We start from the raw sequence: 144,179 nt of genomic DNA, 5'->3' as shown, positions 1-144,179 counted from the left end.
CAGATGGCTTTTTCCAATTAACACAGAAAGGTTCAACAAGGGCAGCAAGTCCTGGAACAGTCATTCTCTAACTTGTAACAGTAGAACAGTTAAACATTCGGGTAGCTTACTGTAGTTGCACTACCATGGTTGCATAGGCTCATTAGGTTCACTCGACCCTCTGGGACCAGCATTCCAGGAACATCCAAAGCACATCCCGGGGGTCGGGTCCACAAGTGGGAATGGAGGCGGTGTAGTCGGCGGTGTTGTAACTTCAGGGAGCCGGACTGGCTGGTGCTCCACAACCAGATTGGAGACGGGTTCCCACTCCGCACAGGCCAGTAAGGTCAATGAGGTTTATGTCCCCATCTCCCGACGCGGCTGTGTGTATACCGCCTGGTTCTCATGGCCCCACACTGCTGCCACCATTCTCCGTACCTCCGCTTTCCAGTCCACCGCCTGTTGAAGGGACTGTACTCGCACCCGGACACAGAACCGGGCTAGTTCTCATTCCAGCCAGGCAGCGGTCCCTGGTACAGGATGACTGGTTTCTTGCTCTGCTATCTTGATGCTGTCTGATGACCAGGAACTTATTTGGGCAGAGTCCTGGAATCCCTGCGCCACTTCCGCTGCTACATCCCATCACGCCCCCTTGGTTTTCGCCGGCCTCTCACTCTCGCGCTGGGAAACCCTGGGAACTTCCGGTTCCAGCCACACTCTCAGGATGAGGGGCGGGGCTTCAGCTTCGTACGCTTTTGGTCTGGAAGATGGCGTTTTGGCGCCAAAGATGGAGGAAACTGGCGGGAACAGAATCTTGACATCGCAGGTTGGATTTTCAAGGCGCACATCACCTAGGTTAGTGGGTCCTGTCCGAATCCTGTTCGTGACGCCAGATTTTGAGGTGTGCCACCCCTCCGCAGTGGTCGAACCGATCGGGTCCGGGATGGTTACTAGTGGCTCGAGGGTCTCCGGACCTGGGGGCCAGGGGCCACTCTCAAATGAAGAAGGGGCTATTTACAGGGGAGATATAGTTTGTCATGCCACCCGTGGTGTGCGGTAACAGGGATTACCGCCCCTGCTGATGGGAATCCTTGGGAGATGGAATGGGGACAGCCAGATGACTTTTACCTCCATGGGTAGGGAATGCCCTGGGACTCTGAATGGGAAGGGTGCAGGGGAGCACAGGGCTTGTTGGACGCAGGGAAATCGCATACTCACTCAGGCAGCATCGGTGATGAAAGCAGACTCTGACAACGAGGTAAACCAAGTCTCAGGGTGCTGCCCTCTTGGGGAAGCCCGTCCGGGTATCCGTCCCCTGTAGTACTGTCGGGTGATCCGGAGCCTGCCTCTGTGCACAAAATTGGAAGTGTTCAGGTGGCCCGTGGGCATAAAGCTGTCCGGGCCCTGCTCCCCACTGTTTCTAGAGGAGATGTGCTCTCAAGGGCTCACGCTTGGGATTTCTGTGGGCTGCATGGGTTGGAAAGCCCTATCCCCCTCATTGCGCTAGTGCCCTTGATCTCTGACCTTCATGGGGACAGTCCATAAAGTCACTCTCCTCCCAAGGTTAATTGCCAGGTTGCTGGAAGCTACTCCCCAACCTATGGTCCAGTACCCCGCCGTAATTTCGGTCCAGGACCGGTTATCGGACTTGAGCTGCTGACCGTCCTTCAAGACTAGGTCTAGGCACCCAGTCCCAATACCCCGCGACCAGGTCTCCGACTTCTCTGGGCCCAGACCACCATCTGCTACCCAACCTTCACTCCCTGGGAGCCGCATACTACCCTAGCTCCTCATTGCTCAAGGGCTACCACTCAACTCCTCTCCCTTTGCTCCCCTGGAGCCAACTGACTTGTCACCCTCCACTAGTCTGCCTGAACCTCAAGGTGGGCGGCACTCTCCTGCTAGACCTACCCCCTGGCTTGTCTGTCCTGTACTGGTGTGACTCTAGATTGAGGGTTTGAATGCGGTTGGTAGCAATACCACTAGGTGGAACCTGGAACCAAGGAGGGTGGGTTCTGCACTATAAGGACAGGAGTGCAGTTCCCTGTAACACCCTGACTAGTGCAGGGGCATCACACATGCTCCCTCACCCATCCGTTCAGTGGCCCCGCGATGTCATCGCGAGGGATGAAGCATTGCTCTAGCAACTTGAGGTCATGATGATCTCCATGTGACCCAGCTACGGGAAGCCTTTTAGACCATGATAGTAACAAGGTCTAAAATGCTTTTATCAGTGCATCACTGACAGATCTACAGTTGTGCTCAAAAGTTTGCATACCCTGGCAGTTTTTTTTGCTTTCTTGGCCTTTTTTCAGAGAATATGAATGATAACACAAAATATTTATTTCCACACATGGTTAGTGGCTGGCTGAAGCCATTTATTGTCAAACTACTGTGTTTTCTCTTTTTAAATCATAATGACAACCGAAAACATCCAAATGTGTGGTCTCCGGCCCTGCTGACTCTCTGCTGGTGCTGCTTCCGGTCCTCTGTGCAGTGAATATTCAATGAGCATAATGAGTGGGGGTCGGAAGCAAGTGACAGCAATGGCAAAGACAGCAGTGGTAAAGAAAGTGAGTATAGAAATTAATTTTATTTCACGGAAACGTGGTTTTCTCCGGTACATATCACACTGATGTCACACGGATCACATCTGTGCGGTCTGTGTGACACCCGTGCTGCCAGAGAAAAACAGATACAGTATGTCTACGTGTAAAGCACACAGACACACGTATGCTCCACACACATACACATGGTCCTTGTGACACGTGTGCGCTGACCCATTGGTTTTAATGGGTCTACGCGTGTCAGTGTCAACAAGGCGTATGATGAAAGGAATGCCATTCTTACTGTAAAGCACGGAGATGGATCGCTGATGATGTGGGGATGTGTGATCTACATAAGCACAGGAAACTTGGTCAAAGTTGAAGGAAAGATGAGTGCAGCACCCTATCAGCAAATACTTAAGGCAAATTTGCACTCATCAGCCCAGAAGCTGCGAATGAGACATACTTGGACGTTCCAACATGACAACAATCGAAAACACAAGGCCAAGTCGACCTGTCATTGGCTACAGCAGAACAAAGTGAAGGTTCTGGAGTGGCCATCTCAGTCTCCTGACCTCAATATCATTGAACCACTCTGGGGAGAACTCAAGCACGCAATTCATGCAAGAAAGCTCAGTAATTTACAGGAACTGGAGGATTTTTGCCAAGAAGAATGGGCAGCTTTACCATCTGAGAAAATAAGAGCCTTATCCACAACTATCGCAAAAGACGTCAAGCTGTCATTGATGTTAGAGGGGGCAATACACAGTATTAAAACTGGGGTATGTGAACTTTTGATCAGGGTCATTTGGATGTTTTTGGTTGTCATTATGATTTAAAAAGAAAAAAAAAAATAGTTTGACAGTTAATGACTTCACCGAAACACTAACCATGAGTGGAAAAAAAGATTTTGTGTTATCATTCATATTCTCTGAAAAAAGGCCAAGAAAGCAAAAAATCTACTGAAGTATGTAAACTTTTGAGCACAACTGTAATGTGTTGCAGTGATAGTCCATTGCAATACATTATATCAGCAATCATAGCAATAAAAGTTAATGCCCCATATAGGGACTAAGTAAAAAAGTAAAAAAATAAATAAATACATAAATAAAAACAGGAAATAAAAAACAAGAAATAAATGAAAACAAAATTATTTCAAATAAATATGTATATTTATGTAAAAAAAAGTATACATATTTGGTATCCACGCATCCAGATCAACACGATCTATAAAACTGTCACACTAGTTAATCCTCAGTGAAAAACGTAAAAAAAGTAGCAAAAACTATGCTTTTTTTATCATACAGTTGACAAAAAAGTAGAATAAAATGCTGTCACAAATGCATGCAGTGCAAATGTCAACCGCAAAAGACAAGCCTCCATACAGCTCCGTCTGTAAAAAATTAAATAAAGCTATAGCTCTAAGATTACAGCAATGCAAAAATTTGTTTTATATTCATTAAAATTGTTTTTATGGTGTAACAGCGACAAAATATAAAAAAACAATATAAGGATACGTGCCCACGATCAGGACCCAGTGCATCCTGAATGTGGTGGGTCCTGACCTGCAGGGCCATGAGTATCCTCCACAGGAGACTGCAGCTGCCCATTCCCTTGACCTGGGCTTGGACAGTTGCGGTCTCTCTCTTCTGCTCTGCCTGCAGAGAACCCTTGCGACTCCACAGCAAACAATTGCATGCTTACGGCTTGGAAAGCCACACTGCAGGTCAGTTTATGCTGCAGGCAGTACACATACAGTGGGCATGGGATTTCTAGAAATCCCATTCATTGTGCTTGTACTGTATATTGTAGTGTTTTGGATGCAGCTGAAGCATGCGGTGTCCAATACACTGTGAACACTGATCATGGGCACGTACCCTAAATGTGTTATCGCTAAAATTATACTGACCTGAAGAGTATACTTGTCTTTTAAGTTTGGCGACATGGTGAATAGCGGAAAAAAAAATCCTGAATTGCTGTTTCTCTTGATTCTGCCTCACAAAAACCGGAATAGAAAGCAATCAAAATATGTGGACCAAAATGGTACCAATAAAATTTCTAACTCGTCCAGCAAAAAATAAGCCCTGACATGATTCTGTTGGCAGAAAAATAAAAAAAACTAAAGCCCTCAAAATACAGTGATGCAAAAAACCTTTATTTCGTAAAACTGTGTGTTTTTTTAGTGTGATAGTAGTCACACCTAAAAAAACTATATAACTCTTTGTTTGCTGTAATCAAACTGACCTGAGGTATAAAGCCACCCTATCACTTATGCTACAAGGTGAGCAGCAGCTTAAAAATAGTAACAAAGCAAATCTATAACTGCTTTTGATTTGGTTATTCTGCCTCCAAAGGTCACAGTAAAAGTGGCTTTACACGCTATGCAAAGTGATCTCGTTGGGGTCACAGAATTTGTGACGCACATCCTGCTGCTTTAGCGATGTCGTTGCGTGTGACACCTATTAGCGATTTTGAATCATTGCAAAAACGTTTAAAATCGCTAATCGGTGACATGCCCCCCTCTTCCCAAATATCGTTGCTGCTGCAGTAACGATGTTGTTCCTCGTTTCTGCGGCAGCACACATCGCTACATGTGACACCGCAGGAACAAGGAACATCTCCTTATGCGGGCGTCACACGATGCGATCTATCGTGCGATTGCATGTGCGATCGTACCCGTCCCCGCCGTTTGTGCGTCACGGGCAAATCACTGCCCATGTCACATAAAGTCGCTTAACCCCCGTCACACATACTTACGTGCTGAGCGACGTCGCTGTGGGCGGCAAACATCTACTTCCTGAAGGGGGTAGGATGTTCGGCGTCACAGCGACATCACACAGCGGCCGGCCAATAGAAGCGGAGGGGCGGAGATGAGCGGGACGTAAACATCCCTCCCACCTCCTTCTTAACGCATAGCCGGCTGGAGCCGTGGGACGCAGGTAAGCTGTGATCATTGTTCCCGGGGTGTCACACAGTGCGATGTGTGATGCCCCGGGTACGATAAACAACCGGCGCAAATTAAAAAAAAAGATTTTTTAAAAATAAACGGCGAGTACACGATACACAATTTGTCACCGATTTGCGATCGCTCGTAGGTGTCACACGGGACGACGTCGCCAACGAAGCCAGATGTGCGTCGCGAAAACCGTGACCCCGACGACCTATCGCACGATAGATCGCCTCGTGTGACGCCCGCATTACCTGCATCCCGCCAGCAATGAGGAAGTAAGGAGGTGGGCGGGATGTTCATCCCGCTCATCTCCGCCCCTCCGCTTTGATTGGGCGGCCGCTTAGTGACGTCGCTGTGACGCTAAACAAACTGCCCGCTCAGAAAGGACGCGGTGTGGCGGTCACAGCGACGTCGCAGAGCAGGTATGTGCATGTGACGCTGCCGTAGCGATAATGTTTGCTACGGCAGCGATCACCACATATCGGCCATACAATGGCGGCGGGTGCTATCACGCTCGACATCGCTAGCATCGGCTAGCGATGTCGCAGCGTGTAAAGCGGCCTTAAGGCTTGGCTCACATTTAGCCTGAACTCTACACTGTGCATTGACACTGAGGATTACAATAAATCTCTTAACACTAGAAGTCCCAGAGAGGGGTAATTTAACATTTCTACCTTTGGAACCCAGAGACGGGTCGAATGACCTGAAGGATTTTAGCTAACATCCTATAATCACCGTCTTTTGTTCTGTAATTAAGGCCATTACTGTCGCACCACAGGAGGTTGTTGTTTTCCAACCTCCTGTGGTGGCACAGTAATGGCCTTAATTACAGTTTGGACTAAGGCTATGTGCGCACTTTGCTTTTTACCTGCTTTTTACCTGCTTTTTTGCTGCTTTTTCAACTGCAGCATTTAATGCCAAAATGGATGTGTTCTGCTTTTCAAGCATAGTCTATGGGAATTTGGGTTTCTTGTGCGCACTATGCTGTTCAAAATGCTGCCTTTTTGTGGCAGAAATTTGGCAAAACCTCTGCTTTGCAGTTCAAAACGCAAATGGCAAAAATACTTGACATGTTGCTTCTTTGAAAAGCAGAGTTTTTGCCCAAATTTCTGCCACAAAAAGGCAGCATTTTGAACAGCATAGTGCGGACAAGAAACCCAAATTCCCATAAACTATGCTTGAAAAGCAGAACACATCCATTTTGGCATTAAACGCTGCAGTTGAAAAAGCAGCAAAAAAACAGGTAAAAAGCAGGTAAAAAGCAAAGTGCGCACATAGCCTAAGGGTCATGTGACCCTCTTTCGGGACTTCAGGGGGGAGCTCGAAATTTCTGGGACTTCTAGTGTTAAAAATGTGATTCAGACAAAATTCCCAATAGAAATTTCACTTCAATGAGGTAAAGGGAGTAATTTTCAACTTCCGCCTGGCATGTGATCTAGCGGTGTTCATCTTTTTACCCATCTTTTTAGGCATACACAAAAGTGGAGTCAACAACAGTTTTGTGCAACTTTGAAAAGACAGACACCTCTGAACACAGGCCAAATGGAGTCCTGAGTAACCCTGCTGCCTTGTTAGTTAATGGATCCATCAGGAGTTTCACCTGAATCACATATTTCGGAGATTTACATGGAGACCCTGATGTAAGTGCTCAGTGTAGAGTACAGGATATATGTGAACTAAACCAAAATGTTCTGTACCCAAAATTGCCATCAAATAGCAATCAACTCAACCCCTCAAACCCCCCCCCCCCAAAAAAAAGTCCCCACTCAAGTCCGTCATCTGTTAATGAAAATATTTGGGACTTCCATGTTACTAGTAGCACAAAGACTCTGCAAAACACACTATGCTTCTCCCCTAAAATGAAATCCAGCAAAATCTGCACTCCCAAATCAAAATGCCCCCTCCCTTTTGAGGACCACAATGTGTTTATACCACAGTTACCGTCCACATGTTTGACATTGTTGTGTGCCGCCCCCGTGCCAGCAGCCAGCGCTGCTCGGATCCGGACCCGCTGCATGGCTTGAGGGATCCTCCGGACCCGGGCGTCACGTGGACACGCCGAATGAAAAGGGGGACAAAGTTGTACGGCCTTGACCGTATTCGGTTCGTGACGCCACCCACGGTGTGTGGTGAAGTGGGACACCACCGCTGCTGTTGTGGGATACTCGGGGGAGATGTAATGGCAGCCGGATGTTAACCCCTCCGTGGGTAGGGATGGTTTCCCCGGGGCCCAGTGTCTCTGTGCAGGGTATGGCGGTGGCAGGAGCTTGCGCACCCGGACTTAGCAGGGGATGTTTGGTTACTCACAAGTAAATGAATCACATGAGTCTTTTGGTAAACCAAGGTGCTGGTGGCCGGCCGCCGCGGCCGGTTGTACTCTGGTCCCCCACCCGTCTCTTCCTTTGCACTGGTTGTGGTTGTGTGTTTGGACTTCTCGGTGTGGAAAACGGGAGTCCGCTCCCGGCTTTCTGTGTGCCTGAGGAGCCGTGCCCGCTGACACTGACCCGTGGGATCTATGGGCCCTGGCGGTTGCCCTATCCCTATCTTCAACCTGAACTACAACTTAATCTCTCTCTCTCCCAGGCTGTCTAGACCCCTAGGTGGACGTTCCCTAACCGCCTGGTCCTGCCCACTGGTGTGCCTGTCTTGCCCTGAGGGGGGTGACTAGGGTTTCAGGTCGTCTGTATGTAACCTAGGTGAGGGATGGTGTTGCGTGGGGGCCTATTGTGTGACTACCTAGTTTTGCCAGGGCGTCACAGTTGAAGTGAGCAAAAACCTGCTTAATTTGCTGATTATGTATCTCCAGAAGCACAAGCAGAATGCATTGCACAGGCACTACAATGTGCTGAGCAACCAAGGGCTTATTTGTCATTTTTAATTCTATGACATTCACTGCATTTGACTTCATTGCTGTTTTCCAGAGATACAATTGTCACTACACACTTAGATGAACTTCCAGAGGGGTCTAATTTCCAAAATGTGGTCACTTGAGGCAGTTTCTACTGTTCTGGCACTTACAGGGCTCTGCAAATGGAGTCGACAAACTATTCTCGGAAAATCTGTGCTCCAAAAGTTAAATGGTGCTACTTCCCTCCCAAGCCTTGCCATGTTGCCAAACAGTACTGTACAATCACATTTAAGGTATTGCCACATTCAGGAGAAGCTCTATAACACATTATGGCGCCTTTTTAACTTATTTTTCTGGTAAAAATTGGAAATCTGGGGTTAAAACAATGTTTTAGTGGTAAAAATTTAATTATTCATATTATTTTTTCTTCACCACTTAATAGTATAAAATTTTCTGACTCAAGCTGTAGTGTCAGTATGCTCACTGCACCCCTAGATCAAGTAATTGAGGGGTTCAGTTTGTAAAATGGGGTCACTTTTTGGGGATGTCTGCTGTTCTAACACCTCAGGGGCTCTGCCAATGTGACATGGCACCTGCAAACCATTCTAAGGCTATCCTTACGCAGTCAGGTTTTGCTGCATTTTTTTCATTGGTTTTATACAAATACAAGCTAATAAAAAGCTATTTTTTACAGTATAAGCAAAACCTATGAGCCCCAGAAATCGCATGCACACATAGACACACCCACTTTTTTTACTTACTAAAATGGCAAACTGCTGCATTGTTGCTGCACTGTTTAAACAGCATGTCTATTCTTTCAGCATTTTTGCTGCTTTTTCACCATTGAAAGCAATGAGAGTGAAAAAAGGCAGCTGTGTTTGTTGCTGTTTTTGATGCTTTTTTGGCTAATGACTTACTATACTTAAAAATGTACTGTAGAAAAATGAGACACGAAAAACGCAGCAAGAATGCAGCAAGAATCACAGCTCTTTTTTTTACTGCCAAGAGATCAGGTTTTGCCCAAAAAAAGCAACAAAAATATACTGTGTGAACATAGCTTAACAATATCTTAACTCCAATATGGTGCTTCTTCCCTTCTTCACTTTGTACTCTACCTCAAAAATAGTTTACCATGACATATCGGTTATTGGTGAACTCTAGAGAAATTGCACAGCTAACTGAAGGGTCCATTTTCTACTGTTACCCTTGTGAAAATGAAAAATTTGGGGTTAAGGTAATATTTTTGTGGTAAAAATGTACTTTTTCATTGTCACGGCTCAACGTTATAAATTTCTGCAAAGCACCTGAGGATTCAAAGTGCTCACCAAAATCTAGATAAATTCCTTGAGGGATCTAGTTTCCAAAATAGGGTCACTTGTAGGGGGTTCCATGGATTAAGGGTACTTTACATGCTGCGACATCGCTAGCGATCTCGTTAGCGATGTGAAATTCTAGATCGCAAGTGCGATCTTTCGAGATCGCACATAGGTCATTTTACGCATGTGTAACGGGGTGCCAGGGGTGCCTCGGGGGTTGTAGTCGTGGCCCCTTTTTCTAGCAGGCTTACCCCCGGCTCCGCCATCACTATTGGGACAGGGGATTGTTCTGTGGGGCAGAGTGTGGTGGAAAAGAGCAAACTTTCAGCCGCAGGAAGACTTTTCAGGCAGGGATCAGATAAACCAGACGACATCTTTATTGCACAGAGTTTCACAGACAGCTCAATGCATGGATTTTGTAGCGCACGGTCACAATTCCTGTCCGGGGAAATCTTTCCTTGTTGTCTCCTCTAGTGGGGATGTGCCCGGCTACTCCACTTCACCTAGGCTCCCACTCCGGCTAACACAGACTGGACCCACACCAATTCTGCTTCACCCTTGAGGACACTTCTTCTCTTCTTCCCTTCTTTCTTTCTTTCTTTCTGCCCACTCAGCTCCACACTCTGCCCCTGGCTGTTCCTTCTCCCCTGTCCCGGAATCAACTGACTTCAACACACACACACTTCTCTCTCTAAGCTGCCAGCTCCTCCTCTCTCCTGCCCTGTTTCTATGGGGACAGCCGTCCCACCCGGGCTCTAGGGGAAAACCCACTGCACAGTTAAAACATGTTTATTAATAACATCAACAGTAACTACCCCAGAGTGAGGTATCTTCAGGGGGAAACTGCACCTCCTTGTAAGGGGTCTGCCCACCCCTTACATTCCTCCCCTCTTTAAGCCTAAGCTTCCCGGCAAGGCTCGAACCTGTAAAACACAATTTATCAGCAAGGCAAACTTTGGATAAAACTTTAAAACCTTCATAAACAAAGTCAACCACTGAGCGCCCAAGTTCTGCGCCCGGAGTCCCTCCTGGGAGCTCCCGGTCTTTGTAGGCAGTGTGCCCGGAGGCCTTCAGCAGGCACTCCCGGTCTTTGCTGGTCTTCTGCCCGGAGGCTTTTACAGCACTCCCGGTCTTAGTAGATAGGAGGGCAAACAATAAAGTCTTCCTTAACATCACGGAGGGAGCCCCTGGCTCAGTCCAGCATTAGGCTCCTTCCGGGCTCGGTAACTTAAACATGGTTGCAAACTGTGGAACTTTTCCGGCTCTTTAACAACACCGGTCTTCAACACGAACATGTCCATCACCTCCGGTCGTTACGGGTCACTCGGGATGGTAAGCGCACTGCCATTCGGCCCGCTGAGCACTCACATAATCGGAAAGGGACTGACCTGGCAAGCGGCGCAGCCTCCGGAACGGTTCGTAGTTGACTGGTGGTTCTGGCGCCTCTGTCTCCGGTTTTGCCTCTTCAACCCCCGACGGGGTCGCTGAACGGGACGGACGGGGACTACCCACGATGATCACTGGGTGTGTGACCATACTCTGGTGGATCGCTAACACCGCCGGTGTCCCCTTGTCTGGGTCAGCACTCAGTCCTGTCATGACTTCTGGCGACACCGCCAGCGTGTTTCTCGGCCGGGAAATCTCAGCCAGCACCGGTCTCTGCTGTGTATGTCTCCAGTACTGACACTCTTCCCATCCGATCTCTTGCAGACCTTCCTGTAATGGCGCCGGGAACGGTGGAGATGCTGGGGAAGGTGGAGGCGGGCCTTCTTTTCCCGCTCTTGTATATGCTCCACCCCCAGTCTCACACATTAAATCGACCCAGCATAGCCGACTCTTCTTTTTCTCTGTACTGCCACCCTCTCCACATGTTTTCAGTAACATCTTAGGGCCAGCACCTCCCCTCTTTGGACGGCGTGCTCTGTACTTCTTTTTCTTCGCCGGCCAACTCAGGGTCTTTCGTTTGGTGCCAATTCTTCGCGCGCTCGCTGTACTCGTGAAGACGGCGGCCATCTTACCGCCGTCTTGTGCCTGGTCCAACACCTTAGGCACCACTTGGTCTCCATCTTCTTGGATCGGGACCCCCTGCAGATAATCCGTATCCTGCCAACTACGCCACATGTAACGGGGTGCCATGGGTGCCTCGGGGGTTGTAGTCGTGGCCCCTTTTTCTAGCAGGCTTACCCCCGGCTCCGCCGTCACTATTGGGACAGGGGATTGTTCTGTGGGGCAGAGTGTGGTGGAAAAGAGCATACTTTCAGCCGCAGGAAGACTCTTCAGGCAGGGATCAGATAAACCAGACGACATCTTTATTGCACATAGTTTCACAGACAGCTCAATGCACGGATTTTGTAGCGCACGGTCACAATTCCTGTCCGGGGAAATCTTTCCTTGTTGTCTCCTCTAGTGGGGATGTGCCCGGCTACTCCACTTCACCTAGGCTCCCACTCCGGCTAACACAGACCGGACCCACACCAATTCTGCTTCACCCTTGAGGACACTTCTTCTCTTCTTCCCTTCTTTCTTTCTTTCCTTCTGCCCACTCAGCTCCACACTCTGCCCCTGGCTGTTCCTTCTCCCCTGTCCTGGAATCAACTGACTTCAACACACACACACTTCTCTCTCTAAGCTGCCGGCTCCTCCTCTCTCCTGCCCTGTTTCTATGGGGACAGCCGTCCCACCCGGGCTCTAGGGGAAAACCCACTGCACAGTAAAAACATGTTTATTAATAACATCAACAGTAACTACCCCAGAGTGAGGTATCTTCAGGGGGAAACTGCACCTCCTTGTAAGGGGTCTGCCCACCCCTTACACATGTGCGATCTTGAAAGATCGCCCTTGCGATCTAGAATTTCACATCGCTAATGAGATTGCTAGCGATGTCGCAGCATGTAAAGTACCCTTTAGGCACATCAGGGGCTCTCCAAACATGACATAGTGTCCGCTAAGTATTCCAGTCAAATTTGAGTTCAAGAAGTCAAATGTCACTCCTTCCCATCTGAGCCCTGCCGTGCACTCAAACGGCAGTTTTCCCAACACATATGGGGTATTGACGTACTCAAGAAAAATTGTAAAGCAAATTGTATAGTGCATTTTATCCTCTTACCCTGAAAGATTTGGGGTTATAACATTTTGTGAAGCACCTTGGGGGTTTCAAAGTGCTCACTAAACATCTAGATAAAATCTTTGAGGGGTCTACTTTCTAAAAAAAGGATCACTTGTGGGGGGTTACCCCTGATTAGGTACCTCAGGGGCTCTGCAAACGTGACATGGCATCTACTGTCTATTCCAGACAATTTGCGCTCTAAAATTCAAATGGCACTCCTTCCCTTCTGAACTCTGCCATTCCCCCAAAGAGTACATTTTGACCACATGAGGGTTATCGGTGTGCTCAGGAGAAATTGCACAACAAATTGTATGGTGCATTTTCTGTTGGAGTATTCTGATTTCCCATATGTGGTGGGAAATTACTGTTTCAACACATTACTGACCTGCAAAAGGAAAGAGTGATGTTTTGGAGAGCAGACTTTGATGAGCTGCAGGCATCATGACACATTTGCAGAGCCCTTGAGGTGCCAAAAGAGTAGAAACCCCCACAAAGGGAACCTATATTGGAATTGATCTACTGTTTTCATGGTAAGTGAATTTTATAATGTGGTGGTATATGTGAGTTTTGTAGAGTACATAAAGTTGGCATATGTAAATGTGTTGCCCGTGACCCGATCAGGCACCACTGAGTACTGCACCGATGCTGGGACAGTACTTCTAGGTAATCCTAAAGGCCAGAATGAGGTGTGTACGCACAGACACATAGCAACTAGTTCTCCCACACCATTAGATGGGACCCTTGGGTAGTCTCAGAGGGGGGCTAGATTACAATTCTTATCAATGGGTGCAGCGGAGGAGCTCAGAGCTAAAGCACAAAGGTTGTCAGGGAAACGAGGAGAACCAGTCTGGTCGTGGAGTGCGGCGGTTGCTAGGCAGATACGCGCGCTCACACTAGTCAGACCCTGCACGGTGTAGTGACAGTTGGCGGGGGAGAACAGTCACCGAGTAGTCAGAGAAAGAGGTGCTCCTGGTGACTAGGCACGTACGGGGACAGGTCCCTAGAGCAGACTCCAGTTTAACTATCTGCTAAACCTGCCGGTTAGGGGAACTACAAGTACCTCACCAACCACACAGAGTACGAGCCTCTGCAGCAACACAGGGACCCTTAAGGAGACAGAGCTTGAAGCTATCTCACCTGGTCCACGCTACTGGCAAACAGGCCAAACACAGGGGAGAAAAGGCAGTTGCGACTCCCTGGATAGACCCCCATGGTACTTCACGTCAGGGGGTTATCTGAACACAGAAGTGCTAGGAAGGCGAGCTAACTGGTCACCCTCAGACTGGCCCGAAGGAGCCCCTGGTCCTACCTGGTTACTCACAGCAACGCCCGGGTCAGCTCACAGCAACAACATCTGAGTGAGTAAAAACGAGTTAAAAGACTTTTGGACTCCGCTTGTATTATTCCGGGACCTGCTACCTTACACACCTGAGCCCCTGGGGCCTGTCTCACTCACAGGAGGCCACACCATCTGACTGCAGACTCCATCAGCCCCAGACGCTCATAAAATCTGCAGTGGTGGTCATCCATATCCCTGACCGCAAGCTGTGAGTGGCGTCACGACACATATTTAAAACTGACATACCTGTTTGCCATACAGAAGAAATCCTGTGGCGTCCCTGAAACTGGATTGGTATCCCTTGGGCGACACATCTTCTCTTTTGGCGTCACAAACAGGATCCAGGACTAGACCCGTTCAGACAGCTGAAAGTGTGCCTCAGCGGTCCAATTGAAAAATAAGAACCGCCGCAATTTTAGCCACCGCTGAAAGTGCGTCATCAACAAGCTGCAGCTCGCGCAGGAGAAGTAACCGCCCATGGAGAGGAGTGACAGTCCCAGAATCCCCAGAGTACTCTGACCCCACGAGAAGAGGAAATGGGAGGACTGATCTGTCCCCGGACTGCTGGGACGTCCCCAGTCATGTGGGAGGAGAAACAAAAGGCGGCGCATTAAGAATATGAATGTCTGTGGATACACTATGTCCGAGATGGGCATTTGATTATAAAGGAACCACTATGTGGAATTAACTAGTGGCTGACCAGACGTGCAGAATCCAAGTAACATAGGCTCCCCTGATGATTTTCAAGTGAAAAAAAAAACGCGTTGGGAGTTACATGATGTCTGCCTGGTTTATAATTTGGAGGATGGAGCGATAATATACCTAAGGAGGTTTATCAGCATCTACTCCACGTCTGATGAATTTTTGAATAGCCCGCTTTGTGGTGAGATTGTTCCATTTTTACAATGATCCTGTATGGTAAAAAAATGACGTGTGTATGAGTAATGGTACGTAATCTCACTATTTTTCCTCTGAAATTGTAAGCCTCTGAGATGGATTGTGAAGGACGGTTCCCTGTGATAGCTATCTCTCAGACAACTACGGAATATTGGCAATAAGCCTGATCTAGAGAGGAGGTTTTTTGTTTGCGTTGTACCGGATTCCTTGGTCCATTTGAGCTTAGTGACCTGGGTATTAGGTATTTCATTTTATATTCACGTTTTTATTATATATCATTTTTAAAAAACACTATTAAAAGTTATATTTTAAATATTTTTTCATGTTATAATGATATGAATTGTCCACTCTTGCTACAATAATTATTGACCTTTTGAGGGGTGTTTTTGAGTAACGTGCTATACAGAGAGGTTGGTATATGAGTTGTGTAGTGTACATCAGGTTGGTGTCTGTGAGTTGTGTAGGGATATTTGAGTTTCTTCAAGACAGGTACAGGGAATGCGTTTCTGGTCCAACATGGCCCTTAAGGCTACTGTACATGCTGCGAGCGAGATCGTTAGTGAGCGTACCCGCCCCCGTCGGTTGTGCGTCACGGGCACATCGCTGCCAGTGGTGCACAACATTGCTAGGAACAGTCACACATACTTACCTGCCTAGCGCCGTCGCTGTGACCGGCGAACCGCATCCTTTCTAAGGAGGAGGAGAGAAGCCCGCCGCTGCACGGCGTTCACACTGCTCCGGCGGTTTTTACTATTTTGAAAAAGCCGACCGCTCATTATTCAATCTTGTATTCCCTGCTTTCCCCACCCACCGGCGCCTATGATTGGTTGCAGTGAGACACGCCCCCACGCTGAGTGATAGCTGTCTCACTGCAACCAATCACAGCCGCCGGTGGGCGGGTCTATAATGTGCATTAAAAAAAATAATTGATTTAAAAAAAGACGTGCGGTCCCCTCCCATTTTGATACCAGCCATGGTAAAGTCACACGGCTGAAGGATGGTATTCTCAGGATGGGGAGCTCCACGTTATGGGGAGCCCCCCAGCCTAACAATATCAGCCATCAGCCGCCCAGAAATGCCGCATCCATTAGATGCGACAGTTCTGGGACTCTACCCGGCTCTTCCCGAATTGCCCTGGTGCGTTGGCAATCGGGGTAATAAGGAGTTAATGGCAGCCCATAGCTGCCAATAAGTCCTAGATTAATCATTACAGGCGTCTCCCCGAGATACCTTCCATGATTAATCTGTATATTACAGTAAATAAACACACATAACGAAAAATCCTTTATTTTCAATAAAAAACAATAACAAATATCCTTGTTCACCAATTTATTAAGCCCCAAATACCCATCCATGTCTGGCGTAATCCACGGAGGTCCCGCGTCGCTTCCAGCTCTGCTACATGAAGGTGACAGGAGCTGCAGAAGAACACCATCGCTCCTGACAGCTCCACACAGCAACTGAGGTGAGTATCGCGATCAGCGATGACGTCACTTAGGTTACTCACGGCCACCGCTGGATCCTCCAACTGTGACAGCAAGTCGCCCGAGTGACAGCGATGCAGTCACAGGTGAGTTGCGGTCACGGGGGATGGACTCCAGCTAGCCGCGGATAACCAGAGTGATGGCAGTGCTAATCGCGCTGCTCACTGCAGTCATTCAGGGGATTAGTGGTCACTGGTGAGTCCTTCACGGGTGACCGCTAATCAGGACGCGACACAGACAGAGCCGCGGGATGACAATAAAGTCGGGTGAAGTTCACCCGAGTTCATTCTCAGCGCGCGACTCTGTCTGCTGTCCGCGGGTATTCATCAATGACATTTTACATCACACACGGAACATTTCACATGGAAAACACATTCACACGTCAGTTACAAATCTTACGCACACACAGGCATTACACATGCACACACGGGCATTACACATGCACACACGGCTAGCATACTATGTTCACACGGATTCCACACGTACAGTAAAAACGGATATAAAAACGGATCACGGACCTGAAAACGGCCCGTATTACACGTGCGTGGTTTTCAACGGATGTGTGTCGGAGGCCTTAAAGAATGTACACGTCAGCAAACTTGAAGCTGAAGTGATTAATCACTAGCCTAAAGTGTGCTTAGACGCTGCGACATTGCTAGCTATTGCTAGCAATGTCACGAGCTATAGCACCCGCCTCCGTCGTATGTGCGATATGTGTTGATCGCTGCCGTAGCGAACATTATCGCTACGGCAGCGTCACACGCACATACCTTGTCAGCGACGTTGCTGTGACCGCCAAACAATCCCTCCCTCAAGGGGGAAGTGCGTTCGGTGTCATAGCGACGTCACTGCGGCATCACTAAGCGGCTGGCCAATAGAAGCGGAGGGGCAGAGATGAGCGGGACGTAACATCCCGCCCACCTCCTTCCTTCCGCAATGTCGGTGGACGCTGGTAAGGAGATGTTCGTCGCTCCTGCGGTGTCATACATAGCAATGTGTGGTGCCGCAGGAACAACGAACAACATCGCTACTTACCTAACAACGATATTTGGTTTTTGGATGACCTCTCTAACACCAACGATTTTTACCACTTTTGTGATCGTAGAAGGTCGCTTGTACGTGTCACACGCTGCGATGTCGCTAACGACGCCGGATATGCGTCACAAACACCGTGACCCCAACGATAAATCATTAGCGATATTGCAGCGTGTAAAGCCCCCTTAAGGGCATGTGCGCACGTTGCGTTGTGTCACTACAGAAAATTCTGCAGGGATTTGGCAGCACATGTGCACTTCAAATCACTGCAGAAACACTGCATAATGGATACAGTGTTTCTGCAGAATAGATGCCGATTTCATGCGCTATGGCTGCTGCCTCTCCCATAGGCCCCCTTCACATGCACGTGTCTCCGGTACATGCTAGGTCCGTTCCCGCATGTACCGGAGACACTGGCACACGTATACCCATTAAAATCAATGGGTTTATGTGCACGCACGTGTTCAGCCATTGGCCCGTGTCTCCGTGTGGAGCAGACGTGAGCCCGTGTGCTCCATATGGAGGCATGTACATTTTTCTCTGGCAGCACTGGTGTCCCACGGCCCACATACGTACCACATGGATGTAGTGTGGATGCGGCCCAAAGTGACACGCGCCGGAGAAACACACGTGTCATTGTAAAAATAAAAAAAAACACAAACTCATTTCTACCAGACCTGCAGTCCCTGCCACGGCTGTCACCTGCATCCAACCCCCAGTGAATTTGAACAACGCATCTTCTTCACTGGGGACCAGAAGCAGCGTCGGCGTGGTCTGTGCCGGACACTGTCATTCAGCACCACAGACAGCTCTGGAAGAATCAGGTAAGGCCAGACTTTCCGTTCTCCGTGTGTTATTATGTATAACACACGGAGAACAACTATGTGCCACAAACACGGCACACGGGAAGCAAACCACCCCTTTAATACGTACGTGAAAAAACGGTTCGTTTTTTCACGTGCGTGTGAAGGGGGCCTTAGACAGAGTGGGAGCCGCATCCAAAGCGCACAAAAGAAGTGACATGCTGCCTTTTTGAATGCAGAGATTTTGTCAAATTTTTGACTCTCAAATCGCTGTGTTCAAAAAACCATTGTGTGCACGGATTATGCACAATCTTCATAGATTGTGCAGGGGACGCAGGACACATGCGTTTGCAGTGCTACGGCAACGATCACCAAATGTCGCACGAACGACGGGGGCGGGTGCTATCGCTAGCGATGTCGTAGCATGTAAAGCACCCTTTAGTGAAGAATAAGGCCCATAAATGTCATCATTTCCTTAGCATCTTCAGGAGTCCAGTAAGCAAATGATGAAGTGCGGTTTTGGGCAAAAAAATTTTAGGAGTACAAATTTGTTTGCGCTACCATAAGATTCACAAAATTCGCAGAGAAAAATACTTTGAAAAAGTTAATTTCTGTGAGGCTGGTAGTGTAAAATACATTCCTGATTGGATCGCAAAATCAGAAAACAGGCATAATTTTTGGGGTGTGAGGTCCATAAGGGGTCACTGGTGGTCGGTTGCAGGTCTTTAACGTGTGCGGGCTCATGTGGTGTCCTGGGGCATCTATGTGATGGTTCATCACTGGAGGATTAAAAAGAGGAGATAAAATAAAGGAACTTGAGGTCCTCTCCCTCCCTATCAGTTTCCGAGTGTCCGAGGCAAGGAAGATGTTATGCCTCCTTGGCTGAATACCATCTTTCAGATGAACGGGACATTTTATTTTGTTCTTGTATGTTGTGTGTGTGTAAAATAACCAAATTTTATTTAGGTGTTTGTGTGTGTGTTTGATGTAAACTTTTATTTCCTAAAAAGAAGAAAAAAGAAAAAAAGAACAGAAGAAAATAATCTAGAAAGTAAAAGATAAACATAACATAAAAAGGAAATATAAAAATTTGGTAAAATGAAAACCAAATGGGCGACAGTAAAATCAATTACTGAGCGACCGCAACTAAACTACACTTATCGTAAATCTATGCAGTATAAAAACTGTAGTGTAAGTACTACAAGATTTTTCCACTAAAAATCTGAACCTACAATTACTAACAGATGTCAGTAAAAAAACTTACTTAAATCTTACAACTATCTGACGCTAACCCTGACTTGATTCAGTAAAAAATACGGTAGTATACGGAGTTTACTACAGTATATTTTTACTGTTCCTCATCTAGCTCTATCAACTAATCTAAATTATTTTTTTTAATTGATTTTTATATTATTTTTTTTGGAAACCAACAACCAGATACCGATCAGTGATGTGAGTCACCAACCAGTGTTCAACAGTTGCAGGAAGCGCACATGGATTTGGTGAAAATCCACTGATTAGACTGAAAAGTCACTGATCAATGCTTGACAGCTGTGGTGATGTGGTGTAAAGAACGCGTGATCAAGTACTAATCAACGATCAAATACTGATCAGCACTCGGCGGCAGAAGGGGGATGGGTTGAGGTTAGGGAGAGGGGGAAAGAAGGGAAAGGGGAAATAGGGAAGAGAGAGATCGGACCTAAGAAAAATGGAGAATGACAGGAACAGGACAGGAAAAGGAAAAAATTATCTACTTTCTTCAGTCAGTAACAGCAGGAGCAGCCTAAAAAAATCTTGTGGCACTACAAGGCCCAGCATATTAGCAAGAGAACAACACTGTGACTGTTCTGAACACTTCTCTAAACTGGAATGAGGCGGACCAGAGCGGTCACTGGGAGGTCATACTGCGTCTCTGCTCTCTGATTGAAGCGATTGTACTTCATCGAATGATCTCCCCAATAAGTGCTGCAGTTGGTGATGCTGCTGTCTCCTGCATACTGCCTATGACCAGGGCCATATTTGCCACTAGGCACCTGTGGTCCCGTGCCTAGGGCGGCACGTTGCGGGGGGGCGGCACTTTCTGGCAGCAAAAAAAAAAAAATATATACATTTTTTTTTTTTTTTTTACATCCCCGCCCCCCGCCCCTCCCTCCGTTGCACTTCGCTGTGTTCTCGGGGGGGAGGGGGGGTTGAGAGGGAGAGGAAAGGCGCACTTCTGTCTCTTTAAATACACGGAGGGCGCCAGGCATAGTGAGCTGATTAACCCCGGAAGTTCCAGCGCCTGCACTTCCGGGTCAGAGGCGCGCGGGCGCGCCAATCAGCTCACTGCCCCGTGCTGCAGCGTCCAATTCTGCAGACAACACACGCCGCGGAGGAGGACACGACTGGAGCTGGAGCCAGCCAGAAGAGGATAATAGCAGAGCAGGGCAGCAGGCACCGGAGCAGGTATGCGTAAGGCAGAGCCTAGAATGTATGGGCACCTTACAGGTTAGTTGATGATCGTTGCGATGCCTCTTTTTGGCTGGGGGGAGGCTGGGAAAAGAGAGAGGCTGGGGGGAGGCTGGGAAGAGAGAGGCTGAGGCTGGGGGGGGAGGCTGGGAAGAGAGAGAGGCTGGGGGGAGGCTGGGAAAAGAGAGGCTGGGGGGAGGCTGGGAAAAGAGAGAGGCTGGGGGGAGGCTGGGAAAAGAGAGAGGCTGGGGGGAGGCTGGGAAGAGAGAGGCTGAGGCTGGGGGGGGAGGCTGGGAAGAGAGAGAGGCTGAGGCTGGGGGGAGGCTGGGAAAAGAGAGAGGCTGGGGGGAGGCTGGGAAGAGAGAGGCTGAGGCTGGGGGGGAGGCTGGGGGGAGAGAGAGGCTGAGGCTGGGGGGAGAGAGAGGCTGAGGCTGGGGGGGAGGCTGGGGGGAGAGAGAGGCTGAGGCTGGGGGGGGAGGCTGGGGGGAGAGAGAGGCTGAGGCTGGGGGGGAGGGTGGGGGGAGAGAGAGACTGAGGCTGGGGGGGAGGCTGGGGGGAGAGAGAGGCTGAGGCTGGGGAGGAGGCTGGGGGGAGAGAGAGGCTGAGGCTGGGGGGGAGGCTGGGGGGAGAGAGAGGCTGAGGCTGGGGGGGAGGCTGGGGGGGAGAGAGAGGCTGATGCTGGGGGAGGCTGGGGGGAGAGAGAGGCTGATGCTGGAGGAGAGAGAGGCTGATGCTGGGGGAGGCTGGGGGAGAGAGAGGCTGATGCTGGGGGAGGCTGGGGGAGAGAGAGGCTGATGCTGGGGGAGGCTGGGGGAGAGAGAGGCTGATGCTGGGGGAGGCTGGGGGAGAGAGAGGCTGATGCTGGGGGAGGCTGGGGGAGAGAGGCTAATGCTAGAGACAGAGGACAAGGGGTGAGGGATAGTGCAATGACAAAATAGATGGGGGGAGTGTAAGGACTCAGAATGAGAGGGGGGCAGCATTGGGAGCTCATTATGGAGAAGGAGCAGCATGTGTGGGCTCAGTATGGAGTGGAGCAATGTAAGGGAGTCAATATCCAGAGTGGGGTAGTGTGTGTGTGGGGGGGGGGGTCTCAGCATAAGCGTTAGTGTGGTGGTCTTAGTATGATGAATGGGGCAGCATGGAGGTGTCATTATGGAAAAGAGTAAGGCAGCATTAGGAGCTCATGGAGAGGGGCAGCATGCGAGGGACACTGTGAGGAGGGGGCAGCATGCATGGGACATTGTGAGGAGGGATCAGCATGCATGGGACACTGTGAGGATGGAGCAGCATGCATGGGACACTGTGAGGAGGGGGCAGCATGCATGGGACACTGTGAGGAGGGGACAGCATGCATGGGACACTGTGAGGAGGGGGCAGCATGCATGGGACACTGTGAGGAGGGGGCAGCATGCATGGGACACTGTGAGGAGGGGGCAGCATGCATGGGACACTGTGAGGAGGGGGCAGCATGCATGGGACCCTGTGAGGAGGGAGCAGCATGCATGGGACCCTGTGAGGAGGGAGCAACATGCATGGGACACTGTGAGGAGGGAGCAGCATGCATGGGACATTGTGAGGAGGGAGCAGCATGCATGGGACACTGTGAGGAGGGATCAGCATGCATGGGACACTGTGAGGATGGAGCAGTATGCATGGGACACTGTGAGGATGGAGCAGCATGCATGGGACACTGTGAGGATGGAGCAGCATGCATGGGACACTGTGAGGAGGGAGCAGCATGCATGGGACCCTGTGAGGAGGAGGCAGCATGCATGGGACCCTGTGAGGAGGGGGCAGCATGCATGGGACCCTGTGAGGAGGGGGAAGCATGCATGGGACACTGTGAGGAGGGGGCAGCATGCATGGAGGATGGAGCAGCATGCATGGGACACTGTGAGGGGGGGGGCAGCATGCATGGGACACTGTGAGGAGGGGACAGCATGCATGGGACACTGTGAGGAGGGGGCAGCATGCATGGGACACTGTGAGGAGGGGGCAGCACGCATGGGACACTGTGAGGAGGGGGCAGTATGCATGGGACCCTGTGAGGAGGGAGCAGCATGCATGGGACATTGTGAGGAGGGAGCAGCATGCATGGGACCCTGTGAGGAGGGAGCAGCATGCATGGGACATTGTGAGGAGGGGGCAGCATGCATGGGACACTGTGAGGAGGGGGCAGCATGCATGGGACACTGTGAGGAGGGATCAGCATGCATGGGACACTGTGAGGATGGAGCAGAATGCATGGGACACTGTGAGGATGGAGCAGCATGCATGGGACACTGTGAGGAGGGAGCAGCATGCATGGGACACTGTGAGGAGGGATCAGCATGCATGGGACACTGTGAGGAGGGATCAGCATGCATGGGACACTGTGAGGATGGAGCAGCATGCATGGGACACTGTGAGGATGGAGCAGCATGCATGGGACACTGTGAGGATGGAGCAGCATGCATGGGACACTGTGAGGAGGGGGCAGCATGCATGGGACCCTGTGAGGAGGGAGCAGCATGCATGGGACACTGTGAGGATGGAGCAGCATGCATGGGACACTGTGAGGAGGGAGCAGCATGCATGGGACACTGTGAGGAGGGATCAGCATGCATGGGACCCTGTGAGGAGGGATAAGCATGCATGGGACCCTGTGAGGAGGGAGCAGCATGCATGGGACATTGTGAGGAGGGAGCAGCATGCATGGGACACTGTGAGGAGGGATCAGCATGCATGGGACATTGTGAGGAGGGGGCAGCATGCATGGGACACTGTGAGGAGGGATCAGCATGCATGGGACACTGTGAGGAGGGATCAGCATGCATGGGACACTGTGAGGAGGGATCAGCATGCATGGGACACTGTGAGGATGGAGCAGCATGCATGGGACACTGTGAGGATGGAGCAGCATGCATGGGACACTGTGAGGAGGGGGCAGCATGCATGGGACACTGTGAGGAGGGGGCAGCATGCATGGGACCCTGTGAGGAGGGAGCAGCATGCATGGGACCCTGTGAGGAGGGAGCAGCATGCATGGGACCCTGTGAGGAGGGAGCAGCATGCATGGGACACTGTGAGGAGGGAGCAGCATGCATGGGACATTGTGAGGAGGGAGCAGCATGCATGGGACACTGTGAGGATGGAGCAGCATGCATGGGACACTGTGAAGATGGAGCAGCAAGCATGGGACACTGAGGAGGGATCAGCATGCATGGGACACTGTGAAGATGGAGCAGCATGCATGGGACACTGTGAGGAGGGGGCAGCATGCATGGGACATTGTGAGGAGGGAGCAGCATGCATGGGACACTGTGAGGATGGAGCAGCATGCATGGGACACTGTGAAGATGGAGCAGCATGCATGGGACACTGAGGAGGGATCAGCATGCATGGGACACTGTGAAGATGGAGCAGCATGCATGGGACACTGTGAGGAGGGGGCAGCATGCATGGGACACTGTGAGGATGGAGCAGCATGCATGGGACACTGTGAGGAGGGGGCAGCATGCATGGGACACTGTGAGGATGGAGCAGCATGCATGGGACACTGTGAGGATGGTGCAGCATGAATGGGACACTGTGAGGATGGAGCAGCATGCATGGGACACTGTGAGGATGGAGCAGCATGCATGGGACACCGTGAGGAGCGAGCAGAATGCATGGGACACTGTGAGGAGGGGGCAGCATGCATGGGACCCTGTGAGGAGGGGGCAGCATGCATGGGACCCTGTGAGGAGGGGGCAGCATGCATGGGACACTGTGAGGAGGGGGCAGCATGCATGGGACACTGTGAGGAGGGGGCAGCATGCATGGGACCCTGTGAGGAGGGGGCAGCATGCATGGGACCCTGTGAGGAGGGGGCAGCATGCATGGGACACTGTGAGGAGGGGGCAGCATGCATGGGACACTGTGAGGAGGGGGCAGCATGCATGGGACCCTGTGAGGAGGGGGCAGCATGCATGGGACACTGTGAGGAGGGGGCAGCATGCATGGGACACTGTGAGGAGGGGGCAGCATGCATGGGACACTGTGAGGAGGGGGCAGCATGCATGGGACATTGTGATGAGGGGCAGCATGCATGGGACATTGTGAGGAGGGAGCAGCATGCATGGGACATTGTGAGGAGGGGGCAGCATGCATGGGACATTGTGAGGAGGGGGTAGCATGATGTGAGGTCAATGTGCAGATCATATTTCATAATTGAGGAAGGTGTGGTGGCTATAATTTATAAGGGAGGGCAGTGTGTAGTTTATTAGGGGCAGTGTGACAGTCACAGTATATAAGTGGGGACGGTGTGGTGGGAATATTTTATACTCGTGCTATGTTTTGATGTGCCCATGGTGATCCCCATTGGGGGGGGGGGTTAGTGCCCTTTGTTTCTCATTTATACTTTTTAAAGTGTTTTACAGAGTAGATCTGCCTTAAACAGATGTCGAGTGCGAAAACTCAGTGTTACGTTGTCACTAAGGGGCGCGACCACTTAAAGTGCCTAGGGCAGCCCGAAGGCAAAATACAGCCCTGCCTATGACTGGTGCTGTTATTGCACTGATCATAGCTAGACCTCAATGTTGTTGTGGGGGGCCAGCAGAGTCCCCATGATGATGAGGGCAGGCACGCTGCTGACAGATTCAGCAGTTAATTTCATGCGATCATCGTCACTGCAGTCACGGTGATTGCATGAGTCAGGACGTACCCCGTATGCCCTTCATATTAGGCTATGTGCCCACGTAGCGTATTTTCATGCAGTTACGCTGCGTTCTGCACTGCAGCGTAACTGCATGCGTCCTGCATCCCCAGCACAATCTATGAAGATTGTGCCTAATCCATGTCCACGTGGCGTATTAGAACGCAGCGCTTCGGCAACAAAAAAAGCAACATGTCACTTCTTTCGTGCGCTTTGGATGCAGGTCCCGCTCTGTCTATGGGAGAGGCTGCATCCAGAGTGCATGAAATCGGCTTTTGATTACGGACTGTTTCTGCAGCGATTTGAAGCGCACAAGTGCTGTTCAAATCGCTGCAGAAATTTCTGCAGGGACAGAACGCAACGTGGGCACATAACCTCAGGGTAAGTCCAATGTCAGGAAGGGGCTAACAACCGCCCCCCACCGACGAACACATGTCCTCACAGCCCTGCGCACATAATATGAAACCTCCAAATCCTGCCAAATAGTGTGGTTCCCTACAGCCCCTGAACAAAGTATGATGGCTCTCCACAGTTCTCGCACACATAGTATAATGTCTCCACACAGTTTGATGGTCTCCAAACCTCCTCCACATTCAGTAAAATGTCCCCACATTTCCCCACACAAGGTATGATGACTCCACAGTGACCTCCTACCCCCAACATAGTATGATGGCTACTTTAGCCCTTAAAACAGTATGATTACTACAGTCACCCACACAGTATGATATACCTACAGTCCTCCAAACAGTATTATCCCCCACAGCATTATGTCCACACAGCCATGCACACAATATGATGCCCCTAAAAGTTTCCCCAGATATTAACTGACAATGAAAAAAAAAATGGTGCTCACCTTGCCCCTTTAACCTTACATGCTGCTATGGTCTGTGCTGTTTGTGGACCTCTTCATCAGGGAACGTATACGTATATGATGAAGAGGTGAAACGCACGTTGGGACTTGGGAGGCTTCACACTGCAGCCTTGATAGGTTAGTATTATTAATATTTGCCATTTAGCATTATAGGGTTATATTAGGTGACATTAATACCTTATCGTACATACTAAAAGCAGATAGTTTAATGTTATATTGCACTTTTGGTTGGCCTAGTGAAATAGGGCTTATGTAGTTGTTTTCAGCACAGTCATTGATGTATTATATATTTGCCCTTTACATATGGCTACATAGTTATTAAATATTGAGTATTACATCTACAACAGGTTATTATTATGCCCGCCCTCTTTTCTAATGCATAGCATTATTATTAGGGATGATCGAATACCTCAAATATTCGGCTTCGTGAATATTTGCCGAATAAGTCGCCACTATTCGCAAATATTCGATGTGCAATGTAAGTCTATGGGAACCCAGAATAACTACTATTCGGAACTATCCGGGCTTCCCATAGACTTAAGGCCCCATCACACACAACGAGATCACTAACGAGATTGTTGCTGAGTCACAGTTTCTGTGACGCAGCAGCGATATCGCCAGCGATCGCGTTATGTGTGACAGCTACCAGCGATCAGGCTCCTGCTATGAGATCGCTAGTCGTTGCCAAATAGTCTGGATCATTTTCTTCAAAGGCGATGTCCTGCTGGGCAGGATGGATTGCTATGTTTGACACTGTGTGACAGGGTCCCAATGATAGCGGAGATCATTATATCGTTACTGAGTCGTTGGTAAGGGTGACTGTGTGACATCTTACCAGCGACCTCCCAGCGACTTAGGGGTGCTTCACACACAGCGAGCTCGCTGCCGAGATCGCTGCTGAGTCACGCTTTTTGTGACGCAGCAGTGACCTCATTAGTGATCTCGCTGTGTGTGACACTGAGCAGCGATCTGGCCCCTGCTGCGAGATCGCTGCTCGTTACACACAGCCCTGGTTCGTTTTCTTCAAAGCCGCTCTCCTGCTGTGACACACAGATCGCTGTGTGTGACAGCAAGAGAGCGACAAATGAAGCGAGCAGGGAGCAGGAGCCGGCGTCTGACAGCTGAGGGAAGCTGTATCCAAGATAAACATCGGGTAACCAAGGTGGTTACCCGATATTTACCTTAGTTACCAGCATCTGCAGCTCTCACGCTGCCTGTGCTGCCGGCTCCGGCTCTCTGCACATGTAGCTGCTGTACACATCGGGTTAATTAACCCGATGTGTACAGCAGCTAGGAGAGCAAGGAGCCAGCGCTAAGCAGTGTGCGCGGCTCCCTGCTCTCTGCACATGTAGCTGCATTACACATCGGGTTAATTAACCCGATGTGTACTGTAGCTATGGTAGGAGAGCAAGGAGCCAGCGCTCAGTGTGCGCGGCTCCCTGCTCCCTGCACACACAGCTGTGCGCTGGTAACTAATGTAAACATCGGGTAACCATACCCGATGTTTACCTTAGTTACCAGTCTCCGCAGCTTCCAGACGGCAGCTCCGTGCAAGCGCAGCGTCGCTTGCACGTCGCTGCTGGCTGGGGGCTGTTCACTGGTCGCTGGTGAGATCTGCCTGTTTGACAGCTCACCAGCGACCATGTAGCGATGCAGCAGCGATCCTGACCAGGTCAGATCGCTGGTCGGATCGCTGCTGCATCGCTAAGTGTGAAGGTACCCTTACCAGCGATCCTTATCAGGTAGTATCGTTGTCGGGATCACTGGTAAGTCGTTGTGTGTGACTGAGCCTTTACATTGCGCTTCGAATATTAGCCTAGCGGCGACCTATTCGTCGGATATTCACGAAGCCGAATATTTGAGGTATTCAATCATCCCTAATTATTATACATATGACTAATCATTATACCACAATTGTTCTGGTGGTGAAGCCATCCTTGTATATGGGAGTCCTTGCTTTTTTTAATAGTTTTTCATATTTATATTGTATCTTTTAAATAACATTTCCTTTTAATTAATTTGGTTGTTTGCACCATTTTTCTCTTTTGAGATGTTGCTAAATTGTATCATGGGTGCTTCCCTATACTAAATGGTTAGGGCTATTATAGTCACTAGTATATAGATACTTATTTATCTCTGCAAAATGCAAATAACTTTATATAATTTAAAAAAGGTGATTTTCTGGATTTTATTTTTGATATTGTATCACTCACTGTTAAAAATTACCTACCCTTAAAATTATAGACTGTTCATGCCTTTGTCAGTGAGCAAATGTACAAAATCAGCAAGGGATCAAAAAAATTTTTTCCTTCACTTTTTTTCAGCAAAAAATGTAGCATGTCATCTCACCCTTACTGACTCCTGGATTGTAAGCCAGTGATTGGCACTCTGATCTTAATGATAGGTGTTGGTTTCAAATCCAAACAGCAATACATAAATGTCATGTTTTTCTAATAAGTAAAAACAAGAAATGTTTATTGTGGCTAGGCTGTTAATATATTTTGTACATGATATATTTCAGTGTATTAAATTGTACCTCACATTGCTATGAACCTTTTTGTCTTGTGGTGCGATGGAATGAATGGCCACTGTAAATGGCAAAGGCAACCATGTCCGTGTAATAGTAGTTAGGAAGCCATTTTTGACTTAGAGATTGCAGGAGGTGATGCAAGTTTAAGCACAAGTCTAGACAGACACTAGGCACTAAGTGAAGGGGGACATAACTTTGGGAGGTGGGGAACCATAACTCCCAAGGCGTTACAATCGAGATCGCAACTGCAACTGGGCCCAGCAGGGTTAGGGGCCCGACGCCCGCCATGCAGAAAGGCAGCCGGCTCCTCTCAATGAGAGAGGAGTTGTGCTGTTCAGTGACAGACCACACGGCCGCTATGGGGGCCATGGTTCAGCGGGGCCCAGTGCTAGTGGCAGCACCAGCGGGCCCCCTTCACCCATGGGCCCTCACCCATCACCGCACAAAGAAATGATCAAGGATGAAGCAGAGTGCTCCACTCCATCCTTCATCATTCTCCCCCTGTTCCTGCACTCGACATCTCAGTGCAGCAGAGCACAGTGACGCCACTACTGCGCAACTGCTGTGCTGAAACATGCAGAGAGCAGGGAGGGAGAACACTATGAATGAAGCAGCAGGGGAATGAGGAGAGGTGAGGACTTTTTTATATATGTATTTTTTAATTAGTGAGTACACAGTGGCCAGAGGCCTATGGGGATGCATTAAACAATATGGGGACTGCATAATACAATATGAAGGACACCTTATACATGGATTATGGGAGTGCATTATAATACATGGAGGACTATGGGGGTGCATTTAATGTTATGGGGGCTGTATTATATAGTATGAAGGACTATGGGGCTACATTATAAAACATAGAGGACTATGAGGGTGTATTTTAATACATGGACTCCTATGGGGCTGCATTATAATATATGGAGGACTATGGGGGTGCATTTTAATACATGCAGGACTATAGGAGTGCATTATAATACATGCAAGACTATGGGGCTGCATTATACTATATGGATGCCTATGGATGTGCATTAAACAGTATGTGGGCTGCATAATTTAACATGAAGTACACATTATACATGGACTATGGGAATGCAGTATAATAAATGGAGGACTATGGTGGTGCAGTATAATATATGGAAGACTATGGGGTGCAGTATAATATATGGAGGACTATGGGGTGCATTATAATATATGGAGGACTATGGGAGGTGCACTATAATAACTGAAGGGCTATCTTATACATGGAGGACTATAGGGTGGATTATAAAACATGCAGGACTATGGGGGCTACATTATAATATATGGAGGACTATGGGGTGCAGTATAATATATGGAGGACTATGGGGGTAAATTATAATACATGGAGGACTATGGGGATGCATTCTAATATATGAAGTGTTATGTTTGACCAATTATACTATATGGAAGGCTATGATTTTGGTTTGCAATATATTCCTCCTGTTGGTAGCTGTTCAGATTCAGTTACCTCACCCCTTTCCACAGGCAATGCTAATTAAGCACCATTCTTGGATCTGGTCCGCCTTTATCAATGGTTGCTGTTTGGCACTGGGAGGATCAGTTCTGATATAGTCCTGGTATGTGTAGAGATTGCTCCACATGCTGGGACCTGGGCTGGTCTCTATCCACAATTGCCTTTTTATGCAACATGGAAGCGGCTATACACAGGTTACAGGTATGTGTGCTCCATTATGGTTCTGCTTTTAACTTTATCTAGGAGGCCGCATGGCACATGAAATACAGAATATAGAGTAGGACCCCCCTATTGAGATTTGCCGTGACGTTGGCAGGGGTGGCTCAAAAAATTGATCAATTATTTGCTGAAATCTCATTTTTTTTATTATAGTACAGTTGGAATAAATCTGTGAATTTTCACTTTTTATATGATGCATGCCAATTTCAGATCGTGCTGGCTCCTTTTTTTCTCTTTTCTATATGGAAGGCTATGTGGGGGCCATTATAGAATGCATTAAAATATACAGTGTGTCCACCCATATCCAGTCCACTGCCATTAACTTGAGAATGGCGGCAGCTATAGGCATAGAAGTGGTGTCTAGATATAGTAAAGTAGCCATGTGCTATGCAATGAAACCACCTATAGCACCACCTGGTGGAAAACAACGGAGTTAGCATTTTAATCTCGAAAACGGAACGAGATAGAGAAAATTTATAATTTAAAAATTGTAGGGCATCATTAATTCAATACGAATCAACACCTTGCATACAGAAATGCTATGATATGAAACCCATGAACCCCCCCCCCCCAAAAAAAAACATTGAATGCTGGTCACGCATATGGCGCTCATTTAACTTTGATGCTCAAAGTGGCCACCATCATCTGCAATGCACATCTGGACTCTGGACAGCATACTGTATCTTGCTGCACGTTATGCAAAATGGTAGGTGACACGTTTGCACAAGCATCTGTAATACGTCATTGTAGGTCCTGCAATGTTGGTGGAGGGGTCGCATACACCTGCTGTTTGATGTGAACTCACAGAAAGACGTCCCATGGGGTCAGGTCAGGTGAGCGTGGCCACTCCACGCAGCCACCATACCCAATGACTTGTAGGAAGGTCTCCATGAGGTATCGCTTCACGTCTGCAGCCTTGTGAGTTTTACACGTTCTAATCATAGCATTTCTGTATGCAAGGTGTCGATTCGTATTGAATTGATGATGCCCTACAACTTTGTAATTCACTTTTTTTCTCTATCTCGTTCCATTTTCGAGATAAAAATGATAACCACGTTGTTTTCCACCAGGTGGCGCTACAGGTGGTTTCATTGTGTAGCGTATGGCTACTTTACTATACTTAGACACCACTTCTATGCCTAAAGCTGCCGCCGTTCTCAAGTTAATGGCGGTGGACAGGATATGGGTGGACACACTGTATAGAGGACTATGGGGATGCAGTATAATATATGGAGGACTATGGAGTGCAGTATAATATATGGAGAACTAGGGGGTGAATTATAATACATGAAGGACTATGGGAGGTACATTATCATACATGGAGGACTATGGTGATGCATTCTAATATATGAAGGGTTATGTGTGACCCATTATACTATATGGAAGGCTATGTGAGGGCCATTATAGTATTTGGAGAGCTTTATGCGAGGGGGACAAAGATAAAAACATGGGATCGAAAAGTTTTGTGCTAAGGGAAAGAGACTCTTTCCCTCAGCACCCAGCTTTCCAATATTCTGCTATACATCTTTCCCTCAGCATCCAGCTTTTCCATGCTCTGATATCATGGGAAAGGTGGGTGATGAGGGAAAGATGTATAGCAGAGCATGGGGAAGGTGTATGCTGAGGACAAGATGGATATCAGAACATAGCAAAGCTGGGTCCTGATAGAAAGAGGTATTTTAGATCATTGGAAATGAGTGCTGAGAGAAACGACCAAGTGTCAGTGACATTATCCCATATCCTGAGTGTCAGCGTAATTATCATGTACCCTGTGGGGTAAGGGGCCATGTCCAAACTTTGCTCTGGGACCCATCAAACTCTAGTTACGCCACTGATAACTCCTGTAGCTTTGTTGTATAGCTGTTTAGACTTTAAGTAAGAATGATTCTGTTTTAAATGAAAGGAGCACAGTATGTCTGTGCCTGGCACCTTACTGGAAGGGTGGGTGTATAAAGTGGATGAAACTCTCGGTCTTTTCTTTGTATCTCTCTCTCTCACCAGAACTGTAGGAAACATGTCTGCAGTGTCAGGGAGTATAATACTGGGGTTACCACCTGACATTACAGATTATATGATCACATTCACCTCAGACATCATATACTAATGTAGTATCAGCTCCTACATCATATATGGAATCAATATTACCTCAGAAATTCATGTAGCTACCCTGTCTCCTCATGTGTCGGCCACAACTTACCTGACGCACTGCAGAGGCTGCTCCTCTGTGACCTCCCTGTAAGGGTGGTGCAGGGCTCAGCCCACCCCAGACCTGCAGACTGGCTGTATACGGTGCTGTAGTATAATGTTATTTTGTAAGACATGTGTGTTATGGTAAATGGCCACAAGATGGCCACGGTGCGCTCAGCCACTTCCCTGGTGCTGCTAGGCAGGAAGGGGTTAGAAGGATGGAACACTGGGAACAAAAAGGGGAGACAGGGAAAAGGGACAGGAGAGTCCCCGAGAGGAGTGAATAGACACCCGCACCTGTGGGAGGTGTGAGTAGAAGTCCCCAAGTAGAGTTAATTTAGATCCTCAGGATCATATCCCAGCGCCAGGCACATGGGGCCCTGGTGAGAGGTGGGCTGACCAAACCACATCCCGAAAGGATGAAGTCCGGATGGCCTGGATGGTGGCACCCCCTGGCTGTATACCCGAAGAATCTCCTCTCTAGGCTGAAGGTCAGTGGGCTCCTCAGGAGTAGGAGTAGGTCCTGACCAACCGGAACAGAGGAACACTGTCCACAGGTACCCCCGTCACTGGTTATAGCTATCCCTGTGGGTGGGATACTGACCCCTAAGAGGACTTTGATTCTCGACAATATTTTTAAGGACAAAAGGCACTCACCAGGCTTACTTGTTAAAAGAGACTTTATTTCCATATCGGATTTACATGTGAAGGCGATGGGGAGGGGGTACACAAGGCACGACGGACAATGGCCCTTTTTGCGTCTGTACACGACGCTTCCACGGGTCCACCTGTCCATCAGAACAGCTAATATTAGCAAACACAAGACCTCCAAAGGGTATAATGCCATCTACAAAAACTTTGGTATCCCAGTTTCAACAGTGCTCAATGTTATTAAAAAGTTTGGCAAGCGTGGAACCATCAAGAACCTCCCTGGACGTCAGAGGAAGAGGAAAATTGACAAGAGATGTCTTCGAAGGTTGGTGCGAATTGAAGGAACAGAAGGAATGGAAGAAACCATTGCTGAAGAAAAGACATTTTAAGGAATGACTGATTGCTGCCAATGACTTCCTTAACAAACCAAAATCCTTCTGGGAAAATGTTCTGTGAACAGATGAAACAAAATAGACCTTTTTGGCAACACAAAGCAACAGTTTGTTTACAGATGATGCAATGAAGCTTATAAGGAAAAGAACACTCTACCAACAGTTAAGCATGGTGGAGGATCCATAATGCTGTGGGGCTGCCGTGTTCTATCTGGTACTGGAGGCATTGAACATATCACAGGAATCATGAAATCAGAGAATTATTAAAAGATTTTAGAGTGAAATGTCCTTCCCAGTGTAAGAAAACTAGGTTTGCGTCGAAGATCATGGGCCCTCTAGCAAGAAAATGACCCAAAGCACACATCCAAAAGTATACAGGAATGGTTTAAAAAAAAAATGGACTGTTTTAAAATGGCCAGCAATGAGTCCTGACCTCAATGCCATTGAAAATCGTTGGGGTGAGCTGTAATCTGCCATTGGGAAAAACAACCCTGCAAACATTCAAGAGCTTGAACAAACGGCAAAGGAAGAGTGGGAGAAAATATCAGCTGAGAAGTGCAAGAAGCTTATAGGTTGCTACTGGAAATGTTTGGAGGCTGTCATCAATGCCACAGGGTGTGCAACCAAATATTAATGAGGGGGGCAACCAAATACTAATTAGGGTTGCCTTTATTGCTGCACATGCTGTTTATTCTGTTTCCTCTTTGAAATTGCAAAATGTAAGTTGACAATGTTTTATTGTTATATTACTTTGGACCACTAATTATAAATTCTGAGGATATAACTTTGATACAATATTGTTTATATCTGAAGATATTGTACAGTCTATGAAAAACATGAAGGGGTACTAACAATGGTGAGCAGCACTGTATGACTATATGCGGCTAATACTAGACCTATATTATATATTTCTTACTATTTATGGGGACCACGGGGGAACACTATTCTCCTTAAGGAGACTTTTCAAGCCAGTCTGGCTGCCAAGTTAGAATAGTGTTCCCCCTTGGCCCCACATAGCTTTCTCATGAGCCAGATCAGACACCCCCATACTTTGCACTGACGAGGGGCAAGCACCCCGAAACACCGTGTCTGCAAATTGGGATTCTGATCTGGCTTATATATCCTGAGTCATATTGCAAAGGATTGTTAAAAATCCACTTGTGACTTTTAGGATCGCTACTTCCAATAGGTGGCGCTGTGCTAGAGTTTGTCTCCTTTACTGGAGAGACAATTTGAATATTTCTTAGAGGGGCGTGGCAGCTATAAGTCCCCTTACTTGGCAGCCAGACTGGCTTGCAAAGTCTCCTTAAGGAGAATAGTGTTCCCACGTGGTCCCCACATAGCTTTCTCATGAGCCAGATCAGACACCCCCATACTTTGCACTGACGAGGGGCAAGCACCCCGAAACACCGTGTCTGCAAATTGGGATTCTGATCTGGCTTATATATCCTGACTCATATTGCAAAGGATTGTTAAAAATCCACTTGTGACTTTTAGGATCGCTACTTCCAATAGGTGGCGCTGTGCTAGAGTTTGTCTCCTTTACTGGAGAGACAATTTTACTATTTATGTGCAGTTGAGGATTAGAGAGCATTTCCTGTCAGTATCCAGAGGAGCAGACAGTCTCAATTATTATACCATATAATACAGCATCATCCATCACTGACTACAGCCATCAATATGATGGGATTTTTTCCAGTATCAACCTGTTGTACACTTTGGTTGTAAACTGTAACTTATATCTACGAGCAGTGTTTCATCCTCACTTATCCTACATACCGTACGTTTCTTGAGCTGTTTGCAGAGATTAAAGAGTTAAAAAAAATTGTTTGAAATATACAATATCTACATTTTCAATTACATTTCAGAATAAACTGCAATGTGGATACACTCTTTTTAGTCATTATATGGATCTATATAATACATACAGTGCTTTGCGAAAGTATTCGGCTCCCTTGAATTTTTCAACCTTTTCTCACATTTCAGGCTTCAAACATAAAGATAAAAATTTTATTGTTATGGCAAAGAATCAAGAACAAGTGGGACACAAATGTGAAGTTGAACAGCTATCACAAGATATCGCAGCTGCGACGGGGCGGGGACTATCGTGCTCGGCATCGCTACCATAGGCTTGCGATGTCGTAGTGTGCAAAGTACCCCTAAGGCCAGAATCACACTTGTGAGGGACTCTCACAAATCTCGCATCGCATTACCCGGCACAGCCGTACACTCTCCAGACAGGAGCGGGTCAGCTGCATGTACTTATATGCAGCTGCACACTCGTGTCTGGAGAGCGTCAGGCCATGTGGGTGATGCGATGCGAGACTCGTGATCTGGTGATGGCTGTGAAGCTTGGCAAGCTCGCACATGTACCATGCCTGACTCACGTGCTCAATTTAGTGGTTTAGCGGTTTCTGAAAACCTACCCAGATTTGCCTGAGCTACTTGTCAAGAATGATACACCACATGTGCACCCTTGTCTGCAAGTCAGCTACAGCTGCCACTAGTCTGGCAGTGCTGCAGCAGTCCTTCTAAGTGCCAGCACTCTGATTGGTGTGAGACGTGGCCATATGCTGGACCTCAACACTACAAATGTTGGCAAGGTTATGTGACCAGCAGAGAGCAGTAGTTGAATAGCAGCTACAACATGCCCATCAGTATTGCGGTCATTCCCTGTACATAAGAACCAATTAGTGGCCATGGATGTCTGACATTTGTGCTGTTCTCCAAAACATTCAGGAATCAAACAAGATGGTGAGCAGTGATTACGTCATAATCAGCATAATCAACCCGCTTCTGTGTCTACTCAAACACTCACTGCTTACAATTTAAGGGGAAACTTTGCTTGTGCACTAGGTGGAGATGTAGGAAGAAATTTGAGATGAGGGAGACACACACCAGGTCTAACAGAGGCAGGGGAACACCATCAAAGGTCAGGGACAGTTTCATTAGATCCTCCAAGCATTCAGGCCCGGATGCACAGGATACTCTGACAAGGAGGGAAAGGTTTTTTAAGCTGGTGAAGGAATACCTCGCCAACCATACCAGTGTCCTCCATGATTCCTCTTTGCTGTACAATTATTGGGTATCCAAGAGGGACACATGGCATAAACGGTCCATCTATGCTTTGGAGGTGCTGGCCTGCCCTGCCACTAACGTTTTCTCAGAATTTTTCTTAGTGCTGCCAGTGTCATAGTGGCTGGTAGGTGCGTCTGTGATGCCCTGGACTAGCCAGGTAGTCACATACTTACCAACACACACACACCCCAACCCTAGACAGTAACAACAGTCAATGAAAAATCCTTGTTGCCTCCCTCCAGAGTCTGATGTCCACACCAGGTGGGGCGGAGCCAGGCGGTTGGCCCCGCCCACCAAGGAGTTAACAGGCCTGGAGGCGGGAAAAGTGTCAGTTCAGTCTTGGAGGTGAAAGTGGGAGGAGTAAACACTTGAGGTGTCTGGGTAGGAGCCCAGGCACTGACAGTAAGGTTGGCAGATGGTGGTGGCCATCTGCCGGAGTTGGTGGAACTCCACAGAGCCGTAAGGACCGGGATCGGCCATCGGCCCGCCGTACCGGACGGGGGAACAGAGTGAAGCTAAGCACACAGGCAGGGCCATCGGACCCCGACCAGGCTTGGAGCCGCTGTCAATAGTCAAATCCGAGTGTGACAGGAACCCCAGGGGTTTCCTAACAACCAAGTCCCGATTGAAGGCAACCATCCACCCAGAGAGGATATACAGCCACCGCCACAGGCTAGAGATCCAAGGGCCAGCGCCTGCGGGCAAAACGGGCTCCTACGGCACCTATACGCCGGGGAGCGGACTACCGGTGGGCAACCACAGGAGTCAGAACATTTCTAAAAGGTGCAGGGAAAGACAGCCACCATCAGCCGTCCGGGGAGAGCACAACAACAACACTGCAGCCGGCTGTGGGACTTGTCCATCCGGCCGTTTTGGTTTACCAACGACTCTGTCAGTGATTGTCTGAGTGAGTACACCAGTGCCGTCCGGCACCGCGCCGCGCAGTCCCTGCACCCCAGCCATCCGGCCTCCCCGTTACACCACCGGGCCCCGGGATCACCAACCCCCTACCCACGGAGGGGACAACATCCTAGCTGCACCCTACCATCTCTCCCGGGATCCCCGTTACCAGCAGCGGTGGTGCCATCATCACCATGTCCCGTGGGTGGCGTCACGAACAATCTCCCTAACCAAACCATCCCTTTTCACTCACGGGCGAGGAGCGCTGCTTGAGTCCCCGGGTCCGGTCCACCGCTCGAGCCACCGAGCAGCAGCAGCAAAAGCTCCAGACCCGAGCATAGTGACACGACACATCCGCCTGTCAACTTAAAATGCTGATGTTGCACCCCTGAGGCTCTGGTCACCACAGGGTACTGCACCTCAGTTAAGGTGTGGTATCCATCTCAGGTAAGGGGGGGGGGTTAATCACTGGTGTTCTACATTCACACTTTACATACAGTTTAGGAGCCTTCACTGTAGCCAGCCACCTGGGGGGACAGGGTCCACTTGGGGGTAAAGGTAGGCACAACACACTCATACAGACAGACAAATCGGGACCATCGTTCTGACAAGACACCTCTGGAACTCTTGGACTTTACTAGGCCAGGGGCTTGGAGCGGGAGCTCAGCCAGAGTATCTAACTGCTGAGGGGGGACATCCTAGGAAAAGGACACTCTCTCTCTTTCTCTCTTCAAACACCGGTGGTGGCCCCTTACTTGCTTGGGATTGACCGGAGACCATGACAGCAGAGAACAGCACCTGGGTGCAGCTTTAAATCAGTGAGTAAAAGAACCTGGAACCGCAGTTGCCTACTCAGACACTGTTTCACGACGCCGTCGCCCTGCGCTTCGGCGCTCCCAGGGGACTGCCAAACCCTTTGTTATCCACCCGAGGCCTCCACAGCCTGTGGGGAGTGACACCATCCCAGCTGCCATAACACCTGCCCCGGTGAGGAATTCTGCAGCAGCGGCTAATCCCCGGCCGCATACCACAGGTGGCAACATGACAAACTCTCCCAATCACCCCACTTCCCCTTCATTTACTGCGCACCTCAGGGCAACGGAACCGGGCAAGGCCACCCGTGACATCGCTTGACCCGACCCGCAATGGCCTGGCAACGAGTAGGTTAACTACCAGCCCCATGGGGCGCTGCACTGACAAGCTGACTTTTATCAAAATAAACAAAGCCTACATTGGCCCAGACTTCTCAACCCCACCAGGTGACAGCAGTCGAATATAAAGCTAATTCTAATGTTCCTTTTATTCCTATAGTATTCCCATGCACCGCTTTTCACCCAAATGGTACATGGTTCATGATCTCTTTCTTTCATGTCCTCTTACTACTTCACCATATCACTGGGATGATCATGTGACCCTCACCCTAATTCTTCAAGGGTGTGTATGATGCCCTTCTTCATACTTTTTAGAGGCCCACATTGAAAATGTGATTTTATATATATATATATATATATATATATACAGTGCCTACAAGTAGTATTCAACCCCCTGCAGATTTAGCAGGTTTGATAAGATGCAAATAAGTTAGAGCCTGCAAACTTCAAACAAGAGCAGGATTTATTAACAGATGCATAAATCTTACAAACCAACAAGTTATGTTGCTCAGTTAAATTTTAATAAATTTTCAACATAAAAGTGTGGGTCAATTATTATTCAACACCTAGGTTTAATATTTTGTGGAATAACCCTTGTTTGCAATTACAGCTAATAATCGTCTTTTATAAGACCTGATCAGGCCGGCACAGGTCTCTGGAGTTATCTTGGCCCACTCCTCCATGCAGATCTTCTCCAAGTTATCTAGGTTCTTTGGGTGTCTCATGTGGACTTTAATCTTGAGCTCCTTCCACAAGTTTTCAATTGGGTTAAGGTCAGGAGACTGACTAGGCCACTGCAACACCTTGATTTTGTCCCTCTTGAACCAGGCCTTGGTTTTCTTGGCTGTGTGCTTTGGGTCGTTGTCTTGTTGGAAGATGAAATAATGACCCATCTTAAGATCCTTGATGGAGGAGCGGAAGTTCTTGGCCAAAATCTCCAGGTAGGCCGTGCTATCCATCTTCCCATGAATGCGGGCCAGATGGCCAGGCCCCTTGGCTGAGAAACAGCCCCACAGCATGATGCTGCCACCACCATGCTTGACTGTAGGGATGGTATTCTTGGGGTTGTATGCAGTGCCATCCAGTCTCCAAACGTCACGTGTGTGGTTGGCACTAAAGATCTCGATCTTGGTCTCATCAGACCAGAGAACCTTGAACCAGTCTATCTCAGAGTCCTCCAAGTGATCATGAGCAAACTGTAGACGAGCCTTGACATGACGCTTTGAAAGTAAAGGTACCTTACGGGCTCGTCTGGAATGGAGACCATTGCGGTGGAGTACATTACTTATGGTATTGACTGAAACCAATGTCCCCACTGCCATGAGATCTTCCCGGAGCTCCTTCCTTGTTGTCCTTGGGTTAGCCTTGACTCTTCGGATAAGCCTGGCCTCGGCACGGGTGGAAACTTTCAAAGGCTGTCCAGGCCGTGGAAGGCTAACAGTAGTTCCATAAGCCTTCCATTTCCGGATGATGCTCCCAACAGTGGAGACAGGTAGGCCCAACTCCTTGGAAAGGGTTTTGTACCCCTTGCCAGCCTTGTGACCCTCCACGATCTGGTCTCTGATGGCCTTGGAATGCTCCTTTGTCTTTCCCATGTTGACCAAGTATGAGTGCTGTTCACAAGTTTGGGGAGGGTCTTAATTAGTCAGAAAAGGTTTGAAAAAGAGATAATTAATCAAAACATGTGAAGCTCATTGTTCTTTGTGCCTGAAATACTTCTTAATACTTTAGGGGAACCAAACAGAATTCTTGTGGTTTGAGGGGTTGAATAATAAATGACCCTCTGAATAAACTTTTCACAATTTAAAAAAAAAATAAAAAAAGAAATAACATTCTTTTTTGCTGCAGTGCATTTCACACATCCAGGCTGATCTACAGTCCAAATGTCACAATGCCAAGTTAATTCCGAATGTGTAAACCTGCTAAATCTGCAGGGGGTTGAATACTACTTGTAGGCACTGTATATATATATATATATATATATATATATATCCCTCAGGGGTAAACTTTTTCAGCCCTTGCACTTAGTGGCACTTACTTACTAGGAGTTCCACTCCTTAACAATGGGACAAAATGGTTTTCTGATGCCTTCCTCTACATGTCTTCCAGGGTGCATTAGAATACCTCCTTCTAAGTTTTTGCGCCCCTTGCGTATAGAGTATAGGCTTTACTAGTGTAGGAGTCCGCACTCTTCTTAATGGGAATAAACATTTTCTGAAGTGTCTTCCATGATGTATTGAATTACTTCCTTGTAATTTTGACAACCCTTACATATAGTGCATAGTCTTTTAAAGTGTTAGAGTCCCACTCTTTTTAAAATGGTAAAAAAAAAATATTCTGAGGCCCTCTTCTATGATTTCTAGGGTATGTTGCAATCCCTCCTTTACATTTTTGCTATGCCTTGCATGAATATATTGGCTTTATCACTGTATGAGCCCCACTGTTTTAAAATTGAAAAAAAAAATATTCTGAGGCCCTTCTCTACGTGTCTTCCAGGGTCTTTTGCAATCAACCCTTTACGTTTTTGCTAGGCCTTGCATTAAGTGCATAGGCTTTAACAGTTTAGGAGTCAAATTCTTTTTAAAATTGTAAAAATATTTATTCTGAGGCCCTCCGCTACATGTCTTCTTCGGTGTATTGTAATTCCTCCTTTAAATTTGGCCCAAATTGACTACTTGACATGTAAATATTTCCTTTTAGACTTGTGGACGCTAATGCTTTCCGCAAGCTCATGGTGGTGGCCGTCTCTCTTCCTCAGCTGCCACTATTTCATACGGTGTACCATCTGCACCTTACACATGCATGTGTCCCATAACATAACTTGCGCACTGACCAATCCAGTTACTGGGAAACTTCACTTAACCACCAACATGTGGACGATGGCTTGTGGCCAGTAACACTACATTTCCCTGAAAGAACACTGGGTGACTATTGTGGAGACCAGGAATGAGTCAGACCCAGGAAAGGCTCACGTGCTACTGGCGCCTAGTATTGCGGTTCCTATCCATCAGGGTTCCCCCACCTGCACCCTCTCCTCCCCCATATGAAAAGGGTGATCATGCAACCCTCAATTTTTCAAGGGAGTGTATGGTGCCCTTCTTAGTTTTTAGAGGCTTACCTTGAAAATTCTCTAACACACATATGTGTATGTATACTCCCCAGGGGTATGTCAGCCCTTGCACTTAGTGCATAGGCTTTACCACTGTAGGAGTTCCACTCTTTTTAAAATTATCCAGAAATGTATTCTCAGGCTCTCCTCTACTTGTCTTCTAAAGTGTATAGCAGTCCCTCCTTTAAATAAATACTGTGAAATTTGGTTAGAGATGGCCTGGCTATTAAGACTATGTTTACACGTTGCATTTTTTCCCACGCTCTTTGCAGCCTTTGTTCATGAGTTTTATGCAAATTAAAAGCTGATTTTTACAGTACCAGCAAAATGTAGGAGATTGGATAAAACTAATGCATACAATTGTTTTTTTGTTTCTTTTTTCCTGACTGAAATGGAAAACTGATGCATTTTTGAAAGAAGTAGCATGGCAATTCTTTCAGCATTTTTTCAACATTAAGCAATGAGAGTACAAAAACGCAGCAAAAACTCTACATGTGAACATAGTCTAAGAGGTGGAGGATACAGAGGGGGAACTTGGAGGTTTAAACTTTAATTTGCCTTATATACATGTCATTGTACAGGAAATAAAGTTTCCTAACATTTTTTTCCTATAAAATCTATTTTATCTTCAGTTTGGTATGTTTTATTGTCAGTCCGTAAAAATGGCGTAATACTCTGACAACTGTAGGAGGTGGTCGATTCACTGCCCCTCCTACTATACAGTGTTTTCTCTAATGTACAGTGCTGTGCTGCAAATGTTCCTTATGTATGTTAGTGGGGCTGCCGGCAATGTAGCCAAGCCAGAGCAGCGCAGCAATCGGTGCCATCTAGCGGCCGAAAAGTTATAGTGTTCATATAAATGAAACTGTACCTTTAAGTGTATTGCATCGTAGTGCTCTGCTCTAAACAATATCATGACTGGGGTTTTAGTATGTAGAATGTAATGTATAGGAGTATAACGTGTTTTATATAAGGCCTTTTATTAATGGAAATATGGTATTAATGATGTGTTAAATATAGAAATGTTAAGGAGGATAATTTGGAGTAAACTATAGTAGGCATACAGGCATAGGAATATTAACCCCTTCACGACCTTTGACGGATCTTTCCGTCATGGAGCATGTCACATTAGTCCCCGCCCCCTGCTGTGGGCAGGATGTGGTGATCCGCGCACATATCAGCTGTTTTTAACAGCTGACATGTGTGCCTGCATGTTACGAGTGGAATCGCATTCCACCCGTAACATTAACCCCTTACATCTCGCTGCCAAAGTCTGGCAGCGAGATGTATATACGCGCGGTCATGATTTTTACTTACCGCCGCCACAAACCGCAGTGATCACGTGACTTTTGGTGGTTGCCATGGTAGCACAGGGTCATGTGATGACGCCTGCAGCTATGACGAATCACTTTCATTTTCACTCGGCCCGGAGCCGAATGAATCAGGAAGTGACCGTATCTGCTGTTTACAGCTGTATAGTTGTGATCAGCAGATAGTGCAGAGTGATCGGATTGCTGATCGTTATTGCCCCCTAGGGTGACTTGTAAAATAAAAAAAAAGTTTAAAAAAAAAAAACTAAAGTTCAAATCACCCCCCCTTTCACCCCATTGAAAATTAAAGGGTTAAAATAAAAATTAATATACACATATTTGGTATCGCCGCGTTCAGAAATGCCCGATCTATCAAAATATAAAATCAATTAATCTGATCAGTAAACGGCGTAGTGGCAAAAAAATTCCAAATGCCAAAATTATGTTTTTGGGTCGCCGCAAGTTTTACGCAAAATGCAATAACAGGCAATCAAAACATAGCATCTGCGCAAAAATGGTACCATTAGAAACGTCAGCTAGAGACACAAAAAATAAGCTATCACTGAATCATAGATCCCAAAAATGAGAACGCTACGGGTTTCGGAAAATGGCGCAAAACGTACGCCACTTTTATTGGACAAGCTTGTGATTTTTTTTAACCCCTTAGATACAAGTAAACCTATACATGTTTGGTGTCTACAAACTCGCACCAACCTCAGGCATCATAACCACACATCAATTTTACCATGTAGTGAACACGGTGAATAAAACATCCCAAAACTATTGTGCCATCACACTTTTTTTGCAGTTTTTCCACACTTGGAATTTTTTTGCTGTTTTCCACCATATATGGTAAAACCTATGATTCATTTAAAAGTACAACTCGTCCTGCAAAAAACAAGCCCTCATATGGCAAGATTGATGGAAAAATAAAAAAGTTATGGCTCTCGGAAGAAGGGGAGCAAAAAACAAAAACGCAAAAACGGAAAGTGCCCGGGGGCTGAAGGGGTTAAGATAAAATGTTTTAGTATAAGTGCAATGTAGGGACAAAGAGGGCAGGAAGAGGTAGATAGTGTGTTATTAGAAGCTAAGTGCAGGTGTTAGCAGACCAGATAGAAATCGCTACAATAGTAACATGGGAGACAGAACAGTGGGTGGAGTAAAAGTCGTGAATGTAGACAAAGCAAGGAAAGGAAATCAATTCAGATTAGTGAAGATGCAGTAGTGTTCTGCACAGGAGGTCCTGGGATCATGAGCTCTGGATTAGGGTTTGCCCAGGGCTCAGTAAGAATCCTCCATAGTGTCCTACTGGCACAGCTGCAAGAGATGGCACCATAGAAGTTAGACTTGGCTGCTGGAGGAATAGTGCCCAGGGCAAGTGCTGGACAGAGGGTTATTCCGTTGAGCAGTGCAGCAGAACACAGGAGAAAGTGTCATGTCTGTCCTAGGAAGGTTATTATGAAGACAGATATGTGTGTTATGAAGATGTCTCCCAGAAAGCTTGTAAGCTGAATAAAAAAGTTAAAGTTTGAGTTAAAGGATAATCATTTTTGTGATGTGTTACCCAAGTACGATGTCTTTGATGGTAACCGGTGACAGGGTGGAGGATGAACCATTGAAGATGCAAGTAAGTGTCACACACCCCAACCGGGATGGACCACATGCACAACACTGGAGTCAGAAAAGGTATTGGAGCATGACTCCGGAAAGTCTGACTAAAAGCCTTACCATTAACCAAACGTCCCCTACCCACTAAGACTCTTATCTCAAACAAACACAAATACTGTGTGATATTGGATATAAAAGGCCACAGCAGCCCCATTTATTAATAACAAAGCATAAACAATATAACATTTCAAATCTTTATTGAAGAACACCCGAAAAAGGAGGGGGGGGTAACTGAAGGTTGACAAAATTGTTCATTGCAACATCGGCCCACCTCCTGCCCTCAGCCGCACCACACTGACTCGAGAGCATCTGGCCAGATGTTGCCCACACCATGTCTCGCTGAGACCCAACCCAGCAAGGACCCGTTTCACCAAACACTTGCACCAGTAGAGATAACCCGCTCCTGCACTGGGTTCCGTTCTCTCTTCTGTGCAAACCCCCACCTTCAGACACCCCCCTCCTTTCCTATCACAATCTTCCTCCTCTTATTTGCCGACGTTTAATGTACCATCAGGGCGGGCAGGCGGGAATGATTCAGAACGCCGTCCAGGTAAGAATGCTCACCCTCACCCCTGGCATGACCTATATATATACGACCCTCTCTAGCACCACCCCCTGACCAATCAAACTAACCCTTAATCCTAGCTGCCCCTTTAGTTCCACTCCCAGCTTTCCTGTACGACTAAATTATACTTTACATTTAACCCTTTATTAACTCTATGGCCTGGCATCCCTCCTAGTCATGCTGCCCTCCCTTGAGCCCCTCTGGGGCATCAGTCCGGGCTATTCCTTTGCTGGCAATCACATGGCTCTCCCCTTCACAACATTGTTCTCAGAAGTGACCTGGAAGTCAGAGATGCATCCAGGTGTCTAAACCATGCTGTTCCTGTTCCATTTGAGAGCTGTTTTCATGGATTTCAGCAATTCAATTGCCCACCAGGGGTCTGCCAAAAAATGCTCAAGTTTTCATTGATTTACATTATACTCGTTACTCGAATTGAGCCTGTCTGAGCGTCCCGCCCAATTGAATCAAGCATTCGAGCATTTTAATGCTTGCTCATCACTAATAAGAATGTAATAGTCCTTGAACACAATAAGACCACAGTTTATAATATGTACAATACTCATATAGCATTGAATCTGTTTATTAGTAACTCAATAAAAGCAATCCAGAGAAAAGCAGAATGAATACTTGGCTTTGAACACATTGTATATTTAGAATGATTTTTTTACACTCAAGCTGAAAACACACAAAGGAATGAACTGCAAAGTTTTCATTTAGCAGCATGACTTCTTTCACACATCACATAAACTGGTACTTCACAGCTTTTATAGGTCACAATAGAAATAAACCTACAATTAGGAGTGATGGTAGCAGAGAATAAATCAGAAAAGGTCATCAGTGCATATGAGAAAACGAATAAAGAAGAAGAGCTTAGAAGAGGTGTAATGATTTCAGATTTATCAATGTCGAGGTATAACATATCTAATATGTTACATAAATTTATCTCTATATAGTTTTTAGGGCAAAGTGTGTTTATAATATCTCCGATATTGTCTTAGTATGGTAATCTAGTGGAAGAGCTTAACTATCAAGTTCTATAGTAATGTTTTCTAACTAAGCTAAACATGTTTATCCATTCCAATGAATGACCCTACAGTATTTAACCATTGTTGAATCCTTGTGGTCACCAATGTACATTATTGTACAGTTTATCAGTATCAATAATCTATATAAATGACTAAATTACATAAATGTGTATATATTGCATAAAGTATCTATAAGACTATATTATAATCCAGAGCTACATTCACAGTTCAGCAGGTTGCCTTTGGAAATAGTTGTAGAGTTATTCGTTTTTAGATTTTACCGTTACAGTATCCGTACGTCCAATAATCACAGAGCAAGCTATTTACAGACTGAACAAGCAAGGAAGCTGCTAGATTTGAGCTTTATACATATATATATATATATATATATATATATATATATATATATATATATATATATATATATATATATATATATATATATATATGCTGGATATACCCATTAATGGGTTGGAGAAGGTTGGGGAAAATTTTTGGTTTTTTGTGAAAAAAATATGCATCACTGATGGTAAAAACAGTAACATATCAAAAGATGAATAAAAATCAGATGCAGCGCAAGTGAAAAGGAGTCTGTTTTTTCATGTTTGCAAGGACAATGGACATCTCAATGAGGAGTTAGGATTGGTAGAAGATAAGTAAAGCCATATATTTACAAAGTTATTTACCTAGATTCATATAATACATTTATTTAAAAAAAAAATAGCTCTTTAAAGCCAAATTTTGATAAGTTGATCATATTAGGCCCTCAAATGAAATTATGATTGACATTTTAAGGCAAATGCTTAAAGGGAATCTGTCAGCAGGTTTTTGCTACCTCATCTGAGAGCAGGATAATTTAGGAAGAAACCCAGATTCCAATGACGTATCACTTAGTTTATTGGGTGCAGTAGTTGTGATACAACCAGAGTTCTTAGAGTAGCATATAGAAGAGCTCAGAAAGCTAACCGCGCCTGGACCAGGCTTTATGTGTACATTGTCTGTTGACAATGAGCTGCTTATCAGAGGAGGGGATATAGTTGGACAACTTGGGAAAAGGCAGCCAGTCACCGCAATGATAATGTCCTAGTGATAAAACTTTCACTATAAGTAAACAATAGCATGAAGCTCAATATGTGACACATTGCAGAAATCTGTGTTTTAACCCCTACAGTATGCTGTCCTCAGATTACATAACAAAGGCTAACAAAGTCTCTATATATCTCTGTCTGGTATTAGGCATTTATGTTTTTTGTAGGAATTTCTGGGCAAATTGGGGATGGGAAAATAGATATTCAGATGTTACAATGTGTGATTGCTGCTTTTGTTTGTTCATAAAATTGTTATACACCTCCATCTCTGCACTAAAATATAATTTACTCCCAGATTGAGAAGATCTGTAATTTTGAAAATAACTAGATAAAGTTGGGGAAAATTCATTTCAAAATGTGCTTTTGTGTAAACATTATTAGTTTTCTCTTCATGATTGTTATCAGATTTTTACGTATGGAAGTAGTTATAAGGTTGTAAAGGCACCTGTCCCACAATGATATTTGAATTACGGAGATCTGATCTGCAATGCATGAGAAATCAAGCATAGAAGCCATATGCAAAGCAGGCCGGAAGGGCAATGGAGGAGTATAAATACACTTGGACAGATTTTTTACTCCTTACTACTTTACACCTCAGGAGTAACAGCTTGTGCAACTCGCCAAAATCTCAGGCACAAGTTTTAGTGCCTGGATCATTGCATCCAGTATGTCTCATGCGGGCAACTGTAGCGTAAAAGATAGCGTAATAGATGAGCTGTCAATAAGGAAGCAAATAGTAGTACAGGGCAGGGAAGAAGTCCGGGTGTATTGACACCCCAAAAGCACTTCCAACCTGATATATGGCTTTTTAAGGGAATCTGTCAACAGTTTTTTGCTATTTAATTGAGAGCAGGATAATGTATGTTTTATGCTCTTGTTTTATCAGCAGGAGATTATCACTGCCACACTAAGTATTATGTGCAAGACAATCAAGAAAATCTGTGAAATTTAGCCCCACCACTTATTAGCAGCTTGCTGTCAATGGACAGTGTACACAGGAAGCGTCCAATCTGGGGTGTGGGAGGGGTCATACACATCACATCTACAACAGAGAGAGCCAGAGAGCAGAGATTCTATTAAAACTGCACTAAGAAAACCCTAAGTAATGCATCATTGGAATCAGACTCTCAGACCCTACATCATGCTGCCTTTAAATTCCATAGCAATAAACAGCTGACAGATTATCTCTAAGCTCAATTTGTCATGACTGGCACACCAGATCTCTGCAAGAAAATGTTATCACTTTTATTGAGGATTAAGTGTCTGCACAACCATAGCATACTATTTCCATATATAAAAACATGGTGACAAGTTCCCCTTAAAGTTAAATGACTAGAACCTGAATGACTCCTATAAAAACCCCTCACTTGGAGAATATAATTTCTGCAAATAAATAAAATCCTATTTAGGTGGCTTACAGTCAAAGAAATTTCTGGAACAAATCTAACGTGTGGATATGCTTATAGGGTCTAGGACCGCATTTGACAGCCCTGTTAAAGACATCCTCTTTCAGAAAACTTTCCACAGATGCACAGTTTGTTGTTAGAAACCAAACCGAGCTGTTCTTACCTTCCCTGGGTCCTTGCTGCGTCTCCAACACTGCCCCAGCCTCTGTTATTTGGCTACAGCAGTTACGTCATAGTAACATCACTCCAGTCAATCACTCAGCTCAGCGGATCTGCAAATATAGATGGAACGAGCCACTGAGCTGATTGGCTGCAGCGCTGTCAACATGACGTCACAGCTGCAGCCAAACAATAGAGACCAGTGTAGCAGCAGAGACAGTGTTGGATCCAGGGAGCGTAAATAAAGAACAGTTTGTTTTTATTAAAATGTGCATATATGGAAAGTTATTGATTTGTAATCAGGATTGTCAGTTTAATATTTTTAACCTACCATGAACCTACCTGTAGTGGGGTCTTCAAAACACTGTGTCCACAATTGCCTTCTCATAAATTTGGTTAAAGGGCTATTCCCAAATGTAAAACAAATGTAAAACAAATGTAAAACCTTTGCTATTTATTGCTTATTAAAATTTTACATATTAACACTTCTCTTTTGTTTACAGCGTGTTGCCTAGGAGACCGACCACTGATGCTATCTAATTTCTATACATCGTGTTGAAGCTGGCCAGGATTAGGGGGTAACAGCAAGCTCTAGCAATCTGGACCATCTTCATAACCATGCGTAAAGCATATTAGAGGAGAGCTTAGAAACATTGTGCATGTTCTGCTGTCTAGCAGCAATGGTGGGGCAACGGGCTGTAAGCAAAATTATTAATATCTCAAGGGTGTCTTAAGCGTTTAAATTGCAATACCCATTTATGCAATAGAGATTAACCCTTTAAGTACTTCATTTTCTCATAAAACAAATTCTATATATTGTTACATGAGCAAAATACTTACTATTCTGCAGCCCACAGCAAAACCACTGGGTGGCTATATATACTGTAGCACATAAATGTCATGTACAATGCATTACAAATCATGGATTTTTTCACAGATGGTCATCTTGGGATGAAATACCTAGGAACATCGGTATAAACCAAATCTAGCAAGATAATGTTTTGGGAAACCTCCTGTATTGAGCCATATGAAAATTGCGTATTTTTTGTGATTGTTATAAATTATCAATCACTTGCTGTAGCTAATATAGCAATTCTAATACTGGTCCTTTATTGTATTTCCCATAGATGATTGTTTAAAAGTAGGCAAAATTTAAAGCTTTATCACACCTCTTAGAAATCCAAAATTAAGAAAGGCTTTATTTCTTAAAATATCTTTCTAGTGGTCTGAGCTTGTTTTTCTGATATAGACGTTCGAATCCCACATACAGATATCTATTGAAATGAAAACATTCTCTTAACTCTCTATAGTAATCACAAAATGAAAACTTTGTAGCTATCTATTTACTGATGAAGGCAGTGAATATCTGTATGCAATAAACTCATATGCTCCCTCTAGTGGTGGTTGAAGGTAGCGAGTATCTTATATTTTATCTCATTGTGAATGCAGGGGATTTGGAGCTCTGCATTAGAAAAACAAAGCTAGGACCGCTATTAATATAAAACAAGAAATTAAACATAAAATTCTAGCAAAGTTTAGTATGACCCAGATAATACTAGGATATCACAGCACAAAAAAATGAATTCTATGCCTTGCTTGGCTTCTGTGTCAAGTTATCAAAATTTTCTGTTGAGTCATGGCAACCTTTTCTACATCTGTATGTGATCATTATCCCCATTTATAACATTGTCCAGATAGGGTACTGCACTGGAACTACAGATGAGCAGATAGCTCCCAGGAGAATCACTTTCAAGTTGAATTTCATGTTTCGCACACTACTCATGACTAAGAGTATTGTATTTATCCTGACTTGCCTTATACCTTTTGTAAATGTTGTAATAATTCTGCTAAATAAAATATTTATATTTTTTAAGATCTCCAATTTTTGTTTGGGCATCCATCATTATATTAGATAAATCAATTTCTGGATTAAAATATACCACTATTATTTACACTGAGATGGATGAAGTGGTGATGATATTGATTTCAATTCAGCAAGTATGAATATGCACAGAACAAAAATATAAACGCAACATTTTTGGTTTTGCCCCCATTTTTTTATAAGCTGAATTCTAAGATCTAAAACTTTTTCTATGTACAAGGTCTTTTTCTCTCAAATATTGTTCACAAATTTGTCTAAATTTGTGTTAGTGAGAACATCTCCTCTGCCGAGATAATCCATCCACCTCACAGGTGTGGCATATCAAGATGCTGACTAGACAGCATGATTATTGCACAAGTGTGCCTTAAGGCCGCTTTACACGCAACAACATCGTTAACAAGATGTCGTTGGAGGGCACGGAATTCGTGACGCACATCCAGCCTCATTAGCGACGTCGTTGTGTGTGACACGTACGAGCATCCGCTAATGATCAAAAATACTCACCTAATCGTTGATCGTTGACACGTTCTTCAAATCCCAAATATCGTTAATGGTTCTGGACGCAGGTTGTTCGTCGTTCCTGAGGCAGCACACATCGCTATGTGTGACACCAGGGAACGATGAACAACAGCGTTCCTGCGTCCTCCAGCAACGAGGTGGGAGTGACGTGAATGCGGCTGCTCTCCGCCTCTCCACTTCTATTGGTGGCCCGCTGATTGACGGGAAGGTAAGTATGCGTGACGCGTCTTAGCGATATTGTTCGCCACGGGCAGCGATTTACCCATGACGCAAAAACGACGGGGGCGGGTGCGATCGCTAGCGACATCACTAGCGATGTCACAGCGTGTAAAGCGCCCTTTAGGCGGGCCAGAATAAAAGGCCATTCTAAAATGTGCAGTTTTATCACACAACACAATGCAACAGATGTTGCAAGTTTTGAGGGAGCATGTAATTGGCGTGCTGACTGCAGGAATATCCACCAAAGCTGTTGCCCAAGAATCGAATATTTATTTCTTTGCCATACACTGACTCCAAAGGCGTTTCAGAGTATTTGGCAGTTTCTTCTGTCTCATAACAGCAGACCACATGTAACCACACCAGCCCAAGACCACAACATCCAGGATCTTAACTTCGAAGATCCTCTGAGACCAGACACCTGAACCTGCTGCAACAATCAGTTTGGATAACCAAAGAATTTCTGCACAAATTGTCAGCAACCATCTCAGGGAAGCTCATCTGCATGATTGTCCTTCTCATCGGGGTCTTCATCTGACTGTAGTTCATTGTCGTATCTGACTTGAGTGGGCATATGTGATGTCTAGTACATCGGAGAGGTGCTCTCGTCACGGATGAATCCCAGTTTTTATCGTATAGGGCAGATGTCAAAATGTGTGTATGGCGTTGTGTGGGTGAGCGTTTTGCTAATGTCATCATTGTGAATCGAGTGGCCCATGGTGACAATGGTGTTATGATATGGGTAGGTGTATGTTATGGACACTGAACACAGATGCATTTTATTTTGAATGCACAGAGATCCTGAGGCCCATTGTTGTGCCATTCATTCACGACCATCACCTCCATGTTCTAGCATGATAATGCACAGTTCCATATTGCAAGGATCTGTACACAATTTCAGAAAGCTGAAAACATCTCAGTTCTTGCTTGCCCAGTATACTCACCAAATATTTCAGACACTGAGCATGTTTTGGACAGTCTGGATCAAGGAATACAACAATGTGTTTAAGTTAAAGCAAATATTCCACAGTCCACAATCAACAACCTGATCAACTGTATGTGAAGAAGATGTGTTGCACTGCATGAGGAAAATGACACCTCCCCAACCCATTAATGCTGTAAAACTGTATATTTTGGAGTGGCCTTTCATTGTGGCCAGCCTAAGGCATACCTGTGCACTAGTCATGCTGTCTCATTACCCTCTGTGAGGTGGATGGATGATCTCCACAAAGGAGACGTGCTAACCCTGATTTAGACAAATTTGTGAACAATATTTGAGAGAAAAAGACCTTTTGTGTGCATAGAAAAAGTCTTAGATCTTTGAGTTCAGCTCATGAAAAATGGGAGCAAATAATAAGTGTTGCATTGATAGTTTTGTTTAGTGTAAATTATATTGTTAGACTAAGAAGGAAACAATTGAGACATGAGGAAAAAATGGAATTGCTGTAATGCCATGTGTGGAGTATTATGTGTATGACCCAAGTTATAACAATCCTTTAATATGAAAAGTGATACATGAAATCATATGATCACCATCAGCTCTAATACAGTTCATCCCTAGGCTTCATGGTAAGTTTATATAAGATTTGGTATCCATCATCCCAAGCATAGATTTGTTTTTCCTTGGGGTTGTATTTCATGCTGGAATGAGATCCATACCGTTTCGGAAAGTAAACAATTGGGACATTTTCACTGGTTATGGTGCCACTGACATCAAAGACACACTGTATTCGAGAGCGACTCGGGAGCTTAGTGTTATATACTACATATAGAGTGCCGCACACCACAAAAGCACTTTCTGCATTTTCTATTGGGCATGGAGTATCCCACATCTGCTCAATGCCAAGGTTACCTGGATCTAGTTTGGCTAAACAGATATTTTTTTCATTCTCCCTGGTGGCATAGATGACCCAGAGACCTTCTTCATCGGCCACTATGTCTATGTAGTTGAATTTGGACAGTCCGTATACTGGTACTTGATCTTCTATGGGCAGAACTGCGCTGTCAACCACCGCTCTGGAAGTTAGGTTGAATTTTATAACCTGAAATTCCTCATCTTGCCGTATATAATACAAATTGCCACCATAAACAATGTGTCCTGTACCAATCCATGGATAAGGTAGCTTGATTCGAGGTACTTTGCGTGATGAAGACGTAAGAGTGAATTCCTTCATGCGGGAGAACACAAACACAGTATCATTGCCTGCTCCATCAAAGACATAAACCTTTTCGGAATTTCCAATTGGGTCCTTTGTCCAGAGGCCAGCGCTGCTCCTAAATCGCTTTAGTATTTTCATAGCATTCACTTGAGAAATAGTGTCACTGCAATCTACATAAGTAAAGAGGTTACAGGAGTAAAAAAAAAACAATGTTTAGAAAGTAACATCAACACAAAAAAACATTAGTCACCAAGAATTCCTGCAGGAGCAGACTACACTGAATGTTTGTGGTCTGTGACCATGGAAACTCAGAGATCGGTATTTGATCTTTGTAAATAATATTTTAGATATTTTAGTCAAAGAAAAATGTAGAATTGTTTCATTTTGTAGATACTGAATGCCCTGGGACAAAATATATAGGTTTAGGAATAAATATTACATTATTGAGACTTATAAAGGACCAGTCTCTAGGTCAAAAGTGGCGGGTTATTGTTCTTATTTTATTGTCACTACATCTGTAAGTATTCAATTTTTTGTTTTTCTTTTGTTTTTTGGAGTATTTTTATGTAAGTCTGCCATACTGCTCCAGAGATATCGGCCTTTTTCATTCAGTGCTAGTTTTTCTGGTCTTTACAAAGGGGCATGGCTCTCACAATTCCCCAGGATGTGCGTTTAGGTGGCTCTGCACAATTTACCTGTGAGTTATGCCCTCTTGCTAAAGGCCATAAAATTAGCACTAAGTAAAAAGGCCTAAATGTCTTGGACAATATGGCAGATTCTAAAAAAGGGTAACAGCAGGAATAAAATAACAGCAAAAACGGCCCACTTTTGACCTAGTGACTGGTCTTCTTTAATTAAAGGGAATCTGTCAAGTCTTTTCTGTCAATGCCATCAATACCTGGAACAGAACTACCTAATTTACGTTTCAGGATTAGTAGAGTTCCAGGAGTCAGGCCACTTTTAAAATACTTTTAATCTGAAAGTGATGCCCCTAGTGTATCACTTTTTATTATGATTATACTCCTTTCATAATGTTTAAGTCAACAATGCATTCCTGGAAATAGGTGAAAAGCAATGTGACAAAGGATTTATCAAAGCTTGTGCAACCCATCATTAACAGCTTTCCATTATTAATGGATCGACAAAGAAAAGAAGAGTTGGACTTTGATTGGCTGCAAGTGACACTTTTGCTTTTTGCTACTTTGCATTAAACTTCCTGATGAATTTCCAAACAGATTTCATATACTGTATATTCTTGCAGAATGACAGTAATGAATATTCTAAAAGTAATCTGTCATTAGGATCAACCCTACAAAGCCATCTATATGGGCACACAGGTCATAGGAAGTTGAATAAAATGATAACTTGATATCTGTGATCCAATGTCTTATTCCAGAGAAATCCACATTTTTCTTATATGTAAATGAGTTGTTTCAGGCTATGGTCCGGACATTGATCTACATGAGAATCTGTCTCCAGAGCTTATCTATATATATAATTGCCTTATTCTGTCTGTCTTGCTCCAAAATGACATCATTACAGTGAAAACCGTAGCCATACCGCACACGCTAAAGAGCCTACGACCAACGGCTCAGCTAACTGAGCAGCCCAAACTACGGGCCACAGGACGATGCCCGACACTTTTCCCCACACCCACACGGAGCCCCAACTCCCCGGTAACTGCTGCACCCCCGGGAGCCCACACCGGCAACCCAGCCGACACATACCCACCGCTCGCCTCCACATTACCCACCTCAGCTCCACCCCCCTACACTCCACCCTCCTAATGTATACACTGAACACACACACACACACATACACACACACACACAAACGAATAGTCACCTGTCCCCAGCCATGCAGTCCCCAGCACTGACGTCCTCAGCGCCATGGCCCCGCTTGGCTCCACCCCCCGCACTCCATCCCCCGCACATATTACCCCGCAGGATGGGGGCACATGTCAGGATGGTGGCTGCACCACGATGGGGGCACATACCAGCATTGGGCCACATCACAGATTCAGCCCACATACCAGGACAATGTGATCCAACGTCAAAGTGCAAGTTGTTGACACCCCTTTACAAGGAAAGTTACTTTCAGATAGTGAAAAGGTCTTCACACAAAATGTGTACAAAAATATTTTTACTTAACTTTACACTGTTCATGGCCTTCTTTCATTACAAGCCATGGACATCATTAAACATTAGACTCATCTATTAAAACTGTTCCTTCTGTTGTCATTTTAAAACCAATAAACAATTATAAGAATACTAAATTAAACCTAACCCATCCAGTCCATTCATTACCTTATTATTCAATCTGCTAACCTACATACACATTCTAGACTACCCAATACTTTAGAATCGGGCCACCTTCTAGTATTAAAGGGGCATTACCAGTATTATATGTGATGGCTGCTCACTTCTGTCCTAAAGTCACAGCAGAACTGTGATTAAAACTGATACATCTGCATCTCAGCTTCAGCTTCCATCTCATAGGCAGCCTGTGCTACAATATTGTTGTAATACAGCAGAGCTGTGAGAGCTGCAGATGCTGACTTATTTGTAAGGAGACAAAGTTCAGTTGTACTATATTGTGTTAACATGTCTAATATTGGTAACGCCCCTTTTAAGAAAAATAATCCCTTGAGGTAGATTCTAATGCAGATGATCTGTGCCCTGCCCATAGCCTAGAAGAGCTCATTTAGATATAAGAAAAACATGGATTTCTCTGGAATAAGACATCGCAGATATCAGGGTGTCATTTCTCCAGCTTCCTATGACTTACATGGCTAACATGACTGCTTAAGAGGGTTTATCCTACTAACAGATTCCGTTCAAGGTACTCAGAAAGGAACTTTTCAGTCTTATGAACATAAATCTTAGTAATAGAGGTGAACAGACTCGTGAAAGTTCGGTTTGGCGGGTTCACACAGAATTTAGAAAAAGTTTGGTTTGAGACCAGGCCTTGAGCTGACATGAACAAATTTCGTTCAAAGTCAGCGTAGGGGTATAGATAAGTTGTTACAATTTGACTAAGGCAACTAAAGACCCCTAAACTAAAGACTATTTATTTAAAACATAGCTTTTAATATTTAGTATTATAAATTCAAAAAGACTACACACATATTTTTACAACCAGTAGCAGCTACAATGGGTATTTTTATCTTTTTCATTCTCAAAAGTAGTCATACCTTGCCCTAAAATGATTAATATATTGTGGCTAGAAAAAGGCTTAATATCCAGATCACAGTATCAATAGTGGGCCATGGTATAATCCATTTGCACTTTCTAATTAGTGCCTCGATCCCCCAGATGACGCCACTTTGGTGAAACATGTTGGGGGGGCAATAGGTTCACATTTTTAATATAGGAAACGCAAATGTATTATACCATGGCACCATTTAGATGAATTTGGTGTAAAAAAAAACCATCAGTAAATACTGCAAGATAAGGAAAGAAGAATGAATTAAAAAAAACACAAGTGACGTTGTCCTGAACACAGTCATATGTACCAAGGACAACTATTATGTAACCTGTGCAATTGCCAGGCGGCTTACTAGGGACTAATACATTTTATGGCTCACGAATACTATGAGATTGTCCATCATAAGGCGGGTGTTGTATGATGACCTATCAGAGTGAAAGGGGACCATATAGTTTTCAATAGTTAAGCACTTAGTGATAATAGTCAAGTCCTTGCGGTCAAGAGTAAAAAGCCTGATTTTTGAAAATACTGTAAAGTGATGAGAAGTATGGTCTAAATTTTGTTGATTTTTCAGTATCGGAATGTCAGCATGAATGTACTTATTTGCTGACAACAAGCAGTGATCATTAATATGTATTCCTTCAAGGAGGAGAGCTAATGTCCTTTAAAAATCTGTAGTAGGTAAAACATTCTTTATTTTTATTGAATGTCAGGGGCTGAATGTCTTTCTTTATAGGGATCTGTCATGTTATAAATGGTATCTAATGTGCAGGCAGGATGTTATATAACAGGAGGAGCTGATCATAGTGATATACATTCTTGTGTGAAAATTTTCAATAAAGCTTGAATTTCCAGTATGCTGACCTTTTCTGTGATTGACATTCGGCTCTTTATGATTGTGCATGTAGAGATAGCTGTCAATCACTGTGTAGTACCACCCACTTGACTCAAAAGGTATTTAAGCACCAGGGATTTTATTGAATAAAATACAAGTTATACTGAACTTTTTCCAATGAACCTATATATAATTCTCCTTTTCTTTACCGTGCAGTACACAGATCAGATGTGCAGCATGTACAAAGCAACAGGTTCCCTTTAAGAAAGAGGGACTACTACTTGTAAATTTTTAGTGACTGACAAATCAATGCAGGATGATATTTCTATAAATCGGCAGATTTTGATGTCAAAATGTAATATTTATCAATAGGTCAATTTAATTTTCCTATTGCAATGTATACAACCCCTGGTAAAAATTATGGACTCACCTGGCTCTGAGGATGTTCATTCAGTTGTTTACTTTTGTTTAAAAAAAGCAGATCACAGACATGGCACAAAACTAAAGTAATTTCAAATGTCAACTTTCTGGCTTTAAGAAAGACTAAAAAAATCATGAAAACATAATGTGCTAGCCAGTAACTGTTACTTTTCAAAACCAAACAGGGGGAAAAAATTATGGAATCAGTCAATTCTGAGGTAAAAATAATAGAATCACCATGCAAATTTTCATTTCCAAACCACCTGCATCAAATAAGATCTGCTTGTTAGTCTGCATCTAAAAAGGAGTGATCACACCTTGGAGAGCTGTTGCACCAAGTGGACTGAAATGAATCATGGCTCAAACTCTTAAAAGAGGTAAATCATTACACAATGTTGCAAAAGATGCTGGTTGCTCACAGTCAGCTGTGTCTAAAATCTGGACCAAATACAAACAACATGGAAAGGTTGTTAAAGGCAAACATACTGGTAGGCCAAGGAAGACATCAAAGCATAAAGACAGGAAACTTAAAGCAATATGTCTCCAAAGCAGGAAATGCACAACAAAACAAATGAACGAATGGGAGGAAACTGGATTCAATGTCTGTGACCAAACTGTAAGAAACCGCCTAAAGGAACTGGGATTTACATACAGAAAAGCTAAACAAAAGCCATCATTAACACCTAAACAGAAAGAAACAAAGCTATAATGGGCTAAGGAAAAGCAATCGTGGACTGTGGATGACTGAATGAAAGTCATATTCAGTGATGAATTGCAAATCTGCATTGGGCAAGGTGATGATGCTGGAACTTTTTTTTTGTTTCATACCAATGAGATTTATAAAGATGACTGCCTGAAGAGAACATGTACATTTCCACAGTCATTGATGATCTGGGGCTGCATGTCAGGTAAAGGCACTGGGGAGATGGCTGTCATTACATCTTCAATAAATGCCCAAGTTTACATTGAAATTTTGGACACTTTTCTGATTCCATAAATTGAAAGGATGTTTGGGGATGATGAAATCATTTATCAAGATGATAATGCATCTTGCCGTAGAACAAAAACTGTGAAAAAATTCCTTTAAAGAAGACACATAAGGTCAATGTCATGGCATGCAAATACTCCGGATCTCAATCCAATTGAAAATCTTTTGTGGAAGTTGAAGAAAATAGTCCATGACAAGGCTCCAACCTGCAAAGTTGATATGGCAACAGCAATCAGAGAAATTTGGAGCCAGATTGATGAAGAGTACTGTTTGTCACTCATTAAGTGCATGCCTCAGAGACTGCAAGCTGTTATAAAAGCCAGAGGTGGTGCAACAAAATACTAGTGATGTATTGGAGTGTTCATTTGTTTGTTTGTTTTTCATAATTCCATAATTTGTACCTCAGAATTGAGTGATTCCATAATTTTTCCTCCCAGGCTAGCACATTATGCTTTCATGATTTTTTAGTGTTTCTTAAAGCCAGAAAGTTGCCATTTGAAATGACTTTAGTTTTGCGCCATGTCTGTGATCTGCTTTTTTTAAACTAAAGTAAACAACTGAATGAACATCCTGAGAGCCAGGTGAGTCCATAAATTTTGCCAGGGGTTGTATTACTTTGATTCCACTTCATTTACATTAAACAAAAATATTTTAACACATATTTTTTCCTATAAAATTTGAATCAAAGAGTGAAATGGGGTTAATGGAACCCACTTACATGACTTCCGGATGATGGGAGGACTCTGCATCACATCTGTTTCCTCATTTTCTGCAACCTCAGCCTTTGGACAACCTATTACAACATGAGAGGTAGGTTCCACTAACCCCTGTGAATGTTAAGTACACATGCAATAATATCCATAGGTGAATTAATATGTGTACTGGTTTTTCTGCCACATCCAGATAGTGCAGCCAGTGCTCCTTTCAAGGGAACCTGGCATCTTTTGAAATTATATTTACCTGCAGATATAGTGGTAATCTACAGGTAAAAGACATTTAAATATTGCCTAGCAGGATTACCGTACTTGGGCAGTGGCTACAGGAAGAAAATAAAGTATTTTTCTTCCTGGAGCCACTGGCTTCCAGTCCTCATCAGGGCTGTGCAAGGGTCGGTTACAATCACCACTCACCATACAGTAAGCACTGTGACCACTCACCATGCAAAGCAGAATGTCAATCATTAGGGCCCAGAAGCTTTAAACTAGGTCTCTGGTAGAGGTCTTCATAATTTTAGGAGGCTATGTAATGGCTTATGTTGTATCTAGAAGGCTTTGTGAGATTCATACTCTATATAGGGGGCTATATGAGGTCTCACACTGGATATAGGAGGTTACACTAACGAGCAAAAGGGTATCAATGTTTTGAATTTTTGACATTCAGGCTCCATATCTCGCCATCTGCTATAGTTTTGAATATTAGACTACCATAATTTTAAAGACAATCATCTTGCCTATCTCATGTATAAATTTGACTTGCAACTATTTAGCATGTGATTATTTATGCAGATTGTTGTCAAGTCACTGCATTCTCACTGTTTTGCTCTAATTTTTATTTTTAATATTTTGTTACTATTTTATAAATCCACCTTTGGCTTTCAAGACTGCTCGAATCCTGCTGGGTGTGCTCTCAATCAAATTCAAGCATGTCTTGACTAAAATCTGATTCCAGATCTCTTCTACACGTACCCAATTTTTGTGCAAACGGCTCAACTCAATTGGGTATGTGTACAGCTTTTTCTTCAACTGTATTCACATGTCTGAGTATGTAGCAGGCATATAACTTAATGGATGTTTACTTTACACACAGTACCACAAGACACAGTTTCTCAATATTCACTTTAGATGCTACTGTCCTGGTTAGTCCCAGACCTTCTGCCACAACCCAGCTTAGCACAAAATTACTGTTCATGAGAATGCCTACAATCATCACACGGTTCTACATCCTGCCAGCAACAGGGAGTAGCAACGCTCTGCTGCCTAGGACTGCATTCTCGTCTCATGTTCACCACCGTGTTAGCCCATTTCCTCTCAGCTGTAAGCTACCCGGGGCCTGCTACTAAATATCTGTCCTCAGACCCCACCCACAAGGATTGCTTTCAGGTCCTTGATGAGTCCCAGATTTCACTGCTGGTCTAATCTCTGGGTATAAACACCTTTTGAAATTCTGTGGTATTTTCTCACTACCCTTGCTTTTTCTTTCACTCCTTCCTGCCACAAGTCACCCCAAGAATGCAACCAAAATGACCTGACGGACCCATATGTCCGCACTCAACTCTGGTCATTCCCTAACTGAACTCTAAGATGGTTTCTGTCCTTTCTTACCTCAGCACTAGCTCCCCCAATTGGCTAATACCAACTGCCAACTGTCACTTGCCCTGCAGTCAGTTGTCGGGCAACCTATCTTACCAATATCCTATGTTATAATCCATAACTATACTTTACATTACCTTCCTAAATAACATTACTTTTCAGGGGTAGGAACTCGACAACCATTCCACCATCTTGCACTAGAACTAATAGACTTGTGATGAGCTGACTTGTTGACTCTGATATATTGTCTGACCATCCATCTCCTGGCTTTTGAAAGGATGGAAGGATTTAATTTTTGATTCTTCCAACTGTCATGACACTTAGGTGGGCTTTACACGTTGCGACATCGCTAGCAATTGCTAGCCATGTCGAGCGCGATAGAACCCGCCCCTGTCGCACATGCGATATGTGGTGATTGCTGCCGTAGCGAACATTATCGCTACGGCAGCTTCACACGCATGTACCTGCTCGGCGACGTCGCTGTGACTGCCGAACTATCCCTCCTTCAAGGGGGAGGTGCGTTTGACGTCACCGCGACTTCACTAATCGACCGGCCAATAGAAGCGGAGGGGCGGAGATGAGCGGGACATAACATCCCGCCCACCTTCTCCCTTCCGCATTGCCGTCGGGACGCAGGTAAGGAGATGTTTGTCGCTCCTGCGAGTTTACACACAGCGATGTGTGGAGCTGCAGGAACGACAAACAACATCGTACCTGCGGTCGACCCAACATTATGGAAATGAACGACGCTACACAGATCACCGATTTTCGACGCTTTTGCGATCGTTTATCGTCGCACCTAGGATTTACACATTGCGATGTCGCTACCGGCGCCGGATGTGCGTCACTAACGACGTGACCCCAACGATATTTCAGAAGCGATGTCACAACGTGTAAAGCCCCCCTAACATGATACAGTTTGGCAATTTTCTTGGCTAAGAGACTGCTATTGATGAGCTGGATGATGATGTATCTCTTTCTTGAGGAAATCTTCTTCGTGGCTGCTCCTCGATTCAAACCAGTGACCTTTTGGTTGGGAATCAACCTAATAACACACTGAGCTATTAGGGAATGTGAAAACAGGTTGTAATTTATAGTATACAGAAAGAAAAAGATTTTTCAAACACCAAGAGCAAAACAGTAACAATGCAGTGATATGAAAATAATTTGCATAACTAATCATATGGTAAATCAAATGCAAGTCAAATTTATGTATGAGATAGCCAAGATGATTGTCTCTAAATTTATGGTAGTCTAATGTTCAAAGATGTAGTGGATGATGAGATATCGAGCATGAAAATCAAAAGTTCAAAACATTGTTACCCTTTTGCTTCTCAGTGTATGCGAGGGCTCATATTTATATAGAAGGGCTATGTGCGGGCTCATACTGTATATAGAGGTTATATGGAGAGCTCATACTGTATATAGAGAGGTTTTTGAGGGGCTCATATGGTATGTAGGGAGCTGTGTGGGGGCTCATAATGTATATAGGAGGCTGTGTGTGGGCACATATAGCATACAGAGAGGCTATGTGGGGGCTTAGACTGTATATAGAGGCTATGTGGAAGCTCATATGGTATGTAGGGGGCTGTGTGGGGACTTGTGTTGTTTATAGAGAGGCTATGTGGGGGGCTCATACTGTACATAGAGAGGCTATGTGGGGGTTCATACTGTATATAGGAGATCTATATGGGGGCTCATACTATACATAGGGAGCTATGTGAGGGCTTATGTTGTATATAGGGAGCTCCGTGTTGTCTCATACTGTACAGTGGGTATGAAAAGTATTCAGACCCATTTAAATGTTTCACTCTTTGTTTCATTACAGCCATTTAGTCAATTCAAAAAAGTTCATTTTTTTCTCATTAATGTACACTGCACCCCATCTGGACAGAAAAAAAACCCAGAAATGTAGAAATTTTTGCAAATTTGTGAAACAATAAAAACTGAAATATCACATGGTCTTTTAAGTATTCAGACCCTTTGCTCTGTTTTGAGTAGAAGCACCCTTTTGAGCTAGTACAGCCATGAGTCTTCTTGGGAATGATACAAGTTTTTCACACCTGGATTTGGGGATCCTCTGCCATTCTTCCTTGCAGAGCCTCTCCAGTTCCGTCAGGTTGGATGGTGAACGTTGGTGGACCGCCATTTTCAGATCTCTCCAAAGATGCTTAATTGGGTTTAGGTCAAGGCTCTGGCTGGGCAAGTCAAGAATGGTCAAAGCGTTGTTCTGAAGCCACTCCTTTGTTATTTTAACTGTGTGCTTAGGGTCATTGTCTTGTTGCAAGGTGAACCTTCAAGCAAATCTGGGTCCAGAGCACTCTGGAAGAGGTTTTCTTCCAGGATATCATCTTTCCTTCAATTGCAAAAAAGTCGTCCTGTCCCTGCAGCTGAAAAACATCCCCATAGCATGATGCTGCCACACCATGTTTCACTGTTGGGATTGTATTGGGCAGGTGATGAGCAGTGCCTGGTTTTCTCCACACATACCACTTAGAATTAGCACCAGAAAGTTCTATCTTCGTCTCATCAGACCAGAGAATCTTATTTCTCATAGTCTGGGAGCTCTTCATGTGTTTTTTTTGCAAACTCTATGCGAGCTTTCATATGTCTTGCACTGAGGTGAGGCTTCCGTCAGGCCACTCTGCCATAAAAGCTGACATGGTGGAGGGCTGCAGTCATAATTGACTTTGTGGAACTTTCTCCCATCTCCCTAATGCATCTCTGAAGCTCAGCCACTGTGATCTTGGGGCTCTTCTTTACCTCTCTCACCAAAGCTCTTCTCCCATGATTGCTCAGTTTGGCTGGATGACCAGGTCTAGGAAGAGTTCTGGTGGTCCCAAACTTTTTCCATTTAAGCATTATGAAGGCCACTGTGCTCTTAGGAACCTTGACTAATGCAGAATTTGTTTTGTACCCTTGGCCAGATCTGTGCTTTGCCACAATTCTGTCTCTGAGCTCCTTCAGCAGCTCCTTTGACCTCATGATTCTCATTTGGTCTGACATGCACTGAGCTGTGAGGTCTTGTATAGACAGGTGTGTGACTTTCCAAATCAAGTCCTATAAGTTTAATTAAACACAGTTGGACTCCAATGAAGGAGTAGAACCATCTCAAGGAGAATCACAATGAAATGGACAGCATGTGACTTAAATATAAGTGTCTGAGCAAAGGGTCTGAATACTTAAATACTTATAACCATATGATATTTCAGTTTTCTTGTTTAATAAATTTGCAAAAATTTCTGGGGGGTTTTCTGTCAAGATGGGGTGCAGAATATACATTAATGAGAAAAAAATGAACTTTTTTGAATTTACCAAATGGCTGCAATGAAACAAAGAGTGAAAAATGTTAAGGGGTCTGAATACTTTCCGTACCCACTGTATATAGTGGGATGTCAGCATGTTTAATTCTATAGTGAAATACCATATTTTTCGGATTATAAGACAAACTTTTCCTCCCAAAAATTTGGGAGGAAAATGAGGGGTGCGCCTTAAAATCCAAATATAGCTTACCAGGGGGGCTGTCTGTGCGGTGACCGGGTGCGTTCGGGCGGCCGGGTGGCTGAATGCGGGCGGTCAGGTGCCTGTGGTTGAGTGCGGGCAGCTGTGTGCCTGTCGCTGCCGGCTGCTTCTCTGTCCTGGAGGCCGGCTGCCTCTCTGTGCAGGCGGGCGGGTGGGCGGCCTGCTGGCTGCCTCTCTGTGCAGGCGGGTGGGTGGGCGGCCTGCTGGCTGCCTCTCTGTGTGGGCGTGCAGGTTAACGGCCTGCTGGCTGCCACTCTGTTCATGCAGGCGGGTGGCTGTGCGGCAGGTGTCCCTGTGTGTCCGCGGTCCCAGTTTCAAATGATGTCGCCGTGAGTCAGCGCGTGCGCAGATGGAGCTCTTGGATGAGAGCTCCATCTGCGCATGTGCCGCTCTGGGAGTCAGCGCGTGCGCAGATAGAGCCCTTGGATGAGAGCTCCATCTGCGCATGCACCGCTCCAGGTGCCATCATTTGAACCGGGACTGCGGACAGACTGGGATGCTCACTGCACCGGCCTGCTGCACCACTGAGCCGCCGCCGCTGATGATGATGACGCTGATGACACCACTGAGCCACCGCTAATGACATCGCTGATGACGCCACTGAGCCGCCGCTGATGACGCCACTGAGCCGCCACTGATGACGCCACTGAGCCGTTGCCGCTGCTGGCACAGCCTCTGCCTCATGTGACCCCGCTTCACCACCACTGCTGCCCCCCTTCGGTAAGACAACACCGGAGTATAAGATGGACCCCATTTTTATTTTTTTTACCTTTTTTATCTCTAAACTTGGGGTGCGTCTTATAATCTGGTGCATCTTATAAAACGAAAAATAAGGTATTTAATATTAATATAAAATAATAATTATAATGAATATATTAATATTAATATTGAACAGAATTTATTTCAGCCTATTGGTTTGGCCCCCCCACACCAGTCATGGTCTCTCATGTGGCCCCTCGAGAAAATGAATTACCCCTGCTATACATGGTTCATTTGTAATGTGTTACCTGCCTCAGAGAGACCATAATTACTTAACATGAAGAAGAATATCCTCTATTAAAGATTTGCAATTTTACTATTGCTGCACTGGCCCGTAGTCTATTCTGGTCCTTCAAGAAGCCATCCCACTAACTTTTTTATTGCTTAAATTTGTAAGTAATGTGAGTGTATTAATATACTTACCTCGCTCCGGTGTCAAGTGCTGTTCTGCTCTTCTTCTCAGTGATGTTTTCCCTCCGCAGACTGTGCTGTGCGTGACCTTGAAGTGACTTTTACAATGTAAGTCTATGGAGCATCAGGAAGAGCTGGCAGAACTGTGTTCTCAAATGTATTATATATATGCACGCCTTTTAATTAATCAAACATGTCTCAAAAGTGATGTGCACCTCTGTGTAGCTCACCACAACTATTACTCTAGTCATTGACATGTAGCACAAGTTATGCCTGATTTCCCTCCCTCCTGCCCCAGCTCTGCCCATTTTGGCCTAATTGCCTTAAACTGGATTGAAAATAGCAAAAGTCACAAAATTGTTGCTCAAAAATGTAGTGACTTTTTAAAGGGCTTTAGGCCAGGTATCTGGCCTAAACACTTTGATGTGTTTAAAAACTACAAATTATTAGCAAAATTCAGTATAGTAAAATTGGTATTTAGGAATAAGTAGACTCATCACAAATTGAAGAGACTGTGAATCAAGTTTATAGAAACAAAACAAAAGAAAAAAGGGGGCCATTACAGTATAAGTTAATAATGTGTCATATAAGATTCTTTTAAGCTGCTTTTTATTTGAAAAAGTGCACATTAGTTACAGCCAGAAAATGGCAGGTGAATTTAAAATAACAAATACATGTAATTGTACCAGATAAACGAGGTATGAGGAGGAAAAGAGGCCCATTTGAGGGAAAGCATGTCCTAGAACAGGGGTGGGGAACCTCCGGCTCGCGGGCCATATTCGACCCGCCATGGCCTCTTCTGCAGCCCCTGGGCAGGTCCCGGTGGCCGCAGTGCTCGGGCAGATGCTCCTTCTGTCGGCTTCTGGCCCTTTAAATCCCCATATTCGTTGCAAGCATGGCTGCCCGTAGCTATGTGCGAGCTGTGCAGTCACACAGAGCTGGGCCAGCAGACTTCAATAGGGAGGATTTTCCCCCGGCCTCTGGCTCCTGCATGATCTTCTGTCAGATTACAGTTAGAAGCAAAGTGATGGGGGAGTGTCAGACTGTGACTGTGCGGTATATGCCAGTGTGTCAGAGCTGTGTGTGGTATACGACCAGTGTGTCAGAGCTGTGTGCGGTGTACAGCCAGTGTGTCAGGGCTGTGTGCAGTATATGGCCAGTGTGTCATAGCTGTGTTTGTTATACGGCCAGTGTGTCAGGGCTGTGTGCGGTATACAGCCAGTATGTGAGGGCTGTGTGGGGTATAAGGCCAGTGTGTCAGAGCTGTGTGCGGTATACGGCCAATGTGTCAGAGCTGTGTGCGGTATGCAGCCAGTGTGTCATGGCTGTGTTTGGTATACAGCCAGTGTGTGAGGGCTGTGTGTGTATGTACAGTGTCTCTTATGTGATGTATATGGTTTACCAATCTTAATTTCACAAAGTTGACTGTGCTCCAGACTGAGACAAACCTCGAAAAGAAACTGTGAGAAGCGACGTGATCAATATCACTGAACATCACAGCCGTACCAAAGAGAAGTCGCTCCAGTCACCAAAGTAGGGTGAGTTAATTAATTGTTTCACCAAATTTATTAGGGAAATTTTCAAGTTGAAATTTTTTTGCAGGCCCCGAAGATTGGTACAAATTACCAAATGGCCCCTGGCAGAAAAAAGGTTCCCCACCCCTGTCCTAGAAGCATAGGGTATAGGGTTAAATACAATAATAAGATAACAATCCTAATAAAAAAGGACCCTAGATAACCCCGAGAAAAACACATAAAAAAGACAGAGGAGGCCAAATACGCAGGGCCACTTGCTTATATACCAACCATCTATTCTGAAAAGTATATATGACAAAAGTTTAATATATCAAGAATAAAAAGAAGGTGGTGGTGAAGTGGCACACATAGCCGCAGATGCTTAGCGCTGTCTATGGAACGCTGGTGCATGCGCACTCTGTGCCGGCCTCTATACAATGACTTCTGGGTAGTTGTTGACGTCACTGTGAGCATTTCCCATACCTGGAAGTCATTGTGAGCACCGGTTACTGCAGTGAAAGCCTGCACAGTTATCTCCTAATGCAGCACTTATTAAAATCAGCCACATATCTGCTGCTTGATACTACAAGCTATACTATACTACAATAATACAGTGCCTTGCAAACATATTCGGCCCCCTTGATTTTTTCAACCTTCTCCCAAATTTCAGGCTTCAAAAATAAAGATAAAAATTTAAATTTTACGGTGAAGAATCAACAACAAATGGGACACAATTGTGAAGTTGCATAAAATGTATAGCTTATTTTAAACTTTTTAAAACATAATAACTGAAAATTGGGGCGTGCAATATTATTCGTCCCCTTTACTTTCAGTGCAGGAAACTCACTCCAGAAATTCATTGAGGATCTCTGAATGATCCAATGTTGTCCTAAATGACATGATGATAAATATAAGTCACCTGTGTATAAATGCACCAGCTCTGTGATAGTTTCAGTGTTCTGTTTAAAGCGCATAGAGCATCATGAAGATCAAGGAACACAACAGGCAGGTCCGTGATACTGTTGTGAAAATGTTTATAGCCAGATTTGGTTACAAAAAGATTTCCACAACTTTAAACATCCCAAGAAGCACTGTGCAAGCGATCATATTGAAATTGAATCAGTATCATACCACTGCAAATCTACCAAGACCCGGCCGTCCCTCAAAACTTTCATCTCAAACAAGGAGAAGACTGATCAGAGATGCAGCCAAGAGGCCCATGATCACTCTGGATAAACTTCAGAGATCTACAGCTGAGGTGGGAGAGTCTGTCCATAGGACAACAATCAATCGTACACTAAACAAATCTGGCCTTTATGGAAGAGTGGCAAGAAGAAAGCCATTTCTCAAAGAAATCCATAAAAAGTGTTGTTTAAAGTTTGCTACAAGTCACCTGGGAGACACACCAAACATGTGGAAGAAGGTGCTCTGGTCAGATTAAACACAATCGAACTTTTTGGGCACAATGCCAAATGATCTGTTTGGCGTAAAAGCAACACAGTTCATCACCCTGAACACACCATCCCCACTGTCAAACATGGTGATAGCAGCATCATGTTTTGTGCCTACTTTTCTTCAGCAGGGACAGGGAAGATGGTTAAAATTGATGGGAAGATGGATGGAGCCAAATACAGCACCATTCTTATCCTTCGTCCGACTGAATAGGTACAATTGTAACTATTCCCTTTTTAAATTGCAATAATTTTTTGGTCCAGAAAATATTGGCCAAATTTCAAGAAAATATCTCCACCCCCTTCCGAGATAAGGTTGTCGAGAAATTTTGGCAAAATTATGCAGCCTGACAAAGGTTAAAGAAAACCTGTTGGAGTCTGCAAAAGACCTGAGACTGGGACGGAGATTTGTCTTCCAACAAGACAATGATCCAAAACATAAAGCAAAATCTACAATGTAATGATTCATAAATTTACATATCCAGGTGTTAAGCCCACTTTACACGTTGCAATTAGTTGTACAATCGCATTTGCGATGTGACACGCCCAGGTTGCATATGGGATCTTATGAGATTTCACGTTGGTCGTTCATTAGCGTTAGTAGTCTATGTTAAATTGATCAATGTTATGTGCGATCCTTTAGATCATGTGATCTGTGACGTATGCATTGGGCACCTTTTTTTTTTTTTTTTATTTATTGACTTGCCAAGCGTGTGTAATGTGTAGGGATGTGTTTTTACTATGTCATCTGCCATTCAGCTCTGCTACATGGCCGCTAACAGCAGACACAGACAGCCATGTAGCAGAGCTGAATGGCAGATGACAGCAGACACAGACAGAGCCGCACTGTCAGAATGAACTCGGGTGAACTTCACCCGACTTCATTGTCATGCTGCGGCTCTGTCTGTGTCGCGTCCTGATTAGCGGTCACCAGTGAAGGGCTCACCGGTGACCGCTAAACTCCTAAGTTACTGAAGTTAGCAGCCCTCTCTCATACTCATACTCGCGGCCACCGCTGGATCCAGTGACAGCGGGTAACCTCAGTGACAGCTCAGCTGATCGCGCGGCTGTCTTCATTTGCTGTGTGGAGGTGACCGGAGCGGCTGTGTCTGCTGCAGCTCCGGTCACCTCCATGCAGCAGCGCTGGAAGCGACGCTGGAGCATCCTGGATTACGCCGGACAAGGAGGGCTTTTTGGGGCTGATTAAAGTGGTGAACCAGGGTATATGTTTGTGTTTTTATTTCTAATAAAGGATTTTTTCGGGTGTGTGTGTTTATTTACTGTAATTTACAGATTAATCATGGAGGGTGTCTCATAGACGCTTAACATGATTAATCTAGGACTTATTGGCAGCTATGGGCTGCCAATAACTCCTTATTACCCCGATTTGCCAACGCACCAGGGCAAATCGGGAAGAGCCCGGTACAGTCCCAGAACTGTCGCATATAATGTATGCGGCAATTCTGGGCGGCTGTTGGCTGATATTGTTAGGCTGGGGGGCTCCCCATAACGTGGAGCTCCCCATCCTGAGAATACCAGCCTTCAGCCGTATGGCTTTATCTGGCTGGTATTAAAATTGGGGGGAACCGCACGCCGTTTTTTTTAATTATTTAATTATTTATTTCACTACACAGTATAGACCCGCCCACCGGCTGCTGTGATTGGGTGCAGTGTGACACCTGTCACTCAGAGTGGGGGCGTGTCTCACTGTAACCAATCATAGGCGCCGGTGGGCGGGGAAAGCAGGGAATATGAAATTGTTTAATGGGCGGCCGGCTTTTTCAAAACAGTAAAAGCCGCCGGAGCAGTGTGAACACCGTGCAGCGCCGGGGATCGGGGATCGGTGAGTATATGAGAGAGGGGGATAGACTGACATGGACAGAGAGTGAGGGACAGAGATAGTGACCGACTGACAGAGATTAGTGACTGACAGACATTGTGAGGCGCTTCAGAACGCAGCTTTTCAGCTGCGCTCTGAAGCGGACCTTTTTTAAGCTGCGGTGCAGAGCGCACACCTGCGCACATTGCATCAGACACCAAAATCGTATGAGGGATGTCACACGTTACAATTGACTAGGTTCGTGCAACAAAACGCTCAATTCTAGAGAATGATACGATGTGTTTGCGATCAACGGTTTTGCGTTCAATCCTGATCGCAAGTAGATGTCACACGCAGATACCTCACAAACGATGCCGGATGTGCGTCACTTACAACTTGACCCCAACGACGGATTGTGAGATATATTGAAGCGTGTGTAGCGGGCTTTAGAATGGCCAAGTCAAAGTCCAGACCTCAATCCAATAGAATCTGTGAGAAGAGCAGAAAACTGCTGTTCACAAACGCTCTCCATCCAACCTCACTCAGCTCGAACTGTTTGCAAAGGAAGAATGGGCAAGAATTTCAGTCTCTCAATGTGTAAAACTGATAGACACATACCCCAAGCGACTTGCAGATGTAATTGTAGCAAAAGGTGGCGCTTCAAGTATTAACTTAAAAGGGCCGAATAGTATTGCACGCCCCAATTTTCAGTTTTTGATCTTTTAAAAACGTTTAAAATAAGCAATACATTTTGTTCAACTTCATAATTGTGTCCCACTTGTTGATTCTTCACCATAAAATTTTAATTTTTAACTTTATGTTTGAAGCCTGAAATGTGGAAAAAGGTTGAAAAAATCAAGGGTTCCAAATACTTTCGCAAGGCACTGTATATCCATCCCCTCACTGCTGTGGCCTATGGTTTTCTAAAGTAGCACTCGCGAAACATGTGTCTGGACCTTTCCCATCCCAGGGCTGGCATACCCTTTGTTTCTCTGACAGTAGGTATGGTCTCCAGGTGCCACTTTACCACTAACTTCTTTCTATTCTTGATATATTAAACTTTTGTCATATATACTTTTCAGAATAGATGGTTGTTATATAAGCAAGTGGCCCTGCGTATTTGACCTAAACTGTCTTTTTTAGTGTTTTTTTCAGGGTTATCTAGGGTCCTATTTTATTAGGATTGTTATCCTTATTATTGTATTTAACCCTATACCCTATACTTCTAGGACATGCCTTCCCTCATATGGGACTCTTTTCCTTCTCATACCTCGTTTATCTGGTAGAATTACATGTATTTTTTATTTTAAATTCACCTGCCATTTTCTGTCTGTAACGAATGTGCACTTTTTCAAATAAAACACAGCTTAAAAGAATCTGATATGACATATTATTTACTTATACTGTAATGGCCCCCGATTTTTTTTGTTTTGTTTCTATGATAACATGGGGCTACAGGTATTGCATAAATGAACCATGATGAGGTTTATTTTTCTTGGTATTTTTCCAGAGAATCAAGTTTAGTACCTATTGGGCAGAGCAAGTTTCAAGTAGAGACATAACTGTTATTATATCCCTTAAGTTTATTGTAGGGCAGCTAAAGCCACTTTTTTCAAGGTCTTTTTAGCAGTATATATATATATATATATATATATATATATATACACACACTCAAGGATTGTCACGAACAATCTGACATGGAAACTCTACCTGTTAGCTTTTCATATATTTCCTTCTTCTTCTTTTTTTGAAGGTGAAGCTCTGTTAATTTTTCATCTATTTCTACACAAGATGGAGCTGGGTTCTGCGTCTCCAAGTAGTCTACCTCTCTTTCTAGCCGATCAACCCGCACATTTGTGTTTTCCATTTCATTCCTTACTGTATCTCTCTCCTTCTCTATGTTCTCCAGCATTTTTAGGACCTGGTTCTTGAAGTCACGGAGTTCTGAGCTGTAGCGACTGCTGTGATCATGCCATTGCGCAATTCTTTCCTAAAGCCAAACAAAATACTAATTAGAGCAATAAATAGGTGCAGAAAAGTAAATGAGTTATAATCCTTATGTAACAAGTAACAGTAGTTATAATTTTGATCAAGTAAAGTAAGTATTCATCGAACATTTTAGAATTATGTAGACATTTTATTTTAGCCCTGAATAAAACTGATTATACAGTCCCGGCCAAAAGTGTTGGCATCCTTGAAATTGTTCCAGAAAATGAAGTATTTCTCCCATGAAATTTTTGCAATTACACCTTTTTCATTATTTTTATTCATGTTTACTTCCTTTGTGTGTATTTGAACTACACAAAAAAAAAACAGTAGGAAAAAAAGGCAAATTGGACATAGTTTCTAACAAAAACCCTCAAAATGGACCAGACAAAATTATCGGCAACTTTATTTCAGGCATGTCATGCTCATTCAACCTCACAAGTAACAGGTGTGGGCAATATGAAAATCCCCATTGAAACTAGAGAATAAAAAGGAAGAAGTTGACTTAATATTTGGAAGGTTTGTCTGTGTGTGCCACACTAACCATGGAGAACACAAAGAGAACTGTCTGAGCACTTGAGAACCAAAAATGTTGACAAATCTCAACAAACTAGAGGTTACAAGTCCATCTCCAGGGATCTTGATTTTCCTTTGCTCATGGTTTCAACATAATAAAGAAGTTAACAAACCATGCCACTTTAGCTAATTTCCCTGAAAAATTGATGAAAGGTTGCAATGCAGGATTGTCCAGATTGTGGATATGCAGCCTTAATCAAGTTCCAAAGAAATTCAAGCTGTCCTGCAAGGTCAGGTGCATCAGTGTCAGTGCAAAATGTTGTCGACATTTGAATGAAACAAAATGCTATGGCATGAGATTCAACTCAGGAGGACCCCACTGCTGACACAGAGATGTTAACCCTCCCACATACCATAGGCCTGACAGGCACATCTCTTTTACTTTCATTTCTCCTTCCTCACCAGATTGTGAGGAAATCCCCTCCCTCCAGGTAGTCTCGTGTCTCTAGCAGCTCTGTGAAACCTCATACCACAGTTGGATTGCAGAGCTTCAGGAGGACAGATATAACTGCGCTAATCTCTCAGGCTCATTGTATGTGAACACTGCACACTCAATAAGGTTGGTATTTTATGTTTTTATTCATCACATGCTCTGCAAGTGTAATTTTTCTGGGGAAACTTCAGGATCTAATTCTGATTGAATATGTGTTTAATAGTACTTAAGGTACCTTAAAATTAAGTTTGTTTCCATAAATTTTCTTTGTAGAGTTTTTTGACAGAGTCGAACTGGGGACTATTTGGCGGGAGTTTTGAAATGTTTGTATTTCAGAGTTATTAGTTTTATGTTAAGTAATTGGGTTTTTTTTGCACCTGATTATGTGTAGTCTCTTTTATTACATCCCTATGAAGGTCACTGATCACTTTTAGAGCACTGAAATTGCAAACATTAGATATTATAGGTATTTTTCTAGCCTGCGCCTGACAGTCACATTGTATGTGAACTCGTTAGAACCGATATTGTATGTGACGGAGGGTTAAGAAAAGCTAGACTGCAGTTTGCCAAAATGTGCGTGAATAAGCCAAAATACTTCTGGGAAAGCATACCTAATAGGAATGACATGTGCATCAAAATATAGCCTTAAAGGGGTTTTCTCAATATCATAAATGGGTAAAATTGCTAAGTGTTTGTAAAAAAAACCCTTTGTAGTTTACCTGTTGTTAAAAATCTTTGAATATTCAATTTTATTGCTTACTGCTCATTGCTTAGGTTACTAAACTTTGCCATACTCCTAGTCCATCAGAGGTGACTGGTCGCCTAGACAAGGAATGCAGCACTTACAAGCTCTTTGCAATAGAGCTTGTAAGTGCAGCTCAGAAAATGGTCAGATTGCTGTAACCAGCCAACTTCAGTCTCTTTGCACTCCTCTGATGCAGCAAAGACAAAGCTGCCTCTGCTAGAGGCAACAGAGAGTACACAGTTCGGACCAGTGGCACATTAATAATATTACCGTAAGTCAATAAGCCAGAAAAACACTGCCCTCTAGCAAGCAGGAAGTCAGCAGACAACGAAGCTATGTGCTACTAAACAATGATCTCTAGGCAAACCCTTTAAGAATTACAAGCTATACTAAGATGTGCTATGCAAGTTCCATTTTATTCTTTGATTAGCTATACAGGATGGAAATCCCTGACATGCATCACAGAGTACTGACTTAGCTTCGTACACATTAAATATAATAGTGATCAAAACTTAAAGGTGTTATCCCATGACCAAAGCACATTTGAATCAATAGATCCTTGTTAAAGAATAATAAAAGCACCACAATATTTATGTGTTAAAAAAATGTTCCTGTGCTGAGATAATCTTATATATGTGCCCGTGCTATGTATTGTTATTTCTTGCGTTTCACAAAGCAGAGTTGTTCCAGTTCATGGTCGACACATTTCTCAGCTCATGGCCAGTGGGTGAAGCATCAGTTACTTATCATAAATAACTATACTGATGAAGCAACAGGGACTAATAGCTACTGCTTTCTAAGTAAATAGATTTCATTGCTTGTTTTATCACAGGAATTAGTATTTTTGGCTAATCTCCAAACTTCTGAGCTCACTGTAAATCAAGTTAGTGATGAAGGCGCTGCAGTGGCCACTGAGCTTATATGTCACTGACTTGATATATGCTGAGCTCACAGGACTGGTGAAGAGGCAAAAACACTCACTCCTGTGATAAAACAGCCAGGAAAATGTGTTACCACAGAAAGTAGCATCTGTGAACCCCTGCTGTTTTGTCTGCACACTTATTTAGCACTGATGATTCATGCTTCCTTCCTGGCCAGGAGGTGTGCTATGGGCTAACCATGAACTTCTATATACTGTGGAATGGCTGTGTCTGACCATGTAGTGCTCTACATGGTTACACACGACAATTACACAGTACACGGCAGGGGCACAATTCTAAAATTATCTCAGAACAGAGACATTTTTTAACACATCCAATTGTGGAACATTATTATTCCAAGATCTATTAATTAAAATACACTTTCTGGGACAACCCCTTTAAGGATTGCCACATAGCGAATACATGGTCTTCTAATCTTTGTAGTCCTAGGTCTGTGTAAGAATAGATAATAAAAAGTGGTTTACATTCTGGAGGCAAATCAAAATTTTTGTGTGTAATCATTTATCCATCCTATGTTCAAAGTGTAATTGATTTTTCACAACCTTAGATATGTCACAGTAACCTGTTTAATCAATGGAGTTCTGGGTGCTAATCCATTGATTATTAAAATTAGGGAGCAGATGCTTTTGGGAATGAAGACATAAACAGTGAGGCAGCACAGGGACTCAGTGGTTAGCATTGAGCTACTCCAGTTTCCACTCACACTCCAAATACTGTATATACCGATACGAAATTTACAATGTAGGCCTGGTGATTTTGATGTCTGTGGAATAAATAGCACTTTATATGTCAGTACTCAGTAACATTAATACATAGACTTTCTAAAAGCTTGATTTTGGGGAAGCAGTGCTCAAACAAGCACTTCACTGTCTTCATTTAAGGTACCACTCCAGTGTTTTTTATTATTGCACTGCCGGAGTGGTACTTTAAATCTAAGTCTCTTGCCAACTGTAATATACTCACCTTCTAGCAGCTTCATCATCCATCACTGCTGCTCCAGTTACTTTCCTGGCATTTGTGACCTGCCAGCAGCTCGAGTGTTTCATGGAGCACGCCGGAGGTCACAACTTTATACATCTTTATTAGACCTTCTTTCTGGCCTCTTCCTGGCTCTCGTAGCATTGCATTGGGAGCTTGTTGTGAGTGACATGACTTCTGACTTGTGGCCAATCAGAAGTTACAGTCACAAGATGGTGCTGTGGGATTGGAGTATAAATATATATATATATATATATATATACAGTGCCTTGTGAAAGTATTTGGCCCCCTTGAACGTTTCAACCTTTTCTGACATTGCAGGCTTCAAACATAAAGATAAAAAAGTGGGACACAGTTGTGAAGTAGAACGAAATGTATTGCTTATGTTAAACTTTTGTAAAAAATAAAAAACTGAAAATTGGGGCATGCAATATTAATCGGCCCCCTTAAGTTAATACTTTGTAGCACCATCTCTTGTTGCGATTACAGCTGCAAGTCGCTTGGGGTATGTGTCTATCAGTTTTGCACATCGAGAGACTGAAATTCTTGCCCATTTTCCCTTTGCAAACAGCTCGAGCTGAGTGAGGTTGGATGGAGAGCGTTTGTGAACAGCAGTTTTTAGCTCTTTCCACAAATTATCGATTGGATTCAGGTCTGGACTTTGACTTGGCCATTCTAACAACTGGATACTTTTATTTGTGAACCATTCCATTGTAGATTTTGCTTTATGTTTTGGATCATTGTCTTCTTGGAAGACAAATCTCCATCCCAGTGTCAGGTCTTTTGCAGACTTCAACAGGTTTTCTTCAAGAATGGTCCTGTATTTGGCTCCATCCATCTTCCCATCAATTTTAACTATCTTCTCTGTCCCTGCTGAAGAAAAACGGGCCCAAATCATGATGCTGCCACCACCATGTTTGACAGTGGGTGTGTTCAGGGTGATGAGCTGTGTTGTTTTTACGCCAAACATATCGTTTGGCATTGTGCCGAAAAAATACTTTTGCAAGGCACTGTATATATACTAGCTGTAGTACCCGGGCATTGCCCGTGATAGTAACTGTCTCTCTGTCTCTCTCCCAGTCTCTGTCTGTGTGTCGCTGTCTGTCTGTCTCTGTCTCTTTCCTTGTCTGTCTGTGTCTATGTCTCTGTCTGACTATTTCTATCTCTGTCTGTATTTGTATCAGTCTATCGGTCTCCATCTCTATGTCTGTCTGTCTCTGTGTCTGTCTCTTTCCCTGTCTGTCTTTTTTCAGTCTGTCTTGGTCTGTCTCTTTCCAGGTCTGTCTCTTTCTAGGTCTGTCTCTTTGCCCGGCTGACTCTTTATAGGTCTGTCTCTTTTCCCGTCTGTCTCTTTCCAGGGCTGTCTCTTTGCCCGGCTGTCTCTTTGCCCGGCTGTCTCTTTCCAGGGCTGTCTTTTTCCAGGTCTGTCTCTTTCCAGGTCTGTCTCTTTCCAGGTCTGTCTCTTTCCATGTCTGTCTCTTTGCCCGGCTGAGTCTTTTCAGGACAGTCTCTTTCCAGGGCTGTCTCTTTCCAGGGCTGTCTCTTTCCCCAGCTGTCTCTTTTCCCGGCTGTCTCTTTCCCCGTCTGTCTCTTTCCCCATCTGTCTCTTTCCAGGGCTGTCTCTTTCCAGGGCTGTCTCTTTCCAGGTCTGTTTCTTTGCAGGTCTGTCTCTTTCCAGGTCTGTCTCTTTCCAGGTCTGTGTCTTTGACCGTCTGTCTCTTTGACCGTTTGTCTCTTTGCCGTCTGTCTCTTTGCCCCTCTGTCTCTTTGCCCCTCTGCCACTGTGTCGCCCTGGGCAAGCCAGGGGACACAGGTCACACACCACCACACCCCACATCCCAGGTAGGCACACCTAAGCTGAACCAAAAATCCTTGTTGCCTTCCTCCAGGAGTCTGATGATGCACACCAGGGGGTGGGCCAGGCGGTTGGCTCCGCCCACCAAGGAGATCACAGCTCTGGAGGCAGGAAGTGTCAGGCAGATTAGCCCGGGGAGGGCAAGAGTAAACAATGGAGTTGAGCGAGGAGCAGATAAGAGAAGTGAAAGTGGAGGAAAGAAGAGTAGTAAAGGAGGAAAGCAAGAAGTGGTGACAGAGCAGAGAGTGTGCAAGCCTGAGAGCCCAGCTGTGTGTAGGGCCAGAACAGCAAGGTCAGCGATGGCGGTGACTGTCCGGAGGGGGACCGTTTGGAAGTTCCTGGAAGGACCCCGTTGGCTGTGTGCCCGGTGGTCTGGAGCAGTGTTCCGAAGGACAGTCAGCACCAGGGCAGGGGCTTCTCGGACCCCGGCAAGGCTAGGAGTCGCCAGATTTGCCGAATCCGTCAGTGAAGGGGACGTAGATTCCCCCAACAACCAAGTCCCGATTGAAGGCAACAGTCCAACCTGTACAACAGAGGCACCGCCACCGCCAGGGCACCAGTCTCTGAGGGCCAGCGCCTGCGGGCAAAGTGTAGAGCTCCTCCGGCCCAGCTTGAAGCCGGGGAGCGGGTTACCGGTGGGGACCCATCGCAACCATCCGTACATACAGGTGCAAGGAAGAGGGACATCACCGTCACCTACCGGGAAAGCAAAGCAGCCGTCTGTGGGACCGTCCTACCAGCCGTTTGGTTTACCGTACAAACTGTGTCCAAGTCTCAGGCTGAGTGAGTACCACAGTGCCGCAAGGCACAGCGCTGCCCCCGCGTCCCTGCGCCCACCAAGCCCTGCACCTCCCAAGCCATCACCGGGCCCCGGGATCACCAACCCCTACCCACGGAGGGGCAACACAACACCTGGCTGCTCCCCATCACCATCCCCGGGATCCCCGCATTGAGCAGCGGTGGTGCTACACATCACCACAACCGTGGGTGGCGTCACGGACATTATCCCAACATCCCCAAACCCCCCTTTCACTCACGGGCGAGGAGTGCCGCTCGAGGAAAACCCCCGGGATCCGGCCTACGGCTCGAGCCACCACTGAGCAGCTGGACCCGAGCAGAAGGGGTGAGCGCGGTGTGCTGACACCCTCCTCCCCGCCCGCGACAACTTGGCATCACGAACAGGATCTTACTGCTCTGCCGTCTGGTAGAGGTGCGCCTTGTTACCGCCGGAGGTATCCGGCAGAAAAATTTCAGAAGCCGCCATCTTTGGCGCGAAAAGTTCCCGCTCGAGCGCCTTCTCGAGCAGTAGAGGCGCGAAGGCCAAAATCCCGCCCCGAGAGAGGAGGGGCCGGAAAGAGCTAAGGGGGACGCGATGGCGGCTGGCCGCATGTAGCTGCGGCTATAAAAGCAGGGACGCCAGGACTCTGCAAACATACCGTTCCTGGAAGCAAATGAACCAGCCATCATGTGGATGCCGTCCCGTGACACCGAAGCCCCCGCGCCTGGAACCGCGGCGTGGGTGGAAATCCGAACCGCGCAGCTCTACCAGAGGCTGCAGGTCAGGATGCAGCTCCTCATGGAGGAGTGGGAGGCCGACATGGCGGACGTTGTAGCCACCGTGCGGAGACGCGAGGAGGAAGCGGAGAAAGGGAGGGTGAGTGACCCACGTCCCGACGCCCTTGAGGGGCCGGTCATCGCGGCTGTGGGGCCCGGTCCAAGCCCTCTCCCTTCGCTGCCTCCCTCTCCACCCGTCCCGGAGGCCGTGACCCCGCCACTAGGCCTGCTACCACCGCAACCGGTAGCAGTACCCAGCGTCCCCGCCCAAGCGGGCCGACCTGTAGCCGGAGCCCGCGGCACACCGGAGGTGTTACCGTGGAAGACGCCGAAGGAGAAACCGGAGGCATCCCTTGAGAAGTTTCCCGAGCCGGAGCCGATAGCCCGCTCCGAGCCGAAGGCCCGGCAGCGGAAAGCCTCTATGCCCATCCCCCACACCTCGGCTGAGGTCGCGCCGGGTTGTTGCTGTAAGGCAGCGCCCAAGGCCAAGACACCGCGGGACATGCCGCCCGTAGTCCTGACAGTGGGTAATGTCCAGGATGTCCCGCGGGGCCCGACCCGTGCGCCGGCGCTGGCAGCAGCGCCGTACTGGGATAGGGAGCCGGTACCGCTGGGCCTGGAGATCGCCGAGAGGGAGAGGAAGAAGGCCGAGCTGGTGGCCAGAGCGATCCGGGAGAAAGAGAATCTCCGGCAAGCGACATTCCGTGACCGGGGACCGCTGTACGAGGGACAGGTGAGGCGGTTTGATGTCCGCTGGGGCTACGGGTTCATCTACGAGCCGGGCCTGGAGGCCGAAGTGTTTGTAGCCCGGCGGGATGTGCATGCTCACCTGCCCGAAGAACATCCCGGCCGTAACCTGATGCCGGGAGATATTGTGCAGTATACCCGGCACTTTGGGGAGCGAGGGTGGTTTGCGCTGGACGTTAACCTCAGGAGGGGCCCGGAGGCCCGAGCGAGCGCAGACCTCTACCCCTTGCCGGCAACCCCAGCGCTTGAAAGACCGGAGTAGGGCAATGGAGGCCAGCAGCACCGTCCCCGTTGGGACCACCTGTTTGTTTGAAAAGTTTTGAAAGTTCTGCAATAATAAGAAAGATGATTATCCGAGTTTTCACCTGATTGTCTGCTGTGATTAGCAACCGGCTGGAGCCGGCACCGTTGTCCCCGTGGGGACCGTTTAAAAATGCATGGGAACTATCCATGGACAAGCCCGTGAACTTTGCAGGGCAACCACAAACGTTAGTGGCTTGTAAATATGTTGGGTACCGTTACCGTTTCCGCAGGCCGCCTCCGGAGAGGCAGGTTGGAGGGAGGGCCCTGAGCAGAGCAGGCCAGGGCCCAGCCACCAAAGGAACCGGTGGCTACCCTCTGGAGGGAAGGACAGATCCCGCTCGGGTACCGTGTGCTGGACTGTGGGTCAAGGGGTGCTGCCTGGGTTTTAGGGGCAGCATCAGGGCCAGGTTACTTGGGTGGGAGAGAGCGGAAACCGTGACCGTATACCGTTGAAACGTTAAAAGTAAATTTGCCTCCCGTCTTGGGAAGAATTTATTAAAAATATTATGTATGTTGTTTAACCTTGTTATCCCCTTTTACAGAAAAATAAAACCGGTGTAGGACGGCAGCCCGCGGACGGTCTACATTTTGCTAAGGGGGAATGTGTCGCCCTGGGCAAGCCAGGGGACACAGGTCACACACCACCACACCCCACATCCCAGGTAGGCACACCTAAGCTGAACCAAAAATCCTTGTTGCCTTCCTCCAGGAGTCTGATGATGCACACCAGGGGGTGGGCCAGGCGGTTGGCTCCGCCCACCAAGGAGCTCACAGCTCTGGAGGCAGGAAGTGTCAGGCAGATTAGCCCGGGGAGGGCAAGGGTAAACAACGGAGTTGAGCGAGGAGCAGATAAGAGAAGTGAAAGTGGAGGAAAGAAGAGTAGTAAAGGAGGAAAGCAAGAAGTGGTGACAGAGCAGAGAGTGTGCAAGCCTGAGAGCCCAGCTGTGTGTAGGGCCAGAACAGCAAGGTCAGCGACGGCGGTGACTGTCCGGAGGGGGACCGTTTGGAAGTTCCTGGAAGGACCCCGTTGGCTGTGTGCCCGGTGGTCTGGAGCAGTGTTCCGAAGGACAGTCAGCACCAGGGCAGGGGCCTCTCGGACCCCGGCAAGGCTAGGAGTCGCCAGATTTGCCGAATCCATCAGTGAAGGGGACGTAGATTCCCCCAACAACCAAGTCCCGATTGAAGGCAACAGTCCAACCTGTACAACAGAGGCACCGCCACCGCCAGGGCACCAGTCTCTGAGGGCCAGCGCCTGCGGGCAAAGTGTAGAGCTCCTCCGGCCCAGCTTGAAGCCGGGGAGCGGGTTATCGGTGGGGACCCATCGCAACCATCCGTACATACAGGTGCAAGGAAGAGGGACATCACCGTCACCTACCGGGAAAGCAAAGCAGCCGTCTGTGGGACCGTCCTACCAGCCGTTTGGTTTACCGTACAAACTGTGTCCAAGTCTCAGGCTGAGTGAGTACCACAGTGCCGCAAGGCACAGCGCTGCCCCCGCGTCCCTGCGCCCACCAAGCCCTGCACCTTCCAAGCCATCACCGGGCCCCGGGATCACCAACCCCTACCCACGGAGGGGCAACACAACACCTGGCTGCTCCCCATCACCATCCCCGGGATCCCCGCATTGAGCAGCGGTGGTGCTACACATCACCACAACCGTGGGTGGCGTCACGGACATTATCCCAACATCCCAAAAAACCCCTTTCACTCACGGGCGAGGAGTGTCGCTCGAGAAACCCCGGGATCCGGCCCACCGCTCGAGCCACCACTGAGCAGCTGCCGGACCCGAGCAGAAGGGGTGAGCGCGGTGTGCTGACACCCTCCTCCCCGCCCGCGACACCACATTGCCCCTCTGTCTCTTTTCAGGGCTGTCTCTTTTCAGGGCTGTCTCTTTCCCCGTCTGTCTCTTTCCAGGGCTGTCTCTTTCCCCATCTGTGTCCCTGTCTGTCTGTCTTTTTCTGTCTCTCTATCCATCTCCTCACCGACATCATATAACCTCACACATAAGCTTCAACTAACAGTTTATTTTGTTCCTATAGCAACCACTGACAGTTGCTATTAATAACTTATAGCTCCCACCTCCATTCAGTTTAATGGTGGCAGGATTTTAGAGACTAAAGCGGGCTTTACACACTGCGATATCGCCCGAATTTTGTCGTTGGGGTCACGGTTTTGGTGACGCACTTCCGCAATCGTTAGCGATATAGCTTTGTGTAACAGCGTTCAGCGATGTAAAATCGTCGCAAAAGCGTGATTTATCGCTGATCGGCTACACGGGTCCTAATTCCCAAAAATCGTTACTTCAGCAGTAACGAGGTTGTTCCTCGTTCCTGCGGCATCACACATCGCTGCGTGTGACGCCGCAGGAGCGAGGAACGTCTCCCTACCTGCCTCCCGGCCGCTATGCGGAAGGAAGGAGGTGGGCGGGATGTTACGTCCCGCTCATCTCCGCCCCTCCGCTGCGATTGGGCGGCGGTTCAGTGACGTCGCTGTGACGCCGCACGGACCGCCCCCTTAGAAAGGAGGCGGTTCGCCGGTCACAGCGACGTCGCCGGACAGGTAAGTATGTGTGACGGCTCTGGGCGATGTTGTGCGGCACGGGCAGCGATATGCCCATGTCGCGCAACAGATGGGGGCGGGTACGCACACTAGCGATATCGGGACCGATATCGCAGTGTGTAAAGTAGCCTTTACTGTAAAGCTTGGGGTTAAATTTTTATGTCAAAACATAGTCTACGACGCTCCCTGGGTCACATGAGGCGTCTGTGCAAAATTTCGTGATTGTAAATGCGATGGTGGGGACTCCTTTAGCGGACATACATACATACATACACACATACATATACACACACATACATACACTCAGCTTTATATATTAGATATATGTATATATATCTAATATATAAAGCTGAGTGTATGTATGTGTGTGTATATGTATGTGTGTATGTATGTGTGTATGTGTGTGTGTGTGTGTATGTATGTCCGCTAAAGGAGTCCGCACCATCGCATTTACAATCACGAAATTTTATAAATATATATATATATATATACTGTATATATAAAAAGTATAAAAACGCCAAAGGATAAGTATAACGCTAGGAGACACATTTGAATGGCCATCCAGCACTAAAAAACAGGGCCGCTGGAGTGGTGCTTTAATTAGAGGACTCACGGCTGACATGCCAAAAGTTTTGGGACTGTTAAATTACACTTTAAGGGAGCAGAAGAGACTATAAAGTATTGAAAATGTTTTGAACTTTTTAATGAATCCTTCTTTTGTTATTGGCATATTATGTTTTATTTTTTTCTGTTATGCTCACTTGGTATACAGAGTTGAAGGCGAATGACAGATGCTGTAAGAGTTGGTACATGTCAACAGTAAATCTATTGACTTAGGTTATGTTAACCTAAATACAACTATTATTACTTGGAGAGTTCTTATATATTTGCTCTTCCAGTTCTTTGCTTCAAGACGAATGATAAAAATAGAGAGTTCTGTTAAATTATTATGTCTGTAATTACTGAGTCTCTCAGAAACCTCACTTGTATGATTTCGCCCTCTGAAGATAGACCGCTGCTGCCTGGACATTAGCTTTTTCAGGATTTTTTTTTTTGAAGAACATACTGATCTTTGATGTGTCTGCACATATATTTGTTCTTTGAAAATAATTAAAGGGCTTGAAAGGGGAAAGAAAGGTCATTCTCTGAGCCAGTAGCAAGATAAACATCCAAAGGCACCTATCAAGTAACTAAACAATAATGCTCATAGTGTAAATTATGAATAAAATGTATGTTAGAATATATAATTATTGAAGTAATTTTAACCAGTTCTATGTCACTGTTAGCACATTTAATATTCTATATACACAGAGCATTTCTAGCACCGTTTATACAGCAATCGGTATAGGAGAGGTGGTAACAAATCGTTCCTCTATGGCAGGGGTGGGGAACCTTTTTTGTGTGGATTACATCGGAACTGGATGTTTGAGGTTAATAAATGAGAGGAACAGAGTGTTTTGTTTGTATTTTATTTCAAATAAAGGATTTTTGATGTTTGTGTTCATTTCTGTCACGTACAAATTAGTAATGGGGGATTTCATAGCACTTCTCATTACTAATCTATTGCTTAGTGGCAACTGTGAGCTGTCAATAAATAGAAATATTCCCCATCATCTCTGCTTGCTGTCATTGAATGGAAACATTCCCAACACGTCTGCTTGCTGTCAGTGAATGAAAACATTCCCCATCATCTCTGCTTGCTGTCATTGAATGGAAACATTCCCCAACACGTCTGCTTGCTGTCAGTGAATGGAAACATTTTTCACCATCTCTGCTTGCTGTCAGTGATTGGAAACATTCCCCACCATCTCTGCTTGCTGTCAGTGAGTGGAAACATTCCCCATCATCTCTGCTTGCTGTCATTAAATGGAAACATTCCCCAACAGGTCTGCTTGCTGTCAGTCAGCGGAAACATTCCCCATCATCTCTGCTTGCTGTCAGTGAATGGAAACATTCCCCAACACGTCAGCTTGCTGTCAGTGAATGGAAATATTCCCCACCATCTCTGCTTGCTGTCAGTGAGTGGAAACATTCCCAATCAGCGTTTTGGATTCATTTTTGACAGTGTGGTCCCACTCGGCTCTGCTACATCCCCATACAACATGGCTGGCTGTGAGACAGTGCCGCGCGATCAAAATGGCAGCCTCTCCTGATGAAGCTGTCCACAGCGATATGCATGGGGCCTTCCATGTTCCCTCTGGGACCACCATAACCTCTTTTCTATGCTCCACACTTGGGCTGTGTATTGCTATGGTTTAAACCCCCCCTATTTTACTTATGCAGGGTAGTGAGATTGATCTGCACAATCTCTACGGGGAATTCTCCGGTCTGGTCCACTACAAGGGTTCATACTGGTCCTAATTACCGCAGGGCTTCTTTGCTTAAATATGATCTTTGCGTCAGATCTGGCACTGTTTTTGCTGCCAGCAACACTGTACTAGCGGCAAGGTGCATGTCATATGATTGTTACATATCACTGATACATATCCATGTGTTCTTTGGTCTGATAACATTATCCGGTCTTCCCTTGTTAATTTTGTTTTGCAATTATCATATTGGCTCCAGACTCTGGAAGCATATTGTACATGATTATTAAGGTGTGTCTTGTACATTTTTGACCTTTATAAGCAATTGTAATGATATGAGCCCTGTCTTGTCACATAAACCATATTGAGGACTTTAGGAGCTATACAGAATTATTACTAATTGTATTTTGATCTGTTTATATTATTTTGCATGACTCTCTCATGAATGGTAATACCCTATCCATCTCTGTAGGGGGAACGTGTTTTGTACCTGTGTATCCCTTGCACATTTTAATTGTTTTTAATGTACACTTGTGTGTGTGTCTTTTTTGGACCTAATAAAAGTTGTTATTCACATGGACCATAGCTACTGTTTATTACAATTGGGTTGCGCATCCATTATGCATGAGCTTTTTTCTTCCCAATTATCATTGTTTGCCCTTCATGCAGGACGCTGCACCCATATTTTGCTTTACTTATAGCATCATTAGGACTGTGCATCCGGTCTTTTTACTTATTAGCGCGATCAGAATGAACTCGGATGAACTTCACCCGACTTCATTGTCATCGCGCAGCTCTGTGCGCTGCGGTCTGATTTGCGATCACAGGTGAAGGACCCACCATTGACCGCAAAACCCCTGAGTGACTGCCGTGCGATCAGCAGTGCCATCACTCAGGTGACCCCCGGCCAGCTGCAGTCCTCCACCTGAGAGCTGTGGCCGAGGGTAACCTGAGTGATGTCACCGCTGATTGCGCGGCTCACTTCAGTTGCTGCGTGGAGCTGACAGAGAGCGGCGATGTTCAACGGCCACTCCTGTCAGCTTCATGTATCAGAGCTGGATGCGTCGCGGGACCTCGTGAGAATTACGCCAGACCTGGAGGCATATTTGGGGATTTTAATTAAGTGGTCAAAGAGGGTGGGGTTTTTTGTCTTTTATTCCAAATAAAGGATTTTTTCGGGGGTATGTGTTTATTTACTTTCACTTACAGGTTAATTATTGGGGGTGTCTCATAGACGCCTGCCATGATTAACCTAGCACTTAGTGGCAGCTACGGGCTGCCATTAACTCCTTATTACCCTAATTGCCACCGCACCAGGGCAATTCAGGATGAGCCAGGTAGCAGGCCCGTGGCTGTCGCATCCAATAGATGCGGCAATTCCTGGAGGCTGCTGGCTAATATTTGTAGGCTGGGGGGCTCCCCATAACGTGAGGCTCCCCATCCTAAGAATACCAGCCTTCAGCCGTGTGGCTTTATCTTGGCTGGTATCAAAATTTGGGGGACCGCATGCCGTTTTTTTTAAATGATTTATTTATTAATTTTACTGCACTACATAGACTCACCCACCGGCAGCTGTGATTGGTTTCAGTGAGACAGCTGTCACTCAGCGTGGGAATGCGTCTGAATGCAACCAATCATAGGCACCAGTGGGCGGGGGAAGCAGGGAATACGAAATGTAGCAATGAGCGGCCGGCATTTTCAGAAGTTGGAGAAGTCGCCAGACCAGTGTGACAGCCGTGCAGCGGTGAGTATAAGAGAGGGGGGCAGAGGGAGAGACCGAGAGACAGAGAGAAAGACTGAAAGACCTGCGTTCTGTTTGTCAAAAAAGCGATTACTTTGGTTTGAAAGCTGTTCTGGCGACTACGTAAACGCTGCGTGCTGCTCTGAGCACGTTATTGAAAGACACCAGAAATGCAGTTAGGCACCTTCAACAGGCTGTGCCCATTCTGTTTCAGCCTTTTCCTATCCATTTCAGCCTTTTCCTCAGTCACCACAGCTCACCGTTAGGTCCAACGTTAAATTATTCCCATAGACTTACATTGCGCATCGAATATTCGCGAATAGTCGAATAGTGCCGACCTAGTCGTTGGATATTCGTCGAAGAGAATATTTTGGAATTCGATCATCCCTAATAAAAAAAATAAAAAAATAAAAAACAATGTGCAGTCCCCGATGATTTTCATCCCCAGCCAAGATAAAGCCGGCTGGGGGCTGGTATTCTCAGCCTGTAGCCGCTGCATCTATTAGATGTCTTAATCCCGGTGCTTTACCGGCTCTTCTCGATTGCCCTGGTGCGGTGGCAATCGGGGTGATAAGGGGTTAGCAGCGCACAGCTGCTACTAAACTCTAGGTTAGTGATGGCTCAGGCGTCTATGAGATACCTGCATCATACTATCCTGTAAATGACAGTGAATAAACACAGAGAAAAATCCTTTATTTGGAATAAAGTATAAAATACACACCCTCCTTCACTTCTTTATTAACCCACAACACCCTGCAGGTCTGGCGTAATCCACACGAGGTCCCACGCCTCTTCAGCTCTGCTACATAACACAGTCAGCGGCCGCTGGCTGTGCAGACAATGACTGAGCCACGATGACTGCACGGCACGCAAATACTGTCACAGGCTGGGGGGGCGTCTGCCTGCAACCAATCACAAACGAGAGGATGGCCGGTGATCGGGAAAACACGGAAAGTTGTGTGCATATGATGCACAGTACAGGAAGTGAATGCGCGACCCGGAAGCAGTGTGCCGTCATGACACCAAGTCTCAGTAAGTATGAAACGCTGTTTTATTCCTGTATTTCTTTATTTTTCAATTATTTTCCACAGTTTCGGATCCGGATCGTGCACCCAGAATCCCGAATCCGGGATCGGCACCCGGGCATCGTTGAAACCGCGCGGATCCGGACTTTTACAGTTCGGATCTGCTCAGCCCTAGTGGAAACACATCCAGCAGTGGGTGCAGCAATTTTCACACTATTTTCCCACTTACTCCCATGACAGGCGAATATTGTTGAGGTTGAATCTGGGTTTCCCTCCCTTCATGTACCCTAAATCTCTGGGTATACCATGAGGTACTCTCGCAAAGTTTGTATAATATTATTTCATTCCTTGCCCTCTTATTGGTCAAGTGTAGCCAGAATTTAAGCCTTCCCTTGAAGTCTATTAGGGACTTATATATGCAAATGGCCCTTTTGGGAATGTACACATCAGCAAATTTGTTACTGGAGTAATAAATGACCAGCTGAATTTTGAAAAGCCGGTCAAAGTTGAGGTCATCTCAAGGTGGACACAGCATTATCGTTGAAATGAAAATATGTGCGAATGGCCTCAAAGCATTTTGGAGTAATAACCATGTGGAAAACTGGAGTGTTATATTAAACATGAACACTCCAATATTGCCGAACTTCTGGGTTCTTCACTATCCCTATGTGAAGCATAAGGCCTCAAAACTTTATAATTTCTACTGCTTCTATGGGAGTCTAGGAAGCAAATGATTAAGTGGCGGTTAGGGCCAAAACATTTTGGGTGTATAAATTTGTCTCGTCCACCATGAGATTTACAAAATTCTCAGAGAAAAAGACTTTTGAAAAAGTTGATTTCTGTGAGGCCAGCAGTGTTAAATTTTATTCCTGATTGGGCCACAAAATCAGGCATCTGAGGCTCATAATCTCCATGAGATGAGGTCTATAAATCATTCACTAACGGTGGCTGCTGGCTCATGTGCTGTTCTGTGTCATCTGCATGGGTGTTTATTATCAACGGAGTAATAAGAGGAGAAGGAAATGGAAAAATAGAGGAAGGTGGCATCTCCCTCACTATGTTGGAGGCAAGGAATATGCTTCCTCGGCTGAATACAGTCTTTGGGAAGCGCTAGACATTTTATTTTTCACCTGGTGATGTGTGTCTGTGTTTTTCATGTGTGTATGTGTTGGGTAGACAAATTTTGTGTTTGTTTGATGTAAACTATATTTTATTTATTTAGTAAATTAATAGAAGAAAGAAAAAAAAAGGAAAAGAATCTCGAAATAAAAAGAAATAAAACAAAAAGGAGAATATACAAATTTGGTAAAATAAAAAAACTTACTAATCTGATGACAGTAAAAACAATTACTGAGTACCTGCAAAAAAATTACACAAACCGTAATTCTATGCATTAGAAAAAACTGTAGTTTAATTACTACAAGAATTTTCCACTAAAATTCAAAAGCTACAATTGAAACCCCCCGTGGCAACAAGCACAGGTGCCCTGCTATCTGATAAATCAGGCACCTTGCCCGGATCACCATGTCTGAAGACACAGTGACCCGAGGTTTCCATGACGGAAGTTTACATCACAGGTCTTGAACCCTTTCCTGACCATAGTGTAAACTTATCTCTAAGGATGTGAAGAGGTTAAAGTATAAAGGCGGTCTGCAAGTGTAAAAAAAAAAGGTAATGGCAGAAAGTAGCTTTTATATATTAAACATTTCTTTGACGCCAATATTGTGGTGATAAAATGTTCAATCTTAGCGCGCTTTTCCACTTCCGTACCGCCTCTGATGCAGGAGCATCGGAAGCGATATGCTAATGACCATATGCTGCAGTGTCAGCCGAGGGTCATGCGATTGTGATGTGATCTTGCGATCGTATCACAGCTGCAGAGAAGATGGAGGTGACACTTTCTCCTCATCTCCTCTGTTGTCTGTTTCTGCATGCACCGCACTGCAGTCGCTTAACATGCGAGTGCAGTGTGATTTTACACACAAGTGAGCCGAGACTCGGTGCAAATCACAGCATGCTGCGATTGCACCGACAGCCCGATTCGTGTGGAGAAAAAACGCTACAGAGGAAACTGTCTCATTGTTTAACACTGGTGCGATTGCAATCCGAATTTTTATCGGATCGCACTCGCACCAGGAAATCGCAGATGGAAAAGCGCTCTTAGAGGAACAATTATGTACTATGTTGTTAAATGTGATCTATGTACTTTTCTTGTGCCTTGTAAGAATTTATATAGTAGTTGAGTGAATATTGTTCAACTATTGTCCATTTCTTCATTCTGGTGTGCATATTCAGCTGTACATAATGTTCATACTGTTACAGAGTCCAGCCCCCACTGTTACACTAGTGAATATGGTACCTACTCATTTGTAAATCAGTGGTATAGAAATGTAGTGATCTGTTATTTCATAGAAGATACCTCCCGCTCTATGTGTTTCAGGTTTTTTAGCAATTAGATAGGTGTATAAAAAATGTTAATAAAGTAATTGAAAGGAAACCAATTAAATGTATTAAACTTTACTTTTGTCTCCTACACTGCTTGCTATCAGTGTGCACTATTTCAAAAAAGGATAGGTCAGGATACCCAGTTTATGTCCTTAAAGTAGTCTGACACCCCACACCCCCACCTATCAGCTGTTCACAAGGTCGGCAGTGGTAACAGACAGCCGGAAATGCTCAATTCCAGAGGTGACCCATCAACTGATAGCGGTCAGGTACTGCACATCTGCTTGCCATTCTAATCAATAGGAAGAGGATGTGCAGTACCTACTATCTAGCTGCCTGCTGCCCCCACCGGCACCGATAACAGCTGATCAGCGGAGGTGCCAGGTGTCAGACCATGGCGGATCGGACATTGATTATCTATCCTAAGGAAAGGCCATTAATGTAAACGAGTGCACAACTTCTTCAAATGTGAGGGAATATAGAAAAAAACATAATGACATGATGACTCTGCAGTAACCCTTCACTGTATATTGAAAGATGATTATGCTTTCTTATATAACGCTAACAAACTGTACAGCACTTTTCAACTAGAAAGGAATCCATTACACTCACCGGCAAAAAGAATCCTTCATTTCATACTTACGTATAAGCTGAGTTTTTCAGCCTATTTGTTTGTGCTGAAAATGACCCCCTTGGCTTATACTCGAGAGAGGTTCCCACAAAAAAATATTCTTACCTGTTCTCTGATCCTGTGGTGTCCTCTTACCTGCTTCTTGTGGACAGCAGGCACATAGACCCCTCGGTGATCGCAGCCTATACACACAGCACGGGATAGCTTCTGCCATCCTCGCTTTACTACAGTTGAATGCTTTGTGGCGCCACCACAAAGCATTCAACTGTAGTAAAGCGCCTACGGCAGCAGCGGCGATGTGCACCAGCCGCAATCATCAAGGCTGTGTGCCAGCAGTTTGCAAGACGCAGGTAAGAGTGCACCACAGAAACAGAGGACAGGTGAGAATATTTTTTGTGTGTGTATGTGAACAATGGCATAACAGTAGACAAGAAGGGAACCGGAATGAGGACATTACTAAAGGATGGGCACATTACTACAGGAGACAATAAGTACTACAGGGGATAATATGGCCACATTATTAGAGAGGACAATATGGCAACATTACTACAGGGGAAAATATGGCCACATTACTACAGGGGACAATATGGCCACATTACTACAGGATGGGCACATTACCACAGGGGACAATATTGCCACATTACTACAGGATGAGCACATTACTAAAGGGGATAATATGGCCATATTATTACAGGGGACCATATGGACACATTACTACAGTGAACAATATGACCACATTACTACAGGGGACAAGGATGGGCAAATTACATTTTATTAGTATATATTTTTATTTTTTAAATTTATCAGCTGCTGCTGCATTTGCCACCCTAGGCTTATACTTGAGTCAATTTTACCATTTTTTTGTGGTAAAATTAGGGGCCTGCACCTTGGGACTATCACAACACCACAACAACAGTACTTTCAACAACAGACTTACCCAACTATCTTCACATACACACATACTCAGCCTCTTCCAACACATCAGTATGTACCACCTACACTTGGTCTACCATCTGCTCAAACAACTGCATCATTATTTGTTCCAAGTACAACAACTGTTACTAGTGGAAACACTGATCAGTCACTCACTACAACATCTACTGTTGTGCAGCAAACATATTCTGTAGATGTCAATGCAATGGAGCCTACACAGGAAAGCATCACTAGCCTAGAGGATTTAGTTGAATCATAATGTGATATTGTATGTATTATTTTACTTTTTGGTATGTTTTCTAGGGTATTGCTGGTGGGAAAACATATCAAAATGTAACACATTACTTACTCTATATGCATGTGGTCATATTTGTGTTTTACTTCCCAAAAAATCAATAGAAATTACTCTATCACTTCAAAAACATTACCTGCCTGTTAGAATGTTGCCTTGCTCTGGACATGTTGTTTGGATCATCCATTAGAATAAACTGGGTTTAGGAAAAAAATGCACGCCCATAAACTACTACACTAACATTCAGACACCTTTATTATAAAAAATCCAGCCACTATGCTGTATCTGCATATGATCTGGTCCCATACTTGTATTACAATAGTGTCAAACAAATTATGTTTGCGTGTAGAGATGAGCGAACCGGTCGCGGTTCGGCTCGAGGTTGGTTCGCCGAACGGACCTCCCGTTCGAGTTCGGTTCGTCGAACGTTCGACGAACCGAACTCGAACTGCATAGGAAACAATGGCAGGCAATCACAAACACAGAAAAACACCTAGAAAACACCCTCAAAGGTGTCCAAAAGGTCACAAACAACTCACAACACATGGGAAAGTGACAAGGACATATACTCATGCGAAAACAAAAGAGCTGGACAAGGAAAAAGAGGAGGACACACAGATATATGAGTATATGCAAGGAAACATCGATTCCATTAATGTGCAACTTGAGCCCTGCTCATTCTTGGCTTCCAATCTTGATAAATTGCCTGAGCTCGCCACGTACGTCTTGGGGATCTTGTCGTGTCCTGCAGCCAGCGTTCTCTCGGAACCTGTCTTCAGTGCTGCTGTGGGTCTGCTGGCAGATAAGCACACGTGTCTGTCCACTGACAATGTGGACATGGCTCTCAGAGGACTTTTCTTCCCCTGGGTCAGCCAGGGGACGGGAAAGGCACGCGTATTTTTGAGAGTGCTTCATGCAAAGCATCTTTTTCTTTTTCAAAAGGGAGCTCAACCGATGCCAGTCAAGTGGGGTGTGTGTGGCCCAGTGAGTGGCAACCAGGGAGACTGTGGTTGGAGTCCCCTCGCTGTGTCTCTAAAAGAACCAAGATGAACAAGTCATGGCTCTCAGAGGACTTTTCTTCCCCTGGGTCAGCCAGGGGACGGGAAAGGCACGCGTATTTTTGAGAGTGCTTCATGCAAAGCATCTTTTTCTTTTTCAAAAGGGAGCTCAACCGATGCCAGTCAAGTGGGGTGTGTGTGGCCCAGTGAGTGGAAACGAGGGAGACTGTGGTTGGAGTCCCCTCGCTGTGTCTCTAAAAGAACCAAGATGAACAAGTCATGGCTCTCAGAGGACTTTTCTTCCCCTGGGTCAGCCAGGGGACGGGAAAGGCACGCGTATTTTTGAGAGTGCTTCATGCAAAGCATCTTTTTCTTTTTCAAAAGGGAGCTCAACCGATGCCAGTCAAGTGGGGTGTGTGTGGCCCAGTGAGTGGAAACGAGGGAGACTGTGGTTGGAGTCCCCTCGCTGTGTCTCTAAAAGAACCAAGATGAACAAGTCATGGCTCTCAGAGGACTTTTCTTCCCCTGGGTCAGCCAGGGGACGGGAAAGGCACGCGTATTTTTGAGAGTGCTTCATGCAAAGCATCTTTTTCTTTTTCAAAAGGGAGCTCAACCGATGCCAGTCAAGTGGGGTGTGTGTGGCCCAGTGAGTGGCAACGAGGGAGACTGTGGTTGGAGTCCCCTCGCTGTGTCTCTAAAAGAACCAAGATGAACAAGTCATGGCTCTCAGAGGACTTTTCTTCCCCTGGGTCAGCCAGGGGACGGGAAAGGCACGCGTATTTTTGAGAGTGCTTCATGCAAAGCATCTTTTTCTTTTTCAAAAGGGAGCTCAACCGATGCCAGTCAAGTGGGGTGTGTGTGGCCCAGTGAGTGGAAACGAGGGAGACTGTGGTTGGAGTCCCCTCGCTGTGTCTCTAAAAGAACCAAGATGAACAAGTCATGGCTCTCAGAGGACTTTTCTTCCCCTGGGTCAGCCAGGGGACGGGAAAGGCACGCGTATTTTTGAGAGTGCTTCATGCAAAGCATCTTTTTCTTTTTCAAAAGGGAGCTCAACCGATGCCAGTCAAGTGGGGTGTGTGTGGCCCAGTGAGTGGAAACGAGGGAGACTGTGGTTGGAGTCCCCTCGCTGTGTCTCTAAAAGAACCAAGATGAACAAGTCATGGCTCTCAGAGGACTTTTCTTCCCCTGGGTCAGCCAGGGGACGGGAAAGGCACGCGTATTTTTGAGAGTGCTTCATGCAAAGCATCTTTTTCTTTTTCAAAAGGGGGCTCAACCGATGCCAGTCAAGTGGGGTGTGTGTGGCCCAGTTAGTGGCAACGAAGGAGACTGTGGTTGGAGTCCCCTCGCTGTGTTTCTAAAAGACCCAAAATGAACAAATCATGGCTCTCAGAGGACTTTTCTTCCCCTGGGTCAGCCAGGGGACGGGAAAGGCACGCGTATTTTTGAGAGTGCTTCATGCAAAGCATCTTTTTCTTTTTCAAAAGGGAGCTCAACCGATGCCAGTCAAGTGGGGTGTGTGTGGCCCAGTGAGTGGAAACGAGGGAGACTGTGGTTGGAGTCCCCTCGCTGTGTCTCTAAAAGAACCAAGATGAACAAGTCATGGCTCTCAGAGGACTTTTCTTCCCCTGGGTCAGCCAGGGGACGGGAAAGGCACGCGTATTTTTGAGAGTGCTTCATGCAAAGCATCTTTTTCTTTTTCAAAAGGGAGCTCAACCGATGCCAGTCAAGTGGGGTGTGTGTGGCCCAGTGAGTGGAAACGAGGGAGACTGTGGTTGGAGTCCCCTCGCTGTGTCTCTAAAAGAACCAAGATGAACAAGTCATGGCTCTCAGAGGACTTTTCTTCCCCTGGGTCAGCCAGGGGACGGGAAAAGCACGCGTATTTTTGAGAGTGCTTCATGCAAAGCATCTTTTTCTTTTTAAAAAGGGAGCTCAACCGATGCCAGTCAAGTGAGGTGTGTGTGGCCCAGTGAGTGGCAACGAGGGAGACTGTGGTTGGAGTCCCCTCGTTGTGTCTCTAAAAGAACCAAGATGAACAAGTCATGGCTCTCAGAGGACTTTTCTTCCCCTGGGTCAGCCAGGGGACGGGAAAGGCACGCGTATTTTTGAGAGTGCTTCATGGAAAGCATCTTTTTCTTTTTCAAAAGGGAGCTCAACCGATGCCAGTCAAGTGGGGTGTGTGTGGCCCAGTGAGTGGCAACCAGGGAGACTGTGGTTGGAGTCCCCTCGCTGTGTCTCTAAAAGAACCAAGATGAACAAGTCATGGCTCTCAGAGGACTTTTCTTCCCCTGGGTCAGCCAGGGGACGGGAAAGGCACGCGTATTTTTGAGAGTGCTTCATGCAAAGCATCTTTTTCTTTTTCAAAAGGGAGCTCAACCGATGCCAGTCAAGTGGGGTGTGTGTGGCCCAGTGAGTGGCAACGAAGGAGACTGTGGTTGGAGTCCCCTCGCTGTGTTTCTAAAAGACCCAAAATGAACAAATCATGGCTCTCAGAGGACTTTTCTTCCCCTGGGTCAGCCAGGGGACGGGAAAGGCACGCGTATTTTTGAGAGTGCTTCATGCAAAGCATCTTTTTCTTTTTCAAAAGGGGGCTCAACCGATGCCAGTCAAGTGGGGTGTGTGTGGCCCAGTTAGTGGAAACGAGGGAGACTGTGGTTGGAGTCCCCTCGCTGTGTCTCTAAAAGAACCAAGATGAACAAGTCATGGCTCTCAGAGGACTTTTCTTCCCCTGGGTCAGCCAGGGGACGGGAAAGGCACGCGTATTTTTGAGAGTGCTTCATGCAAAGCATCTTTTTCTTTTTCAAAAGGGAGCTCAACCGATGCCAGTCAAGTGGGGTGTGTGTGGCCCAGTGAGTGGCAACCAGGGAGACTGTGGTTGGAGTCCCCTCGCTGTGTCTCTAAAAGAACCAAGATGAACAAGTCATGGCTCTCAGAGGACTTTTCTTCCCCTGGGTCAGCCAGGGGACGGGAAAGGCACGCGTATTTTTGAGAGTGCTTCATGCAAAGCATCTTTTTCTTTTTCAAAAGGGAGCTCAACCGATGCCAGTCAAGTGGGGTGTGTGTGGCCCAGTGAGTGGCAACGAAGGAGACTGTGGTTGGAGTCCCCTCGCTGTGTTTCTAAAAGACCCAAAATGAACAAATCATGGCTCTCAGAGGACTTTTCTTCCCCTGGGTCAGCCAGGGGACGGGAAAGGCACGCGTATTTTTGAGAGTGCTTCATGCAAAGCATCTTTTTCTTTTTCAAAAGGGGGCTCAACCGATGCCAGTCAAGTGGGGTGTGTGTGGCCCAGTTAGTGGAAACGAGGGAGACTGTGGTTGGAGTCCCCTCGCTGTGTCTCTAAAAGAACCAAGATGAACAAGTCATGGCTCTCAGAGGACTTTTCTTCCCCTGGGTCAGCCAGGGGACGGGAAAGGCACGCGTATTTTTGAGAGTGCTTCATGCAAAGCATCTTTTTCTTTTTCAAAAGGGAGCTCAACCGATGCCAGTCAAGTGGGGTGTGTGTGGCCCAGTGAGTGGCAACCAGGGAGACTGTGGTTGGAGTCCCCTCGCTGTGTCTCTAAAAGAACCAAGATGAACAAGTCATGGCTCTCAGAGGACTTTTCTTCCCCTGGGTCAGCCAGGGGACGGGAAAGGCACGCGTATTTTTGAGAGTGCTTCATGCAAAGCATCTTTTTCTTTTTCAAAAGGGAGCTCAACCGATGCCAGTCAAGTGGGGTGTGTGTGGCCCAGTGAGTGGAAACGAGGGAGACTGTGGTTGGAGTCCCCTCGCTGTGTTATACATGCTTTTAGAAGGGCATGACATGGCTTGGAGGTTGACTTTCATAAAATGCAAACTGTTGGCTACCAAAATGCTGCCTTTCCAACAACTGTGGTTATAGGCAATGAGGAACATACTGATGAAGATGAGACGCAGATACTCGATTGGGATGACAACTTAAATATTCGGTCAGGGCAAGAAGAGGCTCGGTCTGAGGGGGAGGGGAGTGCAAACACAACAATTGATGATGAAGTTCTAGATCCCACCTACTGTCAACCCCCAGTCAGGCACTCGAGGAGGTCAACAGAGGCGGTGGAGGAGGATGCAACCGACGACGAAATTACCTTGCGCCTTCCTGGACAGAGTCGGAGCACTGGTAGCACGTCTACAACTGCATCCTCAGCCACCACTCTGCCTATGAGCATTATTCGGGGTGCATCAACAGGTCGCATGGCCTCTAAGCCTTGCCTAGCCTGGTCATTTTTTGACATAGAAAAAGATCGCCCAAATCATGTGATATGTAAAATTTGTCATGATTCTCTTAGTAGAGGTCAAAACCTCAGCAGTTTGACAACTTCTTCCATGAATCGTCACATGAATAAATATCATAGGTCCCGGTGGGAAGCTCACTGTGCTGCAATGCGGCCTAGCGGAGCGAACCATCCACCGCCCGCCCCTTCCAGTGCATCCGCGCGCTCTTCATCTTCTAGGACTGTGGGGACAGCTGTCACACCTGTTTTTCCACGCAAAACTTCCACCACTGTAACCGCAACAGGCAGTTTGCTTGGTAGGTCGTCAGTTGGTTTGGAAGGGGAAACAAGTGAGTGTGTACAGCTCTCTCAGACATCGATAGCACCTACGTTGGATGAAGGCAACATCATGTCTCCGCCTGCACTTTCCTCACAAACCTGCATTTTTCCAGGGACACCCTACTCAACACCGTCTACACACAGCAGCCAGATCTCTGTCCCTCAGATGTGGTCAAATAAAAGGCCACTTCCTCCGACCCATGACAAAGCTAAGAGGTTGACTCTATCCCTCTGTAAGCTGTTGGCTACCGAAATGCTGCCTTTCCGCCTAGTGGACACACAGGATTTTAGAGACCTTATGTCTGTCGCTGTGCCCCAGTACCAGATGCCTAGTCGCCACTACTTCTCTAAGAAAGGTGTGCCCGCGCTACACCAGCATGTCGCACACAACATCACCGCTTCCTTGAGAAACTCTGTGTGTGAACGGGTGCATTTCACCACCGATACTTGGACCAGTAAGCATGGACAGGGACGTTACATGTCGCTGACTGGGCACTGGGTAACTATGTTGATAGATGGTGAAGGGTCTGCTGCACAAGTCTTGCCGTCCCCACGACTTGTGTGTCAATCCTCTGTCTGTCCAAGTTCCGCCACTGCTTCTGCATCCTCCACCTCATCTGGGTCCTCCACCTCCGCCCCAAGCCTGCCTGGTCAGGCCACCAGCGTTCTCACTGCGCAGAAGGAATCACGCACCCCTCATTACTATGCTGGCAGCAGAGCGCAACGGCATCAGGCGGTCTTTAGCTTGACATGTCTTGGGAATAAGAGTCACACAGCTGAGGAGTTGTGGTCAGCTCTGCGGTCCGAGTTTAATAAATGGTTGTCTCCACTCAACCTGCAGCCTGGTAAGGCCGTGTGCGACAATGCTGCAAACCTGGGTGCGGCCCTTCGCCTGGGCAAGGTGACACACGTGCCTTGTATGGCTCACGTGTTGAACCTTGTTGTCCAGCAATTTTTAACACACTATCCCGGCCTAGATGGCCTTCTGACCAGGGCACGTAAACTGTCTGCAGTGCTCACTTCCGCCGTTCAACCGCCGCAGCTGAGCGACTTGCATCGCTCCAGAAGTCTTTCGGCCTGCCGGTTCATCGCCTGAAATGCGATGTGGCGACACGCTGGAATTCAACTCTCCACATGTTACAGCGACTGTGGCAGCACCGGCGAGCCCTGGTGCAATACGTCATGATGTATAGCCTGGGCCAACGAGATGCAGAAGTGGGGCAGATCACCCTGATGGAGTGATCTCAGATCAAGGACCTATGCACCGTTCTGCACAGTTTCGACATGGCGACGAATATGTTTAGCGCTGACAATGCCATTATCAGCATGACGATTACAGTCATTTACATGCTGGAGCACACGCTAAACACTATTCGGAGTCAGGGGGTGGGACAACAGGAAGGGGAGGAACTACAGGAGGATTCATATGCGCAAGACACAACAACATCACCAAGGTCCAGACGTTCATCATCACCAACGCGGCAGGCATGGGACCATGGGGGACAGGGATCAACAAGGGCGCATGGTAGCAGGCGAGATGTTGAGGAAGGTGCAGGAGGACATGAAGATATGGAGGACGAACTGTCCATGGACATGGAAGACTCAGCGGATGAGGGAGACCTTGGTCAAAATTCAGTTGAAAGAGGTTGGGGGGAGATGTCAGAGGAAGAAAGAACGGTTAGCACCTCTATGCCACAAACACAGCGTGGACTTGGTCCACATGGCTGCGCAAGACACATGAGTGCCTTCTTGTTGCACTACCTCCAACATGACCCTCGGATTGTCAAAATTAGAAGTGATGATGACTACTGGCTTGCCACACTATTAGATCCCCGGGACAAGTCCAAATTTTGTGACATAATTCCACCCATAGAAAGGGACGCACGTATGCTGGAGTATCAGCATAAGCTGTTACTCGATCTTAGCTCGGCTTTTACACCAAACAACCGTGCAGGTGAAGGGAGTGATTCTCCCAGTTGTAACTTGACAAACATGGGACGGCATCGTCATCTTCAACAGTCTACCCGTACCAGTAGGACCGTATCTGGTGCTGGTAACAGCAATTTTATGGAATATTTTCATAATTTTTTTAGACCCTCCTTTGCAAGGCCACCAGAGACAACAAGTCTGACACATAGTCAACGGATGGAGAGGATGATACAGGAGTATCTCCAAATGAACATCGATGCAATGACTTTGCAAATGGAGCCTTGCTCCTTTTGGGCTTCAAATCTAGAAAAATTGACAGAGCTCTCCAGTTACGCCTTGGAGATTTTGTCGTGTGCAGCTGCCAGCGTTGTCTCTGAACGTGTCTTCTTCAGTGCTGCTGGGTGTGTGCTGACAGATAAGCGCACGCGTCTGTCCAGTGACAATGTGGACACACTGACGTTCATCAAAATGAACAAGTCATGGATCCAGAAGGAATTTACTACCCCTGTGTCATCCTGGGGAGAGTAAATGCTTGTGGATTTGGAATGTGCTTGATGCAAATCAAAACATCCTGTTTGCAACTAGGGCACAAGTGCTGCCACTGATGGGGTGTCTGTGTGCCCAATGTTGGGAAAAAAGGTAGACTCCGCTTGGAGTAACCCTTGCTTGATGTGTTTTTTAAAAATGATACAAGATGAACAGATCTGAAGGCAAGATGAAGGCAACATCATGTCTCCGCCTGCACTTTTCTCACAAACCTGCATTTTTCCAGGGACACCCTACTCAACACCGTCTACAGACAGCAGCCAGATCTCTTTCCCTCAGATGTGGTCAAATAAAAGGCCACTTACTGCGACCCATGACAAAGCTAAGTGGTTGACTCTATCCCTCTGTAAGCTGTTGGCTACCGAAATGCTGCCTTTACGCGTAGTGGACACACAGGATTTTACAGACCTTATGTCTGTCGCTGTGCCCCAGTACCACATGCCCAATCACCACTGCTTCTCCAAGAAAAGCATGCCCGCGCTACACCAGCATGTCGCACACAACATCACCACTTCCTTGAGAAAATCTGTGTGCGACAGGGTGCATTTCAACACAGATACTTGGACCAGTAAGCATAGACAGGGTCATTACATGTCACTGACTGGGCACTGGCAAACTATGGTGAGAGATGGAGAAGGGTCTGCTGTACAAGTCTTGCCGTCCCCACGAGTTGTTTCAATCCTTGTTCTGTATGTAGAAGTTAATACACTGCTTCTGCCTCTTCAACCTCGTGTGGGTCCTCTACCTTGGCGCAAACCCTGTGTGGTCAGGCCACCATTCCTTGCAACTGCGCACAAGGACTACCACACACCTCCTTACTATGCTGGCAGCAGAGCTCAATGCCATCAGGCGGTCAAAGCTTTACTTTGAAATGTATGGGAAATGTGAGTCACACCGCTATTACAGAGAATAGTAGTCAGGCAGGGTCAAAACATTAATTGAGGAACAGGAACAGAATGGGACGGCCAGGAAAGAATCAGAAAACAAGCAGAGTTGAAATGCGTATCGGCCAACAAGGTACATAAACAGCAAGCAGGAAAAGTAGTCAGGTAACAAGCACACAAAATCATAAAACTGAACTGGGGGTAAAATTAACCAGAGGTTCATAGCTATGTCTGGCAGTGGTCTGCAGACAGGATGGGCATAAAAAAGGGTGTGGTGTCTTCCCATTGGTTGTAGCTGAATGATGGTATTTCATCTGTGAGATACCCACCAGCTACATTCAGCCAGAGATTCTGCATCTGTCAAGGTAATGCAGCCCAGTGGGTGAGCATAACCTGCGTCCACCTGCGCCGCTGGCATCGACTACTCTCACATCATCAGCACTATTCATGAAAGGAACACGTTGTCACCTGGCAACCGGAGTACAAATTGACGGAGCGGACTACGTTGGTGACTTAACAGCCGTGTGCGGCAATGATGCAAACCTGGCTGCGGGCCATCCTCAGGGCAATGTGACACACGTGCCTTTTAGGGCTCACGTGTTGAACCGAATTCGCCAGCAATTTTTAAAACACCATCACGGCCTACATGGCCTTGTGCAGTGGGCACGCTCGCTATGTGCTCACTTCCATCGTGCGCACACAGCAGCTCAACAACTTTCATCACTCCGGAAGTCTTAGGGTCTGGCAGTTAAACGCCGTAAATGCGATGTTTCGACACGCAGGAATTGGAATCTGCACATGTTGCAGCGTGTGTGGCAGCACTGCAGAGCCCTGCTGAAATACGGTAAGACATATAGCCTGGGATAACTTGATCCAGAGGTGGTGCAGATCACGCTGCTGGAGTGGTGTCAGATCAAGGACCTATGCACCCTGCTACACAGTTTTGAAATGTCGACGAAGATGTTTAGCACTGGCAATGTCATTCTCAGCGTGACAATTCTGGTCATCTACATGATGGAGCACACTGTAATTATTATTCTGAGTCAGGTGTTGGGACAAGAGGAAGGGGAGGAAGTACAGGAGGAGTCATATGCGGAAGAGATAACAAGATCTACGAGGTCCAGATGGTCAGCGGCACCTATGCGGCATTCATGGTGAGGGAGAGGGATTAACAAGGGCGCATAGTATCAGCAAAAAGTGTTGATGAAAGTGCAGGAGCCCATGAAGAAATGGAGGACGAACTGGCGATGGGCATGGAAGACTCAGCAGATGAGTGAGAGCTTGCTCACATTTCGGTTGTGCGAGGTTGTGGGTAGAGGGCAGAGGAAGGATGCACGATTCTCACCTCTCTGCCACCAACACACCAAGGACTTGGTCCTCCTGGATGCACAAGACACATGAGCGCCTTCTTGCTGCACTACCTACATGACCCTCGGATTGTATGAATTTGAACTAATCCTGAATACTGGGTTGCCACACTGTTAGATCCCCGGTACAAGACAAAATTTGGCGAACTAATTCCTGCCATAGAAATAGACGCACGTATACAGGAGTATCTGCAGAATGTGGTACGCAATCTTAGATCTACTTGTCCACTAAACACCAGTGCTGCACAGAGTGAATCTCAACGCTTTGTCATGGATAGGAGGAAATGGTCTTTTACTTGTCCACATCGGAGGGACCGAGGGATGGCTGCTGTGCTGAGATGGCGTTGAGTACGGTGTCCCTGCACAGTTGCACTTTTGGTCATATCCCAAAATGAGTTGAAAAAGGACAGATGCTGTTGGAAAGGGGAACAGGTGTGTTGGAAAGGGGAAAAAAGTTTTGGTCCGTGGATTTGGTGGTTAAGCAACTGTAACATTTGCTGAAGAAACAACATCTGTTACAGTGGGACTGGCAGATTTGGATAAAGTGGTATATAATCTGTGACCGCTATATAACGAAAATTAATAAGAAAAGAAAGAGAAAGGTATATATCCCCATCAGCAGTCAGTGTCCACCGTGCTCCCAGTTGGAAAAGGAGAGGTTGGCAACTTGAAGGTTTGGTGGAGGATACAGAGCTGTGTGGCTATGAAACTAATAGTAGCCTGAACCGAGTTAGACGCCATTCGGATCTGGAGACTGTGAGCCCTGTTAGCGTCACAGGGTCCACATGCCCACCCAGCCCAGGAACTCCCTGTTAACAACACAGGGGCCATTGAGTACGCTGACCGTGTGCGTAGGGGCCACACCTGTGGACAGCAGGCGCATCAGCAGCAGCAGGCCTGTTAATGCCACTGGGCTGCACAAGCAGGACTGTTAGGACAGGAGCTGGTCTTAACCGTTCTGCGTTACCAACTGTGGTGGTGGCCTGCATCCACCACCCGATCCCTGCCTACCTCTGGCCTAAAGCCGCAATGGGTTCAACACATGGAGGTGTGCTCTTTCGTAGCATAATAGAAGACTGCGCACCTCCTTGTTGGCTCCAGCCCCTTTTATAACCTGGGTCCGCCCCAAACCAGGGTGAACCACAATGCACCTCCTGGAGACAAAAGTAGAGTGACACGTCATGAGTGGCATAAATAGCGTCCTATTTGGAAACGCAACTTCAATGATGACCTCATGGCTGCCATGACCCAAACACCTCACCAGTCATCGTCTGAGCATCAATAATGCGGTGACAAGTCATAGGTGTGGGCCTCTGCAAGCCATTTGGGAGGACACCTGATGCCCTGTGGTCTATATGGGACCCCCACATCAGGGCCAGGGCCAAAGAGTTCATTACCGGACCTAGTCTCTGATGCAGGAAGTGCCTGAGCATGCTCAGTAGCATGAAATACAGTCTCTGAAAAAAGACTATCAGCTTTAGCATGGTGTCTATGCCCAAAACAGGACTTAGACCCGGCACGGAATGCAAGCACCTGTGCAAAGAGGCTTTTCACACTTAGTGTGGGAGCATGCGCTGTATCCCGAAATGAAAACTTAGCGTCAGGAATGGCACAGTCAGGCTGAGCATACTCACTAGGCGAAACACTGTAATTATGCTGCAGCTGGGGTACATCGGCACACGCATGCGCACTAGCTGCCTCTCCACACTTAGACGTGGAGGGGAAATTTGTCTTGGAGATGCTGTCTATGAACAGAAGGAAAAGCTAAAGGAAGCCTGACTTTCTATCCCTCCGAATTATGAAATGCAGCAATGAATTCCATGAGTTTGCTATAACATTAGCGTAGCAAAATGTGCATGAGGGTGTGATGTAGAGGTGCTAGAAATAGCTTGTCACCAGTGGGGCACTAATGGAATACAACAGCCAGTTCTATGATGCCACAAAATGGCAGTATTTTGTGCTATCATTATAGCTTATTAAAAACAGAGCACGAGGTTGTCATGCAGAGGTGCTGCACATAGATTTGCAGTAGTGTGAATTGACAAAAGTACAATAGCCACGTTTAGGATACAACTAGGTACAGTGAGTGTTTGCTAGTAAAATTGCTTAGTTTAAAAAAAGTTGTAGTGTGCAATGCAGGCAGACGTGCTATGCAAATGTCTTTGCACTAGTGGGACTATAGCAAAGTCCAATAGCCACGTATAGGATGCCACTAGGTACACTGAGTGTGTGCTAGTATAATGGCTTCGTTATAATTAGTTGGAGTGTGCAACGCAGGCAGATGCGCTCTGCAAATGACTTGGCACTAGTGGGACTATAGCAAAGTCCAATAGCCACGTATAGGATGCCACTAGGTACACTGACTGTTTGCTAGTATAATGGCTGAGTTTAAAAAAGTTAGAGTGTGCAATGCAGGCAGACGTGCTGCAAATAACGTTCCAATACTGTGAATTGACAAAAGTACAATAGCCACGTTTAGGATGCCACTAGGTACACTGACTGTTTGCTAGTATAATGGCTGAGTTTAAAAAAGTTAGAGTGTGCAATGCAGGCAGACGTGCTGCAAATAACGTTCCAATACTGTGAATTGACAAAAGTACAATAGCCACGTTTAGGATGCCACTAGGTACACTGACTGTTTGCTAGTATAATGGCTGAGTTTAAAAAACTTGGAGTGTGCAATGCAGGCAGATGTGCTCTGCAAATGTCTTGGCACTAGTGGGACTATAGCAAAGTCCAATAGCCACGTATAGGATGCCACTAGGTACACTGAGTGTGTGCTAGTATAATGGCTTCGTTATAATTTGTTGGAGTGTGCAACGCAGGCAGATGCGCTCTGCAAATGTCTTGGCACTAGTGGGACTATAGCAAAGTCCAATAGCCACGTATAGGATGCCACTAGGTACACTGTGTGTTTGCTAGTATAATGGATGAGTTTAAAAAAGATAGAGTGTGCAATGCAGGCAGACGTGCTGCAAATAACGTTCCAATACTGTGAATTGACAAAAGTACAATAGCCACGTTTAGGATACAACTAGGTACAGTGAGTGTTTGCTAGTATAATGGCTTCGTTATAATTAGTTGGAGTGTGCAACGCAGGCAGATGCGCTCTGCAAATGTCTTGGCACTAGTGGGACTATAGCAAAGTCCAATAGCCACGTATAGGATGCCACTAGGTACACTGACTGTTTGGTAGTATAATGGCTGAGTTTAAAAAAGTTAGAGTGTGCAATGCAGGCAGACGTGCTGCAAATAACGTTCCAATACTGTGAATTGACAAAAGTACAATAGCCACGTTTAGGATGCCACTAGGTACACTGACTGTTTGCTAGTATAATGGCTGAGTTTAAAAAAGTTAGAGTGTGCAATGCAGGCAGACGTGCTGCAAATAACGTTCCAATACTGTGAATTGACAAAAGTACAATAGCCACGTTTAGGATGCCACTAGGTACACTGACTGTTTGCTAGTATAATGGCTGAGTTTAAAAAAGTTAGAGTGTGCAATGCAGGCAGACGTGCTGCAAATAACGTTCCAATACTGTGAATTGACAAAAGTACAATAGCCACGTATAGGATGCCACTAGGTACACTGACTGTTTGCTAGTATAATGGCTGAGTTTAAAAAAGTTAGAGTGTGCAATGCAGGCAGACGTGCTGCAAATAACGTTCCAATACTGTGAATTGACAAAAGTACAATAGCCACGTTTAGGATGCCACTAGGTACACTGACTGTTTGGTAGTATAATGGCTGAGTTTAAAAAAGTTAGAGTGTGCAATGCAGGCAGACGTGCTGCAAATAACGTTCCAATACTGTGAATTGACAAAAGTACAATAGCCACGTTTAGGATGCCACTAGGTACACTGACTGTTTGGTAGTATAATGGCTGAGTTTAAAAAAGTTAGAGTGTGCAATGCAGGCAGACGTGCTGCAAATAACGTTCCAATACTGTGAATTGACAAAAGTACAATAGCCACGTTTAGGATACAACTAGGTACAGTGAGTGTTTGCTAGTATAATGGCTGAGTTTAAAAAAGTTAGAGTGTGCAATGCAGGCAGACGTGCTGCAAATAACGTTCCAATACTGTGAATTGACAAAAGTACAATAGCCACGTTTAGGATACAACTAGGTACAGTGAGTGTTTGCTAGTATAATGGCTGAGTTTAAAAAAGTTAGAGTGTGCAATGCAGGCAGACGTGCTGCAAATAACGTTCCAATACTGTGAATTGACAAAAGTACAATAGCCACGTTTAGGATGCCACTAGGTACAGTGAGTGTTTGCTAGTATAATGGCTGAGTTTAAAAAAGTTAGAGTGTGCAATGCAGGCAGACGTGCTGCAAATAACGTTCCAATACTGTGAATTGACAAAAGTACAATAGCCACGTTTAGGATGCCACTAGGTACACTGACTGTTTGCTAGTATAATGGCTGAGTTTAAAAAAGTTAGAGTGTGCAATGCAGGCAGACGTGCTGCAAATAACGTTCCAATACTGTGAATTGACAAAAGTACAATAGCCACGTTTAGGATGCCACTAGGTACACTGACTGTTTGCTAGTATAATGGCTGAGTTTAAAAAACTTGGAGTGTGCAATGCAGGCAGATGTGCTCTGCAAATGTCTTGGCACTAGTGGGACTATAGCAAAGTCCAATAGCCACGTATAGGATGCCACTAGGTACACTGAGTGTTTGCTAGTATAATGGCTTAGTTATAATGAGTTGGAGTGTGCAACGCAGGCAGATGCGCTCTGCAAATGTCTTGGCACTAGTGGGACTATAGCAAAGTCCAATAGCCACGTATAGGATGCCACTAGGTACACTGAGTGTTTGCTAGTATAATGGCTTCGTTATAATTTGTTGGAGTGTGCAACGCAGGCAGATGCGCTCTGCAAATGTCTTGGCACTAGTGGGACTATAGCAAAGTCCAATAGCCACGTATAGGATGCCAATAGGTACACTGAGTGTTTGCTAGTATAATGGCTGAGTTTAAAAAACTTGGAGTGTGCAATGCAGGCAGATGTGCTCTGCAAATGTCTTTGCACTAGTGGGACTATAGCAAAGTCCAATAGCCACGTATAGGATGCCACTAGGTACACTGAGTGTGTGCTAGTATAATGGCTTCGTTATAATTAGTTGGAGTGTGCAACGCAGGCAGATGCGCTCTGCAAATGTCTTGGCACTAGTGGGACTATAGCAAAGTCCAATAGCCACGTATAGGATGCCACTAGGTACACTGAGTGTTTGCTAGTATAATGGCTTCGTTATAATTTGTTGGAGTGTGCAACGCAGGCAGATGCGCTCTGCAAATGTCTTGGCACAAGTGGGACTATAGCAAAGTCCAATAGCCACGTATAGGATGCCACTAGGTACACTGAGTGTTTGCTAGTATAATGGCTTCGTTATAATTAGTTGGAGTGTGCAACGCAGGCAGATGCGCTCTGCAAATGTCTTGGCCCTAGTGGGACTATAGCAAAGTCCAATAGCCACGTATAGGATGCCACTAGGTACACTGTGTGTTTGCTAGTATAATGGCTGAGTTTAAAAAACTTGCAGTGTGCAATGCAGGCAGATGTGCTCTGCTAATGTCTTTGCACTAGTGGGACTATAGCAAAGTCCAATAGCCACGTATAGGATGCCACTAGGTACACTGAGTGTGTGCTAGTATAATGGCTTAGTTATAATTCGTTGGAGTGTGCAACGCAGGCAGACGTGCTGCAAATGTCTTGGCACTAGTGGGACTATAGCAAAGTCCAATAGCCACGTATAGGATGCCACTAGGTACACTGAGTGTTTGCTAGTATAATGGCTTCGTTATAATTAGTTGGAGTGTGCAACGCAGGCAGATGCGCTCTGCAAATGTCTTGGCCCTAGTGGGACTATAGCAAAGTCCAATAGCCACGTATAGGATGCCACTAGGTACACTGTGTGTTTGCTAGTATAATGGCTGAGTTTAAAAAACTTGGAGTGTGCAATGCAGGCAGATGTGCTCTGCTAATGTCTTTGCACTAGTGGGACTATAGCAAAGTCCAATAGCCACGTATAGGATGCCACTAGGTACACTGAGTGTGTGCTAGTATAATGGCTTAGTTATAATTCGTTGGAGTGTGCAACGCAGGCAGACGTGCTGCAAATGTCTTGGCACTAGTGGGACTATAGCAAAGTCCAATAGCCACGTATAGGATGCCACTAGGTACACTGAGTGTTTGCTAGTATAATGGCTTCGTTATAATTTGTTGGAGTGTGCAACGCAGGCAGATGCGCTCTGCAAATGTCTTGGCCCTAGTGGGACTATAGCAAAGTCCAATAGCCACGTATAGGATGCCACTAGGTACACTGAGTGTTTGCTAGTATAATGGCTGAGTTTAAAAAACTTGGAGTGTGCAATGCAGGCAGATGTGCTCTGCTAATGTCTTTGCACTAGTGGGACTATAGCAAAGTCCAATAGCCACGTATAGGATGCCACTAGGTACACTGAGTGTTTGCTAGTAAAATTGCTTAGTTTAAAAAACTTGGAGTGTGCAATGCAGGCAGATGTGCTCTGCAAATGTCTTTGCACTAGTGGGACTATAGCAAAGTCCAATAGCCACAGATAGGATGCCACTAGGTACACTGAGTGTTTGCTAGTATAATGGCTTACTTAGAATGAGTTGGAGTGTGCAGAGGACAAGAGGGTACAGTGGCAGGATTGTGGTGCTCTGGGTAGAGGAATGGAAGCCTGCCTTTCTATTCCCTCCTAATGGTGAAATGCAGGGAGGAAATCCCTGACCTGGGCTACACAGACGCTGTTGCTGTTTGCAGGACCTGTCACCTATGGCTCTCTGACCCTGCCGGTACGAGCCCTTAAAAGGACTGCTAGAATGTGCTCTCCCTAAGCTGTCTAACGCTGTGTATGCAGCGCATACAGCAGTATCGGCGATAGGACAAAGGACGGAACTGCGACAGTGATGTCTGACACCAAAGACGCAGAAGGCAGATAATGGCGATCGTGAAGAAAATGTCCGGTTTTATAATGCAGGGACATGTGACATGCAGATCCTATCACACATGCCGTTGCTTCTCTGCCTCAAAGTCCACTTAGGTGTGTGTGTGTCTGTGATTGGCTGACATGCTGGCCAGCCCCACAAGACGCGCGCGCTTAGGGAAGGAAGACAAGAAAAAAAAAAAAAAAAATGGCGATCGCCATTATAGAAACAGCAGTGATCTGAAGGCGCTGTTCACGCACACTATACACTGAAATGTGATAATAGTTTGATTCACAGAGTGACTTACACTATTACAGCAGAAACCAAGCTAAGATTTAGCTGTTTTTTGGCTGCTAGAACCGTTCTCGAACGTTTCTAGAACTATCGAGCTTTTGCAAAAAGCTCGAGTTCTAGTTCGATCTAGAACATGCCCCAAAATCACTCGAGCCTAGAACTGGAGAACCACGAACCACGAACCGCGCTCAACTCTATTTGCGTGACATTATGGCATAATAAAGTATGGTGTTTTGTATGGGCTAATGTCCCTGACAAAATTGATCAAAAGAAAACAAAAAAAATACAGGGTGTATTGCAAAAGATAACATACATAGATAGGTAAAATAATAATTCTGGACTAATTTTTTTCAAAAACAATTTGCCATATTTTTATTAGTCATGTACATTCAGTAGTACTGTTTTTAGAATAACAAAAATTCCAGATTTTATAGCAATATAGTTATATCACAATAGCTTATGGGGACCACAAACACAACCAACCAACAAAAATAACACAAATTATACCTATGCATGGTCATTTTCTCTTTTGTATTACATATGTGTTTGTGCTTATGTAACCAAGTGATAAAAAACTATAACAATGTCAAAATTATACATGACTATGGTGATTTAAACTAAAATAATCTTTAAACTGATTCCTCACTTGTAGACCAGAAGTGGACACAGTGGTTCTAACACTACCATTCTCTACAAATGGTGCATTTAAAGCAGGCAACTCCTCAATGTCTTCGTCATTGTTTTCATGCAATCTACAGTAATTATGTAACACTACTGTAGCTTTAATGACAGCCTTGACGGTGGTTGGTTGGAGTTGGATGGTGGTTTGATAAATGCGCCATCTTGAGGCCAAAATGCCAAAGGCACATTCAACATAGCAACGTGCTCTGGCCAATTTGCTATTAAATAGGGCTTTTGATCTGTCCAGCCCCCTTCTGAGATATGGACGCATCAAATGCCTAGACAATGCAAACCCCTGATCTGCAACCATTACAAAAAGAACAATAGGGCCATTAGTACCAGGCAATGGTCTTGGTGCAGGCAAACTTAAACTATCAGACATTAATCGTCTTGCTAAACGTGAGCTTCTGAAAATGCGTGCATCTGAGGCACTGCCATAGGCCCCAATATCAGCAAATAAAAAGCAGTAGTTTGTATCTACCATGGCCAAAATAACTACAGAAAAAAACTTATGATAATTAAAATATCTTGATGCAGAGTTCGGTGGTTTCTTCACTCTAATGTGCTTTCCGTCAATGGCGCCAATACAATTAGGGAAAGCTGTTTTCTCCAAAAATTCATCTGAAATGTGGATCCATTCCTGTGTTGAAGGCAGCAGCATGACATGATGCCTAAGGGTCTCCCATAGCACAGTGCAGGTATGCAGGATAATCTTGCCAATTGTGGACCTTCCCAATAAAAATTCGAAATGTAGACTGCTGATGGATTGCCCAGTTGCTAGGTAACTGAAATAGAATAAAAACATGACATTACTTTGACTATTCATGTAAGTTGTATTTCACACCAAATATTTGTATCATCCAATGACTGGCAAGATACTGTGTATGACTATTTTTTTTATTGCTTTTGTTGGGAAAACATATGTGATCTTTACTTTCCATATTGGAAAAATATTTATTTTTCTGTTTAATAAACAAGCTTGTTTGATTTATGCCTCTTGTTTCTTTTTTTTTTTTTTTTAGAGATAGAATGGTAGATGTGAACTCTCAGATCTTATTTTGAGATTGCACTGAGGTTATGTTATCAATACAAGTTTTCAACAAATAACTACATTTTAAATTACATAATTTCAACAAAATTATGCCTTTGTGATTTAACATGTATTTCAAAATAACAGATAAAGCATGAGTATACATGACAACACCTACCGTAAAGTCACCAACAGTCGTTCCTCAGGGGAGATGCTGAGGCGCATACAGGTGTCCTGATGCTTCAAACGATGGTACACAAGGCCAAGGATGTTGTCAAATGAATTCATGGTGAGATGGCAGTAGGCTTGGAATTTTGGTGGAAATTTCCGCATTTCGCCATAGAGAATATTAAAATGCCCATGTGTTTTCCTGAGCTTCACAAGGGGGTGAATCCATATCCTTCTCTCCAGTGGTGGCTCTTCTTCAATCATATGTCGCCTAACCCCAAATCTCCGAGATATCAACCAGAGCAAATACATGGTTGCTTCATTCGAGAGAGACATTTTGGAGTGTGTCTAATGTGAGAATGATCTCAGAAGCCAAGTTTTTTAAGTTTTTTTAAGCAAACAAACCAAATTGGGTAGTTAATTGACCAATTTAACACACCAGGAGCACATTATGATGGGCTAACAAGGTTATTTGTGGGAAAATACGGATCTGAAAAAATGGACGGCACACGGACTGCACACGTACGTATTGTATGTCAATACGAACATTCCACACGCACACACGGCTCGCATACGCCATCACACGGATGCCATACGTACCGGAGAAACGCCCAAAAAAAACGGAACACGGACCCGAAAAACGGACCGTGTCACACGCACGTTTTTTTTGTGGAAGTGTGTTTTAGGCCTAAGAGACATTGCCATCACTCATTGTCCCCATTGGGACACATAATCTACATTCCCTATTGGACTGTCAGAATAAGACAGAATACCCAAAGGTAACTGATGCAAACATAGGGTAAACATAAAAAATTTCCCATTGGGAGTTATAGACCCAGAACCACAGTTCTGCAAAGTAACAGTGTTAACCACCAAGCTACCATGCAGCAACTATACGCTAAATCATTAGCATGAGTGAACCCTTGAAAAAGGTTCCTGAATTCAATTTTTTCTTCAAGAGAGCTTGATTTATGATCAATCCCTGCCTAGAATTTTGGCTGAAACATGCTGTTTTGCCAATCATTTTTGCAATCTTCTAAGTGACAGAACTTATTGTTGTGTTCTAGGAATTCCTAAAATCAGAAAGATTATAGTAAGTACTTTTTCACCCAACATTTTCAGCCATATACATCTATTGGAGGCGGACAGCTAGACGTAGTAGACCAGGTCTTGGTGTGCACGTCCAACAGGCATATATGGCCAAAAATGGTGGACAATAGAGCACACAGTGGCTCTGTTAATAACAATGTAGTCAATGGGACTGTCAGCGCATATGTCCGAATCCCGTTTTGCGGGACGTTTGGATGTGAGCAATAACGGGGTCACTGAATGTAGGAGAAAATCCATTGTGAAATGGCCCTAAAGGCCGCTTTACACGCTGCGATATCGTTACCGATCTCGCTAGCGTGCGTACCAGCTCCCATCGGTTGTGCGACACGGGCAAATCGCTGCCCGTGGCGCACAACATCGCTAACACCCATCACACGGACTTACCTTCCCTGCGACGTCGCTGTGACCGGCGAACCGCCTAGTGGGCGACCAATAGAAGCGGAGGGGCGGAGATGAGCGGGCGGAATATCTCGCCCACCTCCTTCCTTCCTCATTGACGGTGGACGCAGGTAAGGAGATGTTTGTTGTTCCTGCGGTGTCACACATAGCGATGTGTGCTGCCTCAGGAACGACGAACAACATCGTACCTGCAGCAGCAAAGGTATTTGGGAATAGAGGAGCATGTCAACGAGCAACGATATGGTGAATATTATCGCTTGTTAACGGTCGCTCCTGCGTATCACACGCAACAACGTCGCTAACGAGGCCAGATGTGCGTCACGAATTCCGTGACCCCCAACGACATCTCTTTAGCGATGTCGTTGCGTGTAAAGCGGCCTTAAGTCATCTCTTCTGTTTAAAAGTTAAGGGCACTTTGACATTTTCTTGAAGAAACATTAATGTCTTACTATACTTACAGTATACAAGTATATCAGAAAAGTGAGTACACCCTTCAAATTCTTGTAAATATTTTATTATATCTTTTCATGGAACAATACTGAAGATGAGATAATTTGACACAATGTAAAGTAGTCAGTGTACAGCTGTATAACAGTATGTAAGGGGTGTACTCACTGTTTCTATACACAGTATATGTTTAACCAGGTAGAGTTGGTAAAATTTATACTAATGCAAGAAATATATAAAAGTGTGATTGAGTAACATGCTGCATACATATTACATAACTGCATCAATGTTAGGCCCGTTTCACACGTCAGTCAAAAACACAGACGTTTTTCACTGGCGTGTAAAACACGCACATGTCCCTGCTAGAGATGAGCGAACCGGTCGCGGTTCGGCTCGAGGGCGGCTCGCCGAACGGAGCTCCCGTTCAAGTTCGGTTCATCGAACGTTCGACGAACCGAACTCGAACCAATAGGCTATAATGGGAGGCAATCACAAACACATAAAAATGCATTATAAATGTACACATACAGTAAATAAACATTGCCATAACACTTACCGGTCCCCGCGATCCCTCCTGCACTCTGTCTCCTGCCGCTATTCCATCTGATGATCGCTGAATCCTCCCGGTGACCGGCACTGCCAGCAGAGAAGCAGGACCTATCGTGACGTCAAAATAGCCATGTGACCAGTCACGTGGCTATTATCTCATTGGCTACAGACTGGTCACATGACTATGACGCGTCATGTAGGACCTGCGAGTGCATCTCTCCGGTACACGGTGCACATTTGTGTATCGCCGTGTACCGGCGATATGCTCTAGCACATGGCCGACTCCCCGTTCCGTTAGGGACCGGCTGACACAGCCGGTCATTAACGGAGATCACCGTTGCCATAGCAACGCAGTTAGCGGTGACGTCACCGCTAACCGCGGCTCCGGGAGCACCGTTGCTATGGTAACGCGTCTGTCAGCGTTACCGCTGTTACCGCTAGCAGCACTGATCACTCACGGAGTGAAGGCTGCACGCTGCTTCCCGATTGTAGTGAGGATTGTAGTGAGGATGAGGTGCCCCAGCCCATCAAGTGATGGGCTGGGGCACCTCATCCTCACTACAATCGTCACTACTACTACACTAGTGAGGATTGTAGTGAGGATGAGGTGCCCCAGCTCATCAAGTAATGGACTGGGGCACCTCATCCTCACTACAATCCTCACTACAATCCTGATGTGCAGTTTCTTCAAATTCATTTAAAGGCACTTGGAACGCTGAAATTGCTGCTTATAATTTAAGCCTCTATTAAAAACCTCTTATCAGCGCTGGTTTATTGGGGATTTATTGGGCTGACAGGGGGTAATAAAGATGGAGTCTCTAATGTGTCTGTGTATTTATTTCTATTAAAGTTTTTTTTCTCTGTGTGGTGTCTTTTTTTTAACCCTTTATTGGAGATTCTTAATGGCCGGGTCAAACGTGCCTGACATTAAGAATCTCTGGCTTAATACTGGCTAGTAAAACAAAGCCAGTATTAACTCATGATTACCCAACAAGCCACCCGGCTCCAGGGCTGTTGGAAGAGTTGGATACAGTGCCAGATGATGGCGCTTCTATGAGAGCGCCATTTTCTGGGACGGCTGCGGACTGAAATTCGCAGCAGAGGCGCCCAGAAACCTCGGGCTAACCTGTGTTGCGGATTCCAATCCCCAGCTGCCTAGTTGTACCTGGCTGGACACAAAAATGGGGCGAAGCCCACGTCATTTGTTGTTTAATTATTTCATGAAATAAGTGAAATAATTAAAAAAACGGGCTTCCCTATATTTTTGGTTCCCAGCCGGGTACAAATAGGCAACTGGGGGTTGGAGGCAGCCCGTGGCTGCCTGCTGTACCTGGCTAGCATACAAAAATATGGCGAAGCCCACGTCATTTTTTGGTGGGCAAAAAACTGCTGCATACAGTCCTGGATGGAGTATGCTGAGCCTTGTAGTTCTGCAGCTGCTGTCTGCTCTTCTCCATACAGACAGACAGCAGCTGCAGAACTACAAGGCTCAGCATACTCCATCCAGGACTGTATGCAGAAGTTTTTTGCCCCCTGAAAAAATTATGTGGGCTTCGCCATATTTTTGTATGCTAGCCAGGTACAGCAGGCAGGTACGGCTGCCCCAAACCCCCAGTTGCCTATTTGTACCCGGCTGGGAACCAAAAATAAAGGGAAGCCCTTTTTTTATTATTTCATGAATTTCATGAAATAATTAGAAAACAAATGACGTAGGCTTCGCCCCATTTTTGTGTCCAGCCAGGTACAACTAGGCAGCTGGGGATTGGAATGCGCAGCACAGGTTGGCCTGAGCTTTCTGGGCCCCACTGCTGCGAATTGCAGTCTGCAGCCGCCTCAGAAAATGGCATTTTCATAGAAGCGCCATCTTCTGGCGCTGTATCCAATTCTTCCAGCACCTGCCTGCTATACCTGGCTAGCATACAAAAATATGGCGAAGCTCACGTCCTTTTTTTGTAGTTTTTTGGCAAAAAAAATAAAAAATGCTTCCCTGGATTTTCCATTGCCAGTGAAGGTAACACCAAGCAGTGGGGGTTAGCAGCCAGTAGCTGCTTGGATTACCCTTAGCTAGTAATACAAAAAATGCAGCGGGAGCCCATATATATTTTGTTTAATTATTTATTTAAATAACTAAAAACAAAATGGGCTTCCCTGTATTGTGATTGCTGGACATCACAGTGCTGTAAAAATAAATCTTTAAAAAAAATGACGTAGCGCTCCGCGGTATTTTTGATTCTCAGCGCAGATAAAGCAGACAGCTATGGGTTGCCAAACCCATCTGCCTGCCGTTACCTTAGTTGGCAATCAAAATACAGGGAAGCCCATTAATTTTTTCTATTTAAAAAATAGTTAAAAAAAAAAAATGACGTTGGGTCCCCCCATTTTTGATAGCCAGCTAGGGTAAAGCAGACGGCTGCAGGCTGCAGACCACAGCTGGCAACCTCACCTTGGCTGGTAATCCAAAACTGAGGGCACCCCACGCTGTTATTTTAAATTAAATAAATAATTTTAAAAAAAAAACACGTAGGGGTCCCCCCAAAATTGGATCACCAGCCAAGGTAAAGCAGACAGATGGGGTCTGATATTCTCAGACTATGGAGGTCCATGGTTATTGGACTCTCCCCAGCCTAAAAATAGCAGGCCGCAGCCGCCCCAGAAGTGGCGCATCCATTAGATGCGCCAATCCTGGTGCTTCGCCCCAGCTCATCCCGCGCCCTGGTGCGGTGGCAAACGGGGTAATATATGGGGTTAATATCAGATGTGTAATGTCACCTGGCATCAAGCCCTGGGGTTGGTGAGGTCAGGCGTCTATCAGATACCCGACATCACCAACCCAGTCAGTAATAAAAAAAAATAGACGACAAACACATTTTTATTTGAAAAAACACTCCCCAAAACATTCCCTCTTTAACCAATTTATTAGAAAGAAAAACAAATCCAGGTCTGGTGTAATCCAAGGGGTTGCCATGACGATCCACACTGTCCCAGTCAATGAAGAGCAGAATGTTCCCCATTGGCTGGGAGAGCAATGCAGTGACCTGAGCTAACATCAATGGGTCAGCCCAGGTCACTGCAGGGCATGACAAGTGCTGCTGTCAGCGAGGTACATTACCTGCGCTGATCTCCAGCACTGCTGACAGCACCTGTCACTGAGTTCAATGACCGCCGCCTTCACAGCCAAGCATCGTGAGAGGCCCGTGACGTCACCGCTAGTCAGTCTCGGGTCGGAAGCGAGAGAAGGTGATGTGACAAGCGGCGGCCATGAAGGACAGTGACAGCGCTGAGGTCGGGATGGCGGGACTTCATCACCGCAGGTAAGCCGAGCGGGACCATGTGTGCAGAGTGCAGTGTGCGTGTGTGTGTGTGTGTGTGTACGTGAGTACATGCCGCGGGCAGGAGGGGGCGGAGCGAGCTGAGCGGGGAAGTGTGGGCTTCCTGCACGTAACTAGGATAAACATCGGGTTACTAACCAAAGCGCTTTGCTTGGATACCCGATGTTTATCTTGGTTACCAGCTTGTGGCAGGCTGCCAGCGATGGCTCCTGCACACTGTAGCTGTAAAAAGCCCTGCTTTTTGCTGCTAGAACCGTTCTCGAACGTATCTAGAACTATCGAGCTTTTGCAAAAAGCTCGAGTTCTAGTTCGATCTAGAACACCACCAAAAATCACTCGAGCCTCGAACTGGAGAACCTCGAACCGCGAACCGCGCTCAACTCTAGTCCCTGCGTGTGCCGAAAATCACGGCACACGTGGGTTGTCTAAGTACAATCCGGGCTCCGTTCTCCATGGCCCGTGATTGCACTCAGAGATTCACTCACCTGCACCCGCTCCCGCTGTCCGTGGTGCTGAATCCTCCCGTGACGCAGCATCCGGCCGGCGGTGACCCCTGCAGGAGCTGCTTCCGGGTCGGCTGTGTCGCGCATAATGAATATGCGCGACAGTAATCAGCCGGCACAGAAGGAGCACGGAGACACGTGCAGTGACAAATCACTGACGTGTGAGCAGACCCATTCATTAGAATGGGTCTGCGTATGTCAGTGATTCTGGTACGTTTAAAAAAAAGCACAAACGTACCAGAATCACTGACGTGTGAAAGGGGCCTTAATTGGATCCAGTTGTTCTCTTTACAAGACTGTATTTTACTCTGAATTAAAGGGAACCTGACAGCTGATACATGCTGCTCAATCCACTGGCAGCATGTATTAGACACTGGCTGAACGATTTCAGCCATATACTGTAAACATATTGGTGTTTTACAGAAAAACATTGTTTAATAGCCGCCAGTGAAAAACATCATACTAGAAACTAATCAGTCATCAATCAGTACACTGAGTCCTTTTGTTTTCCAACTGCAGGGATGGAAGGTGCCATTACAAGTATATGTGTCTGTGAAAAACACAAACAGCACTGGGAGGGCATCCATATGCTGTGTGTGTTTAACCCCTTCACCCCGGGCAATTTTTACATTTTTCATTTTTGTATTTTCCTTCCCTTTTCCGAAAGCCATAACTTTTTATAAAAACAGGAAAAAATTCCAAGTGCGGTGAAATTGCAAAAAAAAAAAGTGTAATTGCACGATTGTTTTGGGAGTCTTTTATTCACAGTGTTCACTATATGGTAAAACTGATGCGTCTGTATGATGCCTCACATTGGTACAAGTTCGTGGATACCAAACACGTATACTTTTACTTTTATCTAAAGGGTTAAAAAATATTCAGAAGTTTGTTCAAAAAAAGAGTAGCGCTTTTGTCACCATTTTCCGAGACCCGTAGCGTTCTCATTTTTCGGGATCTGGGGCTCAGTGACGGCTTATTTTTTTGAATCTTAAGATGATGTTTTTAAAGAAGTGGTTCACCCATATTTATTATTTTGTAGATCGATATTATGTTGAGAAACTATGTTTCTCTCAAATACCTTATCTTGGCAATAGTGCCTGTGAGCGGCGCTATTGCAGTCTGCTCTTCCCATCGCTTGACCCCTGGACTTCGTGACCTCAGGGATCCGGTGATGTCACATCAAGTTACAGATCAAGTGGCATCACTGTGGCTGACCCAGTCTTCCTGAGTCACTGGACTGTGGGCAGTGTTTAACCGCTCGTCACAGCCCAGCGTGTCTCCTGCTTTCGGCGCTTTGCTGTGAGGGAGGAGGGAGCAGGGAGCTGATGAGCTGTGCTGAGCGGTGAAACACCGCCCACAGCCAATCACTCACGGAGACTGCTGCCGGCCGCGGTGATATCACGTGATCAGGAACTTGACGTGACATCACCGGATCCCCGAGGTCAAGGAGTCCGGGGTCAGGCGATGGGGAACAGCGGTCCGCAATAGCGCCACTGACAGAAACATTGTTTCTCAACATAATATCGATCTAGCAAATAATAAATATGGGTGAACCACCCCTTTTAATGGTACCATTTTTGTGCAGATGCTAAGTTTTGATAGCTTGTTATTTTTTAAAAAATTTGCGGCGATCAAAAAACTTAATTTTGGCGGTTGGAATTTTTTTCTTGCCACGCCGTGTACTGATCTTGTTAATTGATTTTACCTTTTCATAGATCTGGCATTTCTGAACATGGCGACACTAAACATGTATATTTTTTAATTTTTTTAACAGTTTTATTTTCAATGGGGCAAATGAGGGGTGATTTCAACTTTTAGGTTTTTTTATTTTTTCATATTTTTAAAAACCTTTTTTTAAATTTTTTATGTATTTTACTAGTACCTCCTAGGGGATTTTTATTACTGCACAGTCCAATTGCCTGTGCGTTTCTGCTGATCAATGCAGCATCGCTCTGTTCAACAGAAATGCAGTGTGCCTGTGAGTGCTCTGTCGGTACTCACAGGAATTTCGTCATGGTAGCATCAGGGGTCATCAGCTGACCCAGCGCTACCGTGGCAACAGATTGGAGCCCTGTCAAGGGGCCACCATTGGCGGCGGGACACAGCGCAATGCTCACCGCAGCAATTTAAATTGCGCTGTCATTTGACAGCGTGATCTAAGGGGTAAACAGGCGAGGGTGGATCTCCGATCCTCCTGGGCCTGTTAGCCACACATCTCTGCTAAATCAGAGCAGCAGAGATGTGTGGGGATTACCACGGGCTCGCCGCTAGAGCCAATGGTAACCGCGGGGAGGCAACCAATGACGTACTTGAATGTTCTTGGTTATAACATTGCATTCAATAGGAGAAGCTTTATAATTTATTTATCCATATGTGAAAAACACTGACAATACACAGATCCAAGACACTAAAAACACAATACCATTGTTTGGCTTAAAAGCAAAATACTGACGTCTGAATAAAACCTAACCTTGTGTATATGGGAATATGCCTATGACTGTGTGAATACGTCTGTGTATGTGCATGAGATTATGGCTATGAATGTATAGGTGTAAATATGTGCGCACCGTTGTATACTTACAATATGTGTGCTATGTATTTACAAGATTTGCCACTGTATGTGTATATAAAAAAGAGAATCTCTATATTCCTTGAAGATAAAAGTTTAGATGTGTCTAAAAATACATTCAGATTCTTACCGCACTTAATAGACTCTGATCACATTTCTGCTTGCATATATTGATTGTTTCCTTTTTTAGGAACAGACAAACAGAATTCATGGGCAAAATAGTTTCATTGCTTGACTGTTCCAAAGGGAACCCATTGCTTATTATGGAGTCCCTCTGACTTGACCTTGTTTTCAAATGCATACAAGTACAATATACAAATAAGGTAAAGAGAGGTGAGAATCCTGACAGCTCTGAGGTGAGGGGAGGGAGAAACATGACAGCCATAAGGTGAAGAGAGGTGAGGAACAAGACAGCCCTGAGAAAAGGTGAAAAATATGAAAGGCCTTTGAGGTTAAGAGAGAGGAGAAACATTACAGCCCTGAGGTAAATAGAGGTGAGAAATATAACAACTCTGAGGGGAGGAGAAGGAAGAAACAGGACAGACTTGAGGTAGAAAAGAGGGAAAAACATGACCGCCTTGAAGTGAGGAGAGGGGAGAAACATAACAGCCATGATGTGAGAGAGGTGAGAAATATGACAGCTCTGAAGAGAGGAGAGAAAAATAGCAGCCATGAGGTGAAAAGAGGTGAAAAACATGAAAGCCCTCACACATGTAAGAAACATGATGTCAGCACTGAAAAGAGATGAGAAATATGGCAGCCCTGAAGTAAGGAGATGGGAGACACATGACAGCCCTGAAATAGATAGAGGTGGATAACATGACAGCCCCGAGGAAAGAAGCAGGGAGAAACATGACAGCACTAAGGAAAGGAGAGGGAAGAAATGTGATAGGCCTGAAATAGATAGCGATGATAGCGATGGGTTATATGAAAGCTCTGAGGAGAGAAGCAGGGAGAAATATGAGAGCCCTGATGAGAGATGAGAAATATGGTAGCCCTAAGATATGGAGAGGGGAGAAACATGACCAGAGGCCAGTGGCATCACTAGAGTTTGATGGGCCCCATTGCAAAGTTTGGACCGGGGCACCCCCCTCCACCGACACTCGGGGTACGGGATAATGGCACCAATGTGACGCCCTGGACTATTCAGGTCGTCACAGGGTTCTGCACAATCTTTCTCGCTCCATGCAGGACTCAACCCCCCATGGTTCTGGGTCCCCATCTTGCGGTACTGCCTCCACCAGCATTCACAAATCCTAGTCACAACTCGCACCACACCCTGTCAGGCACACCAGTGGGCTGCTAAGCTGGAATAGGGCCGCCCACCTAGGGGTCAGGCAGGGAGGTGACAAGTCAGTTGAGTGGTAGCCCTCGAGCTGTGAGGAGCTCGGAGGAAGCTGGGAGTTGGAGCTCCCAGGGGAGAAGCAGATTAGGTCGCAGACGGTGGTCTGGACCCGGAGGAGTCAGAGACCCGGTCGCGGGAGATTGGGAGTGGGTGCTTGACTAGTCTTGGAGGATAGCCAGCAGCCACAGTTCAATAGCCGGGATGGGACCGAAGGCACGTCGGGGTACATGGAGCCTAGGTTAGGGAGAAGCTTCAAGCTACCCGGCAATTAACCTGTGGAGGACAGGGCCTGTTCCCACGAAGCTCAGAGATCGGGGGCACTAGCGCAACGAGGGGGATAGGGCTTTCCAAGCAAAGCAGCCCACTGAAATCCCAAGCGTGAGCTCCTGAGAGCAAGCTCCTCTGCTACTCATAGTAGGGAGCGAGGCCCGGAAAGTTCCAAGCTTACGGGCCATCTGGAAATTCTAAAACACTGTGCACGGAGGCAGGCCACAGACAACCAGGCAGTCCTGCAGGGGACGGGACCCGGACGAGCTCTCCAAGAGGGCAGCGGCACCCAGAGACTTGGTTTACCACGTTGTCAGCGTCTGCTTTCCTTCTGAGTGAGTACCTGATTAACCCCTGCAACCAGTGAGCCTGTGCACCCCCTACAATCCATCCCACCATCCAGGGTCCCGGGGCCTTTCCCTACCCGTGCAGGGTAACGTCATCTAGCTGCCCCACTCCATCACCCTGGGAACTCCCAACGGCAGCGGCGGTACTCCCTATTACCGCACGCCACGGGTGGCGCCAAGAACTATCTAACTCCCCTGTAAGTAACCCCCCCATCAGGATTCAGTGTGACCCCAAGCCCCCGGATCCCGAGACCCTCGAGCCACAAGTAGTGACATCCAGATCCGAGCGGCTCGACCGCCGCTGGGGCGGGACTCATCCAAGACACCAACACTCGGGGTACAGGATAATGACGCTGACACTTGGCTCTCTACTTCAGTACCCAGGTTTCCCATGATTTGAAATGCCTTTTTCTATCAGCACCCTGCTTTCCTATGTTCTGATATCCGTCATGTCCTCGGCACCCAGCTTTCCCATGTTCTCCTATACATCTTTCCCTCAGCACTCAGTTTTCCCATATAAGAGCATGGGAAAGCTGGGTGCTGAGAGAAGATGTACAGCAGAGCATGGGAAAGCTGGGTGCTGAGGGAAGGAGCCGTTTTTTCCTCAGCACAAAGAATTATCATCCCATGCTTGTGTCTTTGCCCCCCCCCCCCTTGTATAGAGTTCTCCAAAGACAATAATAGCCCCCACATAGCCTTCCATATAGTATAAAGGGTCCAACATAACCCTTCTTATATTAGAATGCACCCCCATAATCCTCAATGTATTATAATGTATTTCCCATAGTCCTCCATGTATAAAGTAGCCCTTTTAACCCTCCAATTATTATAATGCAACTCCCATAGTCCTCCATGTATTATAATTCAACCCATAGAACTTCATATATTATACTGCACCATATAGTCCTCCATATATTATGATGCACCCCCATAGTACATGTATAAGTTCGCCCCCATAGTCCTCCATATATTATAATGCAGCCCCATAGAACTTCATATTGCATTATGCAGCCCCATAGTCCTCCATGTATAATGCACCCCTATAGTCCATGTATAAGGTCTCCTTCATATTACATTATGCAGCCCCATACACCTCCATGTGTAGTGCAGCCCCATAGGCCTCCATGTGTAGTGCAGCCCCATAGGCCTCCATGTGTAGTGCTGCCCCATAGGCCTCCATGTGTAGTGCACCCCCATAGGCCTCCATGTGTAGTGCAGTCCCATAGACCTCCATGTGTAGTGCAGCCCCATTGACCTCCATGCGTAGTGCAGTCCCCTAGGCCTCCATGTGTAGTGCAGCCCCATAGGCCTCCATGTGTAGTACAGCCCCATAGGCCTACATGTGTAGTGCAGCCCCATAGGCCTCCATGTGTAGTGCACCACCATAGACCTCTATGTGTAATGCAGCCCCATAGACCTCCATGTGTATTTTAGCCCCATTGACCTCCATGTATAATGCTGCCCCATAGATCTTTATGTATAATGCAGCCCCATAGACCTCTATGTGTAATGCAGCCCCATAAACCTCCATGTATAATGCTGCCCCATAGATCTTTAAGTATAATGCAGCCCCATAGACCACTATGTGTAATGCAGCCCCATAGCCCTCCAGGTATAATAGTGCTCCATAGATCTTTATGTATAATGCAGCCCCATAGGATGCTGGCAGTGGCTACCGTCGAGCTGCCTGATGCATCCATCTGAGTCTCCCCAACTGCTCTGTTTTACCGCCCCCATAGTGGGAGTCGGCCTTCTCAGAGTACGGCTGTCAAGCTGACAGCCGGACTCAGAGAAAGTGCCGCGGTCCGGCTCCCACTGATCAATTGTCCTCGTGTCTTTCAGACTCGAGGACAATTGAAGTAGTGACCTCTGGCTGTTGTGAATGTCAGTTATGCTTTTGCTGCTGTAAGGCTCTCTCTTGTGGCCAGGAATGATTTGGACAGAGACCAGGTGTGCTGGAGCAATGGGTGTTTCCATTGCTAACTCTCTTCCTATTTAAACCTTGGTCTGCTAGCAGTCTGAGCCGGTTTTCATTTGTTCTTTAGTTTACCAGCCTTCTCATCTTGCTCCAGACCACATCCACCCCAGATAAGTGCTTGGTTCTTTCTTATGTTGCTTTGTTCTTTTGTTCTTATCTGGATTTGTCATTTACTGTGGTTATTGTCAGTTTATTTGCATGCAGGAATCTTCCCTCTCTGTTGCTTAGCTGGGAAGCTCCCTGCAGCTATGTTTGGAGTTTTGCTCCTATACGTTCATGTGTTTGTTGCTTCTTGAATTTGTAATTGTTCCTGTTTTCTGTTCATTGGTTTGACAAGAGCGCCTGATATAGGACGGAATTCTGCCCAAAAGTTTGCCAACCGGCGTCGAACTGTTGGTTTCCCGGTTTAAAGTGGGGGACATGGTGTGGTTGTCCTCTAAAAATATTCCTATGAGAGTTCCGTCTCCTAAATTTAAACCCAGATTTATTGGACCTTATAAGATTTCGGAGATTATCAACCCTGTATCTTTCCGTTTGGCTCTGCCTGCGTCATTTAAGATTCACAATGTCTTCCATAAGTCCTTGTTGAAGAGGCATGTGGAGCCAACAGTTCCTGCAGCAGCGCCTCCTGACCCTGTTTTGGTACAAGGGGATCTGGAGTATGAAGTTGAAAAAATTGTGGATTCCCGTCGCTGTAGACGGAAGCTTCAGTACCGTGTGACAGGGAAGGGTTCTGGGCAAGAGGATAACTCTTGGGTTGTGGCTTCTGACATTCATGTGGACAGGTTGGTTCACGCCTTCAATCATGCTCATCCTAAGCGACCCGGTGGCGTTGGTGAGGGTTCGGTTACCCCTCCTCAAGGGGGGGTACTGTTGTGAATGTCAGTTATGCTTTTGCTGCTGTGAGGCTCCCTCTTGTGGCCAAGAATGGTTTGGACAGAGACTAGGTGTGTGGAGCAATGGGCGTTTCCATTGCTAACTCTCTGCCTATTTAAACAGTTGGAATTTTTAGTGCTGTAGTGCACATTTAGTGCTAGTTTTTTTGTTTTTTCTTCATTGAATTGGTCGGTGGCTGACCCCCACCTTGCTATGCACCCCAATTTGGGATGTATTCCACCTGTCTAGATTTTGGCGATTGGTGACTGTTTACATTCAGTCATCAGGCCCTGTCCACAGGCTATTTACTTCATGCAGCATTTGCCTGAACCTGTCCCGCCCACAGCCATGATTCAGTCATGGGTACGGGATTGAAATAGACCAGGTGATGCTGCTAAGAGCAGTTCTACTATTTCATATGTAAGGCCGTTTGGAACATTTTATAAAAATATTTTAGTGTTAGGACTGCCCCAATAGAGATTTGCCGTGAAGTGGCAGGGTGGCTCAAGAAATTGCAATTTTTTGCCAAAAATCTCATATTTATAATAAGTATAGTTGGAATCTTTAGTGCTGTAGTGCACATTTAGTGCTAGCTTTTTTGTTTTTTCTTCATTGAATTGGTCGGTGGCTGACCCCCACCTTGCTATGCACCCCAATTTGGGATGTATTCCACCTGTCTAGATTTTGGCGATTGGTGACTGTTCACATTCAGTCATCAGGCCCTGTCCACAGGCTATTTACTTCATGCAGCATTTGCCTGGACCTGTCCCGCCCACAGCCATGATTCAGTCATGGGTACAGGATTGAAATAGACCAGGTGAGTGCTGCTAAGAGCAGTTCTACTATTTCATATGTGAGGCCTTTGGCACATTTTATAAAAATATTTTAGTGTTAGGACTGCCCCAACAGAGATTTGCCGTGAAGTGGCGGGGTGGCTCAAGAAATTGCAATATTTTGCCAAAAATCTCATATTTATAATAAGTACAGTTGGAATTTTTAGTGATGTAGTGCACATTAGGTGCTAGCTTTTTTGTTTTTTCTCTATTTAAACCTTGGTCTCCTAGCAGTCTGAGCCGCTTCTCATTTGTTCTTTAGTTTACTAGCCTTCTCATCTTGCTCCAGACCACACCTACCCCAGATAAGTGCTTGGTTCTTTCTTATGTTTTTTTGTTCTTTTGTTCTTATCTGGGTTTGTCATTTACTGTGGTTATTGTCAGTTTATTTGCATGCAAGAACTTCCCTCTCTGTTGCTTAGTTGGGAAGCTCCCTGCAGCTATGTTTGGAGTTTTGCTCCTATAAGTCCATGTGTTTGTTGCTTCTTGAATTTGTAATTGTTCCTGTTTTCTGTTGATTGGTTTGACAAGAGCACCTGATATAGGACGGAGTTCAGATCATGCGATCTCAGGACTTTTTGTACTATCAGGTATTTGGATTTTTGTAGGGCTTTTCTCTGGCCACCATCAGCCCCTTTCCTATCCTTTCCTATTTAGTCAATGGGGCCTCACCTTTGCTAATCCTATCATCCATATGTGTATTGTGTTTTCCTATATCACCGTAGTCTTTGAATGTGGGGGGCTTGCTATACCTTTGCGGTCTATTTCTGAGGCAGAGACCTATTCATCTTTCCGTCTTTTAGGATAGCTAGTTCTCCGGCTGGGTTCGCAGTGCATAGGATGTTAATTAGTTCACCCCTTAGCTACTTCTAGTGTTGATGGTTAGTAAGGGGATGGCGGCGACATTAGTTGCTAATGCTCTTGTCACCTTTTTTGCCAATGATCTATTGTGATCTTCCATGGTTCTGAATCATAACATCTGGCCCTGAATTCTGGGTCAGAGCGACATCTGTAGTGTAATCAGATGATGTCACTCTTCAGTGCCGCATAGGCGGCAGACAATGCTGGTGGTATATGCTCCAGTAGAGCTGAAGACACCAAAGAGGAACAGTATGGAGTGAGGGGGGAAGTATGTATGGACACAGTATGGGGGAGAGAGAGTGGGGAGGGGGGAAGTATCTATGGACACATTATGGGGGAGAGAGAATTGGCAGAGGGAAGTATCTATGGACACAGTATGGAGAAGAGAGAATGTAGAGGGGAAAGTATCTATGAACACATTATGGGGGAGAGAAGATGGGGAGGGGGGAAGTAACTATGGATACAGTATGGGGGAGAGAGGATGGGGAGTGGGAAGTATCTATAGACAATGTATGGGGGAGAGAGGGTGGGGAGGGGAAGAAGCTATGGACATAGTATGGGACGAGAGGGTAGGGACGGAGAAGTATCTATGGACACAGTATGTGGAGAGACGATGAGGGGGTAAGTTTCTATGGCCACAGTATGGGGAGAGAGAGTGAGGGGGGAATGTATATATAGTGAGGATACAGTATGGGATGAGAAAAATATGAGGGGGCAAAGAATAGAGGCTGGATAGTGACAGGGCAGTATGGACCGGGGGTAGCATGAAGGGACAGTGTGAGGCCATAGCAAGCAGGGGGATTGTGATGAGGGGGCACAGTATAAAGGCTGGACAGTATAAGAGGACACAGTGGGAGAGGACAGTGTGAAAAGTGGGATCAGTATGGAAAGAAGAAGGCAGTGTGGAAGGCATGAACCTTTAGATGAACAGTGCTTGGGTCATATTTTGTGCAAAGAACACAGTGAGGTTCAATTATTTATTCTGGGGCACGGTGTAGGGCAAATATTTTTATATAGGAGTATTCTAATCATTCTGCTATTTTTAAGGGTATCATGCCAGAATGTGCTGCAAAAGACTGGAGAGGATGGAAGTCTGCAGAGGCGAGCTGTGAATGTGAAAAGCCATCATGGCATCTGGACAAGATGAAAAAAAGAAACAAACGACTCTGATCTGAGACAACGTCATCTCTAAGGTACCTGAATGTAAATGTTTATTTGTGCTACTGACTAAGGCGGGCTTTGCACACTACGACATCGCAGGTGCGATGTCGGTGGGGTCAAATCGAAAGTGACGCACATCCGGCGTCACTTGCGATGTCGTAGTGTGTAAATCCTAGATGATACGATGAACGAGCGCAAAATCGTCGTCATCGTATCATCGCTGCAGCCTCCGACATTTCCATAATGCCGGGGGAGCGACAGGTACGATGTAGTTCCTCGTTCCTGCGGCCGCACACATCGCTGTGTGTGAAGCCGCAGGAGCGAGGAACTTCACCTTACCTGCCTCCCGGCTGCAATGAAAAGGACGGAGGTGGGCGGGATGTTTACATCCTGCTCATCTCTGCCCCTCCACTTCAATTGGCCGCCTGCCGTGTGACGTCACTGTGACGCCGCACGACCCGCCCCCTAAGGAAGGAGGCGGGTCGCCGGCCAGAGGGAGGTCGCTACGGCAGCTTTCACTAGATATCGCACGTGCGACGGGGGCGGGACTATCGCTGCAGCATCGGTAACACATTGTTACCGATGTTGCAACGTGCAAAGCCCGCCTAATTCTCATCAGTACTGTGGTTCCTGTATGGTCCGCAGTCTGATGATGACTGATAACTCCAAAGTATCTCCTTACCATTGTTAAAGGGAATCTGTCAGTAGGTTTTTGCTCCCCCATCTCAGAGCAGCATAGTGTAGAGACAGGGACCCTGATTCAAGCGATGTTTCACTTACTGAACTGTTTGCTGTCATTTTGATAAAATCAATGTTTTCTCTGCTGCAGATCGAGCAGTTATACAGAGCTCATGAGTATACTGGACTACTTGTGGCACACCAAGTATTCTTCTAATGATAATCTCCTGCTGATTAAACAGTGATTTTCTCAAAATTACACTAAGCAGCTCAGTAAGTGACACAGTGCTGGAATCAGGGTCTCTTACCCAACATTATGCTGCTCTCAGATTAGGTGTTAAAAACCTGGTGACAAAGTCCCTTTAAGGATGTACTGGAAGTTGAAGGTTCATGCAATGTAAATGTACTGTATATGGGTCTGACCTGACATTACAATTGATGTATCATGTACTACTTGTGGTTCTAGTGGTGTATTTCTGTACTAATGAGGGTTTTGATGCTGTGTTTTTGAAATGATGGGGTTTATTTGGATGTATTTTTGTATTGCTGGTGGTTCTGATGATGAATATCTTTACTACTTGTGGTTCTGGTGATGAATTTCTGTATTTCTAGTGGTTCTTATGATCTTTATTGCTGGTGGTTATGTTGCTGTGTTTCTGTACTGATGGGGGTTCTAATTATGTATTTCTGTACCTCTGGTGGTTCTGGTGCTGTTATTAGTTCTGATCCTGTACACAGGTGACATTTCATAAATTGTAAGATTACTTTAACATTGATGGCCTATCTTTAGATTTGCTCATCAATGTCTGATCTGCCAGGGTTTGGCTTCCCTGCTAATTAGCTGTTTCCCATGCAGGTTGCCATAAATAATTAATTCTGGATCTGCTCCATCTTCTAATAGTGTCTGTGGCAAGGTACTGCACATCTGCCTCATTGATTTGAATAGGAGGCGGATATGCAGTACCCAGCTGCAGCCATTATCAGAAGCAGATCCGGAACGAGCATTTTTGGCAACATACTGCTGCCAGCACCTAGAAGAGTCAATTGACCCTGGCTGATCCGACATTGATGATCTATCCTGAGGATTGGCCATCCATACTCCACCCATATGTGATTCTCACACTTGCATGTGACAACCAGCTTTTATTCCTACGATTCTTATTGAACATTGAGAGAATATTTAAGAACAGTTCGTTATCACATGACTGTAAGTGTGCAAATTGCATAGGAATAATTGGTCACATGATGACCACCCAAATCACTTGGTGAGTGGGGGGGCACCAAACTGATTTCTTCCCCAAGTGCTGGAAAATCTAGATACACCTCTGACATAACATCCCTGAGGTGAGGAGAAGTGAACAAATTATATAAGGTAAAGTGGAATTAATGGTGTTATATAACTGAGTAAAATAAATAAAATGTAGTAATCTCTGGTTTGGTTCTATATCTAAAGTATGTAGCAAGCTTGTTTCTGTTCCTATATCTACACGTACTAGCAAAAAAAGTAACAATGTTTTGAAGTTTTGAATTTTATACTCCATATCTCACCATCTACTACACCTTCAAACGAGAGACTGCTTTCATTTTATAGACAATCCTATTGCTTATCTCATATATAAATTTGACTTGCAACTATTTAGCATATGATTAATTATGCATATTCTTGTCATGTCACTGCATTGTTACTGTTTTGCTCTTAAAGATCAACATTTCAGTTATTTTGTAAGTCCACTTTTGGCTTTCAACTTTGCCTGAATCCTTCTGGTCGTGCTCTAGATCAAATTCAAGCATGTCTTGACCGAAATTTGAACCCAGGTCTCTTCTACACGTTCTCAATGCTGATGCATACTGGTCGACTCACTTGGGTATGTACAGTTGAAACCAGAAGTTTACATACAATATCTAAAAAGACACTTGTGCAACTCCCCAATTCTTTTCCTGAGATCTTGGTTGATTTTTTTTTACTTTCCCACGGTGCTACACAAAGAAGCACTGTGTTTCAGGTGTGCATTACAACAAATCCACATGTGTGTCTCTAAATAACTCAGATGTTGCCAATAAACCTATCAGAAGCTTCCAAAGATATGACATCATCATATGGGCTGTCCCATATTGTTTAAAAGGCATTTTACTCTTAGTATATATAAACTTTTGACTTTGCATAAAGTAATAATAATGCCTTAAAACAGTTTCTCTCTCAGTACTCTGGCATTTGGCAAATATAAATAATTTTGGTAATCTTAATTGACCTAAAATGGGAAAGGTTCATTCTGATTTCATGTGTGATAGGGAGAAAAACATGCCTATGTGTCTTTTTAGATAGTGTATGTAAACTTCTGGTTCAATTGTATATAGCATTTTCTTCAAATCTACACAAAAGTGTTCAATTGGGTTAAGGTCTGGGGATTGTGGGGGCCAATTCAGCACCTTAACTTCACTGTTATTGAACCATTTCTTTGCCAATCTCGATGCTTACTTCAGGTCATTGTCCTGTGGAACACTATGTTGTCTTTTTCATATCCATACTCATGTGTACAAAGTAAATTATCTTCTAGCATACTCACATATACAGTAGTTCAGCATAGCGACCACCATTGATCCTAGTCAAGTGTCCAATGCTTTTTGACTATGAAACAACCCTATATCATCAGGCTTACTCCACCGAACTTGACTGCCCCTTTAATTTCTCAATCCATTAGCCCCTTTTTGCCTTGTTTATTCCAGACCCATTTGCACCCATCAGAGCCTAGTCTATTGACTTTTGTCTAATCACTCCAAATCACCCGTTTCCAATCTTCTAATGTCCACTTCTCATACTGTACTTTTTTGCAAACTCGATCCTATTCGTCTCATGACATAATTGAAGTCAAGGCTTCTTCACTTTTTTTCTGGAGACCATCCTCAGACTTGTGCATCACATGGTATTTGCATGGGCATCTGTGATCTAACTATTACGATGCATGGGAGCCACCTACACTGCTATGTTTATCGCACCAGAACTGATAGACCTTGTGATGAGCCAACTTGTTGACTCCGATATTTTGCTTGGACATCCACCTCTCGACTTTTGAATGGATAAATAAACTTTATTTCATATTTTTCCAACTGTCATGGCACTCAGATTATGTAGTTTGCTAATTTTTTGGGGGCCAAGAAACGGTTACCGATGAGCTGGATGATGCTATTTCTCTTTTCTTGGCAAATCTTTTTCATGGCTGCTCCTTGATTCGAACCATTGACCTTTTGATTTCAAATCAACCTAAAAACACTATGAGCTTTTATGGAATGCGAGAACAGGTTTTAGTTTGTAGTATTCAGAAAGATTTTTACACTGCCCGGAGTAAAACAGTAAAAAAGCAGAGACGTGGCAAGAATCTATATACAGTAACTAATCATATGCTAAATAGTTGCAAGTCAAATTTATGTATGAGATAGTCAAGATGATTGTCTATAAAATAAAGGTAGTCTCACATTTGAAGCTGTAGTGGATGGTGAGATATGGAGCCTGAAAGTTAAAAGTTCAAAACATTGTTACCCTTTTGATCGTCACTGTATGTAGCAAGCTTGGTTCAGTCCTGTTATCTATGTAGTAAGCTTGGTTTTGTTACCATATCTAATGTATGTAATAAGCTTTTTTCTATTCATTTGTCTATGTAGCAATCTTGGCTCTGTTCCTATATTTATGTAGTAAGCATGGTACTGTTGCCAAGTCTATGTAGTAAGATTGGGTTTGATATATTATGTATGTAGCAAGCTTGATCCATTTACTTTTTTATGTAATAGGCCTTGAATCATTTTAATCTATAGAGTCCCTCTAAGTTAAATTTATTTCTAGTCGGTTATTACTAGATTTCTCTTTGGAATACTGATGTTTCTCATCTGCGATAGATAACTAGTGATAAGTTATAAAGATTTAATGATGCAGCTAAAGTACTCTGCAGAACTTACAACAAAGGCAAAATAAATAACAATTTAATCATAATTTCTGGTCCTAAGTGACTGAGCTATTACTAACCGTTAAATCAGTTATCTAGGATTAGACGTGCTTGTGTCATACGGAAATGAAAAGAACATCACCAATTGTCTTTAATGGTAAAGGGATTTAATCCAACTGCATATAAATACTAAAAGTCCATTTACACAAACCTACCGGCAGCACGAAACGACTGCCTACATGTAAAAATGTATTAATCGGCAGTCATTTAAGTGCTTGATTACACCTACACACCATGCTCAATTGCGAGCACTTAACAACCTGTAATAGATCATTCAATGGGCATTGGCTGCCATTGTTCATGGCAGTGCAGGTCCTGTTTACAGTACACAGAGTGATGTGTGGCCAAGGAAAATTATTTTTAAGCAAGCTTAAACATTATTTCAAAAGTATGGCGACACCTACATATTATCTACAGGAGCTTTTATGACATCCTATCTCTATCCATAGACATTAATATTGCAGCTAAAACAGCTTCCAATTATCTGTGACACCTTCTACAAGATTTTGAAATATTTCTGTGGAAAATTTTGCCCATTCATCCAGAAGAGGATTTGTGAAGTTAGGCAGTGATATTGGAACAAAAAATGTATTTCTATTGAGTCCCAAAGGTGTTTGATGGGGTTGAGGTCATGGATGTGTGTCAGTGAAGTTGTCCAGCACCAAACTCTCCCAACCACTCTTTTATGGACCTTGCTTTGTGCACTGGGGCACAGTCATGCCACAACAGTAAAGGGCCTTCATCAAACCATTCCTTTATGGACCTTGCTTTGTGCACTGGGGCACAGTCATGCTAAAACAGTAAAGGGCCTTTTCCAAACTGTTTCCACAAACTTGGAAGTAAACAATTGTCTAAAATGTCTTGGTATGCCGAGCCATTAAGATTTCCCTTCACTGGAATGAAGGACCTCAGCCAATCACTGAAAAACAACTATATAGCATTATCCTTCCTCCAAACTTTACAGTTGGCCCAATGTAGTTAACCAGGTAACGTTGCTGTGCCATTTGCCTAGCCCTAAACCAGACTTATCCACCAGGCTACAATTGAGAACACTGGGATTCATCACTCCATGAGACATGCTGGTCCAGAATCCAGTGATGGCTTGCTTTTCATCACTCCAGCCAAACTTGTCATTGAGAAAGGGTTATTTGTAGCTGTCCGGATATGGACATGCATGCCATGAAGCTCCCAGTGCACAATTTTTCTACTGATATTGATACCAAAGAAGGTTTGGAACTCTATAGTTTTTAAGTCAGCAGAGTGTTGGCAACTTTTCTGCACCTCAGTTTGTTGACCCCCCTCTATAACTTTACATGGTCTGTTGCTTTTTAGTTAAGTTCCTGTAGTTCCTAAGCTCTTCCCTATTTTAATTATAACACTCACTGTGGCGTGTGGCAACATTAGGGAGGAAGAATTTACATGAACTGATTTATTGTAATGGTGGCATCCAATCACAATAATACAGTCGATTTCAGTGGGTTCTTTAGAACGAGTCTTTCACCAATGTTAGTAAAAGCAGACTACAGGTTGAGGGGCTGGATTTTATTTTCCTATGGCAAATGTATTGAATGAAAAAAACTGAATTCAGTCATTGAGATCCTTAATCTTGCCCGGACTCTGTGTTTTGGGTGCAGCAGTGATGTCATGTTAACAGCACACATCACCAGCCTAGACAATCATTGAGCTCAGTGGCTCTGCCAATGTAGATGGTACTAGTTACTGAGATTATTGATTAGCTGCAGTGGTGATATGCACTGTAGATGTAACGTAACTGCTACAGCCAAAATATAAAGACGTTTGAAGACTACTTTTCTTAAGGTGGAAACGCTTTCAAACTGCCAATTCATCTACAGTTCACAAGAAAGGTTCTATAGATAAATATGAGGTTCAGAGTTTAAAATCTGATTCTTCAAGCAAAAGTAATTTGCTGATTTAATGGAAAAAGTGAAATGTTTAACAAATCTTCAGCAAAATTTGTAACAAATTTTATTCTTGATAGGCAGCAGATAACACTGCAGAAAAAAACCTGCAGCAAATCATGTGCACTTTAACATACCCTTCTATTTGCATATTTTTACTTTGTAACTTTTCTAACAGAAAAAAAAACAAATATGCGGATGGTTTGGCCATAGTGCAGGATTTACACATGTGGTATATCTTAGTAAGCTGTATGTTTGTCAGTATAAGGAAGAAGCATGTGTGGAGAGGTGTGCACAGAGGAGGAACGACTTGTGACTTGAAGGATATTTATATTCTTACACTATAGTGTTTCGCAAGAAATTTTGGAGTTCTTCATTTTTTAAGAATTGTATAGAAGATACTTGTTTCTAGTTTATTGATGAAAAAGATTAACTCGATTTGTTGAGATTTCTTCACAGTGGGACATTAGTGATTTTATATAAGGAGGATGACAATTGTTTTGGAGTGTTTTCAGATGTGATCCATATGTTTCATGTGTTAGGAAGTTATTTTTCTGTCTCTTATTATTGGGCGTTATGGCTTAGTGGCCATCTGCTGGGTTAACTATTTATATAACTCGGGGAAATGTAGTAATTTTCGTTATTTGTTTAGATTGCAAGATATCACTTATTCGCTCAACCAGTGGTCTTCATCCCATCGCTCTCCAGCAAACTACAGTATCTAGAATGCTCTTGACATGCTGAAAGTTATAGATTTAAACAGGATGGAGATGACTGCGTTACACCAAATAAAGTAAACTCTAAATTGCGTAAAGTAAACAAATTATGTAAACATTTTAAACATTACTGTTCTGTATACTTAAAGAGATATGTGAAGCTTCCATTTTGCATAACCTGTAGTATATTCATTAATATATTATGTAACTCAGATCAGCCCACATCAAGCTTTCCATAACTACTGTAGGTTAACAATGACATAATATTTTAAAGTTGGTCTCATCTCACTTACCTCTAAAACCCCCATCCTTGTTTGCATATACTCCAAAAATGAATTCTGAACTTGGGAGTTAACTACAGTGAGAACAGAAAGAAGGACACAGGCCACAATCCCAGCCATCTTTGGCTTCCTTCTTGGTTGATTTGTAAGGGATTCCTATTCCAGCAGACTTTCTCTTACCGATTCTGAAAAGACTTTGGACACTGTTGTGTTCTCCTGCATGGGTTCCAGCTCACAACTTTGGAATGCCTGGCTACTTTTCCTTGTGGGAGGGATTTCTGACACAGCAAAGCTCCATTCTCCTCACATAATGAGAACCAGATGCAAGACAATTGCCAAATACTCTTAACGACCCTTTCTTTACCAAACTGTATTAAAAAAGGGGATTCTGAAATAAGTTTTCCACTATGAAGTCTATGAAGCAATTCAAGAAGGCTAAAATATAACTTTTAATCCAAATACATTAAAACCACTATTAGGTGATAGAATACTGTTTTGCTAATATTTTTAACACTAAGGTTCAGATACGGCTTTAAAGAAGGCAAATAAGTAATTTTATTATAAAGGTTAATATGAAATACAAACTTAAAGGAAAAGTATGATATTGCGTACACTTTTGTATATTGAACATACAAAGGTTAAGTACAGTTAAATATACTTACATCACCAAGGAGCTTTGGACATCATCTGTCTGGAAGTCAGAGAAGCATGACATAGACAGAGACTCCTGGACATCACTGACCGGACGTCTCACGGTGCAGGAAACACGAGCTTCTGTCTGTGCTATACTTCAGCTGATCTTAAAAAGGCTTGAACAATATTACAAGCCTTAAAGTTAATGTGTTGTAGTCTTATTGATCCATGCCCTTTGATGGCCAGTCATTGGGCATAGATGAACCAGAGATACACCACACATCAGACAATGGGGTAATAAACCCACAGCATTCAAGTCTCCCAAGAATACACATCAGGTATTTGAGCTAGGTAAATGGATATATTGTTTGTCTGTATATTCAAGACAAACACACAGAAATCCTTAAGTATATACAAGATTTTGTAACCATGTACACTTCGTCTGTCTGACTAATCAATATGTTCTAGTTTAACATAATGTATAGACTCAAAAAATAGCCATTTTTATATTTGCAATACATTCCACCCTTGGCTATTTTGAGCCATAGATTATTTATACAATGTCCCATACCCTAACGGCATAGTTTTAGCGGATGATACAACAACACAAAGCAATGCATGCACAATAGCAAAAATTACTCCTAATATATATAATGAGGTAACTAAGAAAATACACATTCCCACCATCTACCATTATCTTGTGTAATGTAATTAATCTAGTATAAATCCATCTCTACTTGTGATAAATTTAGCCACCAAACAAGAGAATCGTCCTATTGCTTTAGCTGCATATGCTGCTACAGTGAGTGTTCCTACAATTATTATAGATAATCCTTGTATCTATGATTTCGTTAACAATTTTACATTTTTTGTATATAATGAAACAGTCATTATATTGTTAATCTCATATTATTTCCTGCCCTCATACGTTTGCATTTTTTATTTGTATGAGAGACACAAATAATAGCAATCTGTTTATGCCCTGTCTTATTCTGTATTTTTAATTGTTGACATCTGCCTATTTTGCTTTAACAAGTCCTCTGATAGATCAGCTCATGTAACCCTTTGAGTCCTTAGGGCAATCATCTCTTCTGTTAGAGAATGTTCCCCAGTGCAGTTCATATAGGCACAATACAGATTGGAGATGAAGTTTTGGGTCACATCTTCTTCTTCTAGGTCTTCATTTATGTAAAGGGGTCAGTAGCGCCTCGATACAAGTTTCTCATATATTGTCATCACTGGTAGTCTTTGTTATACAAAAATGGCTCGTATTCATCAGCTGAGCCAGGTAAACCCATAGATTCTGTTTGGTTTTCAATAAGGCCACATTTTCCATGGTTGGTCTCTCTGTTTTCGGTCTGAAGGTTGCTTGGCTTCTGACGGAAGTAGATCCATGCCCATGGTGGCGCCAATGATGCAACATTTCCAGAGTTTGATCTAAAGGGACAAAAATACACATATTACTCATCTGTCAGTTGGGATGTATTCCCACTTTTCTTGTTTTCATAACTGTCAGCACATTGTCTGCTCCTCGAGCAATGACTTCAACAGGTTCTGGAGGACCTTTGTCACTCAATTGTTTCACCCAAATGTTTGCACAATCATTGATAGGATGTGAAGATCCAAATCATTTATCTTCTCTGCAGAACTGAAGGAGCCCTCCCTCTATCTACATTTTAGAAATAGACAGTACCATCAACTGATTAACATGTCACTGTCTCCACTATTCATTAGAATTACCTTAATTAATAATCCTGATCTATCCCTTCTCTTATTAACTGAGTTCAGTTGAATGCCAAATCTGACCTTTGGACCATGAGACCATCATACTGAGATGGCATTTACAAGCCTACTGTGGTCCTGATTGAACATACACATAAAACAAACAACAACCATTAGGTAAATACAATACCCATTCATCACAATGGGATGATTACTTGTTTCATTGTTTTAGCCTGATTGCTCTAATAACATGTAAAACTCTGGTCTCCAGTCTAAAAAGAAAGCACAAACATGATTAGCATATAAGCTCAAATAATGCACAAAACACAATTTTATCCAGTCCATTATCCATATGCTAAAAGATTCACATCTAACTTGACAGCCTAAAAAGTTCACTATTTACCCAACCATATTGGTATATTGTGCTGTATTAATTATCAGCATGGGTATGTAAATATGAGACCAACCAAACAATAGCAAAAATAATTGCCCTTCCAATAGACTGAACACAGGGATCCTCCTGGTTTCCAGTCTCTCCTTTGTGAACATTTGGACGGCTCTGTATTGTTTATGAGCAGGAATGGCTTTTATATTACTTTTCTCTTTACATATCTCTGTACATTCTGTATTGGTGGCAATCTCCTCTGTGGTCTCAATATTACCCTTATCTTTTTCAATCTCCTCTGTGGTCTCAATATTACCGGCAATCTCCTCTATGGTCTCAATATTACCCTTATCTTTTTCAATCTCCTCTGTGGTCTCAATATTACCCTTATAAATTTCAATCTCCTCTGTGGTCTCAATATTACCCTTATTTTTTTCAATCTCCTCTGTGGTCTCAATATTACCCTTATCTTTTTCCCCCCATCTATCTTCCATTTCAGATGGAGACATCTTGATGGAAGATGATGACAACCTCTTCTGTTGGGCTTTGATTTCCTGCACCAAACATTTGATTTCAGCATAAAGATCCAACACCCCTGGTGGTATAGGCTTTGCTGGTGACGATGAGAAAGTGGGCCCTCTTTCTCCCCGTGTCCTGCTTCGCCTCCGCTGTGGAGATTCAGAATCTTTTGCTGCAACCTTTTTATTATGTGAAACCCCTGACTTTTTATTGAGTCTTCTCCTTTGATACAATTTTCTCTTTTGATACAATTTCCACATCTCGTCAGTACTAATCCCGTCTATTTTATCCCAGGGAACACCATCCTTTATCAGGGCCATAAACATATCTCTCCTGGTAACACGGGATCTACGATTTGTACTACTTTTGATGTTGTTACACTGTTCTTCAAAATTAAGCTGATCTCTCTGTTTGGGACCCCATTCTCCCAGACCCCCTAACTGTCGGATCGCCTCCAATGTATTGGAGATGGGTTTCCCAGTCTGATTTACCATTAATGCCATCATGACATGTTTATAAGCTGCAGGGGCATTTCTAATGATACAATTTCTAATAGAAACACTTACAACAACTTGCATGTAATTGTCATATGCACTTGCTGAAATAGCATTTTTCATAGCCTCCTCCTTCAATCTCCGAGCACAATCTTTCAATGTAAACCATGGTTTTTCATTAGGCGGCCAGTCCGCCTCGGATGGGTATTTATGCTGCAATGCCATAGCCACAACATCCATCATACTACACACCACATGTGGTCGCTGAACTATCAAGGAACAAAATGCCTCCTTCACTACAGGCTCATGGCTGAGTTGAACAAACTTTGGGCCATCCACAGCATCCAGCTGTACTCCATGAGCCCCTGTCTCCCATAATCTGACTATCCAAGCTATCAAAGGTTCATTTGACCTTTGTGAAAAACGATCAAGAAGCTGACTGCAATCCTCTACCATATTCCTGTTCTGTTTACCTCTAGCTGTTTCTACAACTTGTCTATGGTATATTGGATGAACTCTTATTGGGTTAAGATGAGGATCAATTTCCTTCTCCCCACTGACATGTTCATCCTCTTGTTCTGGGTCGGTGACATTTTCAGAATCAGATGAGTTCTGTACGTCACCACTCCACTCATCTGAGTTCCCCTCTGACCCCGCTTTGGCTATGGTCAAAGCTACTTCCTTTCTATTCTCCTTCCCTCTCTTCTTTCTGTATTTATACTGCTCTATACATACAGCAGACTTGTCTGCATCATGCTGATAGCCATCACATTTGTCCACTGACAACTTATTCTGACACTGTGCTGTAACCAATGCAGTCTGGACCTCACACAACTGTCTCTCTAATTCCTGAACTTTTGTTACCATACGTATCTTTTCCTCATGCTGTTTTCTATATGCAGACAACAGGATCCATCCACGCCTACCAACAGCACCCAATTCTTTACCTTTCTCCACTTTCACTTTCTGCAAGCATTCAACCACATCTACAGGTTCAGCATTTTTCAAACATTTGTCCCATGGTTCACTCAAACCAACACTATGCGACCACTTGGTTGCCAAAATATCATAGGGAGTCTGTTCCCAACCTGGAATCTCAATGCATTCACTCACAACCACTTTCTTAAAAAGAGGCATATTTTACGCAATATCACACTAACAAAAATACTCAAAGCCTTCTGCGTATCCTGCCGACTACGCCAAATGTTTTGCTAATATTTTTAACACTAAGGTTCAGATACGGCTTTAAAGAAGGCAAATAAGTAATTTTATTATAAAGGTTAATATGAAATACAAACTTAAAGGAAAAGTATGATATTGCGTACACTTTTGTATATTCAACATACAAAGGTTAAGTACAGTTAAATATACTTACATCACCAAGGAGCTTTGGACATCATCTGTCTGGAAGTCAGAGAAGCATGACATAGACAGAGACTCCTGGACATCACTGACCGGACGTCTCACGGTGCAGGAAACACGAGCTTCTGTCTGTGCTATACTTCAGCTGATCTTAAAAAGGCTTGAACAATATTACAAGCCTTAAAGTTAATGTGTTGTAGTCTTATTGATCCATGCCCTTTGATGGCCAGTCATTGGGCATAGATGAACCAGAGATACACCACACATCAGACAATGGGGTAATAAACCCACAGCATTCAAGTCTCCCAAGAATACACATCAGGTATTTGAGCTAGGTAAATGGATATATTGTTTGTCTGTATATTCAAGACAAACACACAGAAATCCTTAAGTATATACAAGATTTTGTAACCATGTACACTTCGTCTGTCTGACTAATCAATATGTTCTAGTTTAACATAATGTATAGACTCAAAAAATAGCCATTTTTATATTTGCAATACAAATACCAAGGAGCTTTTGGTTACCTGACAGCTCAGAAAATATCATAAGCAGTATAAATGGTAGCCAAGGAGCCTAAAGATATAACAAAATAAACAACAAAACACAACAAACACAAACAATAATTGAGTAGATTATTTCACTCAAAGGGACAGTGGTCCATATAGTGAGTACAAAAAAATAATCAAAAAAACTCAATATAACAAATAAAGATATTGTATACTGGTCCTCAGTGGAGGAACTGGCAGTATCAGTATATATGCATCAGATGAGAATAACATGAAACAATCTCACACATATCAAGTAGCTTGGGGTACATCAGGGTTTCCTCTGTGTGGGTTCTTCCATGTTTGTGTTGTTACTGACCCTACACATCCCTAGGGAAAAGCACTTCCCCTGGCACCCACAAGCTTCTGCCCCAACAAGGGCAGACCACAACTAACCCTCACTTTATAACCCTATACCGTTCCTAGCCTTGTCCCGATGCATTTCATCGTCTAGGAATCATCAGGGGACTCCGGTATTGTGGTAAAGGTCAGAGGTCTTATGCCCAAGCTCCCAAAAGACACAATGGAATTACCCTGATGTACCCCAAGCTACTTGATATGGGTGAGATTGTTTCATGTTATTCTCATCTGATGCATATACACTGATACTGCCAGTTCCTCAACTGAGGACCAGTATACAATATCTTTATTTGTTATATTTCGTTTTTTTGATTATTTTTTTTTGTACTCACTATTTGGACCACTGTCCCTTTGAGTGAAATAATCTACTCAATTATTGTTTGTGTTTGTTGTGTTTTTTTGTTTATTTTGTTATATCTTCAGGCTCCTTGGTTACCATTTATACAGCATATGGTATTTTCTGAGCTGTCAGAATACCAAGGAGCTTTTGGTTACCTATCACCTAATAGTGGTTTTAATGTATTAGGATTAAAAGTTATATTTTAGCCTTCTTGAATTGCTTCATACACTACTTATCAAGTGGCTTCCCTCTAAGGGCTGGTTCACACTAAGCGACAGCGACAACGAGGTCGCTGTTACGTCACTATTTTCTGTGACGTAACAGCGACCTTGTAAGTCGCTGTTATGATCGCTGCTTAGCTGTCAAACACAACAGCCGAAGCAGCGATCATAACCGCGAGAGCAGGGAGCCGCGCACACTGCTTAGCGCTGGCTCCTTGCTCTCCTAGCTACAGTACACATCGGGTTAATTAACCCGATGTGTACTGCAGCTACATGTGCAGAGAGCAGGGAGCCGCGCACACTGCTTAGCGCTGGCTCCTTGCTCTCCTAGCTACAGTACACATCGGGTTAATTAACCCGATGTGTACTGCAGCTACATGTGCAGAGAGCCGGAGCCGGCAGCACAGGCAGCGTGAGAGCTGCGGAGGCTGGTAACTAAGGTAAATATCGGGTAACCACCTTGGTTACCCGATGTTTACCCTGGTTACAGCTTACCACAGCTGCCAGATGCCGGCTCCTGCTCCCTGCTCGCTTCATTTCGTCGCTCTCTCGCTGTCACACACAGCGATCTGTGTGTCACAGCGGGAGAGCGCCTTTGAAGAAAACGAACCAGGGCTGTGTGTAACGAGCAGCGATCTCACAGCAGGGGCCAGATCGCTGCTCAGTGTCACACACAGCGAGATCGCTAATGAGGTCACTGTTGCGTCACCAAAACCGTGCCGT

General features: G+C 45.1%; 1 protein-coding gene across 2 annotated transcripts; it reads right to left on the bottom strand.

The window, feature by feature from the left end:
* Positions 1-51,340: 51,340 nt before the first annotated feature.
* OLFML3 (olfactomedin like 3) lies at positions 51,341-137,084 on the bottom strand. Of its 2 annotated transcripts, XM_075335606.1 has the most exons (4): positions 136,885-137,084; positions 72,949-73,228; positions 60,172-60,246; positions 51,341-54,173 (listed from the first exon to the last, which is right to left on the bottom strand). In XM_075335606.1, exons 1-4 carry the CDS (start codon positions 136,990-136,992, stop codon positions 53,386-53,388), a joined length of 1,251 nt encoding a protein of 416 aa, XP_075191721.1. In that variant the 5' UTR covers positions 136,993-137,084; the 3' UTR covers positions 51,341-53,385. The 2 variants fall into 2 exon arrangements, with proteins under 2 accessions (XP_075191721.1, XP_075191722.1); XM_075335607.1 differs by lacking the exon at positions 60,172-60,246.
* Between the last annotated feature and the right edge of the window lie 7,095 nt (positions 137,085-144,179).

The sequence above is a fragment of the Anomaloglossus baeobatrachus genome, chromosome 2 (assembly GCF_048569485.1).
Source record: "Anomaloglossus baeobatrachus isolate aAnoBae1 chromosome 2, aAnoBae1.hap1, whole genome shotgun sequence".
NCBI lineage: Eukaryota > Metazoa > Chordata > Amphibia > Anura > Aromobatidae > Anomaloglossus > Anomaloglossus baeobatrachus.
This window is presented reverse-complemented; position numbering and strand designations above follow the sequence as displayed.

Coding starts and splice junctions, on each gene's coding strand:
- OLFML3 (XM_075335606.1), bottom strand. CDS start 136,992: ATGGCTGGGATTGTGGCCTGTGTCCTTCTTTCTGTTCTCACTGTAGTT. Junction 73,229..136,884: donor CAAGGATGGGGGTTTTAGAG/GTAAGTGAGATG, acceptor GTTTGGCTTTAG/GAAAGAATTGCGCAATGGCA. Junction 54,174..60,171: donor TCCCATCATCCGGAAGTCAT/GTAAGTGGGTTC, acceptor TTACTTATGTAG/ATTGCAGTGACACTATTTCT.